Source organism: Eleutherodactylus coqui, chromosome 4 (assembly GCF_035609145.1).
Source record: "Eleutherodactylus coqui strain aEleCoq1 chromosome 4, aEleCoq1.hap1, whole genome shotgun sequence".
Classification (NCBI taxonomy): domain Eukaryota; kingdom Metazoa; phylum Chordata; class Amphibia; order Anura; family Eleutherodactylidae; genus Eleutherodactylus; species Eleutherodactylus coqui.
Window position 1 is genome coordinate 295,957,166 of NC_089840.1, and position 144,179 is coordinate 296,101,344.

General features: G+C 46.5%; 2 protein-coding genes across 2 annotated transcripts in view; one reads left to right on the top strand and one right to left on the bottom strand.

Annotated features, from left to right (window-relative positions):
• Positions 1 to 4,343: 4,343 nt before the first annotated feature.
• On the bottom strand, positions 4,344 to 83,339 carry LOC136626795 (guanylate cyclase 2G-like). The gene is made up of 25 exons (XM_066601800.1): positions 82,983 to 83,339; positions 79,322 to 79,670; positions 78,102 to 78,203; positions 75,506 to 75,690; positions 66,254 to 66,398; positions 65,993 to 66,128; positions 65,100 to 65,709; positions 64,452 to 64,997; positions 63,242 to 63,876; positions 59,941 to 60,044; positions 59,445 to 59,611; positions 57,786 to 57,929; positions 55,423 to 55,509; positions 45,923 to 46,027; positions 44,861 to 44,932; positions 44,556 to 44,724; positions 41,466 to 41,621; positions 41,210 to 41,387; positions 36,286 to 36,426; positions 33,644 to 33,836; positions 30,798 to 30,972; positions 12,611 to 12,709; positions 11,806 to 11,897; positions 9,793 to 9,900; positions 4,344 to 4,620 (listed from the first exon to the last, which is right to left on the bottom strand). The coding sequence occupies exons 1-25, from the start codon at positions 83,337 to 83,339 to the stop codon at positions 4,597 to 4,599; spliced, it is 5,079 nt and encodes a 1,692-aa protein (XP_066457897.1). The 3' UTR covers positions 4,344 to 4,596.
• An 8,969-nt stretch (positions 83,340 to 92,308) lies between these two features.
• ACSL5 (acyl-CoA synthetase long chain family member 5) overlaps positions 92,309 to 144,179 on the top strand; it is a 59,030-nt gene continuing 7,159 nt past the window's right edge. The window contains exons 1-20 of the mRNA XM_066598896.1: positions 92,309 to 92,322; positions 99,461 to 99,625; positions 104,459 to 104,567; positions 106,959 to 107,023; positions 107,296 to 107,397; positions 111,559 to 111,658; positions 115,436 to 115,614; positions 118,412 to 118,444; positions 121,126 to 121,177; positions 121,336 to 121,409; positions 121,913 to 121,990; positions 128,475 to 128,609; positions 128,689 to 128,823; positions 130,238 to 130,333; positions 131,516 to 131,588; positions 131,831 to 131,919; positions 132,425 to 132,541; positions 135,777 to 135,920; positions 140,790 to 140,891; positions 141,022 to 141,093. Coding sequence (XP_066454993.1) covers positions 99,470 to 99,625; positions 104,459 to 104,567; positions 106,959 to 107,023; positions 107,296 to 107,397; positions 111,559 to 111,658; positions 115,436 to 115,614; positions 118,412 to 118,444; positions 121,126 to 121,177; positions 121,336 to 121,409; positions 121,913 to 121,990; positions 128,475 to 128,609; positions 128,689 to 128,823; positions 130,238 to 130,333; positions 131,516 to 131,588; positions 131,831 to 131,919; positions 132,425 to 132,541; positions 135,777 to 135,920; positions 140,790 to 140,891; positions 141,022 to 141,093 — 1,911 coding nt within the window. The 5' untranslated portion in view covers positions 92,309 to 92,322; positions 99,461 to 99,469. The remainder of the gene's footprint in view (positions 92,323 to 99,460; positions 99,626 to 104,458; positions 104,568 to 106,958; positions 107,024 to 107,295; positions 107,398 to 111,558; positions 111,659 to 115,435; positions 115,615 to 118,411; positions 118,445 to 121,125; positions 121,178 to 121,335; positions 121,410 to 121,912; positions 121,991 to 128,474; positions 128,610 to 128,688; positions 128,824 to 130,237; positions 130,334 to 131,515; positions 131,589 to 131,830; positions 131,920 to 132,424; positions 132,542 to 135,776; positions 135,921 to 140,789; positions 140,892 to 141,021; positions 141,094 to 144,179) is intronic.

Here is a 144,179-nt window from a genome sequence, read left to right on the forward strand (position 1 = left end):
AGCTAGCTCCTCCTGCAGAGTGTGCAAATTCAATCCATGGGACATAATCTTACATCCATTTGCGGGAACCCCTTCTCAGCCAGGATATAAACTTACATCTTTGGGTGGGAAGAGGTTAATACATTAGTCACATTTGGCGGCACCTTCATGTGCCAGAATGAACCAGTTATCTGGTATAAATTATAGTAAATGTGAGAAGCCACACCTTATAATGCTAGGCTCCACCCACTTTTTTAAAGAGTTCAGGCTTGGTGTAAAAATTCAAAAAGTTTCAATTTTGGTCTGTGCACATTTAATGCAAAACATGATATTTATGCCCAAGTGTACCCAGCACAGGAAATGATTGCCACCCTGCAAGTCACGTGATCTGCATGTCTACGTATGTAGGGTAGGCACTTATAGGGGCATCAGTTGTAGGTGCTCATATGAGCATTAATGGCTTCCACTTATAGTGGCACCTATGTATATATATTTATATGGACCTTTGCAGCTGGCATATTCTTATGAGGGAGTACAATCGTAGGGGCATCGCTACAGTGGATATAGAAGTAGTAGCCATGATGCCCGAGGGGCCCTCTATTACAAAGGATGACACTGGTATTATAAATGACCCCTGGTAGTTGGGGGTCCTGGTAGAGATTTTGCAATGGGAGGCAGGAGCTTCAAAGTAGTAACAAACAAGATAGGTCATTCTCCGCTGAACCCCAAGGGCCTTGTGGTGGCCAGACCCTGGCACAGTGCCATAGTTTCTGCCCAGTAGGATCCCCTGGTGGGACATTTGACTATGGCCGGTGACTCTCACAACACATTTAACAGTCTCTGAATGGAATTTACAAACTCCTTCTACATTCGAGACCCCACAATGCAACAACTTTGAGTAGCCTCAAAGTTCCCAAGAAGAGCAAACTAAAGACTCCCTCATAAGAATATGCCAGCTGCCCTGGTCCATATAAATATATATATACATAGGTGCCACTATAAGTAGAAGCCATAAATGTTCATATGAGCACCTACAACTGATGCCCCTACAAGTGCCTACTCTACATACTCCATAATAAATGATAGGCGCAGATTCCCACACAAGTGCCTACCATACTGTACTCATGCCATAAGCACACCTCCCAACCTGTGAACAACAAAAAGAGGGACAACTGCAGCAGCGCGACAAGTGTGCTGGGGTAAATTTTAATGAAAAGCCACGCCCTCTGTAACCCATAATAGTGCCCCTCAGTGAGCCCCTCACAGTAATAGTGCCCTCAGTGACTCCTTCACAGTAATAGTGCCCTTCAGTGACTCCCTCACAGTAATAGTGCCCTCAGTGACTCCTTCACAGTAATAGTGTCCCTCAGTGACTCCCTCACAGTAATAGTGCCCTTCAGTGACTCCTTCACAGTAATAGTGCCTCTCAGTGATCCCCTCACAGTAATAGTGCCCTCCAGTGACCTCCTCACAGTAATAGTGCCCCTCAGTGACCTCCTCAAAGTAATAGTGCCCCTCAGTGACTCCTTCACAGTAATAGTGCCCCTCAGTAACTCCTTCACAGTAATAGTGCCCTTCAGTGACTCCTTCACAGTAATAGTGCTTCTCAGTGACCCCCTCATAGTAATAGTGCCCTTAAGTAGCTCCTTCACAGTCATAGTGCCCTTCGGTGACTCCTTCACAGTAATAGTGCCCTTCAGTGACTCCTTCACAGTAATAGTGCTTCTCAGTGATCCCCTTACAGTAATAGTGCTCCTTAGTGACCTCCTCATAGTAATAGCGCCTCTCAGTGACTCCCTCACAGTAATAGTGCCCCTCAGTGACCACCTAACAATAATAGTGCCCCTCAGTGACCTCCTCACAGTAATAGTGCCCCTCAGTGACCTCCTCACAGTAATATTGCCCCTCAGTGACCCCCTCACAGTAATAGTGTCCCTCAGTGACTCCCTCACAGTAATAGTGTCCCTCTGTGACTCCCTCACAGTAATAACGCCCTTCAGTGATCTCCTCACAGTAATAGTGTCCCTCAGTGACTCCTTCACAGTAATAGCGCCCCTCAGTGATCTCCTCACAGTAATAGTGTCCCTCAGTGACTCCTTCACAGTAATAGTGTCCCTCAGTGACCCCCTCACAGTAATAGTGCCCCACAGTGACCCCCTCACAGTAATAGTGTCCCTCAGTGATCTCCTCACAGTAATAGTGCCCCTCAGTGATCCCCTCACAGTAATAGTGCCCCTCAGTGACCTCCTCACAGTAATAGTGCACCTCAGTGACCTCCTCACAGTAATAGTGTCCCTCAGTGACCTTCTCACAGTAATAGTGTCCCTCAGTGACCTCCTTACAGTAATAGTGCTCCTCAGTGACCTCCTCACAGTAATAGTGCCCTTCAGTGACCCCCTCACAGTAATAGTGCCCCTCAGTGACCTCCTTACAGTAATAGTGTCCCTCAGTGACCTCCTTACAGTAATAGTGCACCTCAGTGATCTCCTCACAGTAATAGTGTCCCTCAGTGACCTCCTCACAGTAATAGTGCCCTTCAGTGACCCCCTCACAGTAATAGTGTCCTTCAGTGACCTCCTCACAGTAATAGTGCCCCTCAGTGACCTCCTCACAGTAATAGTGCCCCTCAGTGACCTCCTCACAGTAATAGTGCCCTTCAGTGACCTCCTCACAGTAATAGTGCCCCTCAGTGACTTCCTCACAGTAATAGTGCACCTCCGTGACCCCCTCACAGTAATAGTGCCCCTCAGTGACTTCCTCACAGTAATAGTGCACCTCAGTGACCCCTCACAGTAATAGTGTCCCTCAGTGACCTCCTCACAGTAATAGTGTCCCTCAGTGACCTCCTCACAGTAATAGTGCCCCTCAGTGACCTCCTCACAGTAATAGTGCCCCTCAGTGACCTCCTCACAGTAATAGTGATTGAAATGGAGTTACATTAATCGGTAATAGTGGCCCAAGGGGCATAGACGTCAGGGCCCCTCGATTTTATACAGTGTAAAGAATTGTCTGAAACGGTTGCTAATCTTTCATCTGGGGAAGTAGCCCCAGTGTATATCAGCAGCGTATCCTCTGTCTCCCTGTCTGCAGCCTCTAAGAACTGCCGTGTATACGGACTCCCCTCCGTGAGAAGGCGCTGTCCGGAGCTCAGGGGAGGAGTCAGTATACACAGCGGTGCAGAGAGGCTGCAGTCCCAGCGTGGGGGATGGAGACAGAGGATAGCTTTCTACCAGGGATAGCTTTCTTCCCAAGCCCTTACACCGCCTAAAGGGGGAAGTGTGAAATGGTGCCCCCCCCTGCAAAAAAACACTAGTTTTACAAGAAGTGAAAATGACAATACACAAAATACCCAACACATATTTGCATCATCATAAAGACCCCTTTAGTGGCTTCAATAGTAATAGTGACCCCCTTAATGGCCCCAGTAATAACAGTAACCCCATTAGTGGCCCCAGTAGTAATATTGATGTGTATCTCCAGCTGGGCCGCAACTCAACAAGCATTAGACGCACTTGGTGTGTAGCTCCACTGCAGCAATAACTGCCGCTGCTGTAGTCAGTGTCACCCCTGACCTCTCCACCCACCGTCTGTGTGCAGGGGCTTCCGGGGCTGGACCAGTGGGGAATCTGACTGGCATGGCTGGTATGGGTATAAAAGGCTTCCCTGGTACAACCAGTTAAAAGGGGGGCATTTAAAAGTTCCACACTTGGAAATAGTGGGGCACACTTCTGTAGAGCAGTGTCAGGGGTGATACGGATTACAGCAGCGGCGGCTACTGATGGACTGGGACTAAACACTAAGTGAGGGAAAGGACATGCCACCTGGGATTGTGGGGCAACGTCCCAAATCCAGAACTGTCCCGCAGGATTCCAGGGCAGTTGGGAGGCCTGCTGTAAGTGCATCCACAATGCCAACCACAAATGTCTCTTAGGTGTCAGACACAGGTGACCCCTTAAGTGCCAGCTACAGTATCTCCCATTGTATCAGCCCCCTCAAGTACAAGCTACCGATATAGGAGCTGTCCTATAGATTCATACAGCACAGATCCACAATATGGCCATAAGCCCTGACTAAACTATAGGAAGCCGGCAACCTGGTAGAGCATCGCATGACAGGTTCCATTCTCATCCCCACCTATACAATGACAGCAAGCAGAGATCCTGTTTATTAAATATGTCTTGAAATATTACCGGCAGCACGACTTTCAGATTTCCTTCAAGCAGTCGTGGCCCCCGATATCTGTACACAAGGGGGAACTGCGATCATTTACGCCCTCTGACGGACGTCGGCAGCGAATAAAGGAAGGAAAGTCAGAAAGCCTCTGCTTTAACCAAAAATAGCGAGAACATCGCTATGAACTGATAAACGCGAGCGTTAGAATATTCTAGAACGTCGCTGCTCATACAGCCTCATACGTGTAGAAAAGCGGCACAGTTCATACGGCCATGCGGGCCACAAGGACGCTGTCAGGGGTCAGCCATTATGGGAGAAATACACTATTTTTGGTGAACCTACAGCATCCGATCCGCACATTACTAGGAGGCTACAGAAAGGGGGAATCCGGAAAAGGGGATCATCACCAACTGGACATTAGATATCAGTTCCCGAAGTCTTTATTCAATGCACACTTTCCTCTTCTACCTGCAATGAAAGGAAACAGACTGATACATTATAGCAGTAAGGGCTTAGTCACACGGGCGGTTTTTTCACGCCATTGTCAATGGGACTTTCTAATCTTAAAAACACATCACACAAAAATCGCGAAGCGCAAACATGTGATGGTTTTTAACATTAGAAAGTCCCATTGACAACCGTGTGAAAAAAACGTGCAAGAAAAACGTAAGTGTGCCGGAGCCCATATAGAGGCGATACAATGTAAACTATATGGACACGAGTATTTGGACGCTGCATGTGCTTTACTCTTCTACTTAGTAAGGTGTCGGCCCTCCATCTGCTTGTATCGCAGCGGTCGCACATCGAAGCAGACTCTCCACAAGTTCTCTGTACGTCTGGGCAGGAATAGCTGCCATTCCTCGTACAAGGCTGTGAGAAGAGATAGCTGTGAGGATGGGCATGGGTGGCGCGGTCGTACCCATCACTCAATTGGATGAATGAATAGTTATTACAAAAGGAGCAGCTTTTTATGTTACCCATGCCCTTCCCAGCATACCGTGCGGCAAACTCAGAATTTGCATATTTGCTGATTTTCTGCAGTGTCCAAATACTTTTGTCCATATAGTGTATATAGTGATATGGAGCATGCTGGTATAACCTGGGTATCTCCTGTATATAATTATATATGTACAGTTGGTATAAGTTATACATCTCCTGTATATAGTGATATGGAGCACGCTGGTATAACCTGGGTATCTCCTGTATATAATTATATATGTACAGCTGGTATAAGTTATAAATCCCCTGTATATAGTGATATGGAGCATGCTGGTATAACCTGGGTATCCCCTGTATATAATTATATATGTACAGCTGGTATAAGCTATACATCTCCTGTATATAGTGATATGGAGCATGCTGGTATAACCTGGGTATCTCCTGTATATAATTATATATGTACAGCTGGTATAAGTTATACATCTCCTGTATATAGTGATATGGGGCATGCTGGTATAATCTGGGTATCCCCTGTATATAATTATACATGTACAGCTGGTATAAGCTATACATCTCCTGTATATAGTGATATGGAGCATCCTGGTATAACCTGGGTATCCCCTGTATATAATTATATATGTACAGCTAGTATAAGTTATACATCTCCTGTATATAGTGATATGGAGCATGCTGGTATAACCTGGGTATCTCCTGTATATAATTATATATGTACAGCTGGTATAAGTTATTCATCTCCTGTATATAGTGATATGGAGCATGCTGGTATAACTTGGGTATCTCCTGTATATAATTATATATGTACATCTGGTATAAGTTATACATCTCCTGTATATAGTGATATGGAGCATGCTGGTATAACCTGGGCATCTCCTGTATATAATTATATATGTACAGCTGGTATAAGTTATGCATCTCCTGTATATAGTGATATGGAGCATGCTGGTATAACCTGGGTATCTCCTGTATATAATTATATATGTACAGCTGGTATACGTTATACATCCTGTATATAGTGATATGGAGCATGCTGGTATAACCTGGGTATCTCCAGTATATAATTATATATGTACAGCTGGTATAAGTTATGCATCTCCTGTATATAGTGATATGCAGCATGCTGGTATAACCTGGGTATCTCCAGTATATAATTTTATATGTACAGCTGGTATACGTTATACATCCCCTGTATATAGTGATATGGAGCATGCTGGTATAACCTGGGTATCCCCTGTATATAATTATATATGTACAGCTGGTATACATTATACATCCTGTTTATAGTGATATGGAGCATGCTGGTATAACCTGGGTATCTCCTGTATATAATTATATATGTACAGCTGGTATAAGTTATGCATCTCCTGTATATAGTGATATGGAGCATGCTGGTATAACCTGGGTATCTCCAGTATATAATTTTATATGTACAGCTGGCATACGTTATACATCCCCTGTATATAGTGATATGGAGCATGCTGGTATAACCTGGGTATCCCCTGTATATAATTATATATGTACAGCTGGTATACATTATACATCCTGTTTATAGTGATATGGAGCATGCTGGTATAACCTGGGTATCTCCTGTATATAATTATATATGTACAGCTGGTATAAGTTATGCATCTCCTGTATATAGTGATATGGAGCATGCTGGTATAACCTGGGTATCTCCTGTATATAATTATATATGTACAGCTGGTATATGTTATACATCCTGTATATAGTGATATGGAGCATGCTGGTATAACCTGGGTATCTCCTGTATATAATTATATATGTACAGCTGGTATACGTTATACATCCTGTATATAGTGATATGGAGCACGCTGGTATAACCTGGGTATGTCCTGTATATAATTATATATGTACAGCCGGTATAAGTTATACATCCCCTGTATATAGTGATATGGAGCATGCTGGTATAACTTGGGCATCCCCTGTATATTATATACAGCTGGTATACGTTATACATCCTGTTTATAGTGATATGGAGCATGCTGATATAACCTGGGTATCTCCTGTATATAATTATATATGTACAGCTGGTATAAGTTATGCATCTCCTGCATATAGTGATATGGAGCATGCTGGTATAACCTGGGTATCTCCTGTATATAATTATATATGTACAGCTGGTATACGTTATACATCCCCTGTATATAGTGATATGGAGCATGCTGGTATAACCTGGGTATCCCCTGTATATAATTATATATGTACAGCTGGTATACGTTATACATCCTGTTTATAGTGATATGGAGCATGCTGGTATAACCTGGGTATCTCCTGTATATAATTATATATGTACAGCTGGTATAAGTTATGCATCTCCTGTATATAGTGATATGGAGCATGCTGGTATAACCTGGGTATCTCCTGTATATAATTATATATGTGCAGCTGGTATACGTTATACATCCTGTATATAGTGATATGGAGCACGCTGGTATAACCTGGGTATGTCCTGTATATAATTATATATGTACAGCCGGTATAAGTTATACATCCCCTGTATATAGTGATATGGAGCATGCTGGTATAACCTGGGTATCCCCTGTATATAATTATATATGTACAGCTGGTATACGTTATACATCCTGTTTATAGTGATATGGAGCATGCTGGTATAACCTGGGTATCTCCTGTATATAATTATATATGTACAGCTGGTATAAGTTATGCATCTCCTGCATATAGTGATATGGAGCATGCTGGTATAACGTGGGTATCTCCTGTATATAATTATATATGTACAGCTGGTATACGTTATACATCCCCTGTATATAGTGATATGGAGCATGCTGGTATAACCTGGGTATCCCCTGTATATAATTATATATGTACAGCTGGTATACGTTATACATCCTGTTTATAGTGATATGGAGCATGCTGGTATAACCTGGGTATCTCCTGCATATAATTATATATGTACAGCTGGTGTAAGTTATACCTCTCCTACATAGAGTGATATGGAGCATCCTGGTATAATCTGGGTATCTCCTGCATATAATTATATATGTACAGCTGGTATACGTTATACATCCTGTATATAGTGATATGGAGCATGCTGGTATAACCTGGGTATCTCCTGTATATAATTATATATGTACAGCTGGTATACGTTATACATCCTGTATATAGTGATATGGAGCACGCTGGTATAACCTGGGTATCTCCTGTATATAATTATATATGTACAGCTGGTATAAGTTATACATCCCCTGTATATAGTGATATGGAGCATGCTGGTATAACTTGGGCATCCCCTGTATATTATATACAGCTGGTATACGTTATACATCCTGTTTATAGTGATATGGAGCATGCTGATATAACCTGGGTATCTCCTGTATATAATTATATATGTACAGCTGGTATAAGTTATGCATCTCCTGCATATAGTGATATGGAGCATGCTGGTATAACCTGGGTATCTCCTGTATATAATTATATATGTACAGCTGGTATACGTTATACATCCCCTGTATATAGTGATATGGAGCATGCTGGTATAACCTGGGTATCCCCTGTATATAATTATATATGTACAGCTGGTATACGTTATACATCCTGTTTATAGTGATATGGAGCATGCTGGTATAACCTGGGTATCTCCTGCATATAATTATATATGTACAGCTGGTGTAAGTTATACCTCTCCTACATAGAGTGATATGGAGCATGCTGGTATAATCTGGGTATCTCCTGTACATAATTATATATGTACAGCTAATATAAGTTATACATCTCTTTGTATATAATGATATGGAGCATGCTTGTATAACCTGGATATCACATGTATATAATTATATATGTGCAGCTGGTATAGGATATACATCTCCTGTATATAGTGATATGGAGCACGCTGGTATAACCTGGGTATCTCCTGTATATAATTATATATGTACAGCTGGTATAAGTTATACATCCCCTGTATATAGTGATATGGAGCATGCTGGTATAACTTGGGCATCCCCTGTATATTATATACAGCTGGTATACGTTATACATCCTGTTTATAGTGATATGGAGCATGCTGATATAACCTGGGTATCTCCTGTATATAATTATATATGTACAGCTGGTATAAGTTATGCATCTCCTGCATATAGTGATATGGAGCACGCTGGTATAACCTGGGTATCCCCTGTATATAATTATATATGTACAGCTGGTATACGTTATACATCCTGTTTATAGTGATATGGAGCATGCTGGTATAACCTGGGTATCTCCTGCATATAATTATATATGTACAGCTGGTGTAAGTTATACCTCTCCTACATAGAGTGATAGGGAGCATGCTGGTATAATCTGGGTATCTCCTGTACATAATTATATATGTACAGCTAATATAAGTTATACATCCCTTTGTATATAATGATATGGAGCATGCTTGTATAACCTGGATATCACATGTATATAATTATATATGTGCAGCTGGTATAGGATATACATCTCCTGTATATAGTGATATCGAGCATGCTGGTATAACCTGGGTATCTCCTGTATATAATTATATATGTGCAGCTGGTATAAGTTATACATCCTGTATATAGTGATGTGGAGCATGCTGGTATAACCTGGCTATCGCCTGTATATAATTATATATATGTACAGCTGGTATAAGTCATACATCTCCCTGTATATAATGATAGTATACCTGGGATCACATACCTCATGTGACCCATATGGAGGATCTTCTATATGAGCTGGAAAGTCTGGTAGGGGCATCTTGAAGCTGTCTCTGCCCCTCAGCCAGAAAGTCCTCTGCCTTCCTTTTCCCTAAAATACATTATCACTTACTCCTAAAAACACAGAATATAATTCCAGATTTACCAGTGAAATTGCGACCATTTTTTCTAATACTGATGTAAATCTCCAGATAATGAAGGTAACATTGGAATTACAGTTCCATCATATCTTATACTCTGGTTACATCCAGAGCTGCCTTCAAAGCTCTTTTAGCAACCTGATCCTCCTCGTAACTCCGTAAAGAATCCTATACTCTCCTCTCCCAGCTGCCCGCAGCAGCTCCATTCACTCTGCCAGAACGGTGTTGATAGGCTGCAGTTGGCCTTTTTATGGGATGTCATAGTCTGCTGCAGCCAATCACATATGTCAATGCTTGAACAATGAGGTGTATGATTGGCTGCAGCAGCATGTAATGTCCTGTACACAGGCTACAGCGTTTCAGGTGCTAGACTGGAGCCGCGAGTGTAGTAGCCATGAGGGACTGGAGAGTAATCAGGAGAAAACCAGAGGTCATCAACAGGTAGTCATAGTTTGCAGTACAAATGGAGCAGATGGGTAGCATTGTTGGGAGGAGAGCCAGGGGTCGTCAACAGGTAGTCACAGTTTGGAGGAGAGGAGCAGGTTTAGGAGATGAAGCTTGATCAAGGCAGTGGAGCACAATAATCATACAAGATACTGGAGGAAGGGCTGGGCTATTATACAATGTCCAATTAGCAAATAGGGTGTAGCCAAAACAAGGACTGGATCAGGAACACAGGAACAAGGCTAAGGCTCAGCAGGAGAACGGTCTGAGGGCTGGATGGCTTAGCGGAGAAAGCTACCGACTGGATTGCAGGAGGTCCCCAACGCAGGCTGACTGCAGGCTGTCAATACAGCATCATAGGGGAGACCTGAGTATGTGGCGCTGCAGTTGTGGGGAACTCAAAGGGGCGAGTATACGACTGTATATTATTTTTATACATGGGAGGTAGGATTTTTTTAAATTTAACTTTGACAACCCCTTTTAAGACATAAATACCCCTTTGCCCCTATAAATAGAGCCCCTCTGTGCCCTTTTAAAGTAATACAGCTCTCCTGCGCAGCTGTAAAGGGGTATTTCAGAACTTTTTTTTTAGTTTTGTATTGATGACTAACAGGGACCCACCCCTCGAATCCCCGCTGATCAGCTGATTCTCGACGCTGTTGTCACTGCAATCAGGAAGTAGAAAGTGCTGACCCCAGTGCAGCGGTTTGGGTTGCTTTTGGAGGCGCAGTTTCCATTGAATTTAATAGGAGGTGCGCTGCAGTACCGTCCTGGTCCACTACACTGTGGTCAGCGCTTTCTACTTCCTCGGCTGACCATAGCGGTGCTTGAAATCAGCTGATCTGCAGGGATCAGAGATCTGACTTGATGCTGTGGGGCCCCAGGGCAAAATCAGGAACTGGGCCCCTAACTATAAAGCTTCTTTGATAGTATTGGTTTGCAATATGGGGAAGAGAGACTTTATGGGCCCCCTAGGGCTCCTGGGCCAGGTGCAACCACACCCTCTGCACCCCTAATACGTACACCCCTGGATCTGGACATAGTATGACTCCTCCCTTTTCCTGTTCACTTTGTGACATCAGCAGAAGGAGGAGTTGTGCTGCACTAACAGAACCGAGCGACGGGCGGCACGTTGATAAGTGTCTATCGCTGCAGCCGCTGGAGTCGAGCAACAAGGCAGCGTGTGAGTGTGCGCAGCGCTGTGTGTGAATCAGATGTTACAGTGCACTGAGCCTCGCAGCGACATACAGTAAGTAGTGAGGGGGGCCTAGGGGGTGGGTCCCAACTGTGACCCCTGCGATCCCTATTGCTAAGCCAGTGCCCATAGGGATAGACAGTTCTAATGGCAGCCTGCAGATCTCCGAAGGCAGCTCTGGGTGTGACTGGAGTGCAGAGAACAAGGTAACTCTAACCTTCACTTGGATCCATCCTCTTTCTGATATCACATATCCCCCGATCAGCTCCAGAGCGTCGGCCGTGGTCTCAGAGATGTGAATCCTCAGAGCTGTGGAGGACAGAAGACAGACGCATTATAAAGAGTCAAAAGATCTGGTTAAAGTGAGCCTCCGAGCCTGAAGAAACAAAGATGGCCGCTCCGCCTGCCTGACTACCTGATGTACGCTGCGCATAGTATGTAGTCTAAGACACGACTCGCTGCTCTGACTGGCCAGCGCAGCTTATGGGGGCAGCACTGGACAATCACAGCATGTCGTGTCTTAGACTAATGTATACTAACTAATACACAGTGTAGTGCCTACATACCTGCCATACAGTGCACACATAATACTACCATACAGTGCACACATAATACTACCATACAAGTCTCACATAATAGTACCGCACAGTGCACACATAATACTACCATACAGTGCACACATAATACTACCATACAAGTCTCACATAATAGTACCGCACAGTGCACACATAATACTACCATACAGTGCACACATAATACTACCATACAAGTCTTACATAATAGTACCGCACAATGCTCACATAATACTACCATACAAGTCTTACGTAATACTACCGTACAATGCTCACAATAGACTGATATACAGTACACAATTACAGTATTACACAGGGCTCACATAGTAGCCCCATATAGCGCATATATAACAGTGTCACCCAATATGCAGATACCAGTGCTGTGGATATATACAAATACATACAGCTGACCACACATAACGGAGAATGTGCCGCGCTAAATGTACCTACGTAAACTGTTGCTTTCCATCCGTGACGCAGTGTTAACCGTATCCCCAAAAAGACAGTACCTCGGCATCGTCACGCCCACCACGCCGGCCACCACAGGACCTGCGAGAAAGCAGAGATGAGCGAAACATAACGCTACACTCAATACTAAAGCGGTTGTGCTGAGACTAGAGGTGCCATCACACAGGCGATTGTTACCTGAACAGGCGCAGGAATTGGCAATTTACAGGAATAGTCACATGCAAAAGTGGCCAACAACAGGGAACTGAGTGACCAACCTCCCAGTTGTCACTCACTTGGTTTTCAGCTTACCTAAAGACCAAACAACTATCAGCCCGTGAAATCAGAAGCTGCGCAATTCTGAACTGCCTGGAGGCGATCGCTTGGAACAGATCTCCAATGCACTCTGCCTCCATTTAGTGACTCCACCAGCAGAATAGTGAGTGCAGCTCTGGAGTATAATACAGGATGTAACCCAGGATCAGTACAGGATAAGTAATGTATTTACACAGTGACTCCACCAGCAGAATAGTGAGTACAGCTCTGGAGGATAATACAGGATGTAACTCAGGAGCAGTACAGGATAAGTAATGTATGTACACAGTGACTCCACCAGCAGAATAGTGAGTGCAGCTCTGGAGTATAATACAGGATGTAACTCAGGAGCAGTACAGGATAAGTAATGTATGTACACAGTGACTCCACCAGCAGAATAATGAGTGCAGCTCTGGAGTATAATACAGGATGTAACTCAGGGTCAGTACAGGATAAATAATGTATGTACACAGTGACTCCACCAGCAGAATAGTGAGTGCAGCTCTGGGGTATAATACCAGATGTAACTCAGGAGCAGTACAGGATAAGTAATGTATGTACACAGTGACTCCACCAGCAGAATAGTGAGTGCAGCTCTGGAGTATAATACAGGATGTAACTTAGGGTCAGTGAGGGATAAGTAATGTATGTACACAATGACTTCACCAGCAGAATAGTGAGTGCAGCTCTGGAGTATAATACAGGATGTAACTCAGGGGCAGTACAGGATAAGTAATGTATGTATACAGTGACTCCACCAGCAGAATAGTGAGTGCAGCTCTGGAGTATAATACAGGATGTAACTCAGGAGCAGTACAGGATAAGTAATGTACACAGTGACCCCACCAGCAGAATAGTGAGTGCAGCTCTGGAGTATAATACAGGATGTAACTCAGGAGCAGTACAGGATAAGTAATGTATGTACACAGTGACTCCACCAAGAGAATAGTGAGTGCAGCTCTGGAGTATAATACAGGATGTAACTCAGGAGCAGTACAGGATAAGTAATGTACACAGTGACCCCACCAGCAGAATAGTGAGTGCATCTCTGGAGTAAGGCTGTGTGTTGGAGAGCTCTGCTGGTTCCAGGGTGTGGTCTGTTTCTTGGGTGGAGACCTTGCTGAGAGCCCAGGAACAAGTGCACGTTTCTGGGCTACATTTTCCATGGAGTGCCGCGCTTCCCCCCCCCCCCCCGGCTTCGGTCGGGAGGGGGGAGGAATGAACCCCAGGAGGGGAGAGGATCCAGTCGGGGTGCAAGCAGTGTCACCCAGACTCCCCGAGAGGACATGGAGCACAGGAAGACCAGAAGCCAAACCAAAGGCAAGGTGAGTGCTGCAAAAGCACCTGCAAGTGCCAGCTGGGGAGAGCGCAAGAGGGGTGAGGCTGTGACTGCCATGGCGTCTCGGGTAGCCACCAATATAAAAGACTTTAAGGAGGTTGGTAGGCAGCTGCAGAAACACCGCAGGGAACTGCAGACTGCCCTCAGCGACCTAGATAAAGCCCCACGGGGAAGAAAAAAGATTACAGCAGCAGAAAGAGTTAAATCCTGCAAGGAGGCTGTGGACTTTTACAAGGAGGAGAGATACAGGATACTCCAAGCCAGTGGCCCGTTTAAAGAAAAGCTCTTAAACGACGAGCGATTCTCCGGAATGGCGCACGCAAGCAGTGATAGCAGCTCAGACGAATCGGAGGACGCGCAGGATGGGATGCCACTATGCTCTGGGGAGCAGCCGTCCCTACAGCAGAGGGGAACTGCAGGGAGCAGCATTCCTGCTGAGCAGGTTAGCCTGCCCCCCACATCAGGGGAGTCCAGTGCTGAGGACGCGGACGACGACAGCGACAGCAGCAGCGGTGAGGGGGCCCTCATCATGCAGCAAATCATGCTGCAGGAGTCCCCCGAAAGAATGCAGAACATGTATTTTGGTGACGACATGCCTGAAGGAACATCTGTGGGCAAAAAGAAAAGAGGAAAAAAGATGAAGACCACCGTGCAGGAGAGGTTTGTGTATGTCACCAAGCACTCCGGTCCGGCTGCAAAGTCAGATCGGGGTGCTAGCCCTGGTATACCCCTAGTCCCGGGCTCTGCAGTGGGTCCGGTGCAGGGGACTGGGGAAGAGAGGGTTAATGCGGCCCAAAACTCCATTTCTGCTTGTGCTAGTAGTGGGAATGGAGGCGATAAGGAGGCAGAGAAGGTCCGTGGGAAAGATGGAATGAGGGGTCGCGGCCAATCCGGAGGTGCAGGTGCTGATGGTTACCCCCCAGTGGGAGGGGGGGGCAGTCCGGCATCAGGTTCCACCAGTGGCGGCTTGGCCGTCCCTCCTGTGTCCCTAAAACGCCTGTCAGGTGTAGAGGGGGCGCAGTGGGTGGTGGCCAAGTCTGCCCATCCTCCCACCCATCATGATGGTAACATCATAACAAATAAGCAGGTAAAAAGAACTGCAAGTCCCAGAATGGCCGGGAAAATGGACGGCGCTAGAGCTGCAGGAACAGCTCCTACAGAGCATAATGTTGGACTTAAGGCTAACTCTTTCAGTGCTGGTCTCCAGCCTCATCCAGCTGGAAAGTGTAGCATTAAGGAAAAAGGTGAAGCAGGTCCTGGTCCAACAAAAGGGAAGAAATGTCTGAATGATGTGAATGGGACAACCGTTAGTGCTACCGATGCCCCTGCTCCCGCTTCCGCTCCCGCGGAGGCTTCGGGAGCTCCGGATGCCCCCAATCCCCCAGGAGGTATGACATCGGCTGTACAGGAGGGTGGGGCTTCGGGTAGTAGTCAGGGGGTGGGTCAGGATCCAGTCGCCCCTCCAGCGGCGACAACATCTGGTAGAAGTTATGCCAGTGTCGCCGCTGGAGGGAGGGGGGATGCGTCCTCGTCTTTGGGCTCTGGAGACGGCGTTTTGCAACAGCGCCTCCTGGAGGCCTTGAGGAGGGGGGAGAGCTCAATGAATGTAGGGGGCAGAGTTGTGGATTTGTCTCTCTGGGTGGAGAGACATGATCTTGGTGCCTTCCGAGAACAAAGGGGGGAGACCGTCTGGTCCCTGCCGACAACCGGGCAGGACATTGGCCGTAGGAATGTGGCTCGTCTTCAGTGGAGAGGCAATGACGCGTGCCCATCCAGGAGTAAGGTGGTGGAGCTTCTGCTGAAGATGGGTTTCAGGGCAAATGACATCTATGCCCTGATCCATCCTTACGGCACGTCTCAGTTCGACATCAGCTTTGCTCGCCCGGAGGGCCTGGAGCTCTTCTGGGGGAATTATGAGCTGATGAAGGACGAGCCCGGCTGGCGCGGTTTCGCTGCACAAGTGGTAACCCGCCAGACTGGAGTCAAGAGAGTGACCGTTTTGACTCGTAACGAGTCCCTCTCTTGTTACGACATCATGACTTGGATAAGTCGGTACGGAGAGGTGGTGGATATGCCCAATAAGAACCGGGACGAACACGGCATCTGGTCCGGAGCCTGGACGTTTATGGTGAAACTTAGGCGTTCAGGGAATTCGGTGGCCCACATACCATCCGCGGCCTTCCTTGGCAGGGATCGTATCTTGGCCTTCTACCAGGGGCAGCCGAAGCTCTGTCACAAGTGCGGCGACCCCACACATTTGAGTGCAGCCTGTAACGTCATCAAGTGCGCTCTGTGTGGCGAGGTGGGTCATCTTGCGGCATCTTGTACAGAGATTAGGTGTCACCTGTGTGGTGACCTCGGTCACCCATTCAGTCGCTGTCCGCGCTCTTTCGCCAATGCAGTCACGGCCCCAGCGGAGGAGAGCCGTGAGGTTGCTTCTGCAGGGGAGGGGACCAGCAGAGGCGATGGAGCCCAGGAGCCAAGGAAGAACAAACATGCTGGGGCAGCCAAGCTAAGGCGCCAAGAGAAGCGCGGAAGGGGCAGGGAGCTGGTGGAAACCCAGGTGGCAGGTGGGTCAATGCTGGCCCCTGCTCCGGACGCAAATCATGTGGCTGAGGCTCCAGGGGACAGGGAGCTGGATGAGGAGGTCAGGAGGATCCAAAGGGAAGAGGATGCCACTTATTCAGATTCTTCCCACTATGAAAGTGTGGGTGAGGGCAAGGATGAGTGGCAAAAGAAAAAGCGCAAGCAGGGCTCCAAGAAAATGAAAAAAAGGGAAGGGAAATCTTCCCCTGCAACGGGCCAGGTGCAGGAAGGCAATCCAAACTCTCCTCTTGTTGGGCTCTCCAACAGGTACCAAGCTCTCTCGTCCTCGGAGGGAGGGGTGCCTAGGACAAGCGTGGGGCCTACAGGGGGTGCTGAGCCTTCCTCTTCTGGGGGTTTGGTGACCTCCAGGGGGAGGGCTGGCCCAGAGCCCAGTGGCAAGGAGGACGAGGTTGAGGAGCCCCTTGCCATGGACCTTTCAGTGTCCAAGAAACGTGGCAAGGGGTCATCCTCAGACCCTGATGAGAAGGGGGGTGGGAAGAAGAAAGCCATCTAACTCAATCACCAATGATGGCGGCACCCGCTCCATTGACGCTGGCATCCATTAATGTTGCCAGCATTAAGTCTGATATGGCTAGATTTGCGGCCTTTGATTTTCTCGGCCGCGTTGAAGCCGACATTTTGTTTTTGCAAGAGACCAGGCTGCCAAATTTGGCAGCTCTGCATAAGGCAAGGAGGGAATGGAGGTCTGGTCCATCTTACTGGTCTCTTGCGGCCGAGCCATATAGCGGAGTGGCGGTACTTTTTACTGCAGCGGTTGAATGCCGACGGGTTATCGAGTTAGAAATAGGGAGGTGCCTGATCCTGGATGTTCTCATGAAGGGACAAGAGCTTCGGCTAATCAACATCTACGGTCCCCAAACCAAGCGGGACCGCAAGGATCTCTTTATGAGGATCAAGCCGTACCTTTTTACCAGTCGGCAGGTGATCTTTGGGGGTGACTTTAACGCAGTCACGAGGACCCGTGACAGGGGAGGCTCCCTAGGCAAGCTGACTTATGATAGCGTCGCGCTTAATAGCATAGCTAGCGAAGCTCGCCTGGTGGATGTCCACATCCGGCACACCCCAGGCCACGCGGGTTTCACCTATTATAGAGGCGAGTGCAGGTCTAGAATAGATAGGTTTTATTTGAAGGAGGAAGCCATCTCTTCACCAGTATCTGTTGTTGAGGTGGAATTCTCCGACCACTGTCTGATTTTGTTTTCCCTGAATGTTGCAGAGACCCCCCGGATGGGTAGAGGCTTATGGAGGCTGAATTCATCACTCCTGGAGGAAGCAGAGATAAGACAGTCCTTTGAGGATTTTCTTCAGAGCCAGGTACCATTACTGGATCTTTGTAGCAGTAAGTCAGAGTGGTGGGAGATGTTCAAGATCAGGGCGGCGAGGTTCTTCCGCCAGCTCTCTAGCCTCAGGAGCCTGAGTAAGTACCGTCTTTATCAGGGCCTGAGGAGGAAACTCGAACATCTCGTCTCGACTGGAGGTAGCCGCGAGGAGATCTCCAGAGTGAAGTCTTTGCTCAAAGGGTGCCAGTATAATAGGCACGCATCTTTGGTTTTTGAGAGGGACTTCGGGAAGTACCACTCACCTGACCCTTACAGAAACTGCAAGATGTCAGTGAATCGTAAAGTTGTCACTGGACTGATCGACGGTACGGGATCTCTGAACAGGTCCAGATCAGGGATTCTGGAAGTCATCAGATCCTTCTACTCGCACCTTTTGAGAAAGAGGGATCTAGATCGAGATGTGATGTCGGCTTTCCTGGCTGAAGCTGTTCCTGAGCCAGGGGATGACATCTCCCTTAATGTTTTGACAGAGGAGATCAACATAGAGGAAGTTAAACTGGCGATTGATGGGCTTGCGCTCAAAAAATCGCCAGGACCGGATGGCTTAACATCTGAGTACTATAAGACCTTTAAGGACCTCTTGAGTCCCCTCTTGACTGAGGTTTTCAATGAGTGTCTTTCCTCGGACACTCTCCCAAAGTCAATGAGGAGGTCGGCTTTGATCCTTCTGTCAAAGGGTAAAGACTCGAGCCGTATTGAGAACTGCCGTCCCATAGCGCTTCTCAATACGGACAGGAAGGTTCTGGCAAAAGTGCTGTTTAATCGGCTGGTGAAGTTTGCACCCCGGCTCCTCTCGGGCGCCCAGCATTGCTCTGTTCCAGGCCGTAGCACCTTTAGTGCTGTTCTCGGTGTCCGGGAGGCAGTGGAGCAGGGTAGGGCTGGTCACTGGGAGGGGTACTTGCTGTCCTTGGATCAGGCCAAAGCGTGTGATCGGGTTAATCACGAGTACCTCTGGTCTGTTCTTCTGAGATATGGCCTGCCAGTGGGGTTTGTCAATTGGCTCAAGACATTGTACGCGGGGGCTGAGACTTTCCCGCTAGTGAACGGTTGGGTCGGCCGCCCATTTGAGGTTGGGTCTGGCGTCCGTCAGGGTTGTCCTCTGAGCCCCTTGCTGTACGTGTTTGCCATTGATCCTTTCCTTAGGATGATTGATGGTGGGCCTATGGCGGGGGTCGGGATGGATCGGGCGGTGCCGGAAGCCGCCCTCAGGGTGGCAGCGTACGCTGATGACGTCACCGTCTTTGTGTCCTCGAGGGGGGAGGCAGAGTACGTGATGGCAGAGGTGGATCGCTACTCGGAAGCATCCGGGTCCGACATCAACTGGGATAAGTGCGAAAGTCTCTGGTTAGGAAGGGGAGATCCTACATTTAGTCTCCCGGGCACCCTTCCAGTGCCCCAGGACTCGGCTAAAGTTCTCGGCATCAAATTTGGCCGGGGAGATTACCCCATGCAAAATTGGGTGGTCAGGCTCGATGGTGCCACTCAGAAGGTGGCCCAGTGGAAGGGTTGGTCTTTGACCCTTCGGGAAAGGGTTAACCTGATCAAAACATACCTGCTCCCTTTATTCATCTACCTGGGCAGCGTATGCATTTTGCCAGAACCTCTCTGGACCCGGGTCTACAACCTGTTCTTCCTAATGTTGTGGGGGAACAGGTTGAACCTAATTAGGAGAGATGTCACATATCGCACGAGGAGACTAGGGGGGTTATCTATGGTCAACCCCGTGGTGTTTCTCGTAAACACCTTTGTTAAGATCAATATAGGCAACCTCTGGCAAGAGAGGGCTCCTCCGTGGGTATTCTCCTGTTGGGGATGGCTTCGGCCTTTCTTCCAGGAATGGGAGACAGGAGGGCGAGTGAAGGATCTTCGCACGCCGCACGGGCATCTCCCGGCTTACGCTACCGTGGTTCTGAAGATGATACGTCGGTGGGGTCTGGGGATGTGGGAGATCAGAACTCTGTCGAGGAAACTCCTCGATAAGAGGGTTCTGTTGACCCATTTCCAGAAGCCCCTGGCGCTCAAGGACTGCCCAAGTCGGGACCTGGAGGGAGGGTTACGTTTATTGAATTCTGACAGGATCCCCTTGAAGTTTTGGGACTTGACTTGGCGCTGTTTCCACGGGAGACTGTATGTAAGGGGCAACTTGAAGAGCAGGCCACTGGTGGATAGGGGTTGTCCCCACCAGGAGTGCAGCAACATACTGGAAAGCATGGAGCATTTCCTGCTTCAGTGCCCCTTTAATACAGAGGTGTACAAACGGGTGGGAGCCTCCATTGGTTGGCCCAGGTTGGCACGCCTCTCGTATGCGGAATGGGTCTATGGGGCATTCGGGGACCTTGGTGGCAGGGACCGGTGCACTTTATTCTTAGTCAGCCTAGTGGTCAGGTTTCACATTTGGAACGCACGGTGTCTAGTTTCGACGGAAGAGAAAATCCTCCCCGCGGATGAGGTGAATAGGAACATCCTGGGTGACCTGGTGAAGGTGCGCTCTCTGGATTATGAGAGGTTGGGCACGACTAAAGCCTCTCTCCTATGGAGAGGGTTTGTATTTCGTTAGGGACAGTCTTCTTATTGTTAGGGTCCTTGTAGGGACAGAATAGGGAGAGGTAGGGACAGTTTTCTCTGAGGGTAAGTTTTAGGGAAGGAGTAGGGACATTGTAGGGACAGATTAACTATAGGGATAGTGTTTCTCTATTTGGTCGGTGCCCGGCTTATCATATCCAGTCCTGGTGGAGGGCTGAGTGTGACACTAGTAGAGTTTTTGTTTTCGGTCAAAGATCAGGTATGTACGGCTGCAGGTAACTGAACCTTAGGCTTTCGGGTATTAATATGTAGTGTTGGTTTGTAGTTATGTAATATGAGATGTTATATGTTTTGTTTTGTATATAGGGTGAGGGGTTATAGATAGGTTGGGTGGGGGTTTATTGGGGGGAGGGGGGGAGATTTATGCCTCAGCCGTAGCTTGACACGTCCCGGACAATGAACACTGGGCACGGACTGTTGGTGCGGGCGTGGCCCTCAGGCTGCGGCGGGCAGGGTGTGTGTATGCGGTGCAGCTCGGCTCGTCCTGGACATAGACATTGAGCACGGACTTGGGATGCAGGCGTGGCTCCCAGGCTGCACCGTAGGGGGTTGTTTGGGGTGTGTGGTGGTTTGGTCTGGGTATAGGGTTAGTTTAGGATTATGTAAGGTTTTATTCTTTAGGTGGTGGGCATTAAAAAAAAAAAAAAAAAAAATATAGCAAAAAAGAAAAAATATATAAAAAAAAAAAAAAAAAAAAAAAGTTACTGGGTTGTTCTTATTATTGTTATTATTATTACTTTTGTTGTTGTTTGCATTATTATTATATCATTGCTTCGGTTATTAGTCAAGTTTTCTTTCTTCTTTCTTGGGATTTCAGGCTGGATCCTGTGAGTTATGGTTGTTTTCTTACATGTGGGTTTATTGTTATATGTAGTATGTAGTGTATATGTATTGGTGAGGATGAGTGAGTGTAGTTTGGAGTGCAGGTTGCTGTAGTGCGCTGTATATATTATTTGGACCAGATGGACCTTTTGCTTTTGTTCCTTTGTCCTGCAGTAAGGCAAAGTACAGATAACACAAGTGATGATTTGTTTTGGTTTTATGTTTGTCTTATGCCAAGTGAGCGATATTTATGTTCTGTTTATTGTTATGTTTTTTACTTTTATAATAAAAGATCTACAGGATGTAACTCAGGGTCAGTACAGGATAAGTAATGTATGTACACAGTGACTCCACCAGCAGAATAGTGAGTGCAGCTCTGGGGTATAATACAGGATGTAACTCAGGATCAGTACAGCATAAGTAATGTATGTACACAGTGACTCCACCAGCAGAATAGTGAGGGCAGCTCTGGAGTATAATACGGGATGTAACTCAGGAGCAGTACAGGATAAGTAATGTATGTACACAGTGACTCCACCAGCAGAATAGTGAGTGCAGCTTCTGGAGTTGGGTGTGTGCTGGTGAAGCTCTGCAACTTCCAGGGTGTGGTCTGAGAAGGAAGGTTTGCTGAGCTTGGATCCCAGAGAAGGTGCACTTTTCTGGGCTTCTCTGGAGATGGAGTCCCGCACCTCCTCCCCTCGGGGCCACTCGGGGGGAGGGAGGGAAGTGATGGCAGTGGCGACATCAGAAAAAACTTTGCCGCGGGTGCCAGAAATGCCAGCAGCCTGCAAGAAGACAGGAGCTGTTGGAGGTAAGAAGAGACTGGGTCCGGGCCGTGGCTGCAGCAGCGTGGCTCCGTTTGTCAGCACGGCAGCTTCTGACAGCACCGGGAGTGAGATGGTTACGCGCAGCCAGACCCGCAGGAGAGCAGGTGAGCCGCAGATACCGGTAAGCACGGGAATGTGGAGTGACAAAAAGAAGGAGGAATCCGTGATTGAGCTGGCCTCCAGGCTGGCTAAGAACATCACCGACTATAACTTTGCAGGGAAAATGTTGGTGATACAAAAAGGGAAGCTCCGTGACGCCAAAATGTTACTGGAGCAAAAAGCTTCTAAAGACAAACAGGCAGAAGCCAGGTCAGCGATAAAAAAGTGCAAAGACTGCATAAAGATGTGGGAAGCGGTGAGGGCAAAGATCCTGGAGGAGAGCGGGCCCTTTAAGGAAAAGTTATTAAATGACGACCGATTTGCTAAGATGGCGGCAAGGTGCAGTGACCACGAGCAAACTGAGTCAAGTGATTGTGAAGCCTCAGATGAAGAGTTGTTTGAGGATGTGCAGGAGACCCTGGAGCAGCCTGTGTGCTCTCAAGACTTAGCACCAACGCCCAGAGGCACTACAAGTCCCAGAGACATGCTGCCTGAAGAAATTGCGTTGCCTTCTACCTCAGGGGAATCTGAGGTGGAGGAAAGAACAGGGAGGTTGCAGCTACAGAAGACCCCGCAGCCGGAAGCCTCTGTACATATGGAGGGCTTCATGTTTGGCGACGAGTTGCCAGAGCAAGGCACAAAGATAAAGAAAAAGAAAAAGAAACCAGAGAAGCTGCAGGAAAAGCTTGTGTTCGTTCCTGGGAGCTCTGGTCTGGCTGCGAAGTCGGATCAGAGTTCTGACCCCAAAAACCCCCCTGGCTCGGGCTCTGTGGTGGGCCTGGAGCGGGAAGTTGGGGAGAAAAGGGCCCAGCTGGTCAGACCCCCTGTCCCTGTGTTAGTTGGTAACAAGGGCAAGGAGGTCAGTAAGAAAGGCGCAGTAAAGGCCAGTACAGATGCAGGTCGCGGTACCGGCAAGGAGGGTGGCAGCGGTGCCACTAATGCAGCAAGTGCTGCCTGTGATGCGGAGGGGGCTGCGGACCTAAAATCTGGGGTCTCCCATAATCTGGGAGCAAGTCAGGCCGGATCCCGCGCCTCCAGTGATGCGGAGGCAAAAAAGTAAAAAGTAAAAACGCAAGCAAAAATCCGGAGGCTTTACCATCTACCTCCGGAGAGGCCAGGACCCATGGACCACATGATCCGAGAAAAAAAGTGGTAGATCCGGGTATGGATGTGCGAGAGCGTGTGGTGGATGTGAGGGACAGCGCCAAGAGTACACATTTCTCTGCAGTTTCTGGGCCTTCGGGCACCTCGGGTCCCCCTGGCAGCCAGGGATCTGGAGGCCCAGGGGATAAGGTGGTTAGGCCAGAGGGGGCACAGGTTCCAGTCGCCCCTCCAGCGGCGACAACAACTGGCAGGAGTTATGCCAGTGTCGCCGCTGGAGGGGAAGGGTCCTCCTTGTCTCCAGGCTCTAGGGAGGGCGTTTTGCAACAGCGTCTCCTGGAGGCTTTACGGAAGGGGGAGAGTACAATCACAGTTGGAGGAAGAGAGGTGAACCTATCTCTCTGGAAAGAGAGACATGGCTTGGGTGCCTTCCGAGAGCAAAGGGGGGAGACCGTATGGTCCCTACCGACAGCCGGGCAGGACGCAGGTCGTAGGAATGTGGTCCGTCTTCGTTGGAGAGGCAATGATACATGCCCCCCGAGGGCAAGGGTAGTGGAGCTTCTGCTGAAGATGGGCTTTAGGGCGGTTGACATCTTTGCCCTGATCCATCCCTACGGTACGTCTGAGTTTGACATCAGTTTCGTTCGCCCAGAGGGCCTGGAAATCTTCTGGGGGAATTACGAGCTGGTGAAAAACGAGCCCGGCTGGCGAGACTTTGCCATCCAGGTGGTGTCTCGCCAGAACGGTATCAAGAAGGTGACCGTTTTGACTCGTAACGAGTCACTTTCTTGCTTTGACATCATGACGTGGCTCAGTAGGTACGGAGAGGTGACGGAGATGCCCCAAAAGAACAGGGATGAGCACGGCATATGGTCTGGGGCCTGGACGTTCATGGTCAAGCTGAAGCGTTCAGGAAACTCGGTGGCTCACATACCTTCTGCAGCCTTCCTCGGCAGGGATCATATCTTGGCCTTTTACCAGGGGCAGCCGAAGCTCTGCCACAGGTGTGGCGACCCCTCACACTTGAGCGCCGCTTGTAAGACCTTGAAGTGCGCTCTGTGTGGGGGTCTGGGTCATCTAGCCGCCTCCTGTGCGGAGATTAGGTGTAACCTGTGTGGTGACCTCGGTCACCCATTTAGTCGCTGTCCGCGCTCCTTTGCCAATGCAGTCTCCGCCCCTACGGCTGGGGGTCATGATGTGGCCTCCGGGGGTGAGGAGACCAGCAGAGGTGGGGGAGCTCAGGAGCCAGGGAAGAACCGGCAAAAGACGCCTTCGGAACAGAGGCGTCAAGAGAAGCGCAGACGGAGCAGGGAGCTGACAGGAGCGCCCACAGCAGGTGGGTCGATGGTGGCCCCTGTTCCAGAAGCAAATCTTGCGGCTGAGGCTTTGAGGGACAGCGATTTAGATGAGGAGGACAGGAGGATCCAGAGGGAGGAGACCAACTCTGCAGATTCCTCCCACTGTGAAAGTGTGGATAAGGAAGGCAAGAGGTGGTTAGAGAAACGGCGTAAGCTAGGTGCCACGAGGAGAAAACGAAGGGGGGATTCAAGATCTTCTCCCACCCCGGGCCAAGTACTGGAAGGAAAAGCCTGCTCACCTCTAGTTGGACTCTCCAATAGGTTCCGAGCCCTCCGAGACATCTCTTCCTCCTCTTCTGAGGGGGAGGCAGAGGGCAAGGTTCCTAGGGCAAAGAAAGGGTCAACAGGGGGCGCTGAGTCTCCACCTCGTGAAGGCATAGTTCCTTCCGGGGTGGAGGCTACTCTGGAGCCTGGAAACAAGGACGACGGGGTCGGGGGATCCCTTGCTATGGACACATCTGTGTCCAAAAAAAGAGGCAAGGGGATTTCCTCTGACTCCGAGGAAGCGGGTGTGAGGAAGAAAGCCGTCTAATTTAATCACTCATGATGGCGGCACCCATTCCGCTGACTCTGGCATCAATTAACGTTGCCAGCATTAAGTCTGATACGGCTAGATTTGCGGCCTTTGATTTTCTCGGCCGCGTTGAAGCCGACATTTTATTTTTGCAGGAGACCAGGCTGTCCGATTTGGCAGCCATACATAAGGCAAAAAGGGAGTGGAGGTCAGGCCCTTCCTACTGGTCTCTTGCGGCCGAGCCGTATAGTGGAGTGGCGGTCCTTTTTACCGCAGCGGTTGAATGCCGACGAGTTATTGAATTAGAAATGGGAAGGTGCCTGATCTTAGATGTCCTCATGAAGGGACAAGAATTAAGACTTGTCAACATCTATGGTCCCCAGTCTAAAAAGGACAGGAAGAGTCTCTTTATGAGGATCAAGCCCTACCTTTTTACCAGCCGCCAAGTTGTCTTTGGAGGTGACTTTAATGCAGTCACGAGAGCCCGCGATAGGGGAGGCTCTGGAGACAGGCGGTTGACTTTTGACAGCGTCGCACTTAATAGCATAGCTAGCGAAGCTCGCCTGGTGGATGTCCACATCCGGCACACCCCAGGCCACGAGGGGTTCACCTATTATAGAGGTCAGAGCAGGTCTAGAATAGACAGGTTTTATTTGAAGGAGGAAGCCATCTCTTCGCCAGTGTCCGTTGTTGAGGTGGAATTCTCCGACCACTGTCTAATTTTGTTTTCTCTGAATGTTGCAGAGACCCCCCGGATGGGCAGAGGTTTTTGGAGACTGAATTCATCACTCCTGGAGGAAGCAGAGATAAGACAGTCCTTTGAGGATTTTCTGCAGAGCCAGGTACCATTACTGGATCTTTGTAGCAGTAAGTCAGAGTGGTGGGAGATGTTCAAGAGGAGGGCGGCGAGGTTCTTCCGAGAGCTCTCCAACCTCAGATGCCTGGACAGGTACCGCCTGTACAACGGCCTGAGGAGGAAACTCGAACATCTCGTTTCGACTGGAGGTAGCCGCGAGGAGATCTCCAGAGTGAAATCTTTGCTCAAGAAGTGCCAGTACGATAGACACGCATCCTTGGTTTTTGAGAGGGATTTCGGGAAGTACCGCTCGCCCGACCCTTACAGAAACTGTAGGATGTCAGTGAATAGTAAAGTGGTCACTGGACTGATCGATAGTACAGGATCCCTGAATCGATCCAGATCAGGGATTCTGGAGGTCGTCAGATCCTTCTACTCGCAACTCTTGGGAAAGAGGGATCTAGATTCGGAAGTGATGTCGGCTTTCCTGGCTGAAACTGTCCCTGAGCCGGGGGTAGACACCTCTCTTGATGTTTTGACAAAAGAGATCAAAATAGAGGAAGTTAAACTGGCGATTGATGGGCTCCGGCTCAAAAAGTCGCCAGGACCGGATGGACTAACATCCGAGTATTATAAGACCTTCAAGGACCTCTTGAGTCCCCTCTTGACGGAGGTATTAAATGAGTGTCTTTCCTCGGGCACTCTGCCAAAGTCAATGAGGAGGTCAGCTTTGATCCTTCTGTCAAAGGGTAAAGACTCGAGCCGTATTGAGAACTGGCGTCCCATAGCGCTTCTCAATACGGACAGGAAGGTTCTGGCAAAAGTGCTGTTTAATCGGTTGGTCAAGTTTGCACCCCGGCTCCTCTCGGGGGCCCAGCATTGCTCTGTTCCAGGCCGTAGCATCTTTAGTGCTGTTCTCGGTGTCCGGGAGGCAGTGGAGCAGGGTAGAGCTGGTCACTGGGAGGGGTACTTGCTGTCCTTGGATCAGGCCAAAGCGTTTGATCGGGTTAATCATGAGTACCTCTGGTCGGTCCTTCTGAGATACGGCCTGCCAGTGGGGTTTGTTGATTGGCTGCGAACATTGTATGCAGGGGCTGAGACTTTCCCGCTGGTGAACGGCTGGCTTGGCCGCCCTTTTGAGGTGGGGTCTGGCGTCCGTCAGGGCTGTCCTCTAAGTCCCCTGTTGTATGTGTTTGCGATAGATCCCTTCCTTAGGAGGGTTGATCGTGGACCTATAGCAGGGGTCAGGATGGACCGGGCGGTGCCGGAGGCTACCCTGAGGGCAGTGGCATACGCCGATGATGTCACGCTCTTCGTATCCTCACGGGAGGAGGCGGAGTTTGTGGTGTCAGAGGTGGATGGCTACTCAGAGGCATCCGGGTCCAGGGTCAACTGGGATAAGTGCGAAAGTCTCTGGTTAGGAAGGGGGGATCCTGTGTTTGATCTCCCGGACACTCTTCCGGTGCCCCAGACTTCAGCAAAAGTTCTTGGCATCAAATTTGGCCAGGGGGATTACCCCATGCAAAATTGGGTAGACAGGCTGGACGGTGCCACTCAGAAGGTCAATCAGTGGAAGGGTTGGTCTTTAACCCTTCGGGAAAGAGTTAGCTTGATCAAAACATACCTGCTCCCTTTATTCATCTACCTGGGCAGCGTATGCATTTTGCCAGAGCCTCTCTGGACCCGGGTCTACAACCTGTTTTTCCTAATGCTGTGGGGGAACAGGTTGAACCTGATCAGGAGAGATGTTACATACCGCACGAGGAGACTAGGGGGGTTGTCTATGGTCAACCCTGTGGTGTTTCTTGTAGACACCTTTTTTAAGATCAACATAGGCAACCTCTGGCAAGAGAGGGCTCCTCCGTGGGTCTACTCCTGCCGGGGATGGTTTCGGCCCTTCTTCCAGGAATGGGAGACAGGAGGGCGAGTGAAGGACCTTCACACGCAGCACGGATATCTCCCGGCTTACGCTACCTTGGTTCTGAAGGTGATACGCCGGTGGGGTCTGGGGATGTGGGAGATCAGGACTCTGACGAGGAGGCTCCTCGACGAAAGAGTCCTGTTGACCCATTTCCAGAAGCCCCTGGTGCTCAAGGACTGCCCAAGTCGGGACCTGGAGGGAGGGTTACGTTTACTGAATTCAACCCGGGTCCCCTTGAAGTTTTGGGACTTGGCTTGGCGCTGCTTTCACGGGAGACTGTATGTAAGGGGTAACTTGAAGAGCAGGCCTCTGATTGACAGGGGTTGCCCCCGTCAGGAGTGCAGCGACGTGCTGGAAAGCATGGAGCATTTCCTGCTTCAGTGCCCCTTTAATACAGAGGTATACCAACGGGTAGGGGTCTCCATAGGCTGGCGTCAGCTGGCACACCTCTCCTATGCGGAGTGGGCTTATGGAGCGTTCAGAGGCCTTGGTGGCAGGGACCGCTGCACTTTATTTCTAGTTAGCCTAGTGGTCAGGTTCCACATCTGGAGTGCACGGTGTTTAATCTCGACGGAGCTGAAAGTCCTCCCCGTGGATACGGTATGTAGAAACATCCTGGGTGACCTGGTGAAGGTGCGTTCTTTGGAGTATGAGAGGCTGGGCACATCTAAGGCTTCTCTCCTATGGAGAGGGCTTGTATTTCGTTAGGGACAGTCTTTTCTTAATCTTCTAGGGGCAGAGTAGGGAGAGAGGAGGGACAGGATAGGGAGAGAGGAGGGATAGGGCAGGGACAGGGTTTCTATGAAGGGTCAGACTTAGGGGCAGACTAAGGACAGTCTAGGGCAAATGAGGGAAAGAATAGGGAGACTTTTTTTAAATTCAAGGGATAGTACATTATGATATCTGTGCCCGGCTTATCACCTCCAATCCCGGTGGAGGGCTGTGAGTGCACCATGAAGCTTTTTGTTTTGGTTTGGGCAAGATGGAGTGAAGTAGGGCTGCAGGAGGGCTGACCTTAGGCTTTCGGGTTATGTATATAGTATATATTATGTATGTTGGTATTGGAGTGTATTATGGTTTTGTATATTGTATATATTCACATTTTGGGTGGTAGGTAGGTTGGGTGGGGAGTTGGGGGGAGTGGGATTCACGCCTTCAGCCGTAGCCCGGCACGTCCCGAACATTGGACTCTGGGCACGGACTGGTGGAGCGGGCATGGCCCCCAGGCTGCGGTGGGCACAGCGTGGTATTATTTGTTAAAAAAAAAACCCTGGTGTGGCTGGGCACGTCCTGAACTGAACTCTGGGCACGGACTGATGGAGCAGGCTTGGCCCGCAAGCTGCACTGGGGACCCAAAAAAAAAAAAAAAATTTTGCATATATTTTTAGTTAGTTCTTTTATGCCAGTTTGGCTCGGTCTTTCTGTTTATATTTGGTTATTTATGTTGCTATTTCAGTTATTTATGTTGTGTTTATGTTATTGCTTACATTTGTTCTGTGTGGGTACAGTGCGGTACGGCTGGACCTGGAGGTGTAGTTTACATAGTTTTATACTTTAGGTATATGGTTGTATATTGTGTTTATATTTGTATATAGTGTTATATGCTGAGTGTGTATGTGTGTGGGTGTGTACGGCGGGGGGAAACCCGGATATGGACATTTACTTTGTTTATGGATCATGGACTGTGGGTGAAGGGCCTTATATTGCTTTATATGGTTATTCTTATTGTTGCAGTTTGTCTTTGTTGTGTTTTTTACTTTTATAATAAAAGATCTACAGGATGTAACTCAGGGTCAGTACAGGATAAGTAATGTATGTATACAGTGACTCCACCAGCAGAATAGTGAGTGCAGCTCTGGGGTATAATACAGGATGTAACTCAGGGTCAGTACAGGATAAGTAATGTATGTATACAGTGACTCCACCAGCAGAATAGTGAGTGCAGCTCTGGAGGATAATACAGGATGTAACTCAGGAGCAGTACAGGATAAGTAATGTACACAGTGACCCCACCAGCAGAATAGTGAGTGCAGCTCTGGAGTATAATACAGGATGTAACTCAGGAGCAGTACAGGATAAGTAATGTATGTACACAGTGACTCCACCAAGAGAATAGTGAGTGCAGCTCTGGAGTATAATACAGGATGTAACTCAGGGTCAGTACAGGATAAGTAATGTATGTACACAGTGACTCCACCAGCAGAATAGTGAGTGCAGCTCTGGGGTATAATACAGGATGTAACTCAGGATCAGTACAGCATAAGTAATGTATGTACACAGTGACTCCACCAGCAGAATAGTGAGGGCAGCTCTGGAGTATAATACGGGATGTAACTCAGGAGCAGTACAGGATAAGTAATGTATGTACACAGTGACTCCACCAGCAGAATAGTGAGTGCAGCTCTGGGGTATAATACAGGATGTAACTCAGGATCAGTACAGGATAAGTAATGTATGTACACAGTGACTCCACCAGAAGAATAGTGAGTGCAGCTCTGGAGTATAATACAGGATTTTAATGTATGTACGTAGTAACTCTGCTGATATAGGTATGGAAGCTCTAGATACCTGTGTTCAGGCCAATCCGCAGCTTCAGCTTCTCGTCTGGCATGTGTCGGATTCTGAAGGTCAGCATGGCGCTGAGGAAGTGAAGAGACATATTAGCGATTTCCTCTACATGCCTTAATTGATTGCGGATGGGGAGACCGCTGGCGACCATGTAAGCATCCCCAATGGTTTCCACCTGCAAGCAATATTAGATTTTGCATATCAGTTGTCTGCAATGTGTGGCTGTCCAGCAAAACGCCAACTCCCAACATATACTGGCTGCTTGCAGTTTGTAAATGGGCCCAGTAGAGGCGCTTATTACACCAATGGTCCTTTAGTATATAATTACAGAGCGGACCCCCCATACCAGCTCTGGATACTCTAAGGGCTGATTCACACAGATGGACAGGCGTACATGCCATTGCGAATGCGTCAAAACAATGTATTTGGACCGTGAATAAGTTTTTATGCGCGGATCGGCGTATTGTTCTGTAGCTTTTTCACCTGGTAGACAGGCACGCTCCACTTCAAATGACTATTTAGTCAGGTGAGTTCCAGATGTGTTATTTTACCAGTGGAATTGCGCTGTTTTTCATGTATCCCCTTACGTATTGCGCACCCCCATAAACTTCTATGGAGACCGTTGGTGCAGAAAAATAGAGCATGCTGCTTTTTTTATGCAAGTGCACGCAAAAAAAGGAAATGCCCATTACAATTAATGAGTTCTATTCTCTGGGTATTGTGAGGGTATATACGCCCGTGTGAAGGAACCCTAACAGGACATTTAAAGGGAGTTCTCTAAAATAAGCTTGTTTAACCGTTTTGCGACCACTGATGGTAAATTTGCATTGCTGCTTGGGCTCTGTGCAGCAGCGACGTAAATTTATGAACCTACTCCACTAGTGATCGTGGCCCCCCTACAGCAGGTACAACCCCCGAAACAGGCATCTACTATGCAGGTGCCATCACCTGATTGGTTCAGGTATCGATCACATTATCACTGACAGCCAATCACACTGCTGTATACTACAAACTTTCCCAGGCATGTCAGCCTGCAGCAGCATCTCTCCCCTTCTCTGTCATCCTTCTCCTGTCAGTGTGAGATCAGAGAAGAGATAAGGAGAACACAATGTGTAGAAGGGGTTAATGTTTTATACGCTCACTCCAAATTAACCCCTTCTATTACAATCGCCTATATAATTTTTTTAAACAATTTTAATAGAAATAAAATGCTTTATATAATGGTGCAGTCACACATAATGGATTTCGGTGCAGATTTTGACACACATTCGCAGCTGATTTCAGCCTTTCAAATGTAGGATGGGGGCCGGGGGCCAGGGGGGGTACCCGTTAAGGTTCTAGTTCAAAATCCACTCAGATGGTGCAATGCAAAATTTGTTGTAGATTCTCCCCAGTTTCACCTTTACATTAAATTACTAATTATATCAATTAATCATCAGTACCATGAATATGCATTAAATACAAATATACATCAACATTTTTTAAATTAATGTTAACTTAATAAATCTACTGGTTTGCTCAAAAGTTTTACAAATGTGCTTCCAAAATAAAGTAAGCAAGCGTAAATATAAATCTAATAAATAATTAGTAAAATATGGATGTACATGTGTGTCATACTGCAGGTGGAAAAAATGAAAAATTTTAAAAATGTTCATAAATTTTGGCATTTTAAATAAATATACGCACATTGTATCGGTACTGTTGTATCTTATCTCTACCACAATTGATTGCCTGTATCCGCCCTGTTAACGCTCCCAAGCTCCTGATTGACTACGGTGGCGGCGGTTTGCAGTGGCAGGAGGGTTAGGCTAGGGTGGAATTTTGTCATTTCTGGAGGGTTAGGGTTAGGCTTACAGGAGTAGTGGCTGACTGGGATGGAGGCAGCTTGAGGAGGTTGGCGAGAACCACTGCTGCATCTGGGGATCGGACCGACGGCATGCAGAGTGAGAGCGCTGTTGGCGCCGGCGCTCACGACAGTTGGGGAAGGGAGCACAAGGTGAGATGAGACCCATGGTGAGAGAGCGCTGTTGTCGCCACTTCTCCCGACAGCTGGGGAAGGGAGCGCAGAGTGTGAGCGCAAGTTCTGAGCTAAGGGATGGCACAGAGTGGGGCAGGCATCTGGGGCCCAGGGATGGCATCACACTCACAGCAGGGAACATTGCTGCAAGGCCGCGCGGGGACAGTCACAGTGGGGGACACGGGAGCGCCCCTGGCACCCTATGGAGCTGAGGACACCGGCCCCACGACGCTGGCAGCAACAGGGCTACCAGCGGCCAAAGGAAGCAGCGAAAATGACCAAAGGAGTTTACACGTGGAGCTGACATGGTAGAAGGATGACAGCGGATAGAGAAAGGGGACCAATCAGCAGCTGTGGGCGTAAGCTATACTGCCCCCAGGACAATCCCAGGTCTCCACGCATTCTTGTGGTGGAGACAAGATACAACAGTACCCATTGTATCTGTCTATTTTTACTGAAGAAATTAAATACATAGTTACAGGGTTATTCTCTGGTCATTAAGGCATAAACAACCTTGGCCTTGAAGGGACAAAATAAATAGGCAGTTTCATTCTTCCATATATAAAGCTCAATTACTGTGTATTAAAAAGTTCTTGATCTTGAACTTTCCAATATCTTTCCAGTCTAGATAATCCTCTGTGATACAGACATACCAGCAGCACAAGTCTCTCTCCTCTCCTGACAGTCTGAGACAATGTATCACTGCAGGATGTTTACATCACAGAGGGTTGTCTATACTGGATACATTGTAACAAACAGTCTAACAACCTACATGATACAGGAGAGCACACTATACACAGCTGCTTCTGCTCCTGGAGTCCTGTCCTACCTTGTACACGTCATACGCTCGGATAATCTCATCGAACAAGCTGTACAGGTCATTGAGTAAATCCACAACCTGGAGGGGTGTGCTGGACGAGCAGAGGGTGGTGAACCCCACAATGTCCGAGAAGAAGATGGTCACCGAGCTGAAGCTCTCCGGCTCCACTGATTTACCGGCCATTAGCTGCTCTGCAATGAAGCTGAGTATTGAGAACACACAGTGAGATTCTCCCACATGTAAACCCAAGGAAGGCTCATTACATCACCCATCATCACTCAATATCACTCATCACTACCTAATACCACCTATCATCATCCAATATCATCATTCATTACCTCCCATCACCATAACAACCAGCTATCAGCATCATTACCACCCATTATCACCACCATCCATCATCATCCAAACTCATCATCACCAATCTTCATCATAATCCATCATCGCCATCCATCATCAGCACCCATCACCCATCATTATAAAGGAATAATGTGGAAAGTGGGGGTTGTTTGGAAAAAAAAGTAGATCTCTGTCCATGACCGAGGCTACTTTCTACTAGGGTGTCAGCAATTGCCCAGCAGGTGGCATGGAATAACTGCATTAGGGGTCAGCTATACTATTATGGGGACATTCTGTCTAGGAGAAATCTTGCTGACTGTTTCCCACACCAACCAGCAGAATTGTGACTACAGTCTTATATGTGTCTGCTGGAGGAAAGTCATGTTTAATCATTGTAGAATCAAGAGAAATGTGTAATGTTCTAACAGACTTTCATGGCTTCACCATCAGTTTCAAAATCTCTGCTTGCTGCCAGTAAATGGGAACATCCTAGTTTACATCCTGCTATTTAAAACTGGTCTTGCTTGGATTTTTACAATGTATCAATCTAAGGTTAGGGTTAGAATTAGGTAGGTAGGAGATATGAGGCCCAAGGTCAAGATAGCATGGAGAGTTGGATTGTCTACATGGATACATTGTAACCAAATCACACATCTGCATTATCTTTTTATTTCTCTTCTTGCAGCTCCTATATTTCGTTCTGCAAGCTGCAGCACTGTGGGCTGTATACAGAGACTATATGTAGCTTCAGGGCCCCAAAGCAAAAATGTAACAAATTACTGGCCTCCTTATATGGGGAAGAAACACCTTAGTCTCTAGGGTCCGGGTGGGAATGCACCCCCTGTATAGTAACTGAGAAATTCACCAAATATAAGCCCCTCCAGTCACATGTTTGATATCCCCTTTACCATTCAGACTACCTTAGACATATATAGGGGACTTATTGCACAGTGAGGAGAGAGCAAAATTCACTGACTCAGCATAAAGCCCAGGAAACCCAGTATAATACTGCCATCTAGTGCCAAGTCCTAGGTATAATAGGTGGTCTATTTGAACAAACCTTCAGCAGACAACTACTTTTGTGGGACGAGGTTTATTTTTCAGTGGTGCTATTTAATGTCTCATAAAAGAGATGGAAACAAATTGGAAACTCTGTAAGTGAAGTGCAATGGAAAACAAAGTTCCGCCATCTTTGGGGTGTTGTTCGTATGGCGTACCCACTGTGGCAACCATTAAATGAGGACTTTATTCTGCGGGTCAGTGCGATTATGATGACACCAAATTTATATATATATATATATTTTTTTTTTTTTGCTGTAGTTTTAGAACATAATATATCTTTGGAAGAAAATAGAATTACCTTCTGACCACGACACGCTTAATATTTCCATTGACACAGCTGTGTGAGGGCTCCTTTTTGCGGGACGTAATGTAGTTTCTATCGTTCCATTCTGGTGTACATATTTTTTATTGCTTTTTATTACATTTTTCTTGGAGACGGCGAGACCAAAAAAGCACAATTCTGGCATTGTGTAATTTTCCTGACGACATTCACTGTGCGGGGTAAATAATGCATTACTCTGATAGACCGGACTCCTACGGACGCAGTAAAACCAAATATGTTTTAGTGGGTTTTTTTTATTTTTATTTTAAACTTGGGGGTTAAATTTATAATACCTTTTATGACTTCTAGCAAAACTTTTTAAAACTAATTTTTACACTTTTTTAGTCTCCCAGAAAGGTTAGAACTTGCAATCGTTTGATCATGAAGAGTATAACGTAGTACCATAGTATTGCATCATACCACATTCTGACAGGCAGTCTATCAAGCCACGCCACATGCACGTCTTGATAATGGCCGCCAAACGGTACCTCGTGATGTCATCAAGGAGGGGGGCTGTTCAAGACCCCAGAATACCAATTGGGATATCAACCCCAATTAAGTGTTAACAGCTGTGATTAGTGTTCAGTTGTTGCTGGCAGCTGGCAGCTATCAAAGACAGCCAGCACACTCATTGTATGGAACAGGAGGGGTTCTGAATCCCACTGCATACAAACCCCAGATGTAACTGTACATCCTCTGGCGTTAGGGTGTTAATTACTAGAGCCCGAGTGTCAGAACCCTGGTTGCATAGGTGAGTGTAGGGCAGCATTGGCACTCAGATCCTGGTACCTGAGGGGGGATAAAAGCCCCTCTGACACCAGTATTATGAACGGCACATGGCAGGTGGGGGCCCTGATACAGATTTTACATTGGGGCGCTGGACCGTCACACTACGCCTCTGGTTGGCTCGGGATAAACTAGCCCATACCTTGGTAACATGGTTGAAAGCAGCTTGTCCGTCTTCTTCTTCTCCGCCGTCAGCTGCACCGTCCTCTCCTCCACAACCTCCTCTAAGTGATTGGCGTATTTCTCCAGCTTATTGACCATATTGTCCAGGATGCTGACGTGTCTACACAGAGCGATGGAGACGTACAATGATTATAAGAACCCTTTGCTTTTCTTACTTTTTACCGATTTTCAGTTATTTCTTGCTTTTTACTCTAATCAGTTCCAAAGCTGCACTCCCAATTTTTTAGCCCGCTTTCTCTCGCATCCCAACCACCCTGGAACCTGCGGGACAATCCCAGATTTTGGGTGCTGTCCTGCTGTCCCAGGAGGCATACAAAATGTCCGGGTTTCATCTGCATCTGTAATGGGCACCCCGCACCCTCTCTTACACAGACATGGTACATAGCTGCTGACGTGGCCGATGCTTGTGCTAGACTGCGCCCCCTACGGTCTGCTTACGGGATAGATGGGGAGGAGAGAAGAGGAAGCAAGGCGCTAGTTGAAGACAGCTCTGCTGGCCAACAGCCATGGCTGGGGGAGGCGAAGTACAGAGCGGGCATGTTCAGGTACCCGCTTATCTGCTATGTAGCCACAGCAGGCAACGTAGTAGTGGAGAGGCGCAGAGCGCCATTTTCTTGAAGCCTCAGATAAGGTTGCATTAAGGAGGACACCCCTTTTATGACGCAAGTGATGAGGCAAACAGCGTGTCACTGCCCAGAAGGTCAGCCTCATCTTAGGGGAAAGTATAGAACAAGACAAAGCCCCGTCTGAGCTCCATCCACAATGCGGGTCGCCATATTGGAGGCATATAAGCTTTTGAGCATCATTACTGTGAGGGGGTCACTGAGGGGCACTATTACTGTGAGGGGGTCACTGAGGGGCACTATTACTGTGAGGGGGTCACTGAGGGGCACTATTACTGTGAGGAGGTCACTGAGGGCCACTATTACTGTGAGGAGTCACTGAGGGGCGCTATTACTGTGAGGAGTCACTGAGGGGCGCTATTACTGTGAAGAGTCACTGAGGGGCGCTATTACTGTGAGGAGTCACTGAGGGGCACTATTACTGTAAGGAGTCACTGAGGGGCGATATTACTGTGAGGAGTCACTGAGGGGCACTATTACTGTGAGGGGGTCACTGAGGGGCGCTATTACTGTGAGGAGTCACTGAGGGGCGCTATTACTGTGAGAAGTCACTGAGGGGCACCATTACTGTGAGGGGGTCACTGAGGGGTACTATTACTAGGAGGAGGTCACTGAGGGGTGCTATTACTGTGAGGGGGGTCACTGAGGGGCACTATTACTGTGAGGAGTCACTGAGGGGCACTATTACTGTGAGGGAGTCACTGAGGGGCACTATTACTGTGAAGGGGTCACTGAAGGGCACTATTACTGTGAGGGGGTCACTGAGGGGCACTATTACTGTGAGGGAGTCACTGAAGGGCACTATTACTGTGAGGGGGTCACTGAGGGGCACTATTACTGTGAGGGGGTCACTGAGGGGCACTATTACTGTGAGGGAGTCACTGAAGGGCACTATTACTGTGAGGAGTCACTGAGGGGCACTATTACTGTGAGGAGTCACTGAGGGGCGCTATTACTGTGAGGAGATCACTGAGGGGCACTATTACTGTGAGGGGATCACTGAGGGGCACTATTACTGTGAGGGAGTTACTGAAGGGCACTATTACTGTGAGGAGTCACTGAGGGGCATTATTACGAGTCACTGAGGGGCGCTATTACTGTGAGGAGATCGCTGAGGGGCACTATTACTGTGAGGGGATCACTGAGGGGCACTATTACTGTGAGGGGATCACTGAGGGGCACTATTACTAGGAGGAGGTCACTGAGGGGTGCTATTACTGTGAGGGGGGTCACTGAGGGGCACTATTACTGTGAGGGGGTCACTGAGGGGCACTATTACTGTGAGGGAGTCACTGAGGGGCACTATTACTGTGAGGGAGTCACTGAGGGGCACTATTACTGTGAAGGGGTTACTGAAGGGCACTATTACTGTGAGGGGGTCACTGAGGGGCACTATTACTGTGAGGGTGTCACTGAAGGGCACTAATACTGTGAGGGGGTCACTGAGGGGCACTATTACTGTGAGGAAGTCACTGAAGGGCACTATTACTGTGAGGGGGTCACTGAGGGGCACTATTACTGTGAGGGAGTCACTGAGGGGCACTATTACTGTGAAGGGGTCACTGAAGGGCACTATTACTGTGAGGGGGTCACTGAGGGGCACTATTACTGTGAGGGAGTCACTGAAGGGCACTATTACTGTGAGGGGGTCACTGAGGGGCACTATTACTGTGAGGGAGTCACTGAAGGGCACTATTACTGTGAGGAGTCACTGAGGGGCACTATTACTGTGAGGAGTCACTGAGGGGCGCTATTACTGTGAGGAGATCACTGAGGGGCACTATTACTGTGAGGGGATCACTGAGGGGCACTATTACTGTGAGGGGGTCACTGAAGGGCACTATTACTGTGAGGGGGTCACTGAGGGGCGCTATTACTGTGAGGAGGTCACTGAGGGACCCTATTACTGTGAGGGAGTCACTGAGGGTCACTATTACTGTGAGGAGTCACTGAGGGGCACTATTACTTTGAGGAGTCACTGAGGGTCACTATTACTGTGAGGAGTCACTGAAGGGCACTATTACTGTGATGGGGTCACTGAGGGGCACTATTACTGTGAGGGGGTCACTGAGGGTCACTATTACTGTGAGGAGTCACTGAAGGGCACTATTACTGTGATGGGGTCACTGAGGGACACTATTACTGTGAGGAGATCACTGAGGGACACTATTACTGTGAGGGGGTCACTGAGGGACACTATTACTGTGAGGAGTCACTGAGGGTCACTATTACTGTGAGGAGTCACTGAAGGGCACTATTACTGTGAGGGGGTCACTGAGGGACACTATTACTGTGAGGAGTCACTGAGGGGCACTATTACTGTGAGTTGGTCACTGAAGGGCACTATTACTGTGAGGGGGTCACTGAGGGGCACTATTACTGTGAGTTGGTCACTGAAGGGCACTATTACTGTGAGGGGGTCACTGAGGGGCACTATTACTGTGAGGGGGTCACTGAGGGGCACTATTATGGGTTACAGAGAGCAGGGCTTGTTATTAAAATTTACCACAGTGCTGCCACAGTTGTCCCTCTTTCTGTTGTTCACAGGTTGGGAGTTGTGCTTACGGCATGAGTACAGTATGGTAGGCACTGATATGGACATCTATGGCTTGCACTTATAAAGGCAGCTATTGTAGATACTTATATGGGCCTCTGCGCCAGACATTTATTATGGGGTATATAGGTCAGGCACTTATAGGGGCATCAGTTGTAGGTACTCATATAAACATTTGTGGCTTCCACTTATAGTGGCACCTATTAGCCTGCCAGGAACAAGCTGCTCCTCCACACATTATTGTCTGGCTGACTACATATCTTCAGGGCTTAAGGCCATTGCGCCTGCCCTACGGCGATTGTGCCGGTGGCGATTGTGCCTGCCTTATGGCGATCATGCCTATGGCGACCGTGTCTGCTTTGCAGACCTTCAGGTATTGTATTTTTGGCTTTTTCAGTGACTGTGTTTTTTTTTTCTTTTTCCTCACCTCTGTGATTTTATGTAATTTATTGTGAGTTAGCGTAGGTACTGGCGGAAGCGGTGTGACCTCGACGCGGCCCATCAGCCTATGCGTTTTGGCCAAAATGCAGTACCAACACCCGCATTTTATTAGTATGCATTAGTATTTTTGTATGTAGTTTGCTAGTTGGTGGGGGAGCCCAAGATGTCAGCCAGTGTGGCCCACCTTGGAGATACAGGGCAACCCGCTGTCATATCAGCCAGGGTTGATATCCTGTATGGTGGGTCACCACCCATCTATGGCTGACATCTTTGGTATCGTTCACATGTGCAGGCTATTAGTATATGCAGTCACTCCTCCCCAATCTGGGCTGGGTCGAGTGGGTGACTGCATATTAGCCTGCCAGGAACAAGCTGCTCCTCCACACATTATTGTCTGGCTGACTACATATCTTCAGGGCTTAAGGCCATTGCGCCTGCCCTACGGCGATTGTGCCGGTGGCGATTGTGCCTGCCTTATGGCGATCGTGCCTATGGCGACCGTGTCTGCTTTGCAGACCTTCAGGTATTGTATTTTTGGCTTTTTCAGTGAATGCACCTATGTATATATATTTATATGCCCCATGGCAGGGTCCGGCCACCACAAGTCCCTTTGCTTTTAGCAGAGGACGATCTCTCTTGTTTAGCACTTTCTTTGAAACAGTATAATTATGAGAGAGGGTCATTGAGGGGCGCTATTACTGGAAGTGTGTCACTAAAGGGCAATATTTTTGTAAGAGGATCACTATTACTGTGATGGGGTCACTGGGGGGCACTAGTATTGAAAAGGGGTCACTAAGCAGCACTATTACATTGAGGAATATCACTAAAAAACACTAGTACTGTGAGACGGTCACTAGGGGGCATTATTATTGTTAGAGGGTCACTATCATGTGAGGGGGTCACCGGGGCACTATTTCTGTGAGTTGCTCACTCTGAGGGGGTCACTGGGGGCACTTTTATTGTGAGGGGGTCCCTTGGGGGCACTATCAATGTCTGGAGGTCACTGAGTTGCACTATTATTGTAATAGAACACAAAGATTGTGGTTAATGGTAAAAAGGGTGGATTAACAGATACATTTGTCACAGTGTGCAGAACGTCTATATTCTCATTGCTGCCAGCTGTGGATGGGCGCCCCGACTATCTGTACAATATGATCTTCTGTGCTACATCCTTTCCCCCCAATGCAGGACATGTTGTTTTGTGATTGCAAGCTCTTGTGCCCGGTGTGAGTTGGACTCTAAGTGTCTAGGACCCCAAGACTCACCCTGCAGGACTGGCCCTTCGTAGGCTCCTCTTTATGGAGACAAAGGACGGCCGCTGCTCTGGGTTCTCATCCCAGCACAATTTTAGCATGGCAATGATCCGTTCGTTACATTTCTCCGCAGATAGGAAAGGTCGCAGCAGGACGGCCGCGTTTGGATCTTTGATTTTGTGGATAATTTCTGCAAGAGATGCATCAGTAAACATGGAGTTATCTAAAAGTGGACAATTCCTTTTAGCCCCTCCACCAGAGGGCGTACCTTGTGGTTCCAGGCTCAGGTCCTGGTAAGGTCCATCCTCGTGGTCATAGATGAGCTCCCTCATAATGATGGCAAAGCTGTAGACATCTCCTTTCTGGGTCCCCTGGAAGGGGAATAGTTCCAGTCGCAGCAGCTCAGGGGCCGTCCAGTAAAGCTCTAGATCACACCGCATAGCTTTAACATTTTACAGGCACTTCAGAAAAACGTAGCTTTCTTTACCTTGTTTTAATCTACTACTCTAGTCGCATCCAGAGCTGCATTAGATTTGTGTTGTAGACGGTATATGAGTGACACAATGTAAGAGGTTGCACTGTTAACAGCAGAGGTGCCACTACCCCCAGATTGGGACTACATGTCAGTTAAATGTTTGTTGGGAGGTTGGAGGTCCACTGTGGAGGTCACTATTAAGACTGGGGCTACTAATGGAGTCACTGTTAGAACTAAGATCATTTTGGGGGTTGCTATTACTACTGGGGCCATTTTGGAGGTCACTATTACTAATGGGGTGTCTGTTGGGGTCACAATTACTACTGGGGCCACTATGAGATCACTTACTACAGGGACCACCATGGAGCCTATTACTCTGGAGCCACCACGGGGGTTACTATTACTAATGAGACCACTACAGGGGTCATTATTACTACTTCGGCCACTCTGGGGGTCACTATTACTACTGGGGCCACTATGGGGGTCACAATTACTACAGGGGCCACTGTGTGGGTCACAATTACTACAGGGGCCACTATGTGCATCACAATTACTACTGGAGCCACTGTGGAGTTCAGTATTGCTACTGGAACTGCAATTGGGGGGGGGGGGTCACTATTACTACTTGGGCCACTATGGGATCATTAGTATTATTGAGGCCCTAATTGAGTCACTATTGTTACTGGGGCTACTAATGGCAACTAATGTGGGTTACTAATACTGTAAGGGGGTCACAAGGCACTGTTATGGGATACAGAGGGCGTGGCTTTTCATAAAATGGGTGTGGCCTGTTATAAACATTTGCTGTGACACACTACTTGTACAGTTGTCCAGATTTTGTGGTTCATAAGTTGGGAGGTTTGGTAACATTGTGTCAGATAGTCCACATTATGCGCAAAAGTGAGGCTGTGCCAGAACATACACATGACCAAACACGTCATCATGTCTCTTCCACTGAAACACAGCAGGCCTCCTCTATCCCATGTATCTAGTAGTAAAGCTAGCAACCAATCACAACACAGCTTCACTTTACTTATTCTACTGTGGCAAAAGGAGAGCTGGACTGTGATTGGTTGCTGCTGGCAACAAAGATCCCTTAATTATTAGGCATGTTTGATGAATGAAGCCTAGTGTGCCTGATTACTGAAATCCAGGACCTGCATGTCGAAAGATGGGAGTCGCACTGTGTTTCAATGGAGAAGGCAAGATGATGTGTTTGGTCACAAGTCCTCCATCTGCAGCCATCCAATGCATGGCAACGGTCAGTGTTTCCTATCCAATTAGCTCCTATATATTAATGCTTATGAAAACCCTTTGACAAAGTCCTGCTTACTCTCCCAATATGGCCCCTTTATCAGAGCCTCCACACCTTTATTAGAGCCCCTGGCCAGTTTATTAGAGCTCCCAGCTACTTCATTAGCGCCCCTGGCGCTCTCACAATTGGTGTTTCCCTGGATGGTAATTCCCCCCTGTGACCCCGGAGAATCAAATCACATGACAAGTTTTCCATGGATCAGTTTCAGTGTGAATCTACATTAGATGGGAAAATCCAGCGATCAGAGCGACTTCCAACGAGGCCGGTCATCGGTGCTGGACTAGCCGGGGTCTCACTGCCAACCATTCTAATGTAACTCTGTGGCGATAGGGTTACCACCTTTGTAAAGAATGAATACCAGCCAAGGCTAAGGGGTGCGTGGTTTGGAAGTGTAGCTTAACCCGACACTTGTTTTTAATGCCATTATTCTAGTGGCCCCAAATAGTAATTGTGCCGCCCTAACTGGCCACAAAACTAACAGTGCTCTTAGCAGTCGCCCCAATTGTAATAGTAGATCCCAGTAGTGATAGTGATTCCGCTAGTGACCTCAGTAGTAGTAATGCCCCTGTTAGTGGCACCAGTGGTAATAGTGACCCCCTTAACAGCCCCAGTGGTGATAGTGACCACCATAGTGGCACCAGTATTAATAGTGACTCTGTCATCAGGTCCCCCTGCCCAATGCAAGATCACTAAATCATCCCATGTCTGTCCGGCCTCTGGAGACTTCCATTGATCAGACTCAGCAGTTGTTGCTGCCAACGGACGGGGTTTGAAGGCTGAGTGAGTGAAATGCCTGTTGGGTTGCTGCTCATTAATGATTAGTAAAAATAACGACCAGCCGGGTGGCAACCTGTCGCCCCTCTGAGGTCCTGTAGACCGCTGCCCATCCATCAGGTTGCCTCATAAAAAGATCAGCGGACCAGCGCTCCAATCTCCAGGATGCCTTACAGAAGGTGACTATGAAGTGATACGTGAGTATTTGAAAACACAAAGGAAGGGACTCACCTGGTGTGGAGGACCCGTCCGATGACAGGCGTCCACACCGTCAGTCTGAGGCGGCTTTATAGATATATCCAAAAGGCAGGATCTCTAATCCTAAGGGGGAGCATCTGTGGGGAGCCTACAGGAGCCCCCAGGTGAGGATGACCTCGGTCAGGAACACAATAAAACAAGGTAGAAAAGAACCCCGTGCTCTTAGGCAATTTGGATAAAGCAAGAGAAGTGGATCAATTGATGAAGATAACTTAGTAGGAGCCCTACAGACACACAGGACTCCTCTACGAAGCGAGTTATCTGCATCAATAGATCCACTTCTCTTGCATTATCCAAATTACATAAGAGCACAGGGTTCTACCTTGTTTTATCAGGTTGCCTCATGGTAGGGGCGCTCCTGCTGTTAGGAACCCTCAAACTCCCAGGCCTCTTGTAGAAGACCCAAGGTTCAGGAAGACATACGTACCTCCCATAGGGATGCAGAAAATAATTATAGAGTGCACAGAGATCGGCATTTTGGAACATAGACGACTGTTAGTAAATCTGGCCCTCGGCTGTACAACCATCTCTCCTACCTGAGTAGTTGATGTCTTTCGCTGTGAGGTCTCTATAGGTCGTACCGTGTTTGAATTCCCATAAAGCAAAGCCAGAGAGCTTCACCTGCATCCGACCATCTACCAGGCAGTTTGTGGGCTTCAGGTTCCCATGAGAGATGAAGGGGCTGCTATGTAGGAAGCCCATCCCCTGTAATGAGGTGAGATCATACATTCAGGTGTGTGTTCTGCTGCATTGCATTTCGGAAATAGAGCTTCTTAGACTATTGGGTTTGGAGGGAGAACACTTATATACAGAATAAGGTCAGGGTGCCCAAAATACTTACATTGACAATGTCATGAGCGAAGGAAAGCTTAAAGACCCAGTCCAGCTCTATATCGCTATTATGTAACACGTCCTGCGAACCGTAAATGTACAAGATGGTGAGGAGTCTTATAATAAGGATTCTGATGAAATATTTTAGGTCATATCTATCTATCTATCTATCTCCTATCTATCTATCTATCTATCTATCTATCTCTCTCATATCTATCTATCTATCTATCTATCTATCTATCTATCTCTCTCATATCTATCTATCTATCTATCTATCTATCTATCTATCTATCTATCTCTCTCATATCTATCTATCTATCTATCTCATATCTATCTATCTATCTATCTATCTCCTATCTATCTATCTATCTATCTATCTATCTCTCTCATATCTATCTATCTCATATCTATCTATCTATCTATCTCATATCTATCTATCTCATAGCTATCTATCTATCTATCTATCTCATATCTATCTATCTCATATCTATCTATCTCATATCTATCTATCTCATAGCTATCTATCTATCTATCTATCTATCTATCTATCTATCTATCTATCTATCTATCTATCTCCTATCTATCTATTTCCTATCTATCTATCTCCTATCTATCTATCTATCTATCTATCTATCTATCTATCTATCTCCTATCTATCTATTTCCTATCTATCTCCTATCTATCTATCTCCTATCTATCTCCTATCTATCTATCTATCTATCTATCTATCTATCTATCTATCTATCTATCTATCTATCTATCTCATATCTATCTCATATCCATCCATCCATCTCATATCTGCCTGTCTCATCTATCTTATCTTCCTATTTCTCATATCTCTCATATCTATCTCTCTCTAATATTATTATTACTCTCATCCATCCATCCATCCATCCATCTCTCTCTCCATATAGCCATCCATCGATCTGCCTCCTTCCCTCGTATCTTTAGCACTTGCTGGCAGACAATCACAATGAGATCCTCCTTACAAGGACAACCTAACAATAGGGGAATTATTTGCCCCCAGTGTAATACCCCCTCACCCCTCTGTGTATGTTGCGCTCGCTCTCACCTTCAGACTCCCCTTCTTGCAGTATTGGGTCACAATACAAACATTGGGGGGCTCAGTGCACACACCGAAGAAAGTGATCAGGTTCTCGTGCTTCAGCTCCCGGATCTGGAATGTAACAATCTCCGGTTTAGTATTCATAGCGGTAACGAGCCGCAGCGCTGCCGCCATGATTGCCATCCTGGTTATATGCTGGAAGTTGTGTCAGAAGAAATACAAGAAAAACACCATAAAATCATGAGCGCCACATTGTATCCCGCTGCAGGGTAACACTAACGCCTGGATACAAGTGTAGCAAATACTCAGGTAACACCTCTGGTGGTTTTTAAAGGTTCACACACTCTTTAACCCCTTAGTGAGAGGCCCATTAATGCCCTAATGACCAACCGATGTTTCATTGTATTTTTCATTGTCACATTCCTAGAACCAGAGCTTTCTCACTTTTCACTCATCGCAGTCAGAGGGGGTCTTTTGCGGACAGGTTGTATTTGTTAATGGTATCACTTTGGGGTACATATAATGTATTGTATAACTTTTAGCCATTTTGTTTAGGGGATAATAATAAACCATTGTTTTTTGGATTTCCTTTTTCCAGCGTTCAGCAGCAGAATCCATAATGCGATACGATTATTCTTGGCTCGACTCCATGTTACACTCAACACTCATTTTACAGATTCTCTTCTGTTGTTGTATTCCAAGGGCTGTAATATTGTGTTCTTCCATTGTCGGAGCTCCATGAGGCTTCTTCTTTGCAGGATGAGCTTGTGAGGGGTTAATTCAGGTTTATGCCTTTAAATTGATAAGTGTATTTCACAGAATACTTATGTGTTTATAATTTGCGTCTTCTTCTGCTAAAGGTTTAAGCTTATACGTGTAAGGGCCGACGCTTTAATAATAGACTACAGCGACTCCATTTTGTATCTCTTTGCTTGTTTTGCTTTAATACATGTATCTGTATTAAATTTCACCTTTTACCTAGAAAGATGTTAGATCCCAATTAATGACCTTGAATATGTTCACATATGTCTTATCAGCTTTCTTTCTCTCATGTTTCCTTTCCCTTGAGAAAGCTCACTCCATTCTAGTAAGAAGCGTCCAGGAACATTTTGTTTTGATACAGTTGTCACCGGACATTGATGTATTGCTCATGTAGGAGACTTCTTTGAAAGATGTGTATTGTCAATTAAAATCTGCAGATGTTATGTAGCCTTGGGCATGCCTGGGGCATGCGCAGTAATCAAATCAATACGTCAGCAAACCTTTCCTATATCATCTGTAACTTTGAATAAACATTCACTTCGCTATATGACAATCCATGATGCATGTGACTGTCTATTCGGCGTCGTCTATGGGTACTCATATCTAAAGACCAATTTGGAAGCAGACAGCATTAGCTCAATGGTCTGAGTTTGACCCCCCACAAGCTAAAGTCTTTATTTATCCAATTTTGGGGGAATATATAACATTCTGATCACTTTTTATCTCGTTCTTTCTAGAGATAAGATTATCATGATTGCGATTCCTGTAAATTGTTTTCTTGTTTACGGCATTATCAATGCGGTTTACTTAATATGATCAATTAATTCTGTAGGTCAGCATAATTACATCGATACCAAATTCATATAACTAATCGTGGGGGAGGGGGGGCAGTAACCCTGCAGTGAGGAGACCCCTGTTCTTGGGATCATCTGGGTCTCCTCTCTCTCCATAAAAAAAGGTCTACTAATAAGTGAACATACGTGTCCTGCCAGCCGTGTACCTGGCAGAAGGAACTGTCCTGATCTACCCGAAGGACTGAGGTAGAAACAGCGGACATCAAGTCCATAGTAAACATTCGTGTCCTGCCAGCCGCGACCTGGCAGAAAGGACTAAAAGGTCATTGCGACCGCCAGATTTACCCAGAGGACGTTTTGTACATCCTCACTACTCCGTGATTGTGGTAAATCAAAAACGGCAAGTCCAATTATTAGTATGGGGTCCGGACAGTCTAAGATTTTCTTGACCCCTATTGAGATACTTAGGGAGAGAGAGGGGGAGGATATTTATGGGCAAGCCTGTAAAGTTTACAAGCTGATAGGGCTTAAAAGAGTAGGAACTTTTAACTATGAGTTCTGGCGGCAGTACGGAACAAAACACATGAAAGCTATCAAAGACGTCGGTCTAGATAAAGGAATAGAGGCCATAATCAAATATAGTAGAAAGGTAAACGTAGAACGGTGGGATTGTGAACCGAGGAATGAGGGCATACTTGTGTATGCACCCCCGGTGCCTGATCCAGCCAGAATGCACCTGATCTTACCAACCGCAAACCGCTCTGGAATTCTTCCTGAGTATCAGAGTTGTACTGCTGCAACTCCGCCACAAGAGCCCCAAAGAGAAAAACCTTATTGGGATTGTCCCAGGTGCGGACAACAAAACCCTTTACAAAAACAATCAGCTTTAACCATGTGTAGACGGGAAAAGAATGAAACCGTTGAATGCTATTTTGGCAGACTAGAAACGAAGGCTAGAGACCTGGGTCTCACCCTCTGTGCAGATGAAGTGTACTACCCAATGATGTGTGAAGCGTTCATGCAAGGTATTGGCCCATCATTGGCAGATAAAATAAAAGCATGCACCCCCGACTGGCGACAAGCCAAGCCCAGAGACTTGTATAAAAAGGCAGTAGGGTTTGCTATGGATGAGGAGCGCCCCGCAGTGGCGGTTAAATACTATAGCAACCAGGAGGGGAAGGTCCAGACCCCATAGAGGAACACGCAAGTGTTATAATTACGGCAAGATAGGCCACCTGGCCAGGGATTGCTTTCATAAGCCCCGGCGATCCCGCCCCAGTATCCCTACCGTGGAAACAGAGGATAGAGGCACTCAGACTTTTGAGCCTGCTTCCATATGAAGTGAGGAAGTGCCCTTCCTTATAGACACTGGGGCTACAAATCCTGTCTCAAAAATTCATGTGAAATAGTAGAAATGTTTAAGGCAAGGAGTATGCCTATATGGAAACAGCTAGAGAAATAACAAAGGACAGACAAAGCAAGTTAGCCGTGAGGAGAGGATCTAGCAAGTTGTTGAGAAAAGCAAGTTAGAATTTTGGGAATCTGAGACCCACAAGTCTCAAAAAGATTCAGAGATAAGCCAAAGTTGGGTAACGTATGTTAGATAGATGGAGTAAGGCACGTGTAGATACGGTAATTATCAGAAAAAGGGAATTCTTTTATAGTTTGTGTTCCTTTGGGACATAAAGCAAGTTCATGCAGAATCTGTGGATAATTATGTGTCAAATAACCAATATTGTCTGTATGTCTTCATGTTATGTAATCTATAGGTTTTGTCCTTTCTTTTATGTGTTTAACTATTCCTCTGCCGTCTGGGTTTGATAGTCTGTTCAGAGAAATATTAGTTTTCTCTTGTTGCTGCTAATGATTGCTGTGGTTTGGAGCCTGGATATTCTGGCTGTTTTCCAAAAATCTTAGTTATTGTTCTGTTCCAGAGAGAGATGAAAATTCAAAGTTAGAGAAGAAAGACAGACGTTGAATGTATTGTGTGAATTGTATGGTTTTGAAAATGGAAGAATATAAGAGAGATAGAGGGTTAATGTGTACTTCTTGTGAAAAGCCGCAGCTGCAAGTCGCCCCCCCCCCCTTGTCTCCGAAAGGGGGGTATAGTGAGATTTACAGAGAAGGAATGCGTGCTTCTCAAGGCCAAAGATTAGAGCGGAGAGCACTGGACGAGTAACCCTGCTTGCTTGAATAGAATAAAACCCGTAATGAATCCAGTGAATATTAGTTTTACTGTTCTTTGTGTAAATGTCAGTTCTGTAACTGGTCGGACGTGTGCATAATTGCTAAATGTGTGTTCCTTTCATTAGTTTTACAAAGTGGTTGTTGTGGAATCTGGTATACTTCTCTAGTATTACAGACAGTTAAAGTTTGACTGATTCCAGGGAGGGGTGGGAGTGATTGAATGCATTTGTTTGCAAGATAAGGACAGTTGCATCATACGCGTTACGTCCTGTGTGAACTCTTACTAATATTTGGATGAGACTTGACTGCATGAACGGATGAGAGTTAATGTGTGATGTAGGCGCTGTGTGCTGATAATTTGGAAGCCTGCCAACAAGTCACAATTATACTGTTTCTGAGAATGCTCTATAGAAGAAACGTACGGACGGCCATACCTGTACTTACGCCTGCTGCCAAACTCCGCACCTTTCTGGGCCTTGTTTTCATACTGCCGCCCATGGGTCCACTTTGTTTTCGCTCTTATACAACTACTCTATGACTGCCTTTCAATCATTCTTTTTTTCTCTCTCTCACCCCTGAAGCTCATTTCTCACCCTTTTACACTTTATCCTTTATTCTTTTCTGTACGGAATTTTCTGGCCAGGGGACGACAGTATTGACACAAAAGCACAGGGGACAACCACGGCCACTTGGATGCTACTCCATGAAGCTGTATCCAGTGGCTCGAGGAGCTCCCTCATGTGTTTGTGCGGTTGCAGCAGTACAGGCAATGGTTAACAAATCTTCAGAGTTGGTATTGAACCAACCCCCCCCTAGTGGTCCTCACCCCCCCCCCCCATGACACCCGGAGCATATACACGCAAGTGCAACCCAAGCACTTATTTCTGGCCCGTCAAATCCAGCTACAATGTGCTCTTGTCATTCTTCTCACTGTTGCTACTACCTTGAACTCGGTTACCCTTCCAATTAAGTACCCTAGTTCAAAAGGGGGGGAGAGAAGATATAGGTGATCTAGGTATTGCAGGTTAGCTATTTTTAAATTTTTTAATTTTTTTTTCTTTTCCTTCTTACAACAAAGGTTATGATCTATTTGAAATAGAATACCAGCCTGATTGTCTAGCAGTAATCGGTGCAAGGGGTTTCAGAAGTGCCAATTCAGCTGGCAGAAACTGAACCGCTTGAGGTAATGTTTAAAGGGTCACGATACCTCACGCGCTTCCTTATGCTGGAAGGTCCTGAAAGCATATTGAAAACTGATGTGATGGGACCCTTGGGATGTTGTATCAAACTTCACCCGTCCGGTGAGGCTCGTATACACCCCGGGTCTGAAAGTCACCCGACCTTATGTCGGATGGCAGCAGACCAAGCGACACCTCTACCCGTCCTCACTCTTACGTACGCAGAGGAACAAGCTCTTAGCCCCCTTGGTCCGTCAGTACCCCCTGGCACATGTCCAGGAAGATGCAATTGAAGACACTGTCTCTTCTTTATGTTAACTGAAAGCCCTTGTTAATAATGCATATTCTGAGTTGTTTTTGTAGATGGTACCAGGGTGATTGACGACTCCACACTGGATATGCAGTGGTCACGCAACAAGATGTCCTAAAAGCAGAATGCCTCCGCATGTCCCAGGACAGGAAGCGGAGTTACAGTCCCTCACTGAGGCATGTGGAGTGGTAGAAGGTAAGCCGGTATGCATTTGGCATAGCTCATGACTACGGCCTAACATGGAAGGCCAGACAGCTTGTTACCTCAGCAGGACAGCCAATTAAGAATGGTGCAGCGGTGACAAAGTGGAAAGCTCACACCAATTCCTACAGCAGAGAAACAAGAGGCAACGCCATCACAGATCACACAGCAAAGGCAGCGGCCCTTAAGCCGTGGAAGAAAAGAAGAAAAGAAGAATTTAACAATAACTTTGGACTTTGATATAAACTTTGGACTTTGATATAAACTTTGGACTTTGATATGCTAAAGACTTTACAGTTACAAGCCAGCAATGAAGAAAAAGACAAATGGACTAAATATGGGAGCAGCAGAAATGGGACGGTGAATGGCGAACAGTCAACAGAACTTGCCCACCACGGTCCCTGTGCCCCATGATGGCCCAGCGAATGCACGGAAAGACACACCTACCGGGGGTCCAGAAGTCCGCCTTGAGGTCGTGTCCTCTGGTCTGCTCCGTCGCCTCCGGTGCCGTCCGGCATGACGTGCCCACGAGGGTCTTTCTGACTTTATTCCTGATGATGTTGCCTCCTGTGGCTAGAAACGCACTGACGCTGAAATCTGCGATCTGCACGGAACCGTCTTCACCCAGGAGGATGTTCCCAGCCTTAACATCCCTGAAGATCTGGCCGTTCTTATGCAGGTGCTCCAGGCCTTCTAGCACCTCCTTCAGCATGGTGGCGATGCTTGCCTCATCCAGCACCCCGTTCAAAGCAGCAATGATGTCGACGCTTGAACAAGGACAGGTGGCTACTGGGTTTTCTGTAGCTGCTGCTTCATCACATGTCCAATTTTGCATGATCTTTGCCGTAAGCAACAGGGCAGAAGTAAATTTGCCACATAACACTTGCCTAGACCACTCTACCCATTTCAGGGATTGCAAATTGACTACACTCAGCTCCCACTTGTTGGGAAGTATGAATACGTGCTTGTTGTTGTTGATGTCTTTTCAGGTCGGAGACCTACCCTGTTACCAAAGTAAATAAGCAGGTAATCGCACAGGAGCTGATGAATGAGGTAACCTGCAGAGATGGGGCACCGGAAGTGATTGACTCAAACAAAGGTACACACTTCACACCTGCAGAGTTTAGACAAAGTTAAAAGACTAAATGGTACGCTTAAGTTAAAAGAAGTGTTGTTTGGCTCTATGCCAAGATTGGGGCTGTATCATCCACGGGTCCTACAGCAGGGCTATGACATAGTAGCCGGATGTGTAAAGCACCTGTGTGACCAACTAATGGTAACCCAAAATCTAGTCTTTTTCTCCCATTCCAGGCCCAGAAAACCTAGAGGGATCTCATTCCCTACTACCTGGAAACTGGGTGGTTGTAAAGAGGCGTGTCCGGAAACCCTAGGGCCCGGACTCGAGGGGCCCTATCGAGTCCTGCTGATCGCACCTACTTTGGTAAAGGTTGAAGGAATTGTTGTTTGTTTTGGGACTAATGGACTTTTCACGCCCTACCTTTGCCCCCCCCCCCCCCCATGAGAAGGAAAAATGAAGGACATTTTGTTTATTGATGGACTCTTGGACTCCTCACTCCATGCTTCGCCCTTGTGAGAGGGTGCAAAGGGACAATGCCCAGAACCACCTTGTTAGACACCACCAAGTACTGTTGGACTTGTACACACACCTGGTGCCACTGGTTTTCCTTTCTTGGCTGTTCCTGTTCCGTCAAAAGAACTGTTTGCATGGACAAATGAAAACTCAGAAACCAGAGGTAGCTGGTGGGGTAACACATTTAGTTCTTTGAACCCTGCCAATTGGTTTCCTGGTTTAGGAGGTTGGTTTATGGGGATTCTACGAAGTATATTACAAGTTGTGATGATTTTATTATGCATTTATAGAGCAATTAAGGTTATAATTTCATGTATTTCTAAATGTACTGAAAAAGCTTTCTCTTCGCCGATATGAATCACGTGTTTATGGACTAGGAGTCATACTTGTCTTGACTCCATGTCCAAAACGGGGGAATGTGAGGAGTTAATTCAGGTTTATGCCTTTAAATTGATGTGTATTTCACAGAATACTTATGTGTTTATAATTTGCGTCTTCTTCTGCTAAAGGTTTAAGCTTATACGTGTAAGGGCCGACGCTTTAATAATAGACTACAGCGACTCCATTTTGTATCTCTTTGCTTGTTTTGCTTTAATACATGTATCTGTATTAAATTTCACCTTTTACCTAGAAAGATGTTAGATCCCAATTAATGACCTTGAATATGTTCACATATGTCTTATCAGCTTTCTTTCTCTCATGTTTCCTTTCCCTTGAGAAAGCTCACTCCTTTCTAGTAAGAAGCATCCAGGAACATTTTGTTTTGATACAGTTGTCACCGGACATTGATGTATTGCTCATGTAGGAGACTTCTTTGAAAGATGTGTATTGTCAATTAAAATCTGCAGATGTTATGTAGCCTGGGGCATGTGCAGTAATCAAATCAATACGTCAGCAAACCTTTCCTATATCATCTGTAACTTTGAATAAACATTCACTTCGCTATATGACAATCCATGATGCATGTGACTGTCTATTCGGCGTCGTCTATGGGTACTCATATCTAAAGACCAATTTGGAAGCAGACAGCATCAGCTCAATGGTCTGAGTTTGACCCCCCACAAGCTAAAGTCTTTATTTATCCAATTTTGGGGGAATATATAACATTCTGATCACTTTTTATCTCGTTCTTTCTAGAGATAAGATTATCATGATTGCGATTCCTGTAAATTGTTTTCTTGTTTACGGCATTCTCAATGCGGTTTACTTAATATGATCAATTAATTCTGTAGGTCAGCATAATTACATCGATACCAAATTCATATAACTAATCGTGGGGGAGGGGGGGCAGTAACCCTGCAATGAGGAGACCCCTGTTCTTGGGATCATCTGGGTGTCAGCGGTGAGACCCTACCAATCAGCAAGTGATCTCCTGTGGATCCTGTGGATCGTATGGAGGAGGGGGAGATCTGGATCTTCTGGTACAACCCCTTTAAGTTTTATTGTAACCTATAACACAGAATGTTTGAGTTTTGAAGTGTTTTTTTTTTTTTTTTCTAGACAGAAATTAAAAACTGAAGTAAAAGTCTGATTTTAAGATCCAAAAAAGTGGAAACCAGAGAGAATGGAGCTGTATTTTATATTGTGCTCAATGGGGACAGACAAGAACGAAAACTATTCCATTTGTATCAATTTGGACTTCCATGTAACGGATCCGTTAAATCACACAGGTGCAATTGTAGAAATGGATCAGAATGAATAAGAAACTGATGCAAACAGAACCCAACCCTCCAGTCCTGGATGAATGCGTTTAACGGATCCATCAAAATGTCGCATCTGTTTGCGTCAGTCTATATAAAAAAGGGGATCCACTAGAAGCAGATGAAAGAGTGCGGCGACGCTTGTAGCCCGACATGCTCTATAGCGGTGCATAAGCCACGCCCACACGGGGATTAGCACCATTAAATCTGGCTAATCCGCATGCGGATCTGCATTATGTTAAATGAAAATCCACACCTGAAATCCTTGGTGAAGGCGCAAATTTGTGATATGAATTTCCTAAGAGATTTCACATTCTCTGACCGGGTCGTACTTGTGTGGATTTGATGTAGTTTCCTGCAGATTCCGAGTTGCAGTTGTGGCAAAATCTGAAGCAAGAACCTGGCCAAACTCACGGTGGATGTTCCACTCCTGAAAATCTTCCAAATGTGAAGTTCTCCTCCAGGTAGGGTCAAATAACAGAGGTGATGCGGAATATTCCTTGACGAATTCCGCCTCAAAAAACACATTAAAATCTGCTGCATTCCGCAGCGTTTTTTGGCGCAGATCTGTGCGTAAATTTCGCTCTGTCAACGGGCAAAATTTGCATGCGGAATTCCATTGTAGAAAATCGTGTGGATTTAGTGCGCATCTTCCTGCTGCAGCCAACTCCATCCTGTGTGGATATGGCCTTAAAGGTGGTCCTCCAGCTACCACCCCCCCCCTTCATTCTAATTAGAGAAAGTAAACGCAATTACAGAAATCCTGTGGATTAAGATTCTTACGGTACGGAATTCCTTCAGGACGGATGGCTTCCTGGCTCGATATATGGCTGTTTGGTCACTGAGATGCTGAAGAGCAACATTATTACCCTGAAATGACATGAAAATATAGGAAAGCTGGAGCCAATGTGATCTGCATTTCACTGCATCTTATCCTCTAGTCACACTCAGAGCAGCCCGCAAAAATCATTCCTTACCATTCCAAAAACAAGACCTGTGAATAATGTAACTCAAGATCAGTACCAGATGTATAAAGAGTGTTATACTGTGACTCCACAGATTAACGGCAAGAACTAGTGTTGAGCAAAGTTTTTATAAGTTCGGTTTGGCTGATTGACGAAAAGTTTAATTTTAGTGTTTTAAGTATAATGATTCTGCCCACCATCGCTCCGGGAGTGTCCTCTGAATGTAATGATAGTCACATGACTGGCCGCAGGCTGCACAGAGCATGGCGTTTGTGGCGAGGTGTGGAAAACGTACGGAGGGTGATGGAAAAGTAAAGAGCAAACTCTACAGAGAAAGGTGTGACCAGGAGGAGTCATTGTGGTGGTCTGGGTGTGTATAGAAAAGAAAAGGGAGGGAGAATGACGCCAATCAGAGAAGACGCCACCTGTGATCACTAGAGGTAACCACACTGTAATCACTATCACTATGTAGAGCTGGTAAGTGACTATTATTTAGAGAGATACGATTACTATGAAGGGGTCACTAGCGAGCACCATTACTATGTGGGGATACAAAGAGTGTGGCTTAACGTAGAAGTGGTGTGGCACAGTGCACTACACACACCGCAGGAACTGCATGACCAGTGAGGTTCAATATGGTGGGAGGCATCATAATTGGCTGCTTCATACTGTGGGCAGCCTTAATTTGGTCGCCTTACAAAGTGTGATCAGAGGGTGCTGATGGGCCAGCATGGTAGCCGGGAGTCTACTGAAAGTACCTGGGGCCGCCGTATACAGATGCCTGGGGCAACATCAGAAATCATTATATACTATATACTGAATACTGAAGTGCTATATACATATTATATACTGGAGTACTATATACTATAAACTGAGGCATTGAAGTATAGAAGATAAGCAATCAAGTGGTTACAAGTTCAAGCCCCCTGTGGGAGTAAAAGTGTATAAAGGATTTAATAAAGTTTTTTAACAGTTTAAAAAAAAAAAAATATATATATATATATATTGTTAAAAGTTCCAAAAATCCCCCTTTTTCCAATTTTACCTATAAAAAAAAACAACTAAGGACTTATCTGCTGGAGTGTATATCGGCTGCCGTTTTCATAGTACCATCTGAGCTGTCTTCCCCCTTCCCTCCCCTTCACCGACTCTCTGCCTTTCTCCTCCCCTCCGGCTGTTTGCAATGGGAGAGGCTGGATGGAGCGGAGCTAAGCTCCAGCCCCCTGTCCACAGCCAGCAATGGAGGGGGCCGGGCGGAACTTAGCTCCACCCCGCCCGGCCCCCTCCCATTGCAAACAGCCGGAGGGGAGGAGAAAGGCAGAGAGCCGGTGAGGGGGAGAGGAATGCGTAAGACAGCCCAGATAGTAGTGTATATCAGCCGGCCTTAAAAAACAGCGACCGATATACGCTCCTGTGAATAAGCCCTAAACAATTAAAAAACCTACATATTTGGTATGGCTAGGTACCTAAAATTCTGAGCTACTAAAATATCCCAATATTTATCCCGCACGGTGAAGGCCGTGAAGAAAAAGAATGCCAGAATTGGGGTTTTTTGTTTAATTTTTGTTTTAATCTCGGTTCTCAAAAAATTTTAAGAAAAAGTAATCAAAAAGATGTCTGCATCACAAAATGGTAATAAAAACTACAGGTCACCAAGCAGAAAACAAACCCCCGCACAGCTCAAGCGACAAATAAATACGTCCCGGGTCTCAGAATACGGCGATGGATCGAGACTTTAACTTAAGAAAAAAATATTTACCTTTGAAGAATAGAAAAACATTACAAAAAAAACTATATAAATTTGGTATCGCCGTAACCATAGCGACCCACGGAGAAAGGTTATCATGTCATTTTTACTGTACTGTGAAGGCTGTAAAAACTAAACCCACCAAGAGGGACGCAGCTGCATTTCTCCCCACTTAGATTGGTTTAAAGTTTTTTTCATACATTAAATAGTACCATTAAAAATACGACTCGGCCATAAAAAACAGCGAGCCTCAAACAGCAAAGCCCATAGAAAAATCAAAAGCTATGGCTCTTGGAAGGCAGGGGGGGGAAAACGAAAATAAAGGTAATTAATCTTTGGCACTGAAGGGGTTAAGAGACAAGCCCCCAAAAATGTGAGAATAAACTGGTTATAACTTGTGGGCAGCAGCAGGGCGACACCCGATGGGCTGTTACCTGCCAGACGCCAATGATGGAGTAGAAGGTCTCTTTGCCCTGCTTGTCTGTGACCCTGCAGCTCTGACTGCTGGAGACGACGGCGCTGGATCCAAGACTCTCCAATGTTTTAGACGGAGAACGCGAAGGCGCCCCAAGAACGTTCTGTGGAGAGCAGGTTGGTTAATTAGCCTTCATCCAACTTTAGAAGGAAGAGCCGGAGGGTTCCACTACCGGAGCGGGAGTTATACTGCTACCCTGCGCTGGCATCAATAACTTACATGTGACACACTTACTGCAGATGGAACCTATAGAGCTAGTAACTCAGTACAGGATAAGTAATGTATGTACACAGTGACTCCACCAGCAGAATAGTGAGTGCAGCTCTGGAGTATAATACTGGATGTAACTCAGGAGCAGTACAGGATAAGTAATGTGTGTACACAGTGACTCCACCAGCAGAATAGTGAGTGCACCTCTGGAGTATAATACAGGATGTAACTCAGGATCAGTACAGGATAAGTAATGTATGTACACAGTGACTTCACCAGCAGAATAGTGAGTGCAGCTCTGCAGTATAATACAGGATGTAACTCAGGGTCAGTACAGGATAAGTAATGTATGTATACAGTGACTCCACCAGCAGAATAGTGAGTGCAGCTCTGGGGTATAATACAGGATGTAACTCAGGATCAGTAACAGGATAAGTAATGTATGTACACCGTGACTCCACCAGCAGAATAGTGAGCGCAGCTCCGGAGTATAATACAGGGTGTAACTCAGGAGCAGTACAGGATAAGTAATGTATGTACACAGTGACTCCACCAGCAGAATAGTGAGTGCAGCTCTGGGGTATAATACAGGATGTAACTCAGGATCAGTAACAGGATAAGTAATGTATGTACACCGTGACTCCACCAGCAGAATAGTGAGCGCAGCTCCGGAGTATAATACAGGGTGTAACTCAGGAGCAGTACAGGATAAGTAATGTATGTATACAGTGACTCCACAACCAGCAGCATAGTGAGTGCAGCTCTGCAGTATAATACAGGATGTAACTCAGGATAAGTAATGTATGTACACAGTGACTCACCAGCAGAATAGTGAGTGCAGCTCTGGAGTATAATACAGGATGTAACTTAGGAGCAGTACAGGATAAGTAATGTATGTACACAGTGACTCACCAGCAGAATAGTGAGTGCAGCTCTGGAGTATAATACAGGATGTAACTCAGGATAAGTAATGTATATACACAGTGACCCCACCAGCACAATAGTGAGTGCAGCTCTGGGGTATAAGGATGTAACTCAGGAGCAGTACAGGATAAGTAATGTATGTACACAGTGACCCCACCAGCACAATAGTGAGTGCAGCTCTGGGGTATAAGGATGTAACTCAGGAGCAGTACAGGATAAGTAATGTATGTACACAGTGACCCCACCAGCAGAATAGTGAGTGCAGCTCTGGAGTATAATACAGGATGTAACTCAGGATAAGTAATGTATATACACAGTGACCCCACCAGCACAATAGTGAGTGCAGCTCTGGGGTATAAGGATGTAACTCAGGAGCAGTACAGGATAAGTAATGTATGTACACAGTGACCCCACCAGCAGAATAGTGAGTGCAGCTCTGGAGTATAATGCAGGATGTAACTCAGATAACATTGTGTTCATTCACCTTGCTGTCTTTAAGAATGCAAATGTCTTCAAACTTGATATGCCACCAGGAATCATTGTCATACTTTCTCCTAAGTTTCCCCTTCTGAACAAGAAGAAATAGTACAATAATGAGCCCTGCCACCGCTGTGCCCACGAGGGTGATGACCAGCGCGACAACCGGACGGTCTGCAACATGGAATCACATGAAGGGTTAATCATGATTTGCGATTTTCAAGATAAATTACTTCTTTTAGAGCTCTCTTCCCATCCCATGTCCTATAATGTCCGATATCTGCTGGTCTCATCTCTGAGACCATCACTAGTCAGAAGAATAGGGGTCTCATGACTGTCCCAATTGGATTCATCGATGGCCATGCTTACATTCGAGTTCAGGAGAGATCTGAGCGCTCCCATCAAGCCTTTATGGCACATCCAGATACAGCTGAAGAGCTGTTCATCATCCAATACCAGGACAGTCGTATCCCATAGGGGGCGGTAGAGGAGGGGGTACTTACTAGATAAGGTTACTTTGCAGAGCTCATTGCTGAACCCACAGTCCGGCCTGTCTTTGGGAGGAGACGGTCCTGGCCAACTGATCTGGAAGAAGGCTCTTGTGGGGCTGCAGTAACAATGTGACAATAAGGTTATTACATCATCAGATTACAGGTTAAACCCCTAGGGCGCTCCCTGCTGGTAGGTGTGAGGAGTGCACTCTATGCCTCGTGCTGTTTTATGCCCACCTGTGCATATCTATAAAACATGTACAACTTGTAAACATAAATATATGTGCCCCCCAAATATCAATGGTGTGTCCTCACTGAGACTCATCATGGGGGGAAAAGTTTGATCTCCCATGTTCCTTCTCAGCCTTCAAACCTGCGTGATCACATCAGCATGATCTTACCTTTCCCGCCCCCTAGCACTTTATGTCCCTGTTAGTCAGTGTGCTTGTTCTCCCATTTTCACAACTTTTTGGGTGCTAGGCATCATATCGGGTGCTATGGGTTACATTGGGTGCTATGGAGTCAAGTACAACATCCAGCATCCCAGGTTCCTCAGACAGGTTTTCCCTTCTTTGTCCCATTAAGGGTGGACACTCACTGGCGATATTTTCTTTCTTGCGCTGCGAGAGCACGTGAAAACTCTCGCAGCGCAAGAAAGACGCCGAAATACAACCGGCATATCGCCAGTGTTTTCAATGGGGCCAGCGGCAGCAGTGCTAGCCCCATTGAAAACATAGGGAGAATAGCACGGACTTCTGCCACAGTGCTATTCATGAATGAATAGCTAAGGGCATTGGCTGAGCGCACAGCCAATAGCTAAGCACTAGCTGCTATTGGCTGTGCTCTCAGCTAATCAGCACAGCCCTTTCAGGAGGCGGGGAAAATCCCCGCCTGCTAAAAGTGCTGGACATGAGTGCAGGGGAGCCAGCCGGACGGAGAGGTGAGTAATTAAAAAAAAAATTTTTTACCACTTATTGATGATTATCGGGGAAGGGCTTATATTTCAAGCCCTTCCTCGATAATCATACTGCGGGGCCTGCCAGAAAGAAATGGGATAGCATGCCGTAGACTTCTGCCACAGTTGTCACAGCTTTGGCAGAAGTCCGTGGCATTCTCCATTTCTTTTCAATGGGGCTAGCGCTGCTGCCGCTGGCCCCATTGAAAAGGCTGGCGATATGTCGGCGTGATGCCGTTTTTTTTCTCGCACTGCGCTACGAGACTTTTCCTTTACTCTCGCAGCGCAGTGGAGAAAAAAACGCCAGTGGGTGTGAGCCCTAAGTCTTGAAAGTTCCAACAACTAGAAGGATCTTTGACACTCAGCAACTGCTCTATAGTTAAATTGGTAAGGGGCATGAGGCATTCAATTTTACCAAGCAGAAAGCAGTGTACAAGCAACGTAGGCATGGGCCAGGAAGGGTATGGTTTCTCCTTAAGAAGAGCACCTAGAAGGTGTGAGGAGACTTCCATGCTCCCCTGGGAAATATGCACATGGGAAGAGAGAACAATGACTCTACAGCTCCATCTATTAGAGGCCTTGCTGGGAATGTGACCTGAAGTCTTACTCTTCTCCAGAAGGAATAGATTGCCTTGCACAGACAGCGGTTAGGGGGGTTTTGCCCCTCATCAGTGTGCAGTGGGTTTCTGGCTTGGCTGATGAGAGGGCTATCTTTTCCTTCTGGAGAAGACTCTGGCTTTGGCTCATATTCCCAACAAGGCTTGTTAAATCTGATGGGCCATGTGTGGCCACACCCCCTCATATTAGGCCTGCCCATTTAAAAAGAGGCGGTGCCAATGTAAAAGTCCAAAAAGATGCAATTTTGATATGTGCACCGAAACTGTAATTTTTGTATGCCAGAAACCCGGCATACAAAAAATAATACCCATGCCCAAGTGTGCTATTGCACTTTGTGGCATTGTATCTCTCAATGTAAGCAAAACATGGCGACCTTTAACCCCTTGAGTGGCGGGTTTCCTACCACCCTGTCGTGCCCACCAGGGCAGGTTTTTTAAAATGATCTAATCATTGAATTTCAACTAATTTTGCAGTTGCGTCTCGAGCCATAACTTTTTCATTTTTCCATTGACATGGCCATATGAGGGCTTGTTTTTTGCGGGACAAGTTGTGATTTTTTTAAACGGGGGAGGAAAAAAAGAAATGGGGAAAAAAGAAAAAAAGGGGCCATGTCATTAAGGGGTTAAATAATGTATTAACTTCCTTCTCTGGGTCATTACGACGCATGGATACCACATGTGTGATTGTATTTTTGATTTTTTACAAAGTAAAGGGAGACAAGTGTTTTTATTATTTTTTTTATAATTTTTTAACTTTTTTTTTTTTTAATTTTTTTTTTTAATTTTAATTTTTTGTCCCTTTAGGGGACTTCCACAGGGACCCATCAGGACCCCCTGATCACATTCCGGGGGTCCGATGGTGACAGCCCTTTACATGCTGCAGTGACAGCCCTTTACATGCTGCAGTCACATAGACTGCAGCATGTAAAGGGTTAACACAGCAGAGATCAGAGGTTTTCTCTGATCTCTGCTATAAGAGCTAGTACCTAGCTGTCCTCTCACAGCCAAGCAGCAAGCTCTCCCTGCCACAGAGACCATCGGCTTGCTTCTGACAAGCCGATGGTCTCTATGGCAACCTGTAAACAAAGTAGGATATTGCCGGCACATCTGCAATATCTTCTGCTGGTTTTTCAAAGCCCTGCACTGCTCTATGTGGGTCTGTGCAGGCAGAACACAGTGTCACAGCTTGTGGCATTGTGCTCTGCAGCTCCCATAGTGATACATAGCCCGGAAATCTTCCGGGCTATGTTGCTATGAGCAGTGAAGCTCGTCCCGGAAAATTTCCGGGCGTGCCACTCAAGGGGTTAAAGGTGCTGCCCCACCAAGATAAGTTACCCCGTATCCACAGGAAAGGGGATTAGTATGTTATCCCCTACCCCCTGTGTATAGGGAGTAACATCTTTTGGTGGGAGAACCCCTTTAGGCATAGTTGGACACTATGTGCTACATTTTGGCTTAATGAGGGCACAGCATGACACTACCTTTGCAAGTATGCTGCCCCGAGCATACACTATATATGCAGTGTATATCTGAGTACAGAGTGACAGTAATTAGGCACTGCAGACACTGCTGAGTGGCACTCGCCATGCAATGTGTGCACTATTTATCTGCATATTGTGGAGAACTATTTATCTGCGTGATGTGGAGCATTATTCATCCAAGGGCTGTAGAGCTGGTCCGTGCTTTAGAACACTGCTTATCTGGGCGCTGTAGTCACTATTTATCTGGGTGCTGTAGTCACTATCTATCTGGGCGCTGTAGACCCTTTATCTGGGCACTGTAGTCACTATTTATCTGGGCACTGTAGTCACTATTTATCTGGGCACTGTAGTCACTATTTATCTGGGCACTGTAGTCACTATTTATCTGGGCGCTGTAGTCACTATTTATCTGGGCGCTGTAGTCACTATTTATCTGGGTGCTGTAGTCACTATTTATCTGGGCGCTGTAGTCACTATTTATCTGGGCGCTGTAGTCACTATTTATCTGGGTGCTGTAGTCACTATTTATCTGGGCGCTGTAGTCACTATTGATCTGGGCACTGTAGTCACTATTGATCTGGGCGCTGTAGTCACTATTTATCCGGGCGCTGTAGTCACTATTGATCTGGATGCTGTAGTCACTATTGATCTGGGCACTGTAGTCACTATTTATCCGGGCACTGTAGTCACTATTGATCTGGGCGCTGTAGTCACTATTGATCTGGGCAGTGTAGTCACTATTTATCCGGGCACTGTAGTCACTATTGATCTGGGCGCTGTAGTCACTATTGATCTGGGCACTGTAGTCTCTATTGATCTGGGCGCTGTAGTCACTATTGATCTGGGCGCTGTAGTCACTATTTATCTGGGCACTGTAGTCACTAATGTCTGGGCACTGTAGTCACTAATGATCTGGGTGCTGTAGTCACTATTGATCTGGGCACTGTAGTCACTATTGATCCGGGCACTGTAGTCACTATTGATCTGGGTGCTGTATTCACTATTGATCTGGGCACTGTATTCACTATTGATGTGGGCACTGTAGTGACTATTGATCTGGGCGCTGTATTCACTATTGATCTGGACACTGTAGTCACTATTGATCTGGGTGCTGTATTCACTATTTATCTGGGTGCTGTAGTCACTATTTATCTGGGCGCTGTAGTCACTATTGATCTGGGTGCTGTATTCACTATTTATCTGGACGCTGTAGTCACTATTTATCCGGGCACTGTAGTCACTATTTATCTGGGTGCTGTAGTCACTATTTATCTGGGCGCTGTAGTCACTATTGATCTGGGCGCTGTAGTCACTATTTATCTGGGCGCTGTAGTCACTATTGATCCGGGCACTGTAGTCACTATTTATCTGGGCGCTGTAGTCACTATTGATCCGGGCGCTGTAGTCACTATTGATCCCGGCGCTCTAGTCACTATAGATCCCGGCGCTGTAGTCACTATAGATCCGGACGCTGTATTCACTATTGATCCGGACGCTGTAGTCACTATAGATCCGGACGCTGTAGTCACTATAGATCCGGACGCTGTAGTCACTATAGATCCGGACGCTGTAGTCACTATAGATCCGGACGCTGTAGTCACTATAGATCCGGACGCTGTAGTCACTATTGATCTGGGCGCTGTAGTCACTATAGATCTGGGCGCTGTAGTCACTAGTGATCTGGGCGCTGTAGTCACTATTGATCTGGGCACTGTAGTCACTATTGATCTGGGCACTGTAGTCACTATAGATATGGGCGCTGTAGTCACAATAGATCTGGACGCTGTAGTCATTATTGATCCGGGCGCTGTAGTCACTATTTATCTGGACGCTGTAGTCACTATTGATCTGGGCGCTGTAGTCACTATTGATCTGGGCGCTGTAGTCACTATTGATCTGGGCGCTGTAGTCACTATTGATCTGGGCGCTGTAGTCACTATAGATCTGGGCGCTGTAGTCACTATAGATCTGGGCGCTGTAGTCACTATTGATCTGGGCGCTGTAGTCACTATTGATCTGGGCACTGTAGTCACTAGTTATCCGGGCACTGTAGTCACTATTGATCCCGGCGCTCTAGTCACTATAGATCCCGGCGCTGTAGTCACTATAGATCCGGACGCTGTATTCACTATTGATCCGGACGCTGTAGTCACTATAGATCCGGACGCTGTAGTCACTATAGATCCGGACGCTGTAGTCACTATAGATCCGGACGCTGTAGTCACTATAGATCCGGACGCTGTAGTCACTATAGATCCGGACGCTGTAGTCACTATTGATCTGGGCGCTGTAGTCACTATAGATCTGGGCGCTGTAGTCACTAGTGATCTGGGCGCTGTAGTCACTATTGATCTGGGCACTGTAGTCACTATTGATCTGGGCACTGTAGTCACTATAGATATGGGCGCTGTAGTCACAATAGATCTGGACGCTGTAGTCATTATTGATCCGGGCGCTGTAGTCACTATTTATCTGGACGCTGTAGTCACTATTGATCTGGGCGCTGTAGTCACTATTGATCTGGGCGCTGTAGTCACTATTGATCTGGGCGCTGTAGTCACTATTGATCTGGGCGCTGTAGTCACTATAGATCTGGGCGCTGTAGTCACTATAGATCTGGGCGCTGTAGTCACTATTGATCTGGGCGCTGTAGTCACTATTGATCTGGGCACTGTAGTCACTAGTTATCCGGGCACTGTAGTCACTAGTTATTTGAGTGCTGTAGTCCCTTTATCATGGCTAATGTTATTTATCTGGATGCTGTAGACATTATTTTTGTGGTACTGTACGGTATTATTTATCTGGGAACTGTATGACACGATGGCATTATATACCTTTATAAAAATGAATGCTATTAGGGTCAGGGAAACCTCTATGAAGCTGAGGGTGAAGCTCCAGGACAGTCAGCTATTCCATATGACCCATCCTATTGCTAATGTAGTTTGGACACAGTTGGAATTCAAGAGGGGTGCATATACTTTTGCCCATCTACTGTACAGACATGTACATACCTGATTTCTTTCCTGTAGCTGTCATATTGCAGAACAGGCACAAAGCAAGACGTGTTATCGACCAGCTGCAGGTCGTAGACGGAGTAGTCGATGTAACGCTCCCCATTGTCATCAATGCTCAGCAGCCCAGTCACCCCTAAACAGCAGGACGACACAGATGGGTCAGACAGAGCGGCAATGTAGGACTATTTAATGGCGGGTGGCCATTTAGCCAATGACTGTGACTATGAGGAGGCTTTTATAAGGCCAATCATCCATTACCATACAGCTGTGTTTTATTGTATCCTCTTAGGCTTTCCACCAAAGCTCGTCCATTCGTGATATTACGCCCCTGCTTAAGAATTTCACTCAAGCCCAAGGCATAGAGTAAAATAGAGTCATGGAGATAAGCGGCGTACGGGCTGACCTGCAATACAAATGTAAGTAATTAAGCTTTTTGTTACATTGTAACCTACAAATGGAGACTAAAAATTAGATGAAAACCAATGCTGCCGCCATAAGGGTCTGTTCACTAATGCTGCCGCCATAAGAGGCTGCTCACCAATGCTGCCGCCATAAGGGTCTGTTCACTAATGCTGCCGCCATAAGGGTCTGCTCACCACTGCTGCCGCCATAAGGGTCTGTTCACTAATGCTGCCGCCATAAGGGTCTGCTCACCAATGCTGCCGCCATAAGGGTCTGTTCACTAATGCTGCCGCCATAAGGGTCTGTTCACTAATGCTGCCGCCATAAGGGTCTGTTGACAAATGCTGCCGCCATAAGGGTCTGTTCACTAATGCTGCTGCCATAAGGGTCTGTTGACAAATGCTGCCGCCATAAGGGTCTGTTCACTAATGCTGCTGCCATAAGGGTCTGTTCACTAATGCTGCTGCCATAAGGGTCTGTTCACTAATGCTGCTGCCATAAGGGTCTGTTGACAAATGCTGCCGCCATAAGGGTCTGTTGACAAATGCTGCCGCCATAAGGGTCTGTTGACCAATGCTGCCGCCATAAGGGTCTGTTGACCAATGCTGCCGCCATAAGGGTCTGTTGGCCAATGCTGCCGCCATAAGGGTCTGTTGGCCAATGCTGCCGCCATAAGGGTCTGTTCACTAATGCTGCCGCCATAAGGGTCTGCTCACCAATGCTGCCGCCATAAGGGTCTGTTCACCACTGCTGCCGCCATAAGGGTCTGTTGACCAATGCTGCCGCCATAAGGGTCTGTTGACCAATGCTGCCGCCATAAGGGTCTGTTGACCAATGCCGCCGCCATAAGGGTCTGTTGACCAATGCCGCCGCCATAAGAGTCTGTTGACCAATGCCGCCGCCATAAGGGTCTGTTGACCAATGCCACCGCCATGAGGGTCTGTTGAGCAATGCCGCCGCCATGAGGGTCTGCTGAGCAATGCCGCCGCCATGAGGGTCTGTTGAGCAATGCCGCCGCCATGAGGGCCTGTTGACCAATGCCGCCACCATGAGGGTCTGTTGACCAATGCCGCCGCCATGAGGGTCTGTTGACCAATGCCGCCGCCATGAAGGTCTGTTGACCAATGCCGCCGCCATGAGGGTCTGTTGACCAATGCCACCGCCATGAGGGTCTGTTGAGCAATGCCGCCGCCATGAGGGTCTGTTGACCAATGCCGCCGCCATGAGGGTCTGTTGACCAATGCCGCCGCCATGAAGGTCTGTTGACCAATGCCGCCGCCATGAGGGCCTGTTGTCCAATGTCGCCGCCATGAGGGCCTGTTGACCAATGCCGCCGCCATGAGGGCCTGTTGACCAATGCCGCCGCCATGAGGGCCTGTTGACCAATGCCGCCGCCATGAGGGTCTGTTGACCAATGCCGCCGCCATGAGGGTCTGCTACCCAATGCCGCCGCCATGAGGGTCTGCTGACCAATGCTGCCGCCATGAGGGTCTGCTGACCAATGCTGCCGCCATGAGGGTCTGCTGACCAATGCTGCCGCTATGAGGGTCTGCTGACCAATGCTGCCGCTATGAGGGTCTGCTGACCAATGCTGCCGCCATGAGGGTCTGCTGACCAATGCTGCCGCCATGAGGGTCTGTTGACCAATGCTGCCGCCATAAGGGTCTGTTCACGCCAGGTGTAAATGCTGCTGATTTCTCACAGCAGAATTAGGCCACGTCGGAGTGAAGGAATCTGCATTGATTTTACTGCATGGATTCTGCTGCAGATTTGTACTTGAGTTTACTGTCGAATTATGTAGTGCGTCCTACTAAGCCTATCAGACCCTTCAGGAGGCGGAGCCTAATAAGTAAGGGTACATGGCAGACATGGCTTCTGGCTCCCATCCACCTTAGAAAGATATATGTGCAGGTTTAAAGCTCATTAGTGAGTTCAGTAAAAAGGTGTATTTGTGGTCACTAAAAGGTAAACACCAGCCAACTAGGGGGGCGGCCATATTAACACACAGACCTGGCAGAACAACAGGGGTGCAGGTCAGGGGGGCAGGGAAATAGTGACCAGAATATAATACATTTCAATGAAAAAAAAGGAAATAAAATCTCAGCGCCTCAAAATATATAAAAGATAGGTAAATGTAAAGAATAGTGAGTGACAACTCACCTGGTGCACAGTGCGCTCCTAATCAAAGGAGCCACCGGCACCCGATATCCACGTTTGCCTTCAAAAAGATCCTGGTCTTCAATCCTGTGTCTGCAGGAGAGACGTCCCGGGGTGTAAAGCCTGTAAAGCCTTCAGGCTTCCGACATCCAAACCAGTATAAAGAAAAAGACCCCCGCGCTCCGGGACCAGGAAACTCCGTTATATAAATTAAATAACTTTTATTGCGACGCGTTTCAACGGTACACAGCCGTCTTTCTCAAGCATTACATACACAATCAAATACACACCTTTATATACATAAATAAATCAATCTTTTACTCACTACACCCGGCTCGGATAAACGCCGCGTCCCGGCGCCATCTTGAAACCACGTGGAGTGATCCAACATACAATCCACGTGATGATGAACACGTCATCTATTTCATTCATAAAACAAACCTATTCACCACTGCTATAATCTCTATTAAAACCAAATCACATGGTCAAAAAATAGTCTTATTTCGTAAAATTATATGTTAAACAACACATCATAATTATCAGTAGATCATTATCTCTATCATATACAAAAATTCCCTTCCATTATATACTATCATAATATAATTATAAACATTTGTAAACTCAAACCATAAATCTATTAAATAATGAATATATGTAAAAAAAAACAATAATAAATAATGTATTATCACATAGTCCCTCTATATGGATAAATGAAAATATATAAATAAATAAATAAAAATAATTAGATATATTTATTTATTTATTTTCATTTATCCATATAGAGGGACTATGTGATAATACATTATTTATTATTGTTTTTTTTTACATACCGTATATACCGGCGTATAAGACGACTTTTGAACCCCAAAAAATCTGCTCTGAAGTCGGGGGTCGTCTTATACGCCGGTAATACAAAAAAAAAAAGTGTAAAAAAAAAAAAATCATTACTCACCTCCCCCGGCGTTCTGTCGCGCTCCGGCAGGATGTCGCTCGCTCCTCGTTCCCGGCGCAGCATTGCTTTCTGAATGCGGGGCTTGAAATCCCTGCCTCCAGAAACCTAATACACACGCCGTCAGCCAGTTACAGCCATTTACAGTATGTAAAAAAAACCAATAATAAATAATGTATTATCACATAGTCCCTCTATATGGATAAATGAAAATAAATAAATAAATATATCTAATTATTTTTATTTATTTATTTATATATTTTCATTTATCCATATAGAGGGACTATGTGATAATACATTATTTATTATTGTTTTTTTTTACATATATTCATTATTTAATAGATTTATGGTTTGAGTTTACAGATGTTTATAATTATATTTTGATAGTATATAATGGAAGGGAATTTTTGTATATGATAGAGATAATGATCTACTGATAATTATGATGTGTTGTTTAACATATAATTTTACGAAATAAGACTATTTTTTGACCATGTGATTTGGTTTTAATAGAGATTATAGCAGTGGTGAATAGGTTTGTTTTATGAATGAAATAGATGACGTGTTCATCATCACGTGGATTGTATGTTGGATCACTCCACGTGGTTTCAAGATGGCGCCGGGACGCGGCGTCTATCCGAGCCGGGTGTAGTGAGTAAAGATTGATTTATTTATGTATATAAAGGTGTGTATTTGATTGTGTATGTAATGCTTGAGAAAGACGGCTGTGTACCGTTGAAACGCGTCGCAATAAAAGTTATTTAATTTATATAACGGAGTTTCCTGGTCCCGGAGCGCGGGGGTCTTTTTCTTTATACTGGTTTATAATACATTTCAACTTGTCTTTCAAATGGGAGTTTTATCAGGGAGCTACGAAAATACTAAACTTTAGGAAGGCCAAGTTCAACCAACTTAGAAATGCCCTAAACCTCACTGACTGGGATAATGTCCTCAGAAATAAGAGTACAATAAATGGGAAATGTTTAAAAACACCGTTACTAGTGGGGTACCACAGGGGGCAGTATTGGAGGGGTAACCATTACCAGTAGAATACCACAGAGGAAAGTAATGGAGGGGTCACTGTTACCAGTGGGGTACCAGAAGCGGCAATAATGAAGGGGGCCACCATTACTAGTGGAATACCACAGGGGGCAGGATTGGAGGGGTTATTAGTAGGGTACCACAGGGGGAAGTAACGGAGGGGTCACCATTACTAGAAAAGTACCACAGAGGGCAGCATTGGAGGGATAACCGTTACTAGTAGAGTACCACTGGGGAAAGTAATGAGGGGGTCACTGTTACTAGTGGGGTACCACAGGGGGCAGTATTGGAGGGATAACCATTACTAGTAGAGTACCACAGAGGAAAGTAATGGAGGGGTCACTGTTACTAGTGGGGTACCACAGGGGGCAGTATTGGAGGGATAACCATTACTAGTAGAGTACCGCAGAGGAAAGTAATGGAGGGGTCACTGTTACTAGTGGGGTACAAGAAGCGGCAATAATGAAGGGGGTCACCATTACTAGTGGAATACCACAGGGGGCAGGATTGGAGGGGTTATTAGTAGGGTACCACAGGGGGAAGTAATGGGGGGGTCACCTTTATGAGTGGGGTACCACATGGGCCAGGATTGGAGGGGTTAATAGTAGGGTACCACAGGGGGAAGTAATGGAGGGGTCACTGTTACTAGTCGGGTACCTAAGGGGGCAGAAATCATGGAGTCGCCATTACTAGTGGGGTACCACAGGGAACAATACTAGAGGGATCATAGTAACTAGTGGGGTACCACAGAGAACAGTATTGGAGAGGTCACTGTTAAGGCCTATATACATGGAGCGATGATTGCTCAAATGACAATTTGAGTAACAGCTTTGAGCGATCATTTTGCATAAACTATTAAGTAGCTACTCAGCAATAGATCTCTCCCATCATCTATCATACCCAGGACTGTAACAAGGGGGCACTCTAATAACTATGTATACATATATCATAGGTCAGTACAGAGATCTCTCCCATCATCTATTATACCCATGACTGTAACAAGGGGGCGCTCTAATAACTATGTGTAGATATATCAGGGGTCAGTACAGAGATCTCTTCCATCATCGATTATACCCAGGACTGTAACAAGGGGGCACTCTAATAACTATATATAATATAGCCTCGTGTGGCGCAGAGTGTAAGCTCTCGCCTACGACCTGAAGGTTGCAAGTTCGATCCCTGCGTGAGTCAGGTAGCCGGCTCAAGGTTGACTCAGCCTTCCATTCTTCCGAGGTCGGTAAACTAGAACCCAGCTTGGTGGGGGGTAATAAGTAATAATTACCTGAAAGCGCTGCGGAATAAGTTGGCGCTATACAAATACCAAGATTATTATTATTATTATATATCAGGGGTCAGAACAGAGATCTCTCCCATCATCTATTACACCCAGGATTGTAACAAGGGCGCGCTCTAATAACTATGTATAGATATATCAGGGGTCAGAACAGATATCTCTCCCATCATCTATTTATACCCAGGACTGTAACAAGGGGGCGCTCTAATAACTATGTATAGCTATATCAGGGGTCAGTACAGAGATCTCTGCCATCATCTATTATACGCAGGACTGTAACAAGGAGGCGCTTTAATAACTATGTATAATATATCAGGGGTCAGTACAGAGATCTCTCCCATCATCTATTATACGTAGTACCGTAACAGGGGGGCGCTCTAATAACTATGTATAGATATATCAGGGGTCAGTACAGAGATCTCTACCATCATCTATTATACCCAGGACTGTAACAAGGGGGCGCTCTAATAACTATATATAGATATATCAGGGGTCAGAACAGATATCTCTCCCATCATCTATTTATACCCAGGACTGTAACAAGGGGGCGCTCTAATAACTATGTATAGCTATATCAGGGATCAGTACAGAGATCTCTGCCATCATCTATTATACGCAGGACTGTAACAAGGGGGCGCTTTAATAACTATGTATAATATATCAGGGGTCAGTACAGAGATCTCTACTATCATCTATTATACGTAGTACCGTAACAGGGGGGCACTCTACTAACTATGTATAGATATATCAGGGGTCAGTACAGAGATCTCTACCATCATCTATTATACCCAGGACTGTAACAAGGGGGCGCTCTAATAACTATGCATAATATATCAGGAGTCAGTATAGAGAACTCTACCATCCCCTATAATACCCAGGACTGTAACAAGGGGATGCTCTAATAACTATGTATAGATATATTAGGGGTCAGTGCAGAGATCTCTGCCATCATCTATTATACGCAGGACTGTAACAAAGGGGCGCTCTAATAACTATGTATAATATATCTGGGGTCAGTACAGAGATCTCTCCCATCATCTATTACATGCAGGACTCTAACAAGGGGGCGCTCTAATAACTATGTATAATATATCAGAGGTCAGTACAGAGATCTCTCCATCATCTATTATACCCAGGACTGTAACAAGGGGGCGCTTTAATAACTATGTATAATATATCAGAGGTCAGTACATAGATCTCTCCCATCATCTATTCTACCCAGGACGAATGTAACAAGGGGGCGCTCTAATAACTATGTAGAATATATCAGGGGTCAGTACAGAGATCTCTCCCATCATCTATTTATACCCAGGACTGTAACAAGGGCGCGCTCTAATAACTATGTATAGATATATTAGGGGTCAGTGCAGAGATCTCTGCCATCATCTATTATACGCAGGACTGTCACAAGGGGGCGCTTTAATAACGATGTATAATATATCAGGGGTCAGTATAGAGATCTCTCCCATCATCTATTATATGCAGAACTGTAACAAGGGGGCGCCCTAATACCTACATATAGATATATCAGGGATCATTACAGAGATCTCTCCCATCATCTATTATACCCAGGACTGTAACAAGGGGGCGCTCTAATAACTATGTATAGATATATCAGGGGTCAGTGCAGAGATCTCCCATCATCTATTATACGCAGGACTGTAACAAGGGGGCGCTCTAATAACTATGTATAGATATATCAGGTGTCAGTACAGGGATCTCTCAAATCATCTATTATACCCAGGACTGTAACAAGGGGGCACTCGAATAACTATGTATAATATATCAGGGGTCAGTACAGAGATCTCTCCTATCATCTATTATACCCAGGACTGTAACAAGGGGGCGCTCTAATAACTATGTATAGATATATCAGGTGTCAGTACAGGGATCTCTCCTATCATCTATTATACCCAGGACTGTAACAAGGGGGCGCTCTAATAACTATGTATAATATATCAGGGGTCAGTACAGAGATCTCTCCTATCATCTATTATACCCAGGACTGTAAAAAGGGGGGCACTCTAATAACTATATATAGATATATCAGGGGTCAGTAAAGAGATCTCCCATCATCTATTATTCGCAGGACTGTAACAAGGGGGCGCTCTAATAACTATGTATAATATATCAGGGGTCAGTACAGAGATCTGTCCCATCATCTATTATACCCATGACTGTAACAAGGAGGCTCTCTAATAACTATGTATAATGTATGAGGGGTCAGTACACAGATCTCTCCCATCATCTATTATATCCAGGACTGTAACAAGGGGACGCTCTAATAACTATGTATAGATATATCAGGGGTCAGTACAGAGATCTCCCCCATTATCTACTATACCCAGGACTGTAACAAGGGGCGCACTAATAACTATGTATAAATATATCAAGGGTCAGTACAGAGATCTCTCCTATCATCTATTATACCCAGGACTGTAACAAGGGGGCGCTCTAATAACTATGTATAATATATCAGGGGTCAGTACAGAGATCTCTCCCATCATCTATTATACCCAGGACTATAACAAGGGAGCGCTCTAATAACTATGTATAGATATATCAGGGGTCAGTACAGATATCTCTTCCATCATCTATTTATACCCAGGACTGTAACAAGGGGGCGCTCTAATAACTATGTATAGCTATATCAGGGGTCAGTGCAGAGATCTCTGCCATCATCTATTATACGCAGGACTGTAACAAGGGGGCGCTTTAATAACTATGTATAATATATCAGGGGTCAGTACAGAGATCTCTACCATCATCTATTATACGTAGTACTGTAACAGGGGGGCACTCTAATAACTATGCATAATATATCAGGAGTCAGTATAGAGAACTCTACCATCCCCTATTATACCCAGGACTGTAACAAGGGGATGCTCTAATAACTATGTATAGATATATCAGGGGTCAGTGCAGAGATCTCTGCCATCATCTATTATACGCAGGACTGTAACAAGGAGGCTCTCTAATAACTATGTATAGATGTATCAGGGGTCAGTACAGAGATCTCCCCCATTATCTACTATACCCAGGACTGTAACAAGGGGCGCTCTAATAACTATGTATAAATATATCAAGGGTCAGTACAGAGATCTCTCCCATCATCTATTATACCCAGGACTGTAAACGGGGGTTGCTCTAACAACTATGTATAATATATCTGGGGTCAGTACAGAGATCTCTCCCATCCTCTATTATGCCCAGGACTGCAACAAGGGGGCGCTCTAATAACTATGTATAAATATATCAGGGGTCAGTACAGAGATCTCTCCCATCCTCTATTATACTCAGGACTATATCAAGGGGGCTGATGACTGGTTATTCACTCAATCAAAGGAATTCTGTCTGCATGGGTTGAAGAAGTTGCAATACTGCAGTCAGAAGTCCTCTGATATCTGAGGGGTTTCTGTTGAATAACTTTGATTTTTCATTGTTCTATGTCATTTTTTTGTGGTCAAAGCCGAGGACTTATTAGCACCCCCTCGTATTTACTAATGACATTTAACAAAGCAACAAAGCAGCACATGCATTGTGGGACTCAATTGAGGAGGAGCCAGCAATTAATACTGTAATTGGTTGATTCTAGTAAGAGCACTGCCCCCTGTTGGCTGCAGCGTGAATTACATAACATCCCATTGAAGAGGAGATCAAAGTTTACCTGGTCCTCTGCCTCAATCTCGCTGTAGAATGGGGGACCCTTTAGTCTGTCGTAGACCTCCTTCATGAAGGACATGTAGCTGAAAGATGAGTTCAGCGCTATCATGAGGACGGATTCGTAAGCCCGGAAAAAGCTTTCATTTCTTTCACTAATCAAGGTGTGTTTCCAAAAAACATCCTGGAAATCGATATGCAGCAGTTGGTTACAGAGACAAATAAATATCAGCGTCCGGACTTACACAGCACTACAAAACAATGCAGATTTCCTGATACGAAGCTCTAAACCCCATGCATAGATGTGGGGGTTACATTATAACATCCGCACTGCCAGCAGTCACCACTAGGGGGAAGTTACTGTATCTCGTGTTATTATTGAGTTTAATGTGTATACAGTAAGCTCCTGAGCTCCCCCTAGTGGTGGCTACAGGCAGACAGGATATTATCATTTCCCTCTGTGTTTATGCAGGGGATTTGTGCTTTGTATTAGACTATAAGCTTTAAAGTTATAAAGAAAAATGTGTACTAGGGACCTCTATTGGTCACATACAACTAATGATATTGCTGTTCCTTTGCACAACTCTGGTGGGACTATACTCTTTCTACCTCTTGTATCTAAACTACTGGGGATATATTGTGTTAACTCCTTAAGGACTAAGCACAGTAAATATACCGTGCTTGGTCCTGGGCTTTAATTCCAGCCAATAGCAAAAATACAGTACGGGATTAAAGCCTCTGCTTCTGCAATCAAGCAGAAGCCGGTCAGGTTCCCAGGCTGTTATTCACAGGTGAGAACCTGGAGAAGAAGGGAGAAGCATTTTTTAACCATCTCTGCCTTCTCCTTTCCCGGGTGCACAATGCTCAATGAGCACTATGTACTAAGAAATGAAAGTGGAAGTGTTTCTTCTACTACGTGACCCGGCGATCACGTGACTGCCAGGTGCCCTCTGCAACAGCAGAGCTGCAGGGTCCTAGCAGGCCCAGATCAGTGCTGCCAGTGACTGTTGTCACTACAGGGGGATGTTTCCCCTGTTACTGGGACTCCTATGGATGCCCCAACTACAGCGGAAAAGTGTGTAATAAAAAAAAGACCAAAAAAAGAGGTCTTATATGACATCATGGGGTCATAGATGGTAAAAAATGGTTACAAAAATAAGTTTTAAAAAATTATAGAATAAAATAAAAATATATACATAAGGGCTCATTAAGATGGCCGTATATCGGCCAGGTTTTCACACCCGGCCGATATAAGGTGTCCCTCTCTGCAGGGGGAGGAGGCTGGAAGAGCTGAGAGCAGTGCATTGAGCTCTCGCCCCCTCTCCACCCCTCACCACTATTCGCAATGGGAGGGGGCAGGGGCAGAGCTAAGTTCTGGGACTAGGCTCCGCCCCCTTCCATTGCAAATAGTGGCAAGGGGCAGAGAAGGGGCGGGAGCTCAGTGCCCTGCTCCCGCCTCTTCCAGCCTCCTCCCCCTGCAGAGTATATTGGCCGGGCGTGAAAACCCGGCTGATTATATGGTCCTCTGAATAAGCCCTAAGAAAGAAAATGACCCGAAGATGACGTCAACCAAAACCATCGCTGTATGCGCCTGTAATCCAAAACCATACATATTATATATCAAAACGTCCGAAAAGAAATGAGGAACCTATTCCCTTACTTTATTTTACCATTAAAATACTAATTTTAAAAAAAACTGGTATAAATGTTTTAAAATAATAATTTTTTTTAGCTTTCTACCCCCAATAAAACTAAAAACAGGGGGGGGGGGGGAGAGTCAGTTAAAAGAATATGCCTATATGTCGTGGAAAAATGCAGCAAAAATAACTCTGGTAGCTGAAGGAAAAAAAATAGGTCAGTAAAACCACCACATGAGAAAAATCCCTAAAAAGTGTCTGGCCCTTTAGGTACAAAATAGCCTGGTCCCTAAGGGGTTAATGTCCATATACTAGGAACTGTTTCATGTTCCTTCTTGCCAAGACCTCTTATTGATGCTCCATAAAATAAACTATCCTTTTTGCTCCTTCCCCCTTTTCAATGCTGCAACCATCTAACATGGGATAATTTGTATACTGATTTCTCCATGAAGCATCACCTAAAAATAAGTCTTCATAAGCCTGATGGGTCTCCTCAATGAGAACCAGTGCCCTCATGAGGTACCTCATCCAGCCAATCAGTAGTCTGCTCTGCACTGACAAGGGGGCAAAAAACCTGAAAGAGTCTGTCTACAGAGGGGTCACTCTTCCTTTTAGAGGAGTCTCCAGTTTCGCTCACATGGGATAATTTGCATATTTTTCCCATGCAGCATTGCCTGAAAAATAAGTCTCCATAACCCCACTGGGTATCCTCAATGAGAACCAGAACTTGTAATTATTTGTTTGCCGGCTGGTAACCTGCTGCCTGCAGAACATCTAATGCTCTGTCTTCAATGCAGACTAAGAAAAATTAAGCCCCTCCTCTTAGCCAAGCCACGCCCCTTTTATTTTAAACACATCACTCTAGGGTTTTTTCTATTTATTTTTAGATTGTGTCCCTTTAATTGAAATGATTGACTACATCAGAAATACACTCCAGACTCACCAGGAATCCGTTGAATTCAAATTGCTGCATCATGATGAACACATAGCGCCCGTCTATCAGTCCCTGTCTTTCTGCTTCCATAAGGATCTGCTGAGAATCCTCAGAATTCGCCACAAGTATAATAACTGGAAGGGAAGAAGATGCACCATAATGTAAGGCTGGGGTGACACTTCTCATCTAAGGTTCTTGACTCTATTTTGTATAGAACCTGCAACTATCAGGCGTTTTCCATCTGTTTGTATGAATTCTTTTAACCAATTAGTGACCGCCAATATGCCAACAAGTTATGGCTTTTGCAATGTGACTATGGAAATTACATGGTCCTTATGGAAAAATATAGGCTGGTCACTAAGGGGTTAATGTATTTGTAGTTTTTTGCTGGTGAACACGTTTCTTTGGATGTGAGGTTTGCCCTCACTTTAGTGTCTTGTAGCTCCATTGCTCTCCGGGTTCCAAGGCAATTAGAGGACTCCCAATTTCTGCTCCTCCACCTCCCCTCTCACAGCATGCTGTGTCACAGAGAGATAGAAGTTGCAGCTGAATTCCTCTCCTCCCCCCTTCTGCCTTATATACAATGTACTGTATTGCTGCAGGCAGATTTGGGGGAAATCTGGAGGTATTTGAACATTTACTGAAAGGCTGCAGGCAGAGAAAGGGGAACTACAGGAACTACAGGAGTCTGAAAGGAGAGGAAGATGGCATTAACTTTAATATTTTCACTATACAATGTCTGAGATGCCTTCATGCAAATTCAAAGATGCTCCAATAAATACCCCTTACAGTGCTCAACTTACCCCCATGTAGTGATCGATATGCTCCACAATGCCAGAAATTACCCATTTTAGCTGCAGACTTATCTCCATATGGTTCCAGACTCCCATATAGTGCCAGATATGCCCTCATGCAGCACCAGAGATTATTTTGTACAACGTCATAGATACCTTTATGCAGTGCCAGAGATGCCCCAACACAATGCTAAAGATGGCCCTGTACAGCGACAAAGATACCCTTCTGTATAGCCTGGTTTGCCCCAGTACAGTGCCCGACACAATGACTGACATCAACTCTGACTCAGTTACTTCCAAGGGACCTGGAATAAGTTGGGATCAAATGGGGTCATTTGTTTCTCCTGGGTTTGCTACAAAAGTATCAGTGTAATAACAATGTAATTCTCACAGCAGCTCTGGATGTGAGTGGAGTATATCACCATCACCTGTGTCTCATGATCATATATTGGTGTTACCTCTGGCAAGAGAAGCCACTGAGTTGAGTTTCTCACGTAGACTGTTTGGGTTCCTCGGCTCATATTTCGCCTTCGCTGTGATGGTGAAGCTTCTGACCAGTTGATTTTCCAGTAGTGCCCACAACTCATCTAACTTATCCCAAGTCGAACCTTTAGCGGATCCTCCGAACAAGGCGACATACTTCCAGGTGAAATACTTCAAGGTTTTCTCCAGAGCTTCGAATATTCGGTGGAGAGGGGACACCATTTTGATGTAGGTGTCGTAGATTTGGTTGTCATCAAGCTTCGAGGTCTGACTTACAAAACCGAACATTGGAATATTCCAGGATGAGGCCAACAAGCCAGTGACCTGCGTGCAAAAGTGCAAAGGCAAACACTGCGTAATACGGGATAACCCCTCAAATACAATACATGTAGGCATTCACAGGTAGTTACCCGGTACATGGGAGATCCTACTCTCTGCTGAGGAGTGGACAGTGTTGCATCCAGTGTAGACAATGCTCTGTGAGCTAAATATCCCGGACTGCAGACTGATACTTTGTAACAAAACTACCAAACCAGTAATATCACTTGCATCAGCAAGATATCAGAGGGACTATTTGTACAGCTGCTGATGTGTTCAGCTCACAGAGCGCTGCCTAGGATGGACACAATTATATCCAATCTGCAGTTGAGAGCAGGACTAACCCAGGTTTACTGTCTCGGAATACAAACAAGAGTTCTTATTCACTGATGGCAAGCAGGTATCTTGAAAATTGTCTATTAGAAAGTTGTAGAATTTTTCATTAAAGGGGTTCTGTCATTAGAAAAAAAAATTCTATACTTACCTATTCCTTCCCGTCGGTCTTCTTACCGCATTTTCTCTCCGCCGATCTTCTCCTATCTCCTGCAGTCCCCCTGGTAACCTCACCTCCAGCTGGCGATTCTTCTTCGGGCGACGAAGCGTACATTCCTAGGCAGTCTCCTTCTTGCAGTGTACCTAGTCACTAGTAACGTAGCCTTCACTGCCTAGCAGGGAGTACAGAGCTATTGCCGAGACTGTGCATGGGTGCTGTCTCTCTGCAATAGTATATGAACAGCGTGCATGCAGTCTCATTAATAGCCGGGCACTCCCTGCTAGGCTGTGGACACTACATCACTAGTGACCGGGTACACTGACCTGCAGGAAGGAGACTGCCGAGAATGGACACTCCAAAATAAGAAGAGGATCCGGCCAGCTGGAGGTGAGGTGACCCGGGGGACTGGAGAAGATCAGCGAGGAAAAGACGCAGTAAGAAGACTGACGGGGAAGGAATAGGTAAGAACTGATTGATTTATTTTTCTAATGACAAAATCCCTTTTGCCTTTAAATTTAGAAAAACCCTTTCGTCCGCATCTCTGCAAGCAGAAGAGACTTGTACAACTGTAGATTCTGCCTCTCTATCTCAATATCAGTTCAGTCTCTGCACTGCCAGTGTACAATGTATGAGGGAGATAGGGGAGCCGGATGTCCTACTCATTGCTATCCCTGCCAGCCGCAATCAACTGCCCCCTGCAGTCACAACTGGACCATTGTCTATGTGTATAGCATCCCACACTCTCCACCCCGCCATTCCGTGCACATCTCCACCCCGCCAATCCGTGCACATCTCCACCCCGCCAATCCGTGCACATCTCCACCCCGCCAATCCGTGCACATCTCCACCCCGCCAATCCGTGCACATCTCCACCCCCGCCAATCCGTGCACATCTCCACCCCGCCAATCCGTGCACATCTCCACCCCGCCAATCCGTGCACATCTCCACCCCGCCAATCCGTGCACATCTCCACCCCCGCCAATCCGTGCACATCTCCACCCCCGCCAATCCGTGCACATCTCCACCCCCGCCAATCTGTGCACATCTCCACCCCCGCCAATCTGTGCACATCTCCACCCCGCCAATCCGTGCACATCTCCACCCCCGCCAATCCGTGCACATCTCCACCCCCGCCAATCCGTGCACATCTCCACCCCCGCCAATCCGTGCACATCTCCACCCCCGCCAATCCGTGCACATCTCCAGCCCCGCCAATCTGCGCACATCTCCAGCCCCACTATACCGCGCACATCTCCAGCCCGCCATACCGTGCACATCTCCAGCCCGCCATTCCGTGCACAGCTCCACCCTGCCATAGTGTGCACAGCTCCAGCCCGCCATACCGAGCACATCTCCAGCCCTGCCATACCGTTCACATCTCCACCCTGCCATACCATGCACATCTCCAGCCCGCCATACCGTGCACATCTCCAGGCCCTTTACCTTCTGTATCCCCCCATTATCTGTATTATGTAAGCTCATCGGAGCCCGGCACCCCTACTGTCTCCATCAGCTGATCACTACATGTACCCGTGGTTTTGTATCTGTTCCCCTCTAAGCGCTGCAGAATATGTTGGCGCCATATAAATACAGATTATTATTATTACATAATAGCAGCTAATGACAGATCTGCAGAGGTAGAAACCTACTGAGCAATGTGTCATATAGGGGGCCCTGAGGTTAGGAATACTGATATCACTCCAGTATACAGATCCATCACCTGGAGTGGTAGGTGCACTCTAAGACGGCGTTATAAGGTTATTTCACTGCAAGAGTAAAATGTCACCTAAAGGGGTGACTAAACTGACAGAAATCTTCTCCTCCGGCCTCTTTCACACGGGCGGCAGGGATATCCCTTCCACTAAATACGCAGTGTTCCTACGATTTTGCAGCGCCAGTGATGCATTTTTCTTGTGAAGAAATCGCGCATTGCTTCACTGCTGCCAGCGATAAAGTCACATGATTTTATTGTGAGAAGGTTAAGCCCTCCCCCTAAAATAAGCCCTATCTAAATTCTCTCCTGGAGCCTCCAGGCTCCTCCTGCTGCTCTCTGGAGCTTGGCCGGGCGTCCTGCAGTCCTCGCTCGCCCACAGAAGATCACTTCCAGGTTGCGGGGCTTAATAAAATCCCACCTACAGGAAGCGATGGCTCCGATTGGTTCATCCAGCGCCCGATGAACCAATGTGAGGGCTGTGATTGGTTCATCCAGCACTGCATTGCTTGGCTAAGCAGAGTTTGACGAACCAATCACGTTGTGGAGGCGGGATTTATGAATTGTCTGAGCCGTGACATTGATTGGCCAATTCCTTTATTTTAGGGAATTGTATCACATCTCCCGAAAATCGCTAGTTTGTGAGATGTGCTAAACGAGAAGGCTCCATAGAGAAACAGGGGCTACAAAACATCGCAAATCGTGGGAGTATAGAGCATGCCGCCATTCTGTTTCTCGCACCATAGCATCAGACAAAGCATCGCTAATGTGAAGGAACCCATAGGAAAGCATGGGGTTCACATACATGCGATTTGTAGCACTGTCACATTGTGTCGCCCGTGTGAAAGCGGCCTCATAGTGACGTCAGAAGTTTTGATCAGTGGGGGTCTGGGTGCTGAGACCTCCACCAATCACGAAATGAAGAGGCAGAAACAGTCAGTTGAGTAATGCACCCGTCTGGCTGTCATCGGTGAGCAGTATACAGACCCGCTGACTTTCTATACAGCCTCTATTATGCTCCAAGGGGGGCTGACAAGAGGCGATGGGTCACTGTGCTCAGGTGAGCTCCCTACCCTGATCCCCTCTCCCCCCTCAAATAAAGCAAACACCTACCTCAGCAGCTTCTGGACAAACCGGGCCAAAGAGAGCGGAGATTTTGTATTCCTCAACTTGTTGGATGAAGGCATTGAGAGAACTCTTGGCATTACAGTCGCAGTCGGCGTACACAAACTCCAACGTCCTGTTACTGAAGAAATGGTGGTCCCATTCCTTGCTTATCCTCTCAATAGCCAACTGGATGGCCGAGCCGAGGCGCTGGGCACTGAATGGGTACGAGACGTTCCATGGAGCCTGGAGTCCAAGGAGGATTTTGGAAGCTGGAAGCCCCTTGGTGGAGTTAATACTAGTGATGAAATGAGGTTCTGCTGGGAGAAGTTGCAGAATAAGGACTATAGATGCGAGAAGCCACATTGCTGGGACCGGAGGAACTGCGGGACGAGACACAAGTCCAGGATCCTCCTGCAGCTTCTTATACCCAATGGGGTCTGACTGACAGCTGTAATTCTCCAGAGCCTTCTGCGCTGCATGTCTCCTATTAAACAGCCCTTATTAGCAGAAATCGAAAGTCTCTAGCCGTTCTCTCCCACTGGCCCTTAATTCGTTAACCCTTCAATGACTGCATCTCCACAAAAAAGTCTCATAGAATAACCCAATATTACATCCAAATCTAGGGATATGCCGTATGTAGTAAGAATTATTAACCCCTTTCCTCTTTGTTTTTTTAACTTTTCATGTTTCCTGCCCACTTTCAAAAAATCGTATCTTTTTTATTTTCCCGGGCCATAGCTAGTTGGGGTCAGAGGCGTAACTTGAAGCTCCTCGACCCCAATGCAAAAGCTGTAACAGGGCCCCAACTGTAATGCCTTATTCATAGTACTGGGCTCCCTATATGGAGAAGAGAGGCCCTAACTTGTAATATTTTTACCTTTTGGTAAATTAAAAAAACCTTATTGTACCTATGTTTAGTCCCCATAGGGGATTTGAACTTCTGTACATTTCATTGCCTATACAGTATACTGCAAAACAGCATTATACTGTATTTGGACAGGCATTCTATTAAGACACATGGCAGGCCTCAGGCACATCTTAGTAGGCAAACATTTATTGCAGCCCCCCAGGGAACCTTCAGAAGGCCGCTGTGACGCCCGGATAGGACCCCAGGGACAGCGGCATTTAAAGCCATGATCAGAAGTATTTTGAATTGAGGTGTATGGGGCCGGCCGTAAAAAGGGTGGAAAGGGTCATCGGGAAGTAAAGTATCTAATATTCCAGTATTCCATCCATATTTAGGGATTTGCAGTAATAAGAATTATTAACCCCTAAGCCTCTTTTGGTCCTAGCAACACAACAATTTTTCGGGATTTTCATCTCCCCTTTCCAGAAGCCATAACTCTACTGTCTGTCGCCGCGGCCGTATGACGGATGTTCTTGGCGTGATTAGCCGTACTTTTTACTGCTACCATCTAATTCTGTGTAATATAATACAATATAATAATTCCATAGTTTTTTGTTTTTGCAGCGTTAATCATGCTGCAAATATGACAATTTATTTCTGCCGGTTGGTACAAATCTGATAATACCAAAATTATATAGATTTTTTTTTTTCCACTTTTACAAAACCAAACTCTTCTTTTTTTGACAATTGTTTTTTTCTTCATCGCTGCGTTCAAAGTAACTTTTGTTTTTTCCGTTGACAAGCTGTAGTTTTTATTGGTACCATTTTGGAGACACATACAGCTTTTTTAAAATCATTCTTAGGGGTTATTCACACGTCCGTATATCGTCCGTGTTTTCATGCCCGGCCGATATACGGTGTCCCTTTCTGCAGTGGGAGGGGGCGGGCCAGGCGTAGTGCACTGAGCTCCCGCCCCCTCTCCACCTCTCACCATTGTTTTCAATGGGAGGGGCGGGGTGGGGGCTGAGCAAATTTCCACCCCATCCCGCCCCCTCTTATTGCAAACTGTGGCGAGGGGCAGAGAGGGGGCGGGAGCTCAGTGCACTACGCCCGGCCTGGCCCGCCCCCTCCCACTGCAGAAAGGGACACAGTATATCGGCCGGGGCGTGAAAACCCGGCCGATATACGGATGCGTGAATATGCCCTTAGGGCTTATTCACAAGAGTGTATATTGGCCCCCATTTTCTCGATATACGCTCCTGTGAATAAGCCCTTATTGTGCTTTTCGGGAGACGAATGGAGCAATTAAAACCATTTGGGCTCCTTTTTTTTGCTTTTCTGTTCTCTAGCAGTTGCTGTGTGGGCTAGAAAGTGTGTTAAAATGGACTGGTGTTTAACAGATGCTAAATATATAGGTTCTAACATTGTTTTATTAAACAATGGGGGAGGGAATGCGCAAAAAAGGGGGGGTTTAATGTATTTTTTTCACTATTTTTCTTGTACATTTTTATGCCCCTGTAGGGGATTTGAACCTGTGATGCTCTGATAATACATTACACGCACTTCAGTGCTGCAATGCATTATTGTTTAACATCGCGATCACAGGCCAGACCCGGACACAATTGACTGGCGTTCCATTTCCACGGCAACACATCGTCCCAATATATGGAAACACTTTTTTTGGATTTTTTTTTCCTTTTGCATCGCTGCATTCAAAGTCTCATAACTATTATATTTTTCCTCGGACGGAGCTCTGTGAGGGTTGCTTTTTGTGCGATGCGCTTCAGTCTTTATTTGCACCATACTGGGGTACATATGGCTTTTTGATCACTTTATTGCATTTTGTTGTGAGGTGAAATGATCATAAAAAAGCATTTTGGCTCAATTTATTTATTTTCTTAAATAGCAGTTATTATGTATTCAATTTATTGCATGGGTCGCTATGGACACGAGAATGCCAAACGTGGGTTTTTGAAAAAGTTTTTAAACAAAGAGGGGAAAGGGCTCAAAAAGGTCTGCTTTTTTCTATACGATTTTTGATCCTTATTTTTTTTACCATTTTTATTTACATTTTTTAAGTCCACGCAGGGGACTTGAACCTGTGATAGCATTGATAATACATTGCAGCACTTCTGTACTGCAATGCATTATAGGTATTGATAGTGATCACAGGTCAGGGCAGATCTAGACGCCATTGTGTATCGTCTGGTTGCCTTGGCAACCCATCAGCTCCTGGCATCAGCGCCCTCTCTATGTGAATCCTTTACATGATGCAACCAGCACTGATGGCAGAATGTAATGGGTTAACAGAGGGGATCACCGTTCTCACCGATTCCCAGTGTTGCAGCCGGCTGTCACTCACAGATGTTGATGTGCGGTCCCCAGGATGAGATCTGTGGATTCTGCTGCCTGTCACTGATCAGCTGTTTAAAGAGACTGCAGTGCTCTAGTATTGCCTCAGTCGCTTCACTAAATACCAGGCACAGTGCTGTACATTTCATAGTGGTTGCTCCTGGTATTGCAGTTCAGTGCCATAAATCAGAAAAATTAACTTAAAAACAAGTCTACAACTTCAGCTTTTGGAATCACACAGCAAACCTGCAAATAGCATCCTAAAAACTTCTCTTTCTTACAAGATGTTTTGTAATATCCTGGAATCTGATTGGTGCAGTTAAAGAACCTCTCATGGAATATGACAAGAATTATCCCAGGACGGTAATTACACAGTGACAACAGAAAGAACACCATTACCCGAGAGATTCATCACTGCCCTTGTGTTCTGTTTATGAGCCAAGCGGCTCCAGGGATTCACTGATGAAACTAATCATAGCTTCTCATTCTGCTAATTAAAATATTACACCCTCAGTGCCCGTGTGTCCCCCGGGGGGATGGTTTACCTGGAGTATTTTTATTATTGTTTTGATTTCTTGTAAGATAAAATTCTCCTTATTTCTATTATTTGCAATGTGCATTGTATCAGTATGTACAGAGGGTGTCGCTACAGCACTGCCCGCCCCCGAGGAGCTCATCCACTGAGTTGCGGGACTGGAAGAGTCTGCAGTCTGTTCCTGGAAAGGGTAGAGACCCATTACTGGTAGGGGGTTCTGACCATTTGCCCCCCTGATGGACACATTGAAGCCTCTTGGTCCCCAAACCTGATATGCAGTGAAAGTACACCATTTCGGATCTGCCTGTATATGTGTCTAGTTACAGTACTGGTAATATGGCACCGGGGTTAAACTGCAACCATAAAAGTTATATATGTCACTGGTCTGTGTAATGCTTCCCTTGGACTTGAGGGAGTGGGAACCCATAATCCGCCATTCACTGATATTGCAGTATGGAGACCCCCGGCAGGTATTGTGTACGGGGACCGAGGTGTTCAGTGCAGGACTGACAAGTCGGAGGAACTTGTGGAAACAGCAACTAGAGGTTTACTGAACATTCAGCAGCGGGTTGCAGCCAAACCACAGCGATCCGAGTGCCGGTAACATCCACAGTATCTCCAGGGCATCTCACTGAAGCCCGGGGAGCTTCCTGTATCTCTGCCAGCAGCTTAATCAGAGTGACTTACTTCTGGTGATCCCAGCTTCACCCCTGTGCTTCCACTAGCCGGTATCCCCTCACAATAGTGCTCCTACCTTATCTAACCCTTGGGGTTCACTTTGTATTCAGTCCAGGTGAGTGGTACTCCTGTTGGTCTCCACACACCAGATGAGGCTCTTTTCTGGTTCGGTGACACTCCTGCAGCGTTGGGTGCTGAATGCCACATGAGCCGATAATTCACTATTCTCTCTGCTCCAACTCTACACTCTTCTTACTGAACTCGCTGCTACACTGTACCAACCCAAACAGGAAGTTATATTACCTCACCTTCCAGAAGCTTCTAGCATCTCCTGTCTCCTCTGCCAATCACAGCCAAGGTAACACAGAGGGGATGACTAACAGCAGGAGACATCCCAGTTGCTAAGGCCAAGCAGAGATGCGGGAGCTATAGCCATATAGGCGAATCCAGTACAATAGATGTATATGGTGAAACCGCCTCCCTTAGATGCTAATATTACTCAGTAAGGCTAGTACTGGGTCACTACTATTTCCCCCCCTTTTTAACAAAAGCAGTCCTCGGCATTTAACTTCATTAGGGACTGCAGCAATGGTTCCTCCAGTCAGGTACCAATTTGGTTATGCAACAACTTGTATGTCCGCAGACCACAGTGTCTAAGCATGCCACTCTTATCTAATCACCCAACTGTGTCTACAATTCCAACTGCGAGGTGCAGACTGATTACAAAGCAACATATAACGGCCCTTTGACATGGGAAGATTATCGTTCAGAATCAGTCAGATCTCTGCACTCCTTTGGGAATTTGAACAATAATTGCCCCATGTAAATGCATGCAGAAAACTGAAAAATGAGCCGTTCACTGTAAACAGTCGATCACTTTTAAATTACTGTCTTGCTTACTGTGAATAGAGGTGGCAGGTGGAGAACGCTCCAAGCCCGCTCCGCCTCCATACCGGCAGCGCTGTGGACGATGCCAGCGATATTCGCTCCTGTGCAGCAGCCCAGGAGTGAGCATCACTGCTATGAGCTGCCAGGCATCATTTACCTGACAGCTTGTCCTGCGTAAAAGGACCCTAAGTTGCAGCAGGGCGATGAACTGGGCAGAACCCTGCGTCTCAAGGCTATGGGGGCCATTCAATACTTTTCCCTACAGACAAATCTCCAAATACTCACTTATGAGCCAGTGTTACAGAAATTGAAAATCAGCAACACTGAGGATGGGAGACGGGAGATCCGGTCTGGCTGGGTGGCACTTTGGCTGGAAATAACATGGAAAGTTAGACAATGCAAAGTTAGATATAGACATTTCTGCAGGGTTCCACTTTGAGATGGTCAATCTCTACCATTTTGAGTGTGTGATGACTCACAATGGGTTGAAGTAGAGCTTTTCTATGTCTCCTCTCTACCGTATCCATATAATTTGTGGCAGATGGTAGCTTCTGTCTTCTGGGCACTGAAATGCCCTGACTGGTCATGGTAGGCAGGATGACATTTCTCCGGGCTTGACTTTTTGATGGATGCAGTTGCCTGTAATGGCTGTTAGGGATTTGATGTGGATCTGCTGTGTCGCCCAACCAGTATATGGAACAGACCAGCAGGGCAGACAGTCGACTCTGGAAACCCGGATGCTCACCACTGGAAGGTGTGACTTGGAATGCAAGGTGACCAGGGGATCTAGCCCTATGCTGGAAGCAGGAGATGAAAAGTCCCTGCCTATTAACAGCAAAGAATTCACCCTGACAAGGGCGGTCCTGTGCGGGAACCTAAGCACTGATTAACCCTGTCAGGACTGATCACCTGGAAGCCAGGAAGTTGGATAACCAAGGAGTGAGCAAGTTCAGGACCAGGCTGGAAGTACTTGATCAAACTGAAGACAAAGCATAAACTGCAAACACAGGAACAAACAGGAGAAGCAGCGACACGTGCCTATATGAGAGCTCATACATCAACAGTGCAGCAGGGGCTATCAGGTCTGAGGCCGCTATATAGTGGTGACCAACAATCTGCAGCTGGGTGGAAGAGGCAGAACCAATTTAACCATGGCAGTGCTGGAAAAAAGGTAATCACAGATTCAGAGCACGACACTCACATCTGCCAGACCTAACAGTGGGATCTAAGGTGTTGTCATATATTAGACCATTACTCATAAAGAGTTGCTTCTGTTGTCTTCACAGTCAACTCAATCCTGGATCTGCATTGCCTCATTGGATTCCTCCAAGAACTGTTCACTGGTAACTGTTGGAGTTCTCCAATAGTTCTGCTCTCAGTATGCAGCTGAATACACTGTCCTTCCTCCGAAGGTAGTCCTGAATTCACTTCTGGTGACTGTGAGGTGGAGGTCTTCCAAGTGTTGGTACTGGTTGAATTTTGTTGAGCAAAGTAGACACGCAAAGTATGCATCTCAACATCTTCCCAGAGATACCTTTGGCAAGGGATCTATTGCTGCTGGAAAGTGGTACAAGGCACCTGCGTTTCCATTCGTCTTTTCAGCATGATATTTGACTACAAAGTCGTAGTTGGCAAGTTTTGAAGCTCACCTCTGTTTTAGAGCTTGCAGGTGAGCTGTATGCAAATGAGCAAGAGGTTTATTGTCAGTGAAGACAGCAAATGAGGTGGCAGCCAGATAGTCCTTCTTGCACTTGGCTTAGGACTGCTTCCAGTCCTTTCAGGCTTGCATCTGTGTATAGATGGACAGGCCCTAGGGTTCTGAGGCACCGAGGGGCATCGAATAGGCTGTACTAGAAACAGGCACTTGGAATAGCAGGGTGACCCCCAACGTAACACCTCCCGAGACCTCCAATCCCGGTTGAGAATATGCAGAGGAAGCCAAAGCAGACCCAACAACAGGGAACTGGTGGACCTCGGAAGCACCAGCAAGGAAATCTTCTCTGAGCAGAGAGGCCTACTTTCAGATCCAGCGGCTCCGTGACAAACTGGTCTTGGAAAGGGTACATCCATTCACAGTTGTCACCACAAAAGACTCTCAAGGTGTCAGCCAGGAATTTGGTAGCCGTCCACCACGGCCTTCTGCAAGAAGTTCGCAGCCGAACCAGAATCCAGGAAGCCTGACACAGTGAACTGAGTACTGGAGACGGACAAAGTCATGGGTAAATTCAACTTTGAAGAGGACTGATCTTCACTTAGGATAGCCTCTCCTACTGACCCTAGGCTCAACAGTTTCCTGGCTTAAGAGGACAGGTACGAACATAATGCCCCTGGGCTCCACAGTACATGTACCAATTATTGGAACATCTGAGCATGCGCTCCTCCTCTGTTAGCTTGAGCCAGCTAACCTACATGGGCTCTGGACCATTAGCCAAGGAGGTAGTCACTGGGGTAGGAAGTGGCCTCTGAAACTTGGGTGCCAGTCAGATAGATCTCTTCTTCTGGGCCACGTCTTTGATCCTTTCATGGAATCGAAGATCAATTCTTGTGGCCAGAGAGATCAATGTGTCCAGGGGAGACTGAATCTCATGACCCACCAATTTGTCCTTAATGCGACTTCCCAAGCCCTTCCAAAGCACCACCACCAGGGTCTCATTGTCCATGCCCAACTCCAAGGCTAGGGTGCGAAATTGAATGGCATATTGGCCCACACAGAGACTATTCTGACGTAGATGCAGCAGGGAGAAGGCAGCTGAAGTTGTACGACCTGGTTCATCCAAAACTCTCCGGAACATCTCCACAAATATATTTAGGTTATTGACCACAGAATCGTCTCTCTCCCAGAGAGGGTTTATCCAGGCCAGTGCCTGTCTGGAAAGGTGAGACATCATGAAAGTCACCTTATCGCGGTTAGTAGCGAACAGGTGAGACAACATTGTTTAGGATCTCCTTCATAATGTGGAGGGGCAGACAGAGGCTGCCTGTGGGTACAGTGCCGGAGTTGCGGCTGCTACAGAAGGCTGTGGTGCCGCTGCAGTAGTTGTTATGGAGTGCGGGCGTTCATATTGTACAAATGTGACAGTATTTGCTCCTGGTGATCACGCTGTTGAGCCATTTCTTGGAACAATTTTGAGAGGCCCCTGACAGTTTCCCAGTATTCACCTTTTAACCCCTGTACAGGAATCTGGACTTCGCCGCGAGGAAGCGAGCAGGCTGCTACCTCCTGGAGAAGTCCCATTGTAGATGGCAGCTGACCCACGGGGGGCAGAGACACCGATTCAAAGCATCGTGAACAGTCTGACCTATGAACAGGATCTGGTCTGGTGTCGGGACAGGCGGACTGCAAAGGGAAGCCAGGAAAAAGACCAGGAATCACGGCAGACGCTGAAGTCAGGAGCAGGAGGCCTTAGCTGGGTGACAGACAAACACACACCAATACTCTGGCAAGGAGGAGAATCCCCAGCGCAGCTAAATAGGAGGGTAATAGCAAATTACCCTGCAGCTGGGCTAAGAGCACTGGAGAGGATTAACTCCTACAGTGCTGATGGAAAGTAAATGGCTAAAGGCTATTCATACAAGAAGAGCAGAGCAATGCCTGTGTATGCCCAGAATAGCAAGAGGGAGGCTGCCTGGAGTAACTGGCCGAATAGGTCCCCCTGTCCCCTTTTTCCTCATGATATATATATATATATATATATATATATATATATACGTATATATATATATATATATATATATATATAAGGTTTCCATCATGTCCCCTCTCCATTTTCGCCTTCTATAACATGTATAAATGTTTCCATCATGCCCCCCCCCCCCCCACCCCTTCTCCGTTCTCTCCTGCAGCCTTAACAATTTAAGTTATTTAAGTCTTGGTTGATAAGTTTTGTTTTTGAAACCTTTCACCACTTTTGTAGCCCATCTTTGGACTTGTTCTTTTTTTATCATTGTCTTTCTGTAGGTGTTGTCTCAAGACCCGAACATAGTATTCCAGATGTGCCGTACTCAGAGCGCTATATAGTGGGATCACAATCTCCCTCTTTCTACTGGTAATACTGCTAGCTATTCAGCCGAGCATCCGACTTGCTTTCTTTATTGCAGAACCCCTAAATCCTTCTTTTCTGAAGCGCAGGATTACACAGAACAGTTAATGGATACTCATTCCCAGGATTTCTTCTCCCTAAGTGCATTATTTTACATTTGGAGACACTGACCTGCAGTTTCCATTGCTTTGACCATTTATCCACTAAGGCTAAATCTTTCTCCATTATCAGGACCCCACCAGGAGTATCAACAGTATTGCAGGATGAAGCAAGAATATGACCCTGAAACGCGTCTCTAGAGCTGCCCACACACAAGTTGATGAAAATGGACGATTTCAACCAAAATGGCTGTTTGTCATTTTAAACTTGACAGCGAATGATTGTTTCAGCCAAGCAATAATAGACCGTCACCAACTGCCAGGGGCGCAGCTATAAGGGGTGCAGGGGTAGCAGTCGCTGCCGAGCTTTGGGGACCCAAAGGCTCCTCCAACACATAAGAAGACACCAGTATTACAAACAGCACATGGTAGGTAGGGGGTCCTGTTACTGGTTTTGCTTTGGGGTTATAGAATAATAGAATAGTAGAGTTGGAAGGGACCTCCGGGGTCATCGGCTCCAGCCCCCTGCTCAGTGCAGGATTTACTAAATTATCCCAGACAGATTTTTGTCCAGCCTTTGTTTGAACACTTCCATTGAAGGAGAACTCCCCATCTCCCATGGTAACCTGTTCCACTCATTGATCACCTCAGTGTCTAATATCTCATCTGTGTCTCCTCCCTTTCAGTTTCATCCCATTGCTTCTAGTCTTTCCTTGTACAGATGAGAATAGGGCTGATCCCTCTGCACTGTGACAGCCCTTCAGATATTTGTAGACCGCTATTAAGTCTCCTCTTAGCCTTCTCTTCTGCTAAACATTCCCAGATCCTTTACCCGTTCCTCATAGGACATGATTTGCAGACCGCTCACCATCTTGGTAACTCTTCTCTGAACTTGCTCCAGTTTGTCTATGTCTGTTATAAAGTGGGGTGCCCAGAACTGGACCCAGTATTCCAGATGAGGTCTGACTAAGGAAGAGTATAATAGAGGGGGATAATGACCTCACGTGATCTACTATTGTGGCCACTATGGGGTCATTAATACTACTGGGGACACTATGGGGGCCACTATGTGGATCACTATTATTACTGTGGCCACTATGAGAGTCAGTTTTACTACTTGTACCACTATGGAAATCACTGTTACCACTGAGACCACAATGTGGTCACTATTACTACTGGGGTCACTAACAAGATTACTATTACTACTGGGGCCATTATGGGGTTCACATTTACTACTGTGGCCACTATGGAGGTCATTAATGCTACTGTGTCCACCATGGGGGTGGGGAAGCTATTGCTACTGGGGCAACTATGGGGGGGGGGGGGCACTACCACTACTGGGGCTACTATGTGGATCACTATCACTACTGTGGCCACTATGAGGGTCAGTTTTACTACTTGCACCACTATGGGGATCGCTGTTACTACTGAGACCACTATTACTACTATGGGGTCATTAAAAAGTCACTATTACTACTGGGGTCATTAAGGGGGTCACTATTACTACTAGGGTCATTAAGGGGGTCACTATTACTACTAGGGTCATTAAGGGGTCACTATTACTACTAGGGTCATTAAGGGGTCACTATTACTACTAGGGTCATTAAGGGGGTCACTATTACTACTAGAATCATTAAGGGGGTCACTATTACTGTAAAGGGTTCACTGTAGGGCGCTATTATGGGATATAGAGGGCATGACATTTGCATGAAAGGGGCGTGGCCTAACATAAACATTTGCTGCGGAGTGCTACAATCACATCTACAATTGTCCCTTTTCATTGTTCAAAAGAAGACCCGGACGCCAAAGGACACGATAGCTGATACTGTCAAAGCTGATACTGGCATGGATATCACACAAGTAAAAGAAGCAAAACCTGAAAAACATGGAGGGAGCTCGCTTTTAGGGATGCCGAGGGCCGTGAATGACTAAATGGCTAACAACGTTCCAAAGTTGGTTGGTATGCAAAGAGCTGAAGACCCATTGTGATCTTATCCTGCTCGTACAGCTGCCAGCGGATACAACATATCAGAGTTGGTCTGGGCTGGACACAATTGTAGCAAATTTACAGCTGTGAGAAGTTTGAGGTCAGGATGGATTTTCAGCAGTTACAATTTTTTACTACATGTCCCCAATCCTCTCCTTGTCTGAAGGCTTTCCCTCCTTTGCACTCCACAGAAATGTGGTGTTTAAAGAGAATCTGATGACTTGAACATGGTGTCCAAACTGCCGACATCCTCTTATAGAGCGGGAGGAGCTGAGCAGACTGATATATAGTATAGTTTTATAGAGAAAGATGCAGTAGAACTTGTATTTTATTTAGCAATATCTCTGCTCACTCTGAGTTTAAGAGTCCAGTGGGCGGAGCTATCAGTGATTGACAGGCTGCCCTGTAAGTACAGTCATTCAGAGATAGCTGACAATCACTGAGAGCTCCGCCCACTGGACTCTCTGCTCAGAATGTGCAGAGACATAAATGAATAAAACACAGGTTCCACTGAATTTTTCCCCATAAAACTATATATTAATCTGCTCAGCCTGCTCCATACCAAGATTCCTGCAGTTTAGACAGCATGTTCGAGCTGACAGATTACCTTTAGTGCAGGCCTCAGCCCGAAGGTGCACCCATCTTGTTCGATCTGTGGTTCCAGGATGGAAGTTCTTGCATATCAGTGCTCATTACCATCCTTCTTCATCATTCGGAGGTAGTGCAGTTATATAATTGTCCTTTGTGCCGGATTACTGGGAATTACAGACTATCAGGCATTTAGAATAGTACATGTAGAATACAATACAGATATACTGTATATATTTTCTACCCATTGCTCCCTAACAGTGTATCGCCACTGAAACTGTGATGAAGATGCATCATTCCAGACTAAAAAAATGGGATTGTGTCATTAAGGGGTTAAGGTCACTTACACGTCCTCAGATATATAAGGAGCGCGCTCAAGGGTCAGCTCTGGAGCAGAGTTTAACCTGTCATGGTGGCTGCCCTGACCAGACCCATATTTGCATTCACAGTCTACTGCACATTTCACTTTACTAATGTTTCCCGTGATATTTAGCCATCAGAGCGCCCTTTAAACCTTTCTTCTATAATAGCCATAGTAATCAAAGGGCTGATCAGATAAAGCTCTTTCCACACTGAGCGGCATCTTATCAGTCAATGGTTCCAAACTCTAATATGTGCAAGAAGCTGGAATGAGTAGAAACATCCCCACCTGTCCTCAACTAGAAACATCAAAGTCGTAGAATCCTAGAATGGTAGATTTGGAAGGGACCTCCAGGGTCATCGGGTCCTCCGCGGTCATCGGGTCCAACCCCCTGCTCAGTGCGGGATTCACTAAATCATCCCAGACAGATGTCTGTCCAGCCTCTGAAGACTTCCATTGAAGGAGAACTCCCCACCTCCCGTGGCAACCTGTTCCACTCATTGATCCCCCTCACTGTCTAATATCATTTAGGAACTTGAGTGTCCCTGCAATGTTTACAGGCAGCAGCACTGAGTTCGGCGTTGCTATGGAAAGCGCCGGCTCCGTGTCCACGAGCTGAGAATCATTGTGATTCTCTACTGGTGGCGGGCAATTCGCAGCATGCTGCAAATTGCCGCAGTTCTCTGCGGTCAGCCTATCTGGTGATTCGTCTGCTGGCTCCTGCTCCTGGGCGGCAGCTCCCGCGGCGGAGATTCGGCACAGTACTTCGCAATGCCTGTGAACAAGGCACCTAAAGTGGACACTGCAGGGAGGAAGGTGTTAAACTACATGCCCTAATAGTCCAGGAATGAAGGGGTCAAATAAGTAAACCCCTTTAATCATTATATAATAGAACATTCGACAATTTTCTAATACAGTTTGTATTTCAATTCCCAAATATGTTTAAGATCTTACAGTTTGCTATCAGTGAATGGAAACATTCTTGTTTACATTCACAGGGTGCATACTGATACTTTGTTACATTGTATCCAGTCTAAAGAATCCTCTGTCACCAGTGACTGTTAGATAAGGAAATTAGCACTTGAGTAAAAGGATTTATTGTCATTGGGGAGGTGAAGCTGGAGAGCCTGGGGCCTCCTTACTGATCATGCTTGTTGTCATGACCAGATGAGCTTCTTCCACCGTCTGTTCCCCCACAATCGCTACTATACTTGTTATGTTATGAGCTTGGTCCTGGTTCTGTATTTATGTACTGAACTTGGTCCTGGTGCTGTTTTCATGCTATGATCTTCATTCCAGGGCTGCAGTAATGTCAGTAGAGTGGTTCTGGTGTTGAGTTTAGATTATGAGCTTGGTTCTGGTACAGTATTTATTCATTGAGCTGTTCTGGTGCAGGTATGCTACCGTCTTGCTGCTTCTTGCATAATCAGAATACAGGCTGACTGCCTATCAGTGCAGTATATATATATATATATAGTGACTGTGCCATAAGGGGGTGAGGGAACTAAAAGGTTCTGCAGAGTGCCACCTAACATAAGGCCGCCACTGCTCATGGGCCCTCAGCTGGTCGTGTCCCCTCTGCACTGCTATATAAGTAGAAGGTCGGACTCCCTGTAATCCTCTGATCTTATCGGAATTGACAAAAGCTGGCTAGTGAAGTGTTGCAGCCGCTTATCTTGCATTTGCCAGCGACCTTTACCCTGGTGACCCAATAAGACTGTGACTCAGTGGAAGCGATTATTAGTGCACAGGTTAATTTAAAGTCACGTGTGGCGCAATGTAGAATGTATCGAGGTCTGTGGCACTGCTTCGGGGCATGAGAGGGCACGATATGACAGTATTTTGGGGACGTTCTATTCTGCACTCTATTGAACTCTTTGGGTATAAACATTAGGGTATATAATTATTAGCTTTGAGAACTATGGAAAGCGAGCGTCTCTACTGGCTGCCTGGAGCCCCTTTAAATAAAAGCATTGCAGGTATGCATAGAGACCAATGGGCGCCCTCCGAACTAACAGAAAGATGGGGTCCAGAACATGGGGTCCGCTATCAACTCAGCCAATGAGACAAAGTCACCTATAGAACTATCACCTCATCGCTTTTTAATATTCCCACCTCACTTGTAAATCCCCTTCATGCTGACGGCCTCCGGTCCCCCTGCGAATATAAGGGCAGGGCGCTAGAGACGGTCCGGTAACGGGCTCACTCTGTCATCATGTAGTATTTAAACACCGACATTTCTACCTTTGAACCGATTGCAGCCAAGGTCCAAAGTTTAGACTCCAAGTACGATGTGCGGCTTTTATTAGAGTTGTCCGAGGATGATACCTGGCCAGTTCCTCAGGAGGACTTGTCAGGATAACAGCTGGTGCCAGGATCCTGTGTGACTCTGCAAGGAGGTAAGCGCACCTCTGCTTGGGGCCAGCAGGTCATAGGGGGTAGGTCACACCCCAACTCCCACAATGTCCTGACAGGCTGGGAGTCGTAGATACCCGCCAGTGATATCAGTGATCGCTGACACCGGGGGCTCATGGACAGTCGCTGATCACTGCTTTGTTAATTAAATTAATTGCACTGTGGAAATATCATATTTTAATTGGCTTCAAGTGTCCAACCTGCATGTTCGCACACGCCGCAACATCCGGATACCCAACTGCCTTAAATAAGTCACCGAGATGTTAGCAACACACAATGCAGCTGTGCAAGAGCCCTCGCCTATCCTAACCTCTTTGGCAGGTGTATCTAATCCTATCCTGTGTGATACTGTCTGCTGAGCTGTGTATCTAATCCTATCCTGTGTGATACTGTCTGCTGAGCTGCTGTATCTAATCCTATCCTGTGTGATACTGCCTGCTGAGCTGCTGTATCTAATCCTATCCTGTGTGATACTGTCTGCTGAGCTGCTGTATCTAATCCTATCATGTGTGATACTGTCTGCTGAGCCGTGTATCTAATCCTATCCTGTGTGATGCTGTCTGCTGAGCCGTGTATCTAATCCTACCCTGTGTGATACTGTCTGCTGAGCTGTGTATCTAATCCTATCCTGTGTGATACTGTCTGCTGAGCTGTGTATCTAATCCTATCCTGTGTGATACTGTCTGCTGAGCTGCTGTATCTAATCCTATCATGTGTGATACTGTCTGCTGAGCCGTGTATCTAATCCTACCCTGTGTGATACTGTCTGCTGAGCTGTGTATCTAATCCTATCATGTGTGATACTGTCTGCTGAGCCGTGTATCTAATCCTACCCTGTGTGATACTATCTGCTGAGCTGTGTATCTAATCCTATCCTGTGTGATACTGTCTGCTGAGCTGTGTATCTAATCCCATCATGTGTGATACTGACTGCTGGGCTGTGTATCTAATCCTATCATGTGTGATACTGTCTGCTGAGCCGTGTATCTAATCCTACCCTGTGTGATACTGTCTGCTGAGCTGCTGTATCTAATCCTACCCTGTGTGATACTGTCTGCTGAGCTGTGTATCTAATCCCATCATATGTGATACTGTCTGCTGAGCCGTGTATCTAATCCCATCATGTGTGATACTGACTGCTGAGCCGTGTATCTAATCCCATCCTGTGTGATACTGTCTGCTGAGCCGTGTATCTAATCCTATCCTGTGTGATACTGTCTGCTGAGCCATGTATCTAATCCTATCATGTGTGATACTGTCGCTGATCTGTGTATATAATCTTATCCTGTGTGATACTGTCTGCTGAGCTGTGTATCTAATCCTATCATGTGTGATACTGTCTGCTGATCTGTGTATCTAATCTTATCCTGTGTGATACTGTCTGCTGAGCTGTGTATCTAATCCTATCATGTGTGATACTGTCTGCTGATCTGTGTATCTAATCTTATCCTGTGTGATACTGTCTGCTGAGCTGTGTATCTAATCCTATCCTGTGTGATACTGTCTGCTGAGCTGTGTATCTAATCCTATCATGTGTGATACTGTCTGCTGATCTGTGTATCTAATCCTATCCTGTGTGATACTGTCTCAGAGGCCACACAGCACTACCTCCCCATGATGCAAGGTTCCGGTCCTTGGATGCAGCTCGCTGGGTCTATAATGTGTCTCCTTATCTGTCATGGTTTATGTTTGTAGGCCGGTGAGATGTGTTGCCTCCTGACCTTCCTGTTCACCCCACTGCCGACATCGGCTATCTTCACCCTCATAGCCATCGGGCTAACAGCTTTCTTCTATGTTCTCACCAAGCCGAAGGCAGTCCATCCACCTATAGATCTGAAGAGGCAGTCTATCGGGACGCAGGTAAGGTCATCATCATTACGGCCCCATTGCTCCCCTGCGCCCCCTATCATCAGGGTTCTTCCAACATCACCTGGATTATGTTAGGTCTTCAGGTTCCTCCATGGGGTCTCCACTCTCCATGATTCCTTTTGATTATCTCCATCTATCTTGTCTTTTTCCTCTCGCCTCTTCATTTCTTCCTCAGTAATTGACTCTCCTAAGGCGCTGGACCTTCTCATCCTCAGTCCAGGAGGACAGAACGCTTCGGTGTAGTCAGACGTTCCATTAGGCTTCACTCCGGACTCCCATATAAATGGTGTTTCTCCTGGATGTCCGGTCTGGTTTGAGTCTTCATGTTGACTCCTCGTCTCTCTTCTCATCTGATGTTTCTTCCTACAAGTCCAGAATAAGATGCTTCAGTCTCCTTATTGTCTTCTTATTAAGTGGGGGAAGGTTTTCGCTCGGCCATTGTGCTTCTAGTAGAATATTTGGCTTCACTGAAGGATCCACATGCTTTCCTCGTTAACCTCTGTGTTCCCCAACACCGAGGCTGAAGGCTGTTGATATTGTTTCCACCCCACTTAGTACATTGTATGGGCTAGCTACATATGATAAGAGCCGATATAGAACCAATGACCCCTGTTCTACATCAAAGGTTCAAGTCTATAAAACCATCAGGTTTGGCCTGAACTTAAGGTTTCCCAATCTGAAGGGCCATTTACGGGACAATTACCGCTCTAAATTCATTCAAAGAAACAAAAATGAGCCATAATCGTCCCGTCTGAATGCAAAAACATTGTTTACTATTCCTTCACTTTTCTTTATCGCAGACTTTTCAGCATAAAAACTATTGCTGGATTGCGGGCTCCCCGCTACACATAAACGCTCCCCGCTACACATAAACGCTCCCCGCTACACATAAACGCTCCCCGCTACACATAAACGCTCCCCGCTACACATAAACGCTCCCGCTTCACATAAACGCTCCCCGCTACACATAAACGCTCCCCGCTACACATAAACGCTCCCCGCTACACATAAACGCTCCCCGCTACACATAAACGCTCCCGCTTCACATAAACGCTCCCGGCTTCAAATAAACGCTCCCGCTTCACATAAACGCTCCCCGCTTCACATAATCGCCCCCGCTTCACATAAACGCTCCCCGCTTCACATAATCGCCCCCGCTTCACATAAACGCTCCCGCTTCACATAAACGCTCCCCGCTTCACATAAACGCTCCCGCTTCACATAAACGCTCCCCGCTTCACATAAACGCTCCCCGCTTCACATAAACGCTCCCGCTTCACATAAACGCTCCCGCTTCACATAAACGCTCCCCGCTTCACATAAACGCTCCCGCTTCACATAAACGCTCCCCGCTACACATAAACGCTCCCCGCTACAAATAAATGCTCCCGCTTCACATAAACGCTCCCGCTTCACATAAACGCTCCCCGCTTCACATAAACGCTCCCGCTTCACATAAACGCTCCCGCTTCACATAAACGCTCCCCGCTACACATAAACGCTCCCGCTTCACATAAACGCTCCCCGCTTCACATAAACGCTCCCCTCTTCACATAAACGCTCCCGCTTCACATAAACGCTCCCCTCTTCACATGAACGCTCCCGCTTCACATAAACGCTCCCCGCTACACATAAACGCTCCCGCTACACATAAACGCTCCCCGCTACACATAAACGCTCCCGCTACACATAAACGCTCCCGCTTCACATAAACGCTCCCCTCTTCACATAAACGCTCCCGCTTCACATAAACGCTCCCCGCTACACATAAACGCTCCCCGCTACACATAAACGCTCCCCGCTTCACATAAACGCTCCCCGCTTCACATAAACGCTCCCGCTTCACATAAACGCTCCCGCTTCACATAAACGCTCCCGCTTCACATAAACGCTCCCGCTTCACATAAACGCTCCCCACTTCACATAAACACTCCCCGCAGCATATAAACGCTCCCGCTTCATGTAGAAGGTGAGAAGCCCGCGATCCTGCCTGTCTCAATGCTCTGTACGAGAGCTAACGACCTTAGTGGTGACATCGCTTAGACGACTGTTATCCCGTGTAAATGGGACATTAGGCAGACAAGGAAGAGATAAGGTTTACAGGTTAAGGTTCACAGATGCTCAAATAATGTAGATATTTTGACTACTGCAGCCAGAGATGTAGCTAGAGTTGAAAGGGCCTCAGGGCAAATCCTTTCCCCACATACAGTGAAATGCCTTCAATGTGCTCCCATACTTTAGTAGTGCTCCCATACATTAGTAGTGCTCCCATATAGTAATAGTGCCCCAATGTGCCCCCATATACTACGGTAGTAATACCCCCAGCATGCCTCCATTTACTAGTAGTGCCTCCAATGTACCCCATATAGTAGTAGTGCCAGTGTGCCTCTATATACAAGTATATACTAGTGCCTCCAATCTGCCGCCATACATTAATACTGCCCCAATAAACTAGTAGTACCTCCGGTGTTCTCCCTTATACTAGCAGTGTCTCTAATTTGCCCCCATAAACTAGTAGTGCCGCTATATACTGGTATTATCCCCAGTGTCCCCCCATATACTATTAGTGCCTCCAATGTGCCCCCGTATAGTAGTAGTGCCCACTATGTTCCAACATATACTAGCAGTGCCACCAACGGGCCTTTATATACTAGTTGTGCCCCCAATGTGCCTCTATATACTAGTAGTGCCTACAATCTTCCCCCATACACTAGCAGTGTGCTCTATTAGTACCCCCAGTGTTCCCCCATATAATAGTAGTGCCTCCAATATGCCCCCATATACTAGTAGTGTCACCAATGCACCCTCATATACTAGTAGTGCCTCCAGTATACTTCTATATACTAGTAGTCCCACCATTTTGCCGCTTGGTGCAGGCGGCACGTTGTAGCGATGTCATCATGTCACCTGAGTCCACAGAAAGCCCGACAGCTTCTGAGTTCCAGCCAATGTATGTGTCATGTCAGGGAGCAGGTGTCTATTTACCCTTAGTTTGCACAAGGTCTGGTGGGGAAGGGGACTTCACTGGATCACTGGGCGGGCATCACTATTCCTCAGGGCCCAGTCATGGTTGCACCCCTTCTGACCAGGATCACTGCGCCCCTATATGTGTCCAGATATCGTAATGGCATAATCTCCATCTGTGTTGCAAAATGATTGGTTTTTCAGATTGTTGATAGATTCCTGGTTATTATCAATTGAGTTCTGCGGATTTCCCATATTTACTACGACTAGAACAATAGCCTCAAGGAAAAATCATTAGGACTGTGGAAAGACCCCAAAACTACCAAATATGGAGACATGTTGAAAGAAAATATTGTTGAATGCCCTGAGTTGCCATCAGGAATGGAAGAAAGAGTAGGCAATCGTCTGGGGTATTGTTGGTGGGGGAGCACAAAGGTGCAATCCTGCTTAGTAGGGAGTTTCACCACATCTGAGACTTCAATCAATTGGAACTTCTGTTTTCTTGGAACTTCTTCAGCATTGCTTCTTTGGATACAAATGTGATACAGCAGAAAGGTGTAGCTAGAATATTGGACTACATCAAGGCCTTTGACTGTGTCGACCATGACAAGCTATGGCTCCCCCTACAAGAGGCTCAAAAATTGACCAGGCTGGAGAGTCTATGCCAGAGATAAAACGTGGGATAGCAATGGGGCGAAGCGCGATGCTAAACATGGACAAAATCTGGAAAAGTAGGGATATCGGTATAGCAACTAAACACAGGATAGTGCAAACTGCTTTTCCCCAGAGCTGGACTGCGAGTGATAGAAGATAGGAGGAGGACGGATGCGTTTGAGCTGCTGGTGAAAGCTGCTGCATATACCCTAGACGGCGAGAGGAACAAACAGAGAAGTCCTGAATCGTATAAGACCCGATATATCAATGGAGGGGAAGAAGACAGGCTCAGACTCCTGGATTTTGGCCATGTAATGTGAGCAGAGCCTCTAGAAAAATCTATAATACTTGGACAGATCAGTGGCAAAAGAAGACCCAGCGGCCAAAGACCACGATGGCCGATACTGTCAGAGCGGATACTGGATATCATACATCTGAAAGAAGCAAAACTGAAAAACATGGAGGGAGCTTGCCGTTAGGAACGCTGAGGGTACCCAACGACTAAACGGCTAACAACAACAGAATATTGGAACTTTTAATGCAAATTGTATCAAACATTACAGAATACAGAAGGGCCCATTCGTTATTCGTTTTGAACTATGTTGGCGATCTTGAGCCAAGTAGCCCATCTGATGGTCACCATGATAAAATAGGAGAAGGTCAAGAAGATAACTAGATCCCATGCGGAACTTTATGGAAGAAGATAACATCTGCAGTCTGTGAACTTCATCCTCCACCAATTTCCAAAACCTCAGACCCTCCAAACCTCGACCACCGCAAACCTCTGTCACAATATCCTAATCACAGACTCATTCACATGGGGCTGATGTCTGAGTGGTGCCAAAAGAGGTTTGTGATCTCTGCTGAATGCCAACAACACTTCATTCTGGAAAATGTTGGGGTTATTGACCAAACACACTATACCGATGTATCTGTGCCAGGAGGTCACTTGTGGTTGGATTTCAGGGGTTAATTCCAAGATGGCATCCGCTGTTCATTTGCTCTATTAGAGATAGAAGGGTCACCTGCTTAGGACCCCTCTATGACCCAGAATGGAGTGCTGCTCAGTAGGATCAGCTTCTATTCTGGTGGACCTTCTGTCCTCCAGGAAAGTTGCAGCCAGACAGCAAATCTCTTAAATTAATACGTTATTTTTCCTAAAAGTGCCAGTATTTGTCAGTAATGTTATGGCGGTTTTATCTGCAGGGCGGGGCTCGGAGATCGGCGTTACTGAAGGATGACACCCTCCTGTCTTATTACTATGAAGATGCCAAAACCTTGTATGAAGTCTTCATGAGAGGACTACGAGTGTCTGGTAAGAAACCATGTTAGACTTCCACAGCTGCATGAAGTTGTGTGTAAATTACAGAAATGTCTCTTTCACCGCGCGACTTCAGGTGTCACAATGCAACATTGTTACTGTAGTCATATCTTCCATCTTCTTGTCTCTCACTGCTTGTAACCTACCCAGTGTATAGTAGCAAAAAGGTAAGTGACAGATTGGAGTATGACTGCAAGATCAGACTACACCAAGACTGTAGTCTGTTACCATGGAGACTCACAGGTCTGCATAGGAGCTGCATACACAAAACAGAAGAGTGTTTTTAGTCCCTTTGTTTAGTGTAGTGCAATAAAAATGATAATGGGTGATAATTGGACAATTGACTTGATTTAAAGCCTCTATTTTTTCATAAATTTGTCCTACTATCCCTTTAGTCACTTCAGGATCGCTGAACGACTATAAATGTCCTGAAGTGTGACTAGAGTCTAATCAACTCCAGACCAAGTAGCTATCAGATGTGTCTGATAGCTGACAGCTGACAGTAACTGCTGTGATCAAATTTAGCTGGCCACGTGTCTAAACTGTCAGCGGGATCCCTTCCTGCACCCCATCGGCACCCTCACAGCGTGATCGGAGGGTGCCAATAGGCTAGCATGGGAGTCCTGAGCCTACTGAAGGCTCACAGGGCTGCAACCCATAGATGCCTATCAAGCCCTGCCTGGAGCAACATCAAAAATCACTATGTACTGCAATACTGATGTAGTGACCGGGACTGGTACTACAGGATAGAAGTACTTTACCTGCATGTTAGGGGCAACTGTTCTAACTACCAGTTCCTTTAACAAAGGGTAGTTATGCTCGACTTCATTTAATAAGAAGAGGGAGTCAGGATAGGAACTAAAGAGTTAAGGTTGTTTAGGCACCACCGTAACTCACGTAGTAGCTGAGCTGTGGAGCCCCTGGCTCATTTTGTGTTGCGGAGTTAGAAATGATAAGTTCTGGGCTGGGAGATGAAAGGGAAGAGGGAGTATGGAGTGAATAGGTGATGAGATCAGTCACCATGAAGAGAGATGGAGAGCGAAAAGCAGGGGAGAGGAATGGCTACATCTAGGCTTCCTTCTCCTCTGTCCTACTGTAATTAGAGACCTGTTATGTAAACATTCAAAAAATCCTGTGTGCAGTAGATAATAAATAACCCTGACACTGAGAAACTGTTTGTTTTCCCAAACCTGAAGTCCTTTCAAGCCAGCTCTGTTTTCTACTGGACAGCAAGACAGACACAAAGCTTCAGACAAGCAGTAGAGAATCTTCATAGGAATTTCATGAGTACTAGAGAAATATTAGCTAGTGCTTCAGGTTGGCAAAACTATTAGTGGGGTTGATACAGGGCTTTCAGATTTCGCAGTCTCTCTATAGCTCCCCTTTAGCTCAGATGCTGCCTCCCCAAGGCTTGTTTATCCATGTGTAACGTGTTAAACTGTGTATATGCAAGTTGTATATGCAATCTCTGGTGTTTAATATTATTGCAGACAGCCACGTGCCTGAAAGTAAATTGTGTGCCTGTCATTAACTTACATACATCTGTTTGTCTTATTTCATTACCAAGCGCTTTTATTCCAGGCACTGGCGTCACGATCACCTAATTCCACGCGGACATTTCTGTGTCACATTATTATCCCCATGGAGCTTGAATTCTGCACTTGTTTATATCTGCGCATTTGTACTTCAAAACCGCAAGATTAAATTCTGCAGCAGAAAAGCTTTCTGCTGTGGTATTACGGACATCTTGCGGAATTGTTACTGATTTCTAACACACAAAAGATGTTATTCTGCAATTAAAGTCTGCAGAAAAAAACACAAGGAATTCTGCAAGATGTTACGCAGAACGCATTCCGCAGTGAAAAGCACAACAAGATCCCCATCTGTGCAGCGTCCTGCGGACAATTCCGTCCCGTATGAAAGGTCCGTTAGTTGGTGATGCCGCAGTCTATGATATATGGAGAAACATCCGGAGAAACATGACTTGTTTCATCAATTATACTGAAATAACCTCCATTACGGCCGGTGTTACACGGGCGGAAGCGCATTTTCAGGTGCATTTGTGCTGCGTATTTGCACAGTATTGCATATTAGGACACACATGTTCGTGTTTTGCTGTACTTTTTGCACATGCAAACATGCAGCCATGCTTCCTTTCATTGAAAAGGGCAAATAGTGTAATTAGTACAAATGTGCAGAAATCAGAGCGTGCTGCGTGTTTTTGTGTAAACAAAATGTGCGCTCAAAATACGCTTATGTGAACGAATGGGTTCTATTCAGACGTATCGTACGCGCAAATTTGTTGTGCATTATACGCTGCACAAATACGTTCTTGTGACTCTGTATCATTTGTAATCTGTACCATGTGATGTTTGCAATCTGCAGGGAATGGAGATTGTCTCGGATACCGGAAGCCAAATCAGCCCTACCAGTGGATCACATACCGACAGGTGAGCGCCGAAGCGGGAAGTCAGGCGGATAAGACGATCTATTTGTTACCTCTCATATAAGTGTGAACATAATGCCAGGACTGCAGTGAAGACTGACATACAGGCAGAGCACTAGGGGAGAGTGAAAGGAGTACGTCTCTGGGACACAACTGCTTTATATTGCATTCAGTGACTGTTGAAGTTGGGGTGTCGATGCTTCGGGGTGTAGGGTGTAACTAGTGATTTTGGGAGATGTATTACTCCATTAAATCTACAGATCTGATGCATTGCAGGTGGCAGACAGAGCAGAAAATCTGGGTTCCGGCTTCATCAAGAAGGGCTGCAAAGCATCTCCGGAGCAGTACATCGGCATCTTCTCCCAGAACCGCCCAGAGGTAAAACAGCCAATCAGGAGAGAGAAAAGTTCCTTTCCAAATGGAAACTTTCATCAGACTTTTTAAAGAAGTTTAACAGGATTATAAAACATGGCTGCTATCTTCCGTAAACAGCGCCACATCCGTCCGCAGGTTGTGTTGGGTAATTGCAGTTTAGCACCATTCACTTGGATAGAAATGAGCTGCAATACCAGGCACAACCCATAGCTCTCTGTTATCAGCCATTTCAGGCTGGAGAGCGGATTCTTCATGTTAAACATCTCCAGAGTAGAAACAACCCCCATCCATCTCTGTGACTGATATCAGCAGCCCTCTTATAACCCTCCAGCACTGTTAGCAGCTGCCACTATTAGGTGTTGTGGCCCTTTAAGACACAAAGATACAATGTTACTGATGCACATAAAGATAACAATAATTAGAGTAGGGCCCCCCTCACACATATTGTTAAGGCCCCCCTCACACATATTGGTAAGGCTGCCCTCACACATATTGTTAAGGCCCCCCTCACACATATTGGTAGGGCCCCCCTCACACATATTGGTAAGGCCCCCCTCACACATATTGGTAAGGCCCCCCTCACACATATTGGTAAGGCCCCCCTCACACATATTGGTAAGGCCCCCCTCACACATATTGGTAAGGCCCCCCTCACACATATTGGTAAGGACCCCCTCACACATATTGGTAGGGCCCCCCTCACACATATTGGTAGGGCCCCCCTCACACATATTGGTAGGGCCCCCCTCACACATATTGTTAAGGCCCCCCTCACACATATTGGTAAGGCCCCCCTCACACATATTGGTAAGGCCCCCCTCACACATATTGGTAGGGCCCCCCTCACACATATTGGTAGGGCCCCCCTCACACATATTGGTAGGGCCCCCCTCACACATATTGGTAGGGCCCCCCTCACACATATTGGTAAGGCCCCCCTCACACATATTGGTAGGGCCCCCCTCACACATATTGGTAAGGCCCCCTCACACATATTGGTAAGGCCCCCCTCACACATATTGGTAAGGCCCCCCTCACACATATTGGTAAGGCCCCCCTCACACATATTGGTAAGGACCCCCTCACACATATTGGTAGGGCCCCCCTCACACATATTGGTAGGGCCCCCCTCACACATATTGGTAAGGCCCCCCTCACACATATTGGTAAGGCCCCCCTCACACATATTGGTAAGGCCCCCCTCACACATATTGGTAGGGCCCCCCTCACACATATTGGTAAGGCCCCCCTCACACATATTGGTAAGGCCCTCCTCACACATATTGGTAGGGCCCCCCTCACACATATTGGTAGGGCCCCCCTCACACATATTGGTAAGGCCCCCCTCACACATATTGGTAAGGCCCCCCTCACACATATTGGTAGGGCCCCCCTCACACATATTGGTAAGGCCCCCCTCACACATATTGGTAGGGCCCCCCTCACACATATTGGTAGGGCCCCCCTCACACATATTGGTAAGGCCCCCCTCACACATATTGGTAGGGCCCCCCTCACACATATTGGTAGGGCCCCCCTCACACATATTGGTAAGGCCCCGTCACACATATTGGTAGGGCCCCCCTCACACATAATGGTAGGGCCCCCCTCACACATATTGGTAAGGCCCCCTCACACATATTGGTAAGGCCCCCCTCACACATATTGGTGGGGCCCCCCTCACACATATTGGTAGGGCCCCCCTCACACATATTGGTAAGGCCCCCCTCACACATATTGGTAGGGCCCCCCTCACACATATTGGTAAGGCCCCCCTCACACATATTGGTAAGGCCCCCCTCACACATATTGGTAGGGCCCCCCTCACACATATTGGTAGGGCCCCCCTCACACATATTGGTAAGGCCCCCTCACACATATTGGTAGGGCCCCCCTCACACATAATGGTAGGGCCCCCCTCACACATATTGGTAGGGCCCCCCTCACACATATTGGTAAGGCCCCCCTCACACATATTGGTAAGGCCCCCCTCACACATATTGGTGGGGCCCCCCTCACACATATTGGTAAGGCCCCCCTCACACATATTGGTAAGGCCCCCCTCACACATATTGGTAAGGCCCCCCTCACACATATTGGTAGGGCCCCCCTCACACATATTGGTAGGGCCCCCCTCACACATATTGGTAAGGCCCCCTCACACATATTGGTAGGGCCCCCCTCACACATAATGGTAGGGCCCCCCTCACACATATTGGTAAGGCCCCCTCACACATATTGGTAAGGCCCCCCTCACACATATTGGTGGGGCCCCCCTCACACATATTGGTAAGGCCCCCCTCACACATATTGGTGGGGCCCCCCTCACACATATTGGTAAGGCCCCCCTCACACATATTGGTAAGGCCCCCCTCACACATATTGGTAAGGCCCCCCTCACACATATTGGTAAGGCCCCCCTCACACATATTAGTAGGGCCCCCCTCACACATATTGGTAGGGCCCCCCTCACACATATTGGTAAGGCCCCCCTCACACATATTGGTAGGGCCCCCCTCACACATATTGGTAGGGCCCCCCTCACACATATTGGTAGGGCCCCCCTCACACATATTGGTAGGGCCCCCCTCACACATATTGGTAAGGCCCCCCTCACACATATTGGTAGGGCCCCCCTCACGCATATTGGTAAGGTCCCCCTCACACATATTGGTAGGGCCCCCCTCACACATATTGGTAGGGCCCCCCTCACACATATTGGTAGGGCCCCCCTCACACATATTGGTAGGGCCCCCCTCACACATATTGGTAGGGCCCCCCTCACACATATTGGTAGGGCCCCCCTCACACATATTGGTAAGGCCCCCTCACACATATTGGTAGGGCCCCCTCACACATATTGGTAGGGCCCCCCTCACACATATTGGTAGGGCCCCCCTCACACATATTGGTAAGGCCCCCCTCACACATATTGGTAAGGCCCCCCTCACACATATTGGTAAGGCCCCCCTCACACATATTGGTAGGGCCCCCCTCACACATATTGGTAGGGCCCCCCTCACACATATTGGTAGGGCCCCCCTCACACATATTGGTAGGGCCCCCCTCACACATATTGGTAAGGCCCCCCTCACACATATTGGTAAGGCCCCCCTCACACATATTGGTAGGGCCCCCCTCACACATATTGGTAGGGCCCCCCTCACACATATTGGTAAGGCCCCCCTCACACATATTGGTAAGGCCCCCCTCACACATATTGGTAGGGCCCCCCTCACACATATTGGTAGGGCCCCCCTCACACATATTGGTAGGGCCCCCCTCACACATATTGGTAAGGCCCCCCTCACACATATTGGTAGGGCCCCCCTCACACATATTGGTAGGGCCCCCCTCACACATATTGGTAGGGCCCCCCTCACACATATTGGTAGGGCCCCCCTCACACATATTGGTAAGGCCCCCCTCACACATATTGGTAAGGCCCCCTCACACATATTGGTAAGGCTCCCCTCACACATATTGGTAAGGCCCCCCTCACACATATTGGTAAGGCCCCCCTCACACATATTGGTAGGGCCCCCCTCACAGGGAAGCTTTTTACAGTGATTAGTGCGGTGTTTCAAACGCTGCGCTAAACACTATAAAACGCCTGCGTTGCTTTCACTGGGGCTTCAAGCGTTAGAAGCGCTGCGACTTTTGAACGCGGTCTGCTGTTTTAGTGCATTTCAGTGATTTTTTTCATCACCCATTGCAATGATGGGGTGCGTTATACACTGTCCAAAGCGGTTAAAAACAAAACATTTTAACAGAGCCAGTGTGAGAGTGCCTGAGGGTGCTGTGCCCGGGCGTATGCGTATTTCGGTCTGTGAATACACAACATATTCACGGGACGAATTACACTGTTGCGTTGCATTTTTTCTGCTTATCGTCAGCGTTGTTACGCGTGTAAAAAAAGACACAAATCGCATTGATTTCGTCCATAAATAGGCAGCGCATGCGCAGGTTTCCTGCGTATTTTGTAAGTATTTGCACGTGGCCATTGATATCAACCGGCTTCTGCAGTGTGTATTACACTCTGACATAAGACGTGCCGCGTATTTACACTCGTGTGAATGAGCCCTAAAATAGACAAGTTTCCGGCATGAAGCTGAAGCTTTAGTACCGCGGCGCCATTTCTTAACCTGCCATCTCTCTCACTAGGTGGTGATCGCTGACCTCGCCTGCTTCTCCTACTCTATGGTGGCTGTTCCTCTCTATGACACGTTGGGGGCAGAAGCAATCGTGTTTATTGTTAACACAGGTGAGTGACCCCCAAAGACCAAAGAGGGCCCCATAGTAAAAAAAAGAGCGGGGCCCCTGATGATGGAGGCTCACAGTATCTTCAGACCCCTCTTCCTGGGAGAGGAGGGGGTGTAGGACCTCTTGTAGGAACGGGGTGGTGGTGGTGGGGGGGGGGGGGGCTAAGCCTCTATGGTCTCTAAGATGAAGTGAGAAATGCCACCCCTCTCCTGCACTCTTTTCACAGGCATTGGAAGCGCCAAAACACAAGATACCCAACATAGATTTCAACCATTAGGACTTCCCTGAAGTGAAGAGTAATGGTGACCCCAATAGTAATAGTGACCCCTTAATGGCCCCAGTAGTAATAGGGGTCCAAATAGTAAGTGTTGCCAATGGTAATAGTGACCCCTCAGTGACCCCAGTACTTACAGTGCCAGTAGTGGCCCCAATAGTAATAGTAACCCCCTTAATGGCCCCAGTAGTAACAGTGGCCCTCATAGTGGCCCCAGTGCTAGTAGTGACTCCCAGACTAGTAGTAATAATAGCCCCCTATTGGCCTGCAGCCCAGCAGCAAACCCAGCGGTATTTCACTCACACAGTCTGCAGCTCCAGTCCGGCGGTGGTGGTTGATGCTGAGTCTGTGACTGATGACCTCTTCCCCTGGCATCTGTGTTCTTGTATGCAGACACCAGGGAGACAGGTCAGCAGTGATTGCTGCTTGCGGGGGCTGCAGGATGGGTGATATACCTGAGGGGCTGTTGCCGGCTCGGCTCATAGCTGGCAATTATTGTTTACCAGCCATTAATTAATTTCAAAGCACACAACAGGCCGCTCTCTTCATCTGGTCAGTCGGTAGTATTTACCCCGGGGCAGCGTGCCGCTCTCTTCATCTGGTCAGTCGGTAGTATTTACCCTGGTCAGCGTGCCGCTCTCTTCATCTGGTCAGTCGGTAGTATCTACCCCGGGGCAGCGTGCCGCTCTCTTTATCTGGTCAGTCGGTAGTATTTACCCCGGGGCAGCGTGCCGCTCTCTTCATCTGGTCAGTCGGTAGTATTTACCCCATGGCAGCATGCCGCTCTCTTCACCTGGTCAGTCGGTAGTATTTACCCCGGGGCAGCGTGCCGCTCTCTTTATCTGGTCAGTCGGTAGTATTTACCCCAGTCAGCCTGCCGCTCTCTTCATCTGGTCCGTCGGTAGTATTTACCCCGGGGCAGCGTGCCGCTCTCTTCATCTGATCAGTCGGTAGTATTTACCCCGGGTCAGCGTGCCGCTCTCTTCATCTGGTCAGTCGGTAGTATTTTCGCCCGGGCAGCGTGCCGCTCTCTTCATCTGGTTAGTCGGTAGTATTTACCCCGGGGCAGCGTGCCGCTCTCTTCATCTGGTCAGTTGGTAGTATTTACCCCGGTCAGCGTGCCGCTCTCTTCATCTGGTCAGTTGGTAGTATTTACCCTGGGGCAGCGTGCCGCTCTCTTCATCTGGTCAGTCGGTAGTATTTACCCCATGGCAGCATGCCGCTCTCTTCACCTGGTCAGTCGGTAGTATTTACCCCGGGGCAGCATGCTGCTCTCTTCATCTGGTCAGTCGGTAGTATTTACCCCGGTCAGCGTGCCGCTCTCTTCATCTGGTCCGTCGGTAGTATTTACCCCGGGGCAGTGTGCCGCTCTCTTCATCTGGTTAGTCGGTAGTATTTATCCCGGTCAGCGTACCGCTCTCTTCATCTGGTCCGTCGGTAGCATTTACCCCATAGCAGCGTGCCGCTCTCTTCATCTGGTCAGTCGGTAGCATTTACCCCATAGCAGCGTGCCGCTCTCTTCATCTGGTCAGTCGGTAGTATTTACCCCGGTCAGCGTGCCGCTCTCTTCATCTGGTCAGTCGGTAGTATTTACCCCGGTCAGCGTGCCACTCTCTTCATCTGGTCCGTCGGTAGTATTTACCCCAGTCTGTGTGTGGAAAAAATCCACGATCTACGGGGTTATTACAGATGATCTTCCAGATGTGAGACCCTCAGAACTCCGTTTAAGGACCCTCGGATACAGAAATCTAACATCAATGGAAACAAAGTTTTGTCGTACAACATCAAGAATGTCCCCCCCCCTTCAGAGGTGTCGGTGTGACCCCCTTCGTCATCGGACACACATGGAGCCTGTAGTTCCTGCTGTACACGTTGTAGCGGATCACAGCTAACGGATGCAATGACTTCTGGGAAGCCACAGATCATAGTGGGCAGTAAGGGGGGCATGTAGACTCTAATCACAAAGCGTAAGGTCCAGGGAACGTAGAGGAAGGAAGAAGGTCACTATCTAAACCAATATATTTGCCAAAAGCAACAATCCTGAATGGATCCCCTTAAAAAGTAAACTTTTATCAATCACTTATAAAATTTTACCTCAGAAAGATAAAAAAGAACTGATATTATGTAGCAGAAAAGAGAATTATACAGACAGAGTCTGAACATCTAGACCACCGGCCTCACTAAATACAATATACTTTATTAGGAGTGGTGGCGCTAGCGCTCCCTCTGCCGGCTCCAGCACGCTGAGCCATAGAAACCAGTCACTGACTGCTAACAGTTGTACTAATATACTGAGAGCTCCACAATCAACAGCAGATCTGTTCTTTTTATCTCTTTTTGGGGTGAAATTTTATTTATGATTAATAACAGTTTAGTCTTAGGCCGCTTTCACAGATAACAAAATTGCACGATTTTCTTGGGATGCGACAGCGCTATAAATCGCATGTATGTGAGGCCCGTGCTTTCCGAAGGGTTCTTCCACATTAGCGATGTTTTGTAGGCTGCTACATTGTGAGAAAAAAAAATTGCAGCATTCCCTATACAGCATGAATTGTGATATTATGTAGCCCATGTTTCCCTGGAGCCTTCCATTCTGTTGCATCACATCACACAAAATCGCAGTTTCCTTGCGGTGCGATGCAACTCTTACAGTAGGAAACCCTAGCTGCAGAAAAAAAACAAAAAAACAATACATCATGTAACAGGCACTGTTTGCTCGGCCGCACTCTGCTCCCAAAGCTTCGGCACGCATTGAATGGTTCATCGAGTGCTGCAGCGATTGGCTGAGCCGCGGCGCTTGAGAACCAATCAGACTCAGTGCTTGCTGGAGGCGGGATTTTTAAACCCCCTGACCAGGAAGTGCTGGTGGAAGACTACAGACAAGTGCTGCGGAGCTTCAGAAGGAGACCTGCCGCGGAGCGGACAGCGCCTGTTAGGTAATGTATTGGATTTAGTTTTTTTTAATGCAGCCAGGGCTCATTTTTGGGGTAGGGCTTATATTTCAAGCTCCCCCAAAAATCCCAGCAAAAGAGCGCTACAAAATCACAATATCGCCGTGAGAAAACGCAGCGCTATCGCACAGAACACAGCTGTGATTTTCTTGCAGTAATATCACAGTCGCCGGTGTGGAAGCGGCCTTAAAGGGATCCACTCAGGGTTGTTGCTTTTGACAAATCTATTAGTTTTGGTATTGAGTACAGGGATCTGCTGGACCGGAGCCTTTGCTTTAGACGTTCGCTCTCGTCATCCCTGCAGCTGTGATTAGTTGCTAGAAGGACGTCCGACTGTCAGACAGTTTTACTAAATGAAACTTTTTGAGTTTGTCTTTCGATTGATAGCAAACTTCTGTATCCGAAAGTCATTAAAGAGGCGTTCTGGGGGTCTCACATCGGGGGTCATCTGTAATAACCCGCTATAAACTACATGCAATAGGACGTGTTCTTGAACATGAAGTAATCGGACGCTCCAGTATAATATTATAAAGCCCTCTGTTGTGTCCTGCAGCCGATTTATCCCTCGTCGTCTGCGATAAACCAGACAAAGCTTCGGTTCTGCTCTGTAACTGCGAGAAGGGTCTCACCCCCGGCCTCAAGATCATCGTGACCATGGAGGAGTTTGGTGACGACCTGAAGGAACGAGCTGTGAAGTGCGGGGTGGAGCTGCTGCTGATGAAAGACCTGGAGGTAGGCGAAGAGAATCAGCGCATGAGTTACATGGCGGGTCTGTAGCTCGCCTAATCCCCCCCAACACAACCCTGATCACCTGCACACTGCAACAAAACCCCAGCAGCGGATAAGGGCTCATCTACAGCTCAGTCACCTACAAGACACCAGATGCACAGGAGTTAATACTGGCTAATATACTGCATTATACACTCAGCCCCTCCCCTCATTGAGGCTCCTCCCCATTGAGGCTCCTCCCTATTGAGGCTCGTGCTCTCAGGGTATGAGCAGAAGTTTTCTTATGGCGAAGGTGTCCAGATTTTCCCACAGTAAAAGTGGCACAGAGGGGTGTGGTCAGGGGCGGGGCTTATAGCGACCTATGATTTTACCTCTGGCGTTATAAAAGGTACAGCGCCGCTTCAAAAGAGACGGACCAAATTCCACAGCATTTCTGCATCCAAAAAAAACCTGTCAAAATCCGTGCCAATGGTGCAGATTTTAACTGAAAATTAGCCGCGTACCGCAGCTGATGTCATGCTATGCGGCGCTCCCCCTCACCTCTTCCAAAGGCTTCCCGCTGTCAGCGCTTCCGGTTCCCAGCAGCCTGTAGTGGCCTCACCTGACCAGGCTATTGGAAACTGGGGAGCGCTGACAGCCGGAAGCCTACGGAGGAGGTGAGGGGAGCGCCGCATAGTATGACATCAGTTGTGGGTACATGGCTCATTTTCAGTCAATATCCTCACCAATGGTGCAGACTGTGACTGCTTTTTTGGATGCAGAAATACTGCAGAATTTGCCGTGGAAATTTCTGTCATGTGTAAACATACCGTAAGTCAGCTTGATTTATACTTCCACATGCAGAGTGGCCCCAGTAGTAAAAGTGGCCCCCACAGTGGTCTCAGTAGTAATAGTGATCCTCACAGTGGCTTCAGCAGTAATACTGTTCCCCTTAGTGGCCCCAGTAGAAACAGTGTCCCCCACAGTAGCCCTCAGTAGTAATAATGTCCCCCTTAGTGGCTCCAGTAGTAATAGTGATCCCCACAGTAGCCTTCAGTAATACTAGTGACCCCCACAGTGGCCCTCAGTAGTAATAAAGACCCCCACAGTGGCCCTCGGTGGTAATAGTGTCCCTCACAGTGGCCTCCATAGTAATAGTGTTCTCCACAGCGGCTTCAGTAGTAATAGAATTCCCCCACAGTAGCCCTCAGTAGTAATACTGTCCCCCATAGTGGCCACAGTAGTAATAGTGACTCCTACAGTAGCCCTCAGTAATACTAGTGACCCCCACAGTGGCCCTCAGTTGTACTACTGTTCCCCTTAGTAGCCCCAGTAGAAATAGTGTCCCCCACAGTGGTTCCAGTAGAAATAGTGTCCCCCACAGTAGCCCTCAGTGGTAATACTGTCCCCCTTAGTGGCCCCAGTAGTAATAATGACCCCACAGTAGCCTTCAATAATACTAGTGACCCCCACAGTGGCCCTAAGTAGTAATAGTGACCCCCATAGTAGCCCTCAGTGGTAATAGTGTCCTTCACAGTGGCCGCAGTAGTAATAGTGTTCCCCACAGCGGCTTCAGTAGTAATAGTATTCCCCCACAGTAGCCCTCAGTAGTAATACTGTCCCCCATAGTGGTCCCAGTAGTAATAGTGATTCCCACAGTAGCCCTCAGTAATACTAGTGATCCCCACAGTGGCCCTCAGTAGTAATAGTGACCCCCGCATTAGCCCTCAGTAGTACTAGTGACCCCCGCATTAACCCTCAGTAGTACTAGTGACCCCCACAGTAGCCCTCAGTAGTAATAGTGACCCCCACAGTGGCCCCAAGTAGTATTAGTGACCCCACAGTAGCCCTTAGTAGTAATAGTGTCCTCCACAGTAGCCCCCAGTAGTATTAATGACCCCACAGTAGCCCTCAGTAGTAATAGTGTCCTCCACAGTAGCCCTCAGTAGTAATAGTGATATACTTACCCTCTTCCTGGTCTTCAGAGCGCTTCTACTTCTCCTCTTCTCGCTGCTGCTGTGGGAGGAAGTGTGTGTGCACCTGCAGCAGGGGCTTCTCCCTTCTCCGCTCCTATAGCAGATCTAAAGAGGAGAGGTCATGGGAGGAAGATTCTAGATGCACACACTGTCTTTAGTGTGCGCATCTGCCACGGCGCTGCAAAGTGATTACCGGCAGGGAGCTGTAGCACCCGAGCTGGTAATCACTGTGGTGACCAGACGTCCCGAAAGCGGGATAAAGGTGGGACAAACGGCTGTCCCGCCAGGTTCCCAGCGGAAAGAGTGACACAGGGTCCCAAAGCGGGACTGTCCCACCTAAATCGGGATGTCTGGCCATCTTATCATAGCTTTTCTCACGGGGGTGTAAATACTTACATGGAGCTGCAATGTAAAGCATGGGAGATAGGTAAAGCAGACACATCTGGTGAGACAAGACGTAGATTTCAGGCCATATTTCCATGGGCAATTTCCTTGCATGAGTTCCTTACAATTGTGATATGGACGGAAATTCCAGGAAAAAAACAGCCCATTATTTATACACGCGGGCGATTCTTCTCTCGGGCTGGGAGTCCAAGAAACAAAAATCGCAGCATGTCATATTTTTGGGCGACACTGCCCATTCATTCCTACGGCTGCGTGGAAAAAAAACACATGGTAAATGCGATTTGCATGCAAGTGCGATACGTTTTTACATTTTTACTATTGATAAACATGCGTGGATGCCGTGCAGCGAGGCGGCGAGCTTCTGTCACATAAGTAGAATCGTAGGATTACAAGCGCCTCCGTCCGGGCTGTCAGTGACGACTTCTGTGTTTTGTTTCCAGTATTTAGGAAAAGAAAACTTCAAGAAACCCGTGGTAAGTGAAGAGTAACGGAGCGCCGCGGCCGCCGTCACCAGCGCTATTCTGTGTGTAATGTACAGGAATTATGTTATTGGTGATGAAGAGTAAGTGATCCGGGGACGAATCCGCTAAACACGTCATTATCACGTATGTGCGCATGGCGCGCGGCTACTCCAAAATTACTCAACTCGCAAGAAACTGTCTAAAAGTAACTAGAATATAATGCTGTAAAAGACTTTTAACCCCTTGGTGACAATTTTGGTCCTCGGAACGCGACGATTTTTTTGGATCTTCATCTTGACTATCACTTTATTTTTCCATCGGCACGGACGCACGAGGGATGTTTGTTTTTTGCACGGCGAGCTGCAGTTTTAATTGGCATCATTTTTGGGTGAATATAATTTTTTTGGAGGCCAGGAAGAAAACAGCACCTCAATTCTGCCACTGTTTCTTATTGCATTAGTCCTACAGTAAGAATGCCATGAGACATTTGTTCTGCGGGTTGGTTTAATTACAGCGCCACCAAAAATGCCAACAGTGGTGAGAGGCGGAGAGAGGGCGGAGGGGGCGGGAGCTCAATGCACTAGCTCTCATCCCGCCTCCTCCCCTTGCAGAGAGGGGCAGCTTATATGGTTGGGTGTGAAAACCCGACTGATATACGCCCGTCTTATGACATATACTGCAATACTTCAGTATTGCCATTTATGAGATTTATGCCGGCATTGATTTCTGTCACAGGCCTGTCCTAATAGCAGAAATACATAGCAGCCCCAGGCTGCCATGATAACCGAACGGTACCTCGCGATCTCATACCTGATCAGGGCATATCAATGTCACTGTAGGAATTGACAACAGCGTGTAAAGGGTTAACAGCCACGATCAGCATGAATGCTGGGAGTCAGCTGTCAGAAACAGCCGGCACCCTTCCTGTATGTAGTGGGGTTGGCTCCCCATCCCGTTCTATAGTAACCCCGCACTGGAGGGTGTATATTAAGCGTCAGGGGGTTAGGTACTATTGTCGGGGGTCCATATGAGACGTGTGTTAGGTGGTCGCCTTGTAGACATGTAAACAGAAGCAAAGCAATTCGCACAAAAGCTTTACAAACGGACTTGACTCATCTTGGTAAAACGCTCCTCGTATATTATATCTTACGGCTCCATGCACATCGGCGCTGCGCCGCAGTCCTTAACAGATCTGTAATAAAATGAAAGCAGAGTGATGAGAAGCCGATGTGGAAGCGAAGATCTAAGGGCTCATTTATAACACAGCTTTAAGAAGGAACGGGCGCTGGGATCTCCATCTGATCCTGACAGATCCCTCGATCGTACACAGCACATGTGCAGTTGGGAAAAGAGAGATATGAGATAGATAGATAGATAGATAGATAGATAGATAGATAGATAGATAGATAGATAGATAGATAGATAGATAGATAGATAGATAGATAGATAGATAGATAGATAGATAGATAGATAGGAGAGAGATAGATAGATAGGAGATAGATAGATAGATAGATAGATAGATAGATAGATAGATAGATAGATAGATAGATAGGAGATAGATAGATAGATAGATAGATAGATAGATAGATAGATAGATAGGAGATAGATAGATAGATAGATAGATAGATAGATAGATAGATAGATAGATAGATAGATAGATAGATAGATAGGAGATAGATGGATAGGAGATAGAAAAATAGGAGATAGATAGATAGATAGATAGATAGATAGATAGATAGATAGATAGATAGATAGATAGATAGGAGGGAGATAGATAGATAGATAGATAGATAGATAGGAGATAGAAAAATAGGAGATAGATAGATAGGAGATAGATAGATAGGAGATAGATAGATGGATAGATAGATAGATAGATAGGAGATAGATAGGAGATAGATAGGAGATAGATAGATAGATAGATAGATAGATAGATAGGAGATAGATAGATAGATAGATAGATAGATAGATAGATAGATAGATAGATAGATAGATAGATAGATAGATAGATAGATAGATAGGAGATAGATAGATAGGAGATAGATGGATAGGAGATAGAAAAATAGGAGATAGATAGATAGGAGATAGATAGATAGATAGATAGATAGGAGATAGATGGATAGGAGATAGAAAAATAGGAGATAGATAGATAGGAGATAGATAGATAGATAGATAGATAGATAGATAGATAGATAGATAGATAGATAGATAGATAGGAGATAGATAGGAGATAGATAGATAGATAGATAGATAGATAGATAGATAGATAGATAGATAGATAGATAGATAGATAGGAGATAGATAGGAGATAGATGGATAGGAGATAGATAGATAGGTAGATAGATAGATAGATAGATAGATAGATAGATAGATAGATAGATATGAGATAGATAGATATGAGATAGATAGATAGATAGATATGAGATAGATAGATAGATAGATAGATAGATAGATAGATAGATAGATAGATATGAAATAGATAGATAGATAGATAGATAGGAGATAGATAGATAGATAGATAGATAGGCAATAGATAGATAGAAGATAGATAGATAGGAGATAGATAGATAGACAGATAGATAGATAGATAGATAGATAGATAGATAGATAGAAGATAGATAGATAGATAGATGCATATATGTATGGACAGATTGAAAGATCTTGACTATTCTTTCCTCTTTCATTCCCTTTTGCAGCCTCCAAGTCCTGAAGATTTGAGTGTGATCTGTTTCACTAGTGGAACAACAGGTAAGGGTACTTTCACATGCAGCGAGAAATCGTTCGGTGTGAAAGTACTTTAGTTTATATAATAACTATTTATGCTGCTACATTGTATTAATTAATCCTTTAGTGAATGACCCCCAATCTCAACTTCAAAGTCTTCTTATAATAACCCTTTCTACTAGGTGACCCCAAAGGAGCGATGCTCACCCACAAGAATATTGTCGCTGACGCCAGCAGTTTTCTTAAAGCCACAGAAGTAAGTGACTGTCGTATCCAAATATAAATGGTGGCAATTAAGTGGCCCATTTATTAAAAGCTCTCAGCTAGAAAAGCTGCACATAGGTTATAGCTGGAATCTGGAATAGATTTCATATTTGGCACGTATTTGTATTAAGACGTTTGCATCTGTTCATACATTTGGCGCAGATCATACCTGTACAACCTATACTTACAGCAGCATATAAAATGCCGGTATACGTAAATCTGCGCCAAAGTGTTTATAATCCATCCATTCATGTATATGGAGCTGAGAGAAGTTGTACCTGATGGACATTTTTCTGTTTAACACCCAAGTAACCAACCTCAAAGGCTGATCTTAGCTGAAGGAGAACGTTTGGCTCCATGAGTATCGCCTGCTACATAATGTCCCCCCTAAATATGATTCTAGACCTCTGCTGTGTGATCAGATATGCTCAGTACTTTCAGTTGTGCTTTCTTCTCCACTCTTCACTGATCTGTTACCTTTGTCATACTGTACAGAGCACCATTGCCCCAGTGGCCTCAGACATTGAAATTTCTTATCTGCCGATGGCACACCTGTTTGAGCGGGTGGTTCAGGTAAGGACTCTGCTCAGTACAGAGGGTTCAGCTTGTCATTGTGTAAGACATCCTCTGACCTATGGCCCCTTCCTCTATGAGAGAGAATGATGAGCTGTTCTGGTGGACTTATCCATGGCTGCTCTAGGGAACATAACTGTCGCCCCAACAGCTGATTGCCATAGAGAATTCTATTTCAAAAGGGTTTGTCTTTAAGGCAGCCCATCCTTCTAATTTTAATCCCTATTCAAAGTCTGTTCAGGCATCACCATTTGGAGAATAGAGGTCCCTAACCCACCTAGTGTGGGCCAAAAATCAATATTTCCTTGTGGTTTTAGAGTTAGTAATAATATCCCTTGTGGTCTGAGGGTTAATAGTAATATCCCTGGTGGTCTGAGAATTAGTAGTAATATCCCTGGTGGGCTGGGGGTTAGTAGTAATATCCCTAGTCGTCTGAGGGTTTTGTAGTAATATCCCTGGTGGTCTGAGGGTTAGTAGTAATATCCCTGGTGGTCTGGGGGTTAGTAGTAATATCCCTGGTGGTCTGAGGGTTAGTAGTAATATCCCTGGTGGGCTGAGGGTTAGTAGTAATATCCCTGGTGGGCTGAGGGTTAGTAGAAATATCCCTGGTGCTCTGGGGGTCAGTAGTAATATCCCTGGTGGTCTGGGGGTTAGTAGTAATATCCCTGGTGGTCTGAGGGTTAGTAGTAATATCCCTGGTGGTCTGGGGGTTAGTAGTAATATCCCTGGTGGTCTGAGGGTTTGTAGTAATATCCCTAGAGGTCTAGGAGCTAGTAATAATAGCCAAAGAGGTCACAGAAATGATAAGATTATGCCAGGAGGTTAAGTTAAATCTGAATTCATAGTTCTATCATCTGCAGGCCAGTGCTTAATAGTATCCTTGGTGATTGTGTAAGAGTTAGAATGTCTCTAGTGGTCTAGCTCAACATACAGCACCTTAAGTATCTTGTACTCTAATAGAATATCCCTGGTGTCCTAGGAGGAGAAAATAATATTCCCGGACAAAGTGTGTTAATAACGTCCTCGCCGGTGGGCCACAGGTGAATGATAATATTACTGGTGGTCTAGTTCTAATTAATTTAAAAAAAAATTGGTACGGTGTTAGCCAATAGAGCATCGTGTGATTGTTCTCAGTAAGAGAAACCAAGTCATCTTGTAGATATGAGAGCTTTTAATGGCTAACAAAAATACATGATGTTACAGTGAGCTTTCGGGATATCTCTTCCCCTTCGTCAGGCTGATAAATGAAACTAGTTTGGATGGCACATAATTATAACATACAGATGCAGAGGGGGAGGGGGGGGACACATTCCTGTGGATCTAAATAAATGTTCACACACAGAAATTTGAGACTGTTTTGCACTCAGAGCTTAAAACAACAAACTGAACTGAGACATAAATACTAAATCAGTCCACTGAGCTCAGGACAGTTTTATGATGTGTCTTATCTTTCCTTCAACCTGCACATGGAAGGAAAAGCAGCACCACCTACTGGATGGCAACATTAATACAAGTCAAGTTCTGACTTTTTTTAAACTTTGTTTTATTAGCAGTTTACATTCAGTTCGGTATAAGAATGTCTCACTTGTTCTGTATCTTCTATCACGTTAGTCATACAGCATCTTATTTATTAACATTTAACATTTGAAAAATAAAACCTTTATTATGTTGGGTTCCTTGTGTATTTATTTCTTCCTCATTTCCACTAGTTATCAAGATTATATTTCTTCGACTTGTAATGTGTTGTGCGAGCCTCTCCATAAACCCCATACTTTTTCAAATTTATCAGGGCATCCTCTGTGTTGATAGATCACCTTTTCATAGGGGATTATAGTATCAACCAACCTCATCCAGCATGAGACGGAGGGCGGTCTCGTTGCCATCCATCCCATAGCCACCGTCTTCCTGGCCAAAAATAGTTCCTCCCTGATGAATATCTTGCTGTGATGGGTCCACGCCTCCTCATCCATCAGTCCAAATATTGCTATTTTTGCATCTAGGACCAAAGGGACTGGCAGAAGCACAGATAGAAGAGTGAATACCTCTTCCCAAAAATTCTTTACATAGGAACACTCCCATAGTAAGTGCCAAAAATTGGCATTTAGTTGGCGACATCTATGGCAGGATGTTGTGCCAATTCTACCCATTTTGTTCAGATTATATATCAAGCGTATCTCACACCGGTTCATCTGAAGTTCTGAATTTTTATGAAGTTTTAAAGCAAAAGAAAGAAAAACACACAACTATTTCTCCTTTGACAAGGAGAGTTTCCGCAACTTACTGGGACCACCATGGGCAGTAAAATGGCACCACAATATGCCAACCTTTTCATGGCAAAACTGGAAAGTGACTTTCTGGCCTCCTGCTCCAGCAAACTATTGGCGTACTTCCGCTACATTGATGACATCATAATCATCTGGACCAACACCGAACAAGACTATACTAATAAAATTCCATGAGAGATTCAACCCACCATAAACCTGACATTGAGCTACTCGTATACAGAAATCAACTTTTTGGAGACAACCATAAAAATTTCAAACAGCTCAATACAGACATCCATATACCGGAAATCAATTGATCGGCCCACATACCTCAGATGGGATAGTTTCCATCCTAAACACATCAAAAAGTCCATCATCTACAGCCAGGCCATCAGATACAACCAGATCTGCTCCAACCCAACAGACAGAGAGGAACATCTATACCATCTTATAAGGACATTTTTAAATCAGGGCGACCATCCCACCTCAACTGATGACCAAATCACCAGAGCCACCAGGATACCCAGAAATCACCAGAGACACCAGGATACCCAGAAATCACCAGAGCCACCAGGATACCCAGAAATCACCAGAGCCACCAGCATACCCAGGAATCACCAGAGCCACCAGGATACCCAGAAATCACCAGAGCCACCAGGATACCCAGAAATCACCAGAGCCACCAGGATACCCAGAAATCACCAGAGCCACCAGGATTCCCAGGAATCACCAGAGCCACCAGGATACCCAGAAATCACCAGAGCCAGGAATCACCAGAGCCACCAGGATACCCAGAAATCACCAGAGCCACCAGGATACCCAGAAATCACCAGAGCCACCAGGATACCCAGGAACCACCAGAGCCACCAGGATTCCCAGGAATCACCAGAGCCACCAGGATTCCCAGGAATCACCAGAGCCGCCAGGATTCCCAGGAATCACCAGAGCCACCAGGATTCCCAGGAATCACCAGAGCCACCAGCATACCCAGCAATCACCAGAGCCACCAGCATACCCAGCAATCACCAGAGCCACCAGCATACCCAGAAATCACCAGAGCCACCAAGATACCCAGAAATCACCAGAGCCACCAAGATACCCAGAAATCACCAGAGCCAGGAATCACCAGAGCCACCAGGATACCCAGAAATCACCAGAGCCACCAGGATACCCAGGAACCACCAGAGCCACCAGGATTCCCAGGAATCACCAGAGCCACCAGGATTCCCAGGAATCACCAGAGCCACCAGGATTCCCAGGAATCACCAGAGCCACCAGGATTCCCAGGAATCACCAGAGCCACCAGGATTCCCAGGAATCACCAGAGCCACCAGGATTCCCAGGAATCACCAGAGCCACCAGCATACCCAGCAATCACCAGAGCCACCAGCATACCCAGCAATCACCAGAGCCACCAGCATACCCAGAAATCACCAGAGCCACCAAGATACCCAGAAATCACCAGAGCCACCAAGATACCCAGAAATCACCAGAGCCACCAGGATACCCAGAAATCACCAGAGCCACCAGGATACCCAGGAATCGCCAGAGCCACCAGGATACCCAGAAATCACCAGAGCCCCCAGGATACCCAGAAATCACCAGAGCCACCAGGATACCCAGGAATCGCCAGAGCCACCAGGATACCCAGGAATCGCCAGAGCCACCAGGATACCTAGAAATCACCAGAGCCACCAGGATACCCAGAAATCAACTACTCTAATACAAGGAGAAGGAAGGGAATGGCTGTGTGCCTCTAGTAGTGACCTACAATCCGCAACTAAAGGTACTAAGGAAGACTGCAAGGAAACTCCATCATACCCTACACAAGGATGACTGTATTCCCGGACTCTCTGCTTCTGCGTTACAGGCAACCTTCCTATTTGAGGAACTGTATAATCAAGAGTGCATTGTCCTCCGACACACAAAAAGGAACTTATCCCAGTTATGTAAGGAGCTGCAAGACCTGCTGACATGTACGGACCGTGGACAGGATACGGATCGCCAACACACAACAGGACTATAAATTCCAAGTCTGATGCTGTATACCTGATCATGTGCAGTAAATGTCCTGTTGGGGGGGCTCTATATCGAGGAGACAGGACAAAAACTGAGAGCCAGAATGAGATCTCGTCGCCACTCAATTACAGAGGGAAAGACTGAACTACCTGTGGCAAAACATTTTTGTGGTCAGGGAGACAACATAGAGCAGATGAGAGTTATCATACTGAAGGGCAATTTCAAGTCGCAGTATCACAGAAGAATTTGGGAGAACAAATTTATGGCCATGTTTGATACCCACAAGAATGGAATGAACCTCAGCCCAGGATTCTTACATAAGTAAGAAATATGAAAGGTCTGAGGGAGGTCAAGAGGGATGTCCTCCTCTAAATAAAAAAAATATATTTTTTTCCCTTTGCTTTAAAACTTCATAAAAATTCAGAACTTGACTTGTATTAATGTTGCCATCCACTAGGTGGTGCTGCATCTCCTTCCATGTGCAGGTTGAAGGAAAGATAAGACACATCATAAAACTGTCCTGAGCTCAGTGGACTGATTTAGGATTTATGTCTCAGCTCAGTTTGTCTGTTGTTTTAAGTTTTGAGTGCAAAATAGTCTCAAATTTCTGTGTGTGAACATTTATTTAGATCAAGAGGAATATGCCCCCCACCCCCTCTACATCTGTATGTTATAATTATGTGCCATCCTAACTAGTTTCATTCATCAGCCTGACGAAGGGGGTGAGATATCCCCAAAAGCTCACAGTAACATCATGTATTTTTGTTAGCCAATAAAAGGTCTCATATCCCTGGTTTCTCTCACTGAGAACAATCACACAGTGCTAATTAATGACATACTTTATAGTCTCCAGTTTACTTCCCTTGTGGTCAGGTAAATAATAATATCCCAGGTTTCTTGCATGGAAGAAGTAATATACCTGCTATATCAGTGAATAATAATATCAACTTAGGTCCAGAAGCCAATAATAATTTTCTGGTGGTCTAGGAGTTAGTAATGATATTCAAGAAGGTTTAGTAGTTGAGAGTCATAATATCTCTGGTGGTTGTAAGTTTAATAACAATATGTCAGGAAGGGGGGTTAGTAAGTAAATGATAACATCCCTGGTGTATATTAGTTAATATCACCTGTGGTCCAGAGATTAATAATACTATTCCTGGCGGTCTAGGAGCTAGTAATACTATTCCTGGTGGTCTAGGATTTAATAATACCATTCCAAGTGCTCTAGGAGCTAGTAATACTTTTCCTGGTGGTCTAGGAGTTATTATTACTATTCCAGGTGGTTTAGGAGTTATTAATACTATTCTTGGTGGTCTAGGGGTTAGTAATATCCCTGGTGGTCTAGGAGCTAGTAATACTATTCCTGGTGGTCTAGGAGCTAGTAATACTATTCCTGGTGGTCTAGGAGTTAGTAATACTATTCCTGGTGGTCTAGGAGCTAGTAATACTATTCCTGGTGGTCTAGAAGCTAGTAATACTATTCCTGGTGGTCTAGGAGTTAGTAATACTATTCCTGGTGGTCTAGGAGTTAGTAATTCTATTCAGGGTGGTCTAAGGAGTTGGGAATACCATTTATGGTGGCCAAAGATTTTGCATTAATATCCTGGAGGTCTGGTAAGTTTATTATATTGTCCCTGGTGCTCATGAAAGTTATTAACATCCCTGGTTTCTGTTGAAGAGGTAAGGCCAGCATTGACATCTATGGCATATACACAGAATACGTCCTGAATATCTGATTGATGAGTGTTGGGAAGGTCGCTGCCAATCACCACATCCAGGTGGAGAATGAGGTGGGACACGTGCTAGCAGACATTTCTGGCATATTATATGGATATGCTAGAAATATCCATGTTGGGAATACATTATCACTGGTGTATGTGCGTTAATATTAATATCAACCATGGGTCAGAGGTTAAAAAGAATATCCCTGATGATGTAGGCGTTAGTAATAATATCCTTGGTGGTTGCAGGTTTGATAATATGTCAGACAGTTCAGTATGTTAATCAGTTGCCCACTACCCATGGACTATAATGTCCAGGTGGCCCACGCTTAGTAACAGGTGATAAAACGTCTAGTCAGGAAGGGGTTAATTATAATGTCCCTGGTAGCCACATACTTTACTATATGAAGGCTCTCATTTGGGCTTTTTTCCTCTCGTTGTATATATATGAACATTGTATGACTTGGTCTCTTCTGACAGACAGTGGTTTTCTGCTCGGGCGCCAAAGTGGGCTTCTCTCAAGGTGATATCCGCCTGTTGACTGATGATATGCAAGCATTGAGGCCGACGGTTTTCCCCACGGTCCCCAGACTGCTGAACCGCATTTATGACAAGGTAAGGACGGGGACGGTTTCCCACAGACGGGTATTAGAAGTCCCACATTTGTAACAGCTTGAGAATCATTTCCCTACAGATACAAAGTGGGGCCTCGACTCCCACCAAGAAATTCCTGCTAGACTTGGCTACAACTTGTAAGTTTGCGGAGGTTAAGAAGGGAATCAACCGGAACGACAGCGTTTGGGATAAATTCATATTCAAGAAAGTTCAGGTGAGCTGAAATAGACAGGAAGCATCAATTTTAAGAAAACCATTATGACTCATGTCCTGCAAGTATAACATTGTTGATAGTTTAAAGGTTCAGTATTGAGATCCCTGTTGGTTCGGTGGTTCTGTAACAACATTCCTAGTGGTCCAGTTGCAAGATTACTGGTGGTCCAGTAGCAGGATTCCGAGAAGCTCCTGTGCTCCAGGCGGCAGCTGTACCTGCTGAGCCATTCAGCCCTTTGGACAGCTCCCCTGCATGACCTTGTTCTGAGCTCCTGCTTTCTAGTCCCTGTTTTAGCTCCGCCCTGTTCCTGATTGGACATGCTATAAAAACCTGGCCTTGTCCTGCCTTCCTTTGCATGTTTATTAAGCCTTCAGCCTTTAAACCAGCTCCTTCCTATACTCCACCCTCTAAAAGAAGATTGTTCTCTATGTACTGACCACTGGCTTGTTTCTTGACTATGTCTCTACTGAAATCCTCTGTGCTGCATCGCCCTCTCCGTGTGCCAACGCCGGGCTTGTCTGACCACATTGCCAGCCCTTGCTGGCTACGACCCAAGACTCCAATCTAGTGCCAGAACGTGACATCCAGTGATTCAAGTATAACATTACTGCTGCAGTTACAAGATTCCTGGTGGTCCAGTGGTACATTTACAAGATTCCTGGTGGTCCACTGGTACATTTACAAGATTCCTGGTGGTCCACTGGTGCATTTACAAGATTCCTGGTGGTCCAGTGGTACATTTACAAGATTCCTGGTGGTCCACTGGTGCATTTACAAGATTCCTGGTGGTCCAGTGGTGCAGTTACAAGATTCCTGGTGGTCTAGTGGTGCAGTTACAAGATTCCTGGTGGTCCACTGGTGCATTTACAAGATTCCTGGTGGTCCACTGATGAATTTACAAGATTCCTGGTGGTCCACTGGTGCAGTTACAAGATTCCTTGTGGTGCAGTGGTGCAGTTACAAGATTCCTGGTGGTCCAGTGGTGCAGTTACAAGATTCCTGGTGGTCCACTGGTGCATTTACAAGATTCCTGGTGGTCCAGTGGTGCAGTTACAAGATTCCTGGTGGTCTAGTGGTGCAGTTACAAGATTCCTGGTGGTCCACTGGTGCATTTACAAGATTCCTGGTGGTCCACTGATGAATTTACAAGATTCCTGGTGGTCCACTGGTGCAGTTACAAGATTCCTTGTGGTGCAGTGGTGCAGTTACAAGATTCCTGGTGGTCCAGTGGTGCAGTTACAAGATTCCTGGTGGTTCTTTTACAAGATTGCTGGTGGTCTAAAGATTTAGTAGTAACACCCCTGCTGTCTTTGCTTTCCTAGTGATTCCCATATTGTATAACAATTACACTGATGACTTGTTTCCGGATGCTTGATCTCTAATAAGAGGATGTATGTTATCACGTTTCGTCTAGGACACGATGGGTGGACGTGTCCGGCTAATAGTGACAGGAGCAGCTCCCATATCTCCGAATGTCCTAACCTTCCTGAGAGCTGCTCTGGGTACTCAGGTAAGTGGGGGATGTTTGTTCAGTTTTGGTACCCTGACACTTAAAGGGGGACTCCATAACATATTGCTCCCATACTACGGTTCTCGTCACTGATTCCCTAGGGCAGCCGTATTCACCCCCAGCAGTTGGGGAGGAGCTCTGTTCGTTCGGCAGGAATAGGACATCACAGATTTGGAGGAACAGAGCTCATTCTACTTTAAATGCCTGCAGCTCCGGTTCTTCAGGGCTACCAACATGCTTAAAGCTAAGACATGCCACCAAAGTGTTGGTACCCCTGCAGAACCCCTGCTGTGAGTGGAGAGGTCACCACACCCCTCTGCAGTAAGTCCGTTTATTTCCATTATAATGAATGGGTGGTAAAGCTCCGCCCCTTTACTCTGAATTGTAATAAAAACTATGTGACAGTTATTAAACTCTCACCACAATCTGATCAGGTGGATACAATGACAAGAGGCCAAAGAGCCAACAACAGTTAGTAGAACATTTCCCCTTAGACCCTTCCTGCCCCAGGGTGTAATTGTACACCCTGGGTGGGAAGCAGTTCCTGTGAATGGGCGTACATTTCTGCCCAATGGATGACGGGGACTCAGAAGCTGAGCGCGCACCATCCACAGGCGGCTGTGACTGAGAGCCGGCCTCCTGCTGCAAAAGCGGGGATCGGTGAGAACACAGATCCGTGCTGTTAACCCCTTAAACGCTGCAATAAATGTTGATAGCGGCATGTGAAGGCTTCATAGAGGGAGTGCCCTTAATCTGTGACATCATCGGGCCTCCTCCATGTGATCATAGAGGGCTGAGGGGGATGCCCTGACAACCAGATGCCACACAATGATGTCTGGGTCTGTCATGGCCTGTGACCGTTATCAATAATGAATATGTATTATCATAGGTTCACAGGACCAAGTCCCCTGCAGGGACATAAAAAATGTGAAAAAAATGGAAAAAACTCCATGTTTGGTATCCTCGAGTCTGTAACGATCCATACAATAAATTTAGCCCATACGGCAAATGCTATAAAAAAAGCACAATAAAAGTGATCAAAAAAGTCACATGTACCCAAAAATGGTACAAATAAAAGGACAGCTTGTCACCTCCACTCTGGGCAGGACTTATGACAATTGGGTGTGGTCAGGAAAGCTGACTTGGAGTGATTTCTGTGACAATGACCTATTTTGATGTCAGATTTTCGAAGGCTACGGTCAGACGGAATGCGGCGCTGCCTGCTCGTTTACGACCCCCGGAGACTGGACAGCAGGTGAGACAGCAAATACCTGTATCATGGAAAGCTGGGTGACAGCCAATATGGCTGCCATTCTGGCATCTCTAGGAGCTGTCAGTATGGCGCATTATGTCCTCTGGTTCAGGGTCCTGCTGACAACCTCATGCAATGTCGGACATGTTGGTTGTCACCCAGGAGCACATACTGTATATAACAATAAGTAAATGAACCCCTTTGCACCCGTCATCACCTCATCCAGGTGACCTCATGTCTTCCAGGACACGTTGGCGCTCCGCTGCCCTGTAATCTTCTGAAGCTCGTGGATGTGGTGGATATGAATTACTTCACATCTAATGGAGAGGGAGAGGTGAGAATCATGTAGGATGTGTGCTGTTCTCTGTTATCAGCCATGTCAGGCTGGGGAGAGACTGTCTTGTAGCAGAGGCAAGTACAGCCTACTACTTCCTGTTATCAGCCATGTCAGGCTGGAGAAATCTGATATTGTTCTTCTTTGAGATAAGTGACGGGAATTGCAGATCTCCCCCACCCGCATGATCCCTACATTCAGTCACAGATCTCCTCCAACCGCATGATCCCTACATTCAGTCACAGATCTCCCCCCTCCCCTTCCCGCATGATCCCTATATTCAGTCACAGATCTCCCCCACCCGCATGATCCCTATATTCAGTAACAGATCTCCCCCCTCCCCTTCCCGCATGATCCCTATATTCAGTCACAGATCTCCCCCACCCGCATGATCCCTATATTCAGTCACAGATCTCCCCCCCCCCCTCCCCTCCCCCCTGCATGATCCTGTAGTCACAGATCTCCAGCGGCGACATTTACGCCAATTTGTGTTTTTTCATTTTAGGTTTGTATTAAAGGCCCCAATGTATTTGGCGGATATCTCAAGGATCCTGAGAAGACGGCGGAAGCCATCGATGAGGAAGGATGGCTGCACACTGGGGACATCGGGAAGTGGCTTCCAGTAAGTATAGAGGGGTAGCTTCATCTTCTTGGCCCCTGGTGCAAAATCTGTACCAGTGCCCCCGAACTATCAGGCCGGGCTCACACCGAAGGACTGGGTTCATGCGGGGGTCCTGCAGTGGATTCCAGCTGTGAGCCAGACTGGTGACCCCACATACCTTATTTCCATGCTTTTCAATGCCCGCATTTTGCAGCAGACGCCGATCACGGATTCCGCAGTTGGAATCTACCATGTGAGCCCGGCCTCACACAGAGAAGAGGGGCCGCAGCTTCCAGTGTCCAGCTGCAACCCCTATAGTGTAGCTGCAGCACGAGACCAGTTATCCCCAGCAGTTTAGCAGTGTGGAAACGAAAACCAATACAATGTATTCCATTCGATACCATGTATTCCATTCGATACAATGTATTCCATTCGATACAATGTATTCCATTCGATACAATGTATTCCATTCGGCTCGTCTTGTATCAGTGTTTATTTATTTTCCTGCTTGTTACTTTTCAGCAGTTTACTTAGTTTCATGTTACATTTACTTCCTAGACAAAGTCCTTAACCCCTAACACAGTATACAGTAAGCTCCTGAGCTCCACCTAGTGGTGACTACAAGCAGACAGAGTTTATTCATGTAATTCTGTGTCTATGTTGGGGGTTTGGAGCTCTGGATCAGGATATCTGCGCTTCAACTGCTGTAAAGCTATATTGTTTGAACTAAAAAAAAAAACATAATGAAAAAGGCGGAAATGTGAACTAATCCTCACCAAGGGAGTCTATAAATGGAAATGCACCGTAAAATCAGCAGCCTTTCTCTTTATCAAGTGTGAATGCTGCTTATCTTGGCTCAGGCAGCTTCTGTCATGCTGTTATTACACCTCCACCTATTAGTGGCAATAAGGTGATATTAGTTTCTCTCTAGGGTGTAAGATGAGATGCTCTGCGCCCTGTATACCTCCAGCCGCTTATACTCCCCTGCAATGTAGCAGTTCCCTATCTGGAAGAAACTTATATCTTTGTTCATCCTGAGCCTCCTGTTTCATGAATATAAAATCAAAGTTACAGTAAAGACTGACACACAGACAGAGCAATAGGAAATATGTGGTACAGGGAGGATGTGACATTATGTAACACTGCAGATTCATCTGTCTTTTAGTGTCTGAGGAAAAGGTGAGGGACGACCAGGGTAACTCACTCAACATTTAGCATGCCTTCCACTGTGCCAAATTCTATGGGACAGTCCTAGATTTGAGACGCTGTTCCATAGTCCCGGGTGTCATTAGACATGTTTTGCTTTCCCCCAAGAAGCATTGAATGCACTTGCAGTCCCGTTGCGGCATCAGCAGAGAGGTCAGAGGTCACATTGCTTACAGCATTGGAGCCGCTGCCCCTGAACCAGGACTGCAAGTGAGTTAAATGCTTGTTAGGTGGCCGGGGGTCCACTATGAGAGTCACTATTACTGGTTCCATTATTGGGGTCACTCTTACTATTGGGGTCATTATGGGGGGTCACTGTAGGGCACTTATGTGGGATTCCGAGCGCGTGGCTCTGTGTCAAAGGCTTATAGCCTGACATCATCCTAAGCACTCCGCTACAATTGTCTCTATTTTCGGTGTTCCGGAGTTGGAGATGAGCATTATGAGCCGCAGAGCTGATAATGATGCAACGAGGTGATGGCGTCTGCAGGTGACATGGATGTAGTTACACTAGATGGTATTCAGTATGACACAAGCTGCCATCCCACGGGCATCATCTGCCCCTCAGGACCTTTGTGTTGTGCCACCTGCAGGGCAGTAATGATATTTCTGTATGGAGCTGTCCCCGGGTGCATCATCAATAGTATTGAGGGCAGTTCAGAGAATTGTGTCCGGATCTCTGCGCTGCTAGGACTGATCGCAGCTCTTGCAGTCTGATAACGGATTTCATTGGGTCGATGCTGTCAACTGGCCGAGTTACAGACAGGAAGGAATTTCTAGGAAAGTTGTCTAGACCGCCTGTGACCTCAGCGCTGCTGCTATTACTCTCCATAGTGATCATGCCAGCTCTATGGCACAGGCGCCAGCTTGTAGGAGGGGCACCAGGCTGATGTAGGCTTGGGGCAATTTTCCACCTTAGGTCTGTCTGGACCGAAGATCTTCTTCCTCCGGAAGGGTCTAGTGGTGCTACATGTATCCTCCTCCTGGTTCTGTCTCTTGCTATCTGGTGTTCTGAAGCGCCACGCTTGGCCCATCAGTGCCCCCACAACAGAACAGCTTAGTTCTGCTACTGCATTTGCTATGAGCTTGATTCTGGTGTTGTATTTATGTACGGCGCTCAGCCCTGGTTCTGTGTATGTTATGAGCTTAGTTCTGGTGCTGTGTGAATTTGGTTCTGGTATTATTTCAATGTACGGAGGTTGGTTTGTGCTGCATTTATGTACTGAGCTTGATTCTGGGGCTGTATTCATTATGAGCTTGGTTCTGCTACAGTCTGAGCTGTTCTGGCGTGGGCTTGCTGCTATATTGCTACTTTCTGCACAAGTGGAATACAGGCAGTATCAATACATATAGCTTTTTCTTAGGATGGGGAGGAGGGTGCAAAAAACAAATGACAGCACAGGGTGCCATCTAACCTACGGCCGCACTGACAGTGATGCTTCCCTATCCTGGCTGCACTGCGCTAGTAATGTCCCAGATAAGACATTACTGTGTTTTACAACTTCCCACATTTGCATGGACAGGGTCAGTTTTATAGAAAATAGGGCTATTATGGGCAAGAAGTAATGCAGGGTCTCCATTTTTGCACAGCTGTTCTTGTAATTTCATAGTCCCTGGTGGTCTGGGGTAATGAAAGGCTACACTGTAAATTCCTGCTGGTATAGGGGTCAATGGTAAATTCTATAACTCCTGGTCCCTCATTATTAGAGAGCACATAGGCAGCTGCCCAGATTGCCACACTCTAATATTGTCCCTGTCTTTTAAGGACTTGATGAGACATCCCTGGCATGCCATAGTCTATAGTCATGGGCGCTGCCCAGAACCCAGGCTCTGCTGTGGTGCATTGTGGGAGAGACCATGTGTAATGTCAGCTGAATGTTACTAAACGCTGCGTCTCCCACAATTCCGTGGACATTTAGTGCGATGCATTATAGGATCTGTTTTTCGGCGGGTGTCAGCAAATTCTATTTGTGACTGCAGCTCTGGATGTGACTGGAGTATAAACCATGATGCAAAGTAACCTTATTGTGATAACCTTTATCTCTTCCAGAATGGCACCTTGAAAATCATCGATAGGAAGAAGAACATCTTCAAGTTGGCGCAGGGGGAGTACATCGCCCCGGAAAAGATTGAGAATGTGTATGTGCACAGCGCCCCCGTGGCTCAGGTGTTCGTACATGGTGATAGCCTGCGGGTAGGTATTAGATATTAGAACGAGCCTCTGGAGAGCAGCTGGTTGCTTCTCATGTAACATGCATGTGATGCGGCCGCAGGTCATGCACTTTACTGTCCACCACATGGGAGACCTCCGAGCCAAACTGGACAATGACCCTACAACGACATCCCACCTAATGCTCCTACTGCTGGGCCACGGGCTGCAAGCCAAAGTGCGTGTTAAAGGGATGTTGTAGTTTAACCCCTTAGTGACGCAGCCTCTTTTGGACGTAAGGATGTGAGGTTTTTTTTTAGGGATTTTCATCTCCATTTTTCAAAAGCCATAACTTTATTTAGTTTTTCCCCCGACGCGGCCGTACGAGGCTTGTTTTCTGTGTGCCGGTCTGCAGTTTTTATTGCACCATTTTTTGGGTACATATAATGTATTATGTAGAATTTTTATTACATTTTTTTTTTGTAGGGCAGGAAAAAAACTACAAATTCTGCTATTGTTTTCTTTTCAAGCGTTATTCATAAAGCACAAATCACAGGTCCGTTTTATCTGCAGGTCGGTACGACTACGACAATACCACATTTCTATATATTTTTTAGGTGTTTCCACTTTTGCACAATAAAAAACATGGGGGGAAAAACATATTTTTTCCCCCATACTGCATTCAAAGTCCCATAACTTTTTTATGTTCCCATGCATGGCGCTCTGTGAGGGCCGTCGTTTTTATTGGTACCATTTTGGGGTAAATATGGCTTATCTATTACTATCAGGGCTTATTCACGCCCGGCCGATATACGCTGCCCCTCTCTGCAACGGAGAGGAGGCGGGACAGGACGGGAGCAGTGCACTGAGCTCCCACCAACTCCCCGCCCTTCGCCACTGTTTGCAATGGGAGGGGGCAGGGCAAGGGGGAACTTAGCCCCACCCTTCCCATTGCAAAAAGAGGCGAGGGGCGGAGAGGGGGCGGGAGCTCAGTGCACTAACTCCCGTCCTGTCCCGCCTCCTCCCCTTGCAGAGAGGGGCAGTGTATATCAGCCGGGCCTGAAAATCCGACTGATATACGCCCGTCTGAATAAGCCTTTATTGCGTTTTTGGGAGGCAAAAGGAACAAAAAATGAATTTATCTTTGTTTTTTTTAATAGCGTTTGCTGGAAAGTGTTCAATTTAATGTACAGGTTGTTACAGATTCAACAACACCAAATGTTGGTTTTCTGATTTGTTTTAAACAAAGAGGGAAAAGTGCCCAAAAATAGTTTTTGCTTTTTTTTACTATTTTTGTGTGGGTTATTTTTACAATTTTTTTTATTTTCCACATTTTTATGTCCCTGTAGGGGACTTGAACCTGTGATACTAGATGTGATAATACATTCAGAGTGATAATAAGGCATGGCAGACCCAGATGCCATTGTCTGGTGTCCGGTTACCATGGCAACCCATCTGACATGGCAGAGGGCCGATGATGGCACAGAGGGATAGCCCTCCCTCTAATAACCCTTTGCATGCCACGATCAATGTTGATTGCGGTATGTAAGGGGTTGACAGCAGGATCGGTATTTTCACCAATCACCACTGTTGCAGTGTAAAGTTACGTCCTGGGGTGCAAAGGGTTAACGTAACTGAAGCTTAAAGGGTGTATAATAAAAAGTGCTGCAATGTTCTAATAGATTTTACTGCACTTCCTCAGTATTTTTAAGATCTGCTTGCTGTCAGTGAATGTAAATAACCCCCTCCCCCCTTCTTTTAACAGGCATTGAAAGCGCCAATGCACAAGATATCCAACACATATTTGAATCATTGAGACTTGTCCGAAGTGATGAGTAATAGTGACCCCAACAATGGTCCGAATAGTAATAGTGTCCCCTTAAGTAACCCCCACTAATAACCGTGATCCCCATAGTGACCCCTAGTAGTAGTAGTGCAACCTGAAGTGGTCCCATTAGTAACAGTGATCCCCACAGTAGACCTCTTGCCACCTATGATGTACTAACTCTGGGACCCCTGACCTCTCCTCCTCAATAAGAAGGGTCTCCCATAGTAGCCCCAGTGGGGGAGGGATGAGGGGTTCCTGCAGTCACAGCCGTCAGTGGACCAGAGCTGCTGGCTGGGTAAGTGAATTGTTTATTGGGTTGCTGCCAGGCCAACATGGGGGACACTTCCTACTGGGATACTATGGGCGTCACTATTACTACTTGGATACTATGGGTGGCACTATTACTACTGAGATACAATGGGTGGCACTATTACTACTGGGATACAATAGGTGGCACTATTACTACTGGGATACTATGCGAGTCACTATTACTACTTGGATACTATGGGTGGCACTATTACTACTGAGATACAATGGGTGGCACTATTACTACTGGGATACAATGGGTGGCACTATTACTACTGGGATACTATGCGAGTCACTATTACTACAGCAATACTATGGGAGTCACTATTACTACTTGGATACTATGGGTGGCACTATTACAACTGGGATACTATGGGGGTCACTATTATTACTGAGATACAATGGGTGGCACTATTACTACTGGGATACTATGGGTGGCACTATTACTTCTGGGATACTATGCGAGTCACTATTACTACAGCAATACTATGGGAGTCACTATTACTACTTGGATACTATGGGTAGCACTATTACTACTGGGATACAATGGGTGGCACTATTACTACTGAGATACAATGGGTGGCACTATTACTACTGGGATACTATGGGTGGCACTATTACTACTGGGATACTATGGGTGCACTATTACTACTGGGATACTATAGGTGGCACTATTACGAGTCTCAATGCTTCAAATATACGTTGGTACTCTTGACGCAACTGATGCTGCCAACTATCGACCCATCTCTAATCTCCCCTTTATCTCCAAACTACTAGAACGCCTGGTTTACTCCCGCCTTGTAAGCTATCTATCAGAGCACTCTCTCCTCGACCCCCTACAGTCTGGCTTCCAACCCCAACACTCGACAAAAACTGCCCTTACTAGGGTATCCAATGACCTACTGACAGCCAAATCGTGGGGCGATTACTCCCTACTGATCCTCCTCGACCTCTCCGCAGCATTTGACACTGTCGACCACAAACTCCTCCTCAGTATGCTACGCTCCATTGGCCTAAAGGACACTGCCCTCTCCTGGTTCTCCTCCTACCTATCTGACCGCTCTTTCAGTGTCTCCTTTGCTGGCTCTACCTCCCCTCCTCTTCCCCTTGCTGTTGGGGTCCCCCAGGGCTCTGTCCTCGGCCCCCTTCTTTTCTCTATCTACACAGCCCCTATTGGACAAACCATCAGGAGATTTGGCCTCCAATACCACCTGTACGCTGATGACACCCAGCTATACACCTCCGCCCGTGACATCTCTGCACCGTTCCTCCAAAACATCACTAACTGTCTGTCCGCTGTCTCTAACACCATGTCCTCTCTCTACCTAAAACTGAACCTCTCTAAAACTGACCTCCTCGTGTTCCTGCCCTCCACTAACTGACCTCCTCGTGTTCCTGCCCTCCACTAACTGACCTCCTCCTGACATCTCCATCTCAGTGTGTGGCGCCACCATAACTCCTAGACAACGCGCCCGCTGCCTTGGGGTCATATTCGACTCTGATCTATCATTTGCCCCCTACATCCAATCTCTGGCCCGAACATGTCAGCTGCACCTCAAGAACATCGCAAGAATCTGCCCCTTTCTCTCCGCGGACACGCTAAAAACGCTCACTGTTGCCCTCATCCACTCCCGGCTTGATTATTGCAACTCGTTGCTGATCGGCCTCCCCTGCACCAGACTCTTCCCTCTCCAGTCCATCCTGAATGCGGCAGCCAGGCTCATCTTCCTGTCCAGCCGCTACTCGGACGCCTCTGTCCTGTGCCGGTCACTGCACTGGCTGCCCGTTAAATACAGAATTCAATTTAAACTCGCCACCTTCATCCACAAAGCCCTCCACAGTACAGCGCCCCCCTATATCGCCTCCCTGATCTCAATCCATCACCCAGCCCGGGCTCTCCGCTCTGCTAACGAAAGCAGACTGAGCGCCCCTTTAATTCGAACTTTTCATTCCCGCCTCCAAGACTTCTCCAGAGCAGCACCGGTCCTCTGGAACATACTACCAAAGGCTACTCGAGCAATCCAGGACTCACAGAACTTCAGGCGTGCTCTAAAAACGCACCTCTTCAGGGAGGCATACCGCATTCCCTAAGCAAACCCCTCTGTACTCTGACTGATAACATGCTCCCTGACCTACTGACTGCAATCCCTGCTAGCCATCATAAACCGCTCCTGCAGTCATACCGATTCTGCCGTCACACGGCTAAATGTCTGACCATTGTTTATGTGTATAGCATCGCTCACTCTCTACCCCGCCATACCGTGCACATCTCCACCCCACCATACCGTGCACATCTCCAGCCCCTTTACCTTCTGTATCCCCCCATTACTTGTAGTATGTAAGCTCGTTGGCGCCACGCACCCCTATTGTTTCCATCAGCTGATTACTATGTAACCGTGGTTCTGTAAGGTTTGTACTTTTGTCTTTCTGTATCCCCCCCGTCTATGTAAGCGCTGCAGAATATGTTGGCGCTATACGAATACAGATTATTATTATTATCTTATGTTTTGGATCTTCCAATGGCTGTAAAATTAGGTTTTGGGGGGGTTTTTGCAGGTGGGGGGTGGGGGATGGTATCAGCTTTGCACATCTCAGGCAGCAAAAAAAGCTTGGGCCCCTTGCATGAAGATAAAGGTAAAAAAATACAGCCAGAGGCTCTGTACACTGTATATAAGTTAGTAATTATAGGAGCCAGTTATGGCAGTGCTATCAAACCTGTATGACAGGGCCACCCAGTGGTCATGGGGAGGGCTACACTTAATATATTTTTTTTTAACTAGTCATCTGTGGTGGGAGTGATTGTACCAGACCCGGAGGTATTGCCAGATTTTGCATTAAAACTTGGCGTCCGAAGTTCCTTTGAAGAACTCTGCAAAAATTCTGTAAGTAACCTGAGCCCATGTGATACTGTCTGCGTATCTAATCACATTGTGTGATACGGTCTGCTGAGCTGTGCATCTAAGCCTATGATTTGTTATAATGTTGGAGTGACATTATGATATTATCCACCAGGCTGTGAAGAAAGCCATACTGGAGGATATGATTAAAATTGGAAAAAAGGCCGGCCTGAAGTCTTTTGAACAGGTAAATAATAATAATATTACAATCAGTTGGACAATACATCCTGTATTATACGCCAGAGCTGCACTCACTATTCAGCTGGTGGAGTCACTGTGTACATACATTATGTATCCTGTACTGATCCTGAGTTACATCCTGTATTATACTCCAGAGCTGCACTCACTATTCTGCTGCTGGAGTCACTGTGTACATACATTACTTATCCTGTACTGCTCCTGAGTTACATCCTGTGTTATACGCCAGAGCTGCACTCACTATTCAGCTGGTGGAGTCACTGTGTACATACATTACTTATCCTGTACTGATCCTGAGTTACATCCTATATTATACTGCAGAGCTGCACTCACTATTCTGCTGGTGGAGTCACTGTGTACATACATTACTTATCCTGTACTGACCCTGAGTTACATCCTGTAGTATACTCCAGAGCTGCACTCACTATTCTGCTGGTGGAGTCACTGTGTGCATACATTACTTATCCTGCACTGATCCTGAGTTACATCCTGTATTATCCTCCAGAGCTGCACTCACTATTCTGCTGGTGGAGTCACTGTGTACATACATTACTTATCCTGTACTGATCCTGAGTTACATCCTGTATTATTCTCCAGAGCTGCACTCACTATTCTGCTGGTGGAGTCTCTGTTTACATACATTACTTATCCTGTACTGCTCCTAAGTTACATCCTGTATTATACCCCAGAGCTGCACTCACTATTCTGCTGGTGGAGTCACTGTGTACATACATTACTTATCCTGTACTGCTCCTGAGTTACATCCTGTATTATACTCCAGAGCTGCACTCACTATTCTGCTGGTGGAGTCACTGTGTACATACATTACTTATCCTGTACTGGCCCTGAGTTACATCCTGTATTATGCTCCAGAGCTGCACTCACTATTCTGCTGGTGGAGTCACTGTGTACATGCATTACTTATCCTGTACTGCTCCTGAGTTACATCCTGTATTATACCCCAGAGCTGCACTCACTATTCTGCTGGTGGAGTCACTGTTTACATACATTACTTATCCTGTACTGATCCTGAGTTACATCCTGTATTATACTCCAGAGCTGCACTCACTATTCTGCTGGTGGAGTCACTGTGTACATACATTACTTATCCTGTACTGCTCCTGAGTTACATCCTGTATTATACTCCAGAGCTGCACTCACTATTCTGCTGGTGGAGTCACTGTGTACATACATTACTTATCCTGTACTGGCCCTGAGTTACATCCTGTATTATGCTCCAGAGCTGCACTCACTATTCTGCTGGTGGAGTCACTGTGTACATGCATTACTTATCCTGTACTGCTCCTGAGTTACATCCTGTATTATACCCCAGAGCTGCACTCACTATTCTGCTGGTGGAGTCACTGTTTACATACATTACTTATCCTGTACTGATCCTGAGTTACATCCTGTATTATACTCCAGAGCTGCACTCACTATTCTGCTGGTGGAGTCACTGTGTACATACATTACTTATCCTGTACTGATCCTCAGTTACATCCTGTAGATCTTTTATTATAAAAGTAAAAAACACAACAAAGACAAACTGTAACAATAATAACCATATAAAGCAATATAAGGCCCTTCCCCCACAGTCCATGATCCATAAACAAAGTAAAAGTCCATATCCGGGCTTCCCCCGCCGTACACACCCACACACATACACACTCAGCATATAACACAATATACACCTATAACACTATATACAAGTATATTCCTAAAATATAAAACAAAGGAAACTAACTACATAAAACCCTGTAAACTATAACTCCAGGTCCAGCCGTGCCGCACTGCACCCACACAACACAAATGTAAGCAATAACATAAACAGCATAAATAACTGAAATAGCAACATAAATAACCAAATTCAAAACAGAAAGACCGAGCCAAACTGGCATAAAAACTAACTAAAAATATATATATTTTTTTTTTGGTCCCCAGTGCAGCTTGGGGGCCAAGCCTGCTCCACCAGTCCGTACCCAGAGTTCTTAGTTCAGGACGTGCCAAGCCACACCAGGGTTTTCTTTTTTTATTAATACCACACTGTGCCCGCCGCAGCCTGGGGGCCATGCCCGCTCCACCAGTCCGTGCCCAGAGTTCAATGTTCGGGACGTGCCAGGCTACGGCTCAAGGCGTGAATCCCACTCCCCCCAACTCCCCACCCAACCTACCTACCACCCAAAACGTGAATATATATAATATATACAAAACCATAATACACTCCAATACCAACATACATAATATATACTATATACATAACCCGAAAGCCTAAGGTCGGCTCTCCTGCAGCCCTACTTCATTCCATTTTGCCCAAATCAAAACAAAAAGCTTCATGGTGCACTCACAGCCCGCCACCGGGATTGGAGGTGATAAGCCGGGCACAGACATCACAATGTTCTATCCCTTTAATTTAAAAAAAAGGTCTCCCTATTCTCTCCCTAATTTGCCCTAGACTGTCCTTAGTCTGCCCCTCAGTCTGACCCTTCATGGAAAACTGTCCCTGCCCTATCCCTCCTCTCTCCCTATCCTGTCCCTATTCTCTCCCTACTCTGCCCCTAGAAGATTAAGAAAAACTGTCCCTAACGAAAAACAAGCCCTCTCCATAGGAGAGAAGCCTTAGATGTGCCCAGCCTCTCATACTCCAAAGAACGTACCTTCACCAGGTCACCCAGGATGTTCCTACATACCGTATCCACGGGGAGGACTTTCAGTTCCGTCGAAATCAGGCACCGTGCACTCCAGATGTGGAACCTGACCACTAGGCTAACTAGAAATAAAGTGCAGCGGTCCCTGCCACCAAGGCCTCTGAAGGCTCCATAAGCCCACTCCGCATAGGAGAAGTGTGCCAGCTGACGCCAGCCTATGGAGACCCCTACCCGTTGGTATACCTCTGTATTAAAGGGGCACTGAAGCAGGAAATGCTCCATGCTTTCCAGCACATTGCTGCACTCCTGACGGGGGCAACCCCTGTCAATCAGAGGCCTGCTCTTCAAGTTACCCCTTACATACAGTCTCCCGTGAAAGCAGCGCCAAGCCAAGTCCCAAAACTTCAAGGGGACCCGGGTTGAATTCAGT

Coding starts and splice junctions, on each gene's coding strand:
- LOC136626795 (XM_066601800.1), bottom strand. CDS start 83,339: ATGTGGCTTCTCGCATCTATAGTCCTTATTCTGCAACTTCTCCCAGCA. Junction 57,930..59,444: donor GCATTCTTAAAGACAGCAAG/GTGAATGAACAC, acceptor TGCTCTCCACAG/AACGTTCTTGGGGCGCCTTC. Junction 12,710..30,797: donor GCGGATTGGCCTGAACACAG/GTATCTAGAGCT, acceptor GCTTTCTCGCAG/GTCCTGTGGTGGCCGGCGTG.